The sequence below is a fragment of the Budorcas taxicolor genome, chromosome 6, assembly GCF_023091745.1.
Source record: "Budorcas taxicolor isolate Tak-1 chromosome 6, Takin1.1, whole genome shotgun sequence".
NCBI lineage: Eukaryota > Metazoa > Chordata > Mammalia > Artiodactyla > Bovidae > Budorcas > Budorcas taxicolor.
The window spans coordinates 115,133,005-115,251,740 of record NC_068915.1 but is presented as its reverse complement, the minus strand read 5'-3'; the positions used below and the strand labels follow the sequence as shown (position 1 = coordinate 115,251,740).

Genomic DNA, 118,736 nt, shown 5'->3' with positions numbered 1-118,736 from the left:
CCTGCTGGCAGGGTCTCATGTAGCTCTGGGAAAAGGTCCATTAATTTTTGGACCAACTAGGCAAGCAGGTGTTATTGGGCAAACTGTGGCCACCACTAATGAACTCAGTCCCTCCAGCACCCACTCTCCACCCCCTGCTCACCCATTCTCCGATCCTGTGTCTGTCCACCCACTTATGCATCCATTCCTCCGTCCCCCATCCATCCCTCTGTCCACACATCCATTTACTCATCCGTCTCCCATGCGTCTTCTCATTCTCCATCCGTTCCTCCATCCCCTATCCATCATGCGTCCATTTATTCATCCGCCTCCCCATCCGTCCCTCTATCCACACATCCATTTACTCCTCTCCCATCCACTCCTCTGTCCCCCACCCACCACACATCCATGTATTCATCCGTCTCCCCATCCGTCCTCTCCTCTTCCACCCGTTCCTCCGGCTGTCACACTCCCACTTACCCTTCCATTCTGCCAGCAGTGCCCCCACCCGTTCTTCCCCATCCGTTCCCCCGTCCTCCCCAGCCATCCCTGCATTCTCCCGTCCACCTCCCCATTCCCCATCCGTCCTTCCCTCCAGCCCTCCACCCGTCCACCCGTAACTGGAGCAGTGTTCCCTGGCACTGTGGTAACCAGCTGCTGGTGCAGGAGCAGCCTGTTGCAGGCACCCCTGGAGATGTGGCATAACCTGTGGCTTGGCACTTGTGATGAACCGCCGAGCAACTCCTATAGGATCCCTCTGCTATTTCTTCCAGTTTCTTTCCTTTCCCACTCTTTTTTTTTTAAGTCAAATGAGGTCAAACATCCCACCAAAAGCTAAAGCCTGGCTTTGATTTCAGCTCCTTCTAAGGTTCTCCAGGGATAATTTTGTGTTTCCACGTAATCTATAATTTAAGTCATCCAACCCCAAACACACACTACACATTTGGGAACCCCTTCCAGGCTGCCTTACGGGCAGCGCAGTGACAGACGAGCAGAGAGGCTTGTCGCTGAGCCCATCCCCGGCTTCCCTGGGCCCGTCCTCCCGGCCTCTCCCTTTCCCATGGTGCCCCGCTCCACTGTGGACGCAGCCCTGGACTGTCCTCCCGCCCTGGGCTATTTGTGGATTTTTGCAGACTCTGCACGGTTGCTCCTTGTCTGTGACGACCTTTGCTTGAGGCTGCATCTTTCTTGTTTTGCTTTTTGCGGGGCAAATTGTTTATTTAGTCAAAGTATAGTTGATGTACAAGGTCATGTAAGTTACAGGTGTACAGTACAGTGAGTCCCAGTGTTAAAGGTGGTATTCCATTCATAGTTCTTGTAAAATATGGGGTATATTCCTGTGCTGTACGATGCGTCTTTGTAGCTTATTTCATTGCTGTACCATGTGTCTTTGTAGTTCATTCTGTGCATAACGGTCTGTGCCTCCCAGCCCTCTGCCTCTGTGTCGCCCCTCCCCATTCCTCTCCTCGCTAGGAACCACTGTTTTGTTCTCTGTGTCTGCTGCTTTTTCGTTACAGTCACTGGTTATTGCAGGTTTTGGGTTCCACATATAGTGACATTATAATGTAAACGTATTCCACATGTAGGTGACAAGTACTTGTCTCTCTCTAACTTATTTCACTGACCTAATACTCTCCAAGGCCATCCGTGTTGTTGCAGATGGCGGGATTTCACTCTTCCTAGCGACTGAGCAGCATTCCATTGCATGCATCCACCACACCTTCCTTATCTGTCTGTCTGTCGTTGGACACTTGGTTTGCTTCTGTGTTCCGGCTCTTGTAAACAGTGCTGCTATGAACATTGGGGTGCACGTATCTTTTTGAGCTAGAGGGTTTTTTTGGGGGGGGTTATATACCCAGGAGGGCTTCCCTGCTAGCTCAGTTGGTAGAGAATCCGCCTGCAACGCAGGAGACCTGGGTTCAATGCCTGGGTCGGGAAGATCCCCTGGAGGAGGAAAGGCTCCCCGCTCCAGGATTCCGGCCTGGAGAACCCCAAGGGCAGTCCATGGGGCGCAGAGTGGGGCACGACTGCGCCGCTCTCGCCTTTGCCTTCGCGTGCCTGTGGGGGGGGGCCGGGTCACACGATAATTCAGTGTTTCGTGTCTTGAGCAGCAGTGGCCGCACTAATTCACGCTGTGACCAACAGTGCATGGGGGCTCCCTTTCCTCCCCGTCTTCGCCAACATTTGTTATTCATGTCCTTTTTTTATGATGGCCGTTCTGACAGGTGTGAGGGGGCATCTCCTTGTGGCTTTGACTTGCATTTCCCTAATGGCTAGCAATGTTGAGCACCTTTTCATGTGCCTGTCGGCCATCTGCGCTTCTTCTTTGGAAGAATGTCTATTCAGGTCTTCCACCTGCTTTTCTAATCAGATTTTTTTTTTTGATGTTAAGTTGTAGTAGCTGTTTGTATATTTTGGATATTAACCCCTTACAGGTCACATCATTTGCAAATAGTTTCTCCCATTCCGTAGGTTATCTTTTCATTTTGTCGATAGTTTCCTTTGCTGTGCAAAAGCTTCTAGATTTAATTAGGCTCCATTTGTTTATTTTTGCTTTGGTTTCCTCTGCTAAGGAAACAGATTAGAAATATTGCTGTGATTTATGTCAAAGAGTGTTCTGCCCGTGTTTTCATGTAGGAGCGTCCTGGTTTCTGGCCTTACACTTAGGGTTTTAATCCTTTTGGAGTTTATTTTTGTATGTGGTGGTAGAGAATGTTCTGATTTCACCCACTGAAGCTCTCCAGTTATTTCAGCCCCGCTGAAGGGATTCTCTTCTCCCCTGTGTGTCCGTTCCCCCTTTGCTGTGGCCATGAGTGTGTGTGGCTATTTCGGGGCTCGCTGTTCTGCTCCGCTGATCTGTGTGTGAGCTTCTGTGCCAGGACCGTGCTGTCTCGACTCCTGGAGCTTTGTGGTCTAGTCTGAAGTCAGGGAGTGTGATTCCTCCAGCTCGCTTGTTCTTTCTCAAGATTGTTTCGGGTATTCAGGGTCTTGTCTGTTTCAACAGAAAATTTAAACTTGCTTTACTTCTGTGAGAAACGCCTTTGGCCTTCTAATAGGGACTGCGCTGAAGCTGTAGGTTGCTTTGTGTAGCGTGGGGACGTCCACAGTGCTCGCGCCTCCAGTCTGTGAACGTGGTACATGTTTCTATCTGTCTGTGTCGTCTTCCTTTTCTTTCATTGGTGTCTATAGTTTTCTGAGTACAGGTCTTTTACCTCCTTAGGTAGGCTTATTGATAACTATTTATTCCTTCTGAGTGATGGTAAATGAGATTGTTTCCTTAGTTTCTCTTTCTGATAGTTCATCGTCAGTGAATAGTAATGCAACAGGTTTCTGTGTGTTAATTTTGTACGCTGCAGCTTTATCAGATTCACTGATGAGCTCTAGTTTTCTGGTGGTGTCTTTAGAATTTTCTCAGTATATATAGTATCATCTGCAAAGTTTTACTTCTTCGTTTCCCGTTTGGATTCCTTTTATTTCTTTTTCTTCTCTGATTGCTGTGCTGGGACTTCCAAGACAGTGTTGAATAAAAGGGGTGAGAGTGGGCATCCTTACGTTCTTCCTGATCTTAGAGGGAATGCTTTCAGCTTTTCACCACTGAGTACGATCTTCGCTGTGAATTTGTCATATATGACCTTTACTATGTCAAAGTAGGTTCTCTCTATGCCTACTTTCTGGAGAGTTTTTTTTTAAATCATAAATTGATGTTGAATTTTGTCAGAAGCTTTTTCTGTGTCTATTGAAATGATCATATTGTTTTTATCCTTCAATTTGTAAATGTGATCTATCACAATGATTGACTTGCAGACACTGGAAAATCCTTGCATCCCTGGGATGAATCCCACTCGATCATGGTGTACGATCCCTTTTAATGTGTTGTTGGATTCAGTTTGCTAATATTTTGTTGAGGATTTTTGCATTTATATTCATCAGTGATATTGGCCTTTTTTATTCTTGTGATATAGTTGTCTGGTTTTGGTATCAGGGCGGTACTGGTTCATAGAATGCATTCAGAAGAGTTCCTTCCTCTGCAGTTGAAAATGCATCTGTGTCAATCTCCACATGTCCTGATCAGGGTCTTGAGAGTCTTTCTGGGAGCCCCCACTTGTGTTGGCCACCCCGCTTCCCCCCTGCTATGCGACTGAGCTGGTGGCAGGCCAGTCACGGAGCGGGGGTGGGTTTGGGGAAGGGGGTTTGCTTTGACTGTTGAGTTTGTGGTGCCATTGAGCTTGCCCAAGAGTTGCGGGTGGAGATCAGAAGGTGGGAGACCCTCCCTGGGGTGGGCGTGATTGCCGGGGGAGGGGAGAGACGCCACGTGGAGGAGCCTGGTGGGACGTGCACACGCTGAATCTGCTGAGCGATTGGGGGAGAGGACCCAGCGTGTCTGCCGGGCTGGCTCATGTGGTCCTCGGTGGCTGGTGTGAGAGGTGCTCAGAGGCACCAAGGGCTGGGCCCGCAGTACGGATGAGCCCTTAAGAAGCTGCCCAGGGGAGTGGCAGCATGGCCCTGGGGAAGGAGGCCTTTACTCCTTCTGTGTTCAGAGAGGTTTGGGTATTTTCAGACCCCAGCAGGTGGTGTCCGTCCCCCCACCCAGAGGTGGTGGGGACGGTGTTGAGGGTCCAGGGGAGATGCTGGCCTGAAGGAGAGGGGAGGGTGCGCCCTGCCGGGGGAGGGCTGGTCGGGGCGGGTTGGGCTGGTGGGGTTTGTCTTCCCCGTAAAGGAAGAGACAGGCCACAGGGAGGGGAGAGCTGGGCCCCCGAGTGGGTTTGGGTGGTCGTGAATGGCTGGGGGAGAGTGTCAGGGTTGACAGGGGTGCTGAGGGCCCTAGGGCTGCGAGTGTGCCTTCGGGGAGGAGCATGGCGGGCAGGAGCGTTCCTAGGCTCACGCCCGGTGGACTGGAGTGGGCGCGGCAGGCGGGGCGGTGGGAGCGGCCGTGGGTAGGAGAGGCGGGGCGGCCGGGGGGTCCCTGTAGCGGGGTCTCCGGGGTGCGGGGTCAGCGTGAGGCCAAGGAGGAGTGGGTGGACATGCGTCACCTTGAGCAGGCCTACAGGCGCAAGCAGAGGCGTGGAGAAGGCCCAGGGTGGGGCATCAGGGGGACGAAAGGGCTGGGCACAAGGGACGGCCTGGGTGGCTGGGTGGGCGCAGGGGCAGGTTCGGGTTTGGGCGACAGGTGGCTGAGAGCTCAGGAAATGGGGTTGGCGCTTAGGAGAGAGTTCAGCAGGCAGTCAGGCCATGGGGTCACCCACGTGGGGGCTTTGTGTTCAGAGAGGAAGCGGGTCCTCAGGGAGAGGGGACAGGGACGGGGAGCCGGCAGCAGCGATCTGCAGGGAGCGTGGTGTTGGGGGGGGTTGCCTCCCGGGTCCCCCGGGAGCTGCCGGCGGGGCTGCAGACACCCTCAGAAGCTGCTCCTATGGGGGCCTCTGGTTCCTCGACCTCTGACCAGGGCTCTTTGCAGGAAGGGACCTTCCCTCCTGACAGCCCTGTGTCTGGCCCCATCCAGTGCGTGGCTGGCTGCTGGTGACACCGATGAACAGGTGACGGGCCTTACTGACACCAGCGGGCACGGAAAGGGGCCCTTTCAGGGTGAAAGCTGGGCGAGGGCGCTGCTGGGTGGTGGCCTCGATGAGCGCAGCTGCCTGTGGTCCTCCCGGGCGGTTCGGGCCCTGCGGCTGGGGGAGGCAGGTGCGTGGGAGTGGCCGTGGAGCAGGGCTGGAATGGACTGGGGGGCGAGCGGCTGGGGGACAGGGCGCTCAGCGTGTATCCGGTGTGTTTCGGGGGCTGTGTGTGTGTGTGTGTGTCCCCGAGGGGTGTCTGGGGGAGGCGGTGCCAGGCAGGTGTTGGTGTCAGCAGCCAGGGTGGTGGCTGGAGGTCCCTGCTGGGAAAGGGTGGTGTTGGGGGTGAGTTTGAGGTGCAGGGGTCTGCTGGTGGTCTCCTCCCAGCACTGCTCCGCTTCCTCTAGGAAGCCCTTTGTGTGGGGAGCGGGGAAGCCCAGAGCAGCAGGTTCAAGCCCACCTCTGACGCTGAGTAGTTCTGCAGCTGAAGACAAGTTACTTCTTTGTGCCTCTGTTTCCTCATCTGCAAAATGGAAATAACAGTAATACCTACATCACAGTGACATCTTACACACATGCCTTCCCAACTATAAAGTTCCCAGAACAGCGCTGCCAGGAGTCCAGAATCAGTGTCTCTGGGGAAGCCCGAGTCGGGGAGGGGCTGCTCTCTCCTGGAGGCCCCCAGGGGCCCACCCCCACCTTCCAGGCCCAGCGCTCTGCTCTCTGCTGCCCTCATCAAGGCCTCTCTCTGACTCCCACCTCCTGCTTCCCTCTGACGACGACCCTGTGGTCACGTCCTCCCCCACCCCGTGAAGCCAGGGGGACCTCCCTCCCGGGACCCTTCCCCTCATCACATCTGCAGGGTCCCCTTGGCCTCGTGAGGTGACAGGTTCCAGGATCCGGATGTGGGGGGCTCTGGGGCGTGCTTCAGCCCACACCCCTTTAGGAGACCTGGTGGGGAGAGTGGAGCCCTGTGCACGGCAGACTGAGAAACACCCCTTCAGTGATGGGTATTAATTCCAGTCATATGTGAATGATTAATTTGGCATCACTTAGATATTAAATAATGTGGTGATTTGGGGCTTCCCTCATAGCTCAGTTGGTAAAGAATCCGCCTGCAATGCAGGTGACCCTGCTTCGATTCCTGCCGGGGTCCAGCCCCGGTGGATCCAGGGTAATTCCAAGGGGAGACAGAATCGGCGTCCTAGGAAAAGACTTATTTAATTACAGATATAAAGAGAGATTAGAAAAGGACAGTGTAGTAGGAAATATTAGTGGAGGAAAAGAGGCTGAATAACTTGGTTTACGTGGAAAACCAATAAAACTCCAAGACAAGGAGTTTGCCGAGTATCCACGCTCCAGATGGGAATTCAGCCAGAAGGGGAAAGAAACGACGACACGGGGGAATCAGTCTTTCCAGAAACTGATCCGATTTCTTTATTTTTAGGTTTGCTTATATACCTTTTGTTACACATAGAGACAAATGGAAATTTTAAGTCACGCGGGGGTCAGCAGTCCTGACCTTTATCAAAATCAGGTGCTTCATATAAAAGCATACATAAAGGTCTTTAGGGGTTTTACAGCATCTTCTGGCCATGAGGCCTGCTGACATTTTATGATCCTTTCTTTCTGATAACCAAAAAACTTACTTTCCAGGAGTGATTTTTCTTAAACCAGGCACCACCCTCCGAAGGTACCAGATAAAGTTGCATTCCTACAGGGTGAGGATGTAGTGGGTTACAACTAAGAAAGGAATTTACTTACCGAAGGTTAACATGATCAATCTAAACGTTAATATTTATTTCTCCTATATGCTAGTTATATATTTATTAACATGTATAAGGGCAAGGGATTTAGCAGCAAACATTGGCCCAATAAATGAAAAACCCCTTCACCAATATAATTCCTAACCAACCCACTATACTAATAATTTCTAACTTCCTAAAAGAATCTGCCTTTAGTAAGTCTAAAACATCTCGTGCCTCTCAAGGGTGGGAGGCTGTAAAGAATCACATGTGGCTGGACGAACCTGTACAGGCAGGCTAGGTAACCTTCAGAGGAGTTCGTAAGTTGAAACACTCTTGTCACGCCCAGGAATTCTTATTGACTGGAGCTGTAGGTTAACTCCTTCTCCGAGAGAGGTGACGGGGGAGAGCCCCCGTAAAGTCAGGTGTAGGTGAGAGCATGAAACGGTAAAGTAGGCAGGCCCTGGTTTTGGGGGCAGATGCTCGGGAACGGGGTTTCCTGAGGCTCGATCCCGCCTTTGTGTATGCTGAAGGCTCCTTCCTCATGACCTTTGCCATGTTCGTGACATTGTGCAGGAGACAGGGATCAAGACCATCCCCGTGGAAAAGAAATGTAAAAAAGCAAAATGGCTGTCTGGGGAGGCCTTACAAATAGCTGTGAAAAGAAGAGAAGCGAAAAGCCAAGGAGACAAGGAAAGATATAAGCATCTGAATGCAGAGTTCCAAAGAATAGCAAGAAGAGATAAGAAAGCCTTCCTCAGTGATCCATGCAAAGAAATAGAGGAAAACAACAGAATGGGAAAGACTAGAGATCTCTTCAAGAAAACTAGAGATACCAAGGGAACTTTTCATGCAAAGATGGGCTCGATAAAGGACAGAAATGGCCTGGACCTAACAGAAGCAGAAGATATTAAGAAGAGGTGGCAAGAATACACAGAAGAACTGTACAAAAAAGATCTTCATGACCCAGATAATCATGATGATGTGATCACTCACTTAGAGCCAGACATCCTGGAATGTGAAGTCAAGTGGGCCTTAGAAAGCATCACTATGAACAAAGCTAGTGGAGGTGATGGAATTCCAGTTGAGCTGTTTCAAATCTTGAAAGACGATGCTGTGAAAGTGCTGCACTCAATATGCCAGCAAATTTGGAAAACTCAGCAGTGGCCACAGGTCTAGAAAAGGTCAGTTTTCATTCCACTTCCAAAGAAAGGCAATGCCAAAGAATGCTCAAACTACTGCACAATTGCACTCATCTCACACGCTAGTAAAGTAATGCTCAAAATTCTCCAAGCCAGGCTTCAGCAATACATGAACCGTGAACTGCCTGATGTTCAAGCTGGTTTTAGAAAAGGCAGAGAAACCAGAGATCAACTTGCCAACATCCGCTGGATCATGGAAAAAGCAAGAGAGTTCCAGAAAAACATCTATTTCTGCTTTATTGACTATGCCAAAGCCTTTGACTGTGTGGATCACAATAAACTGTGGAAAATTCTGAGAGAGATGGGAATACCAGACCACTTGACCTGCCTCTTGAGAAATCTGTATGCAGGCCAGGAAGCAACAATTAGAACTGGACATGGAACAACAGACTGGTTCCAAATAGGAAAAGGAGTGCGTCAAGGCTGTATATTGTCACCCTGCTTATTTAACTTCTATGCAGAGTTCATCATGAGAAAGGCTGGACTGGAAGAAACACAAGCTGGAATCTAGATTGCCGGGAGAAATATCAATAACCTCAGATATGCAGGTGATACCACCCTTATGGCAGAAAGTGAAGAGGAACTAAAAAGCCTCTTGAGGAAAGTAAGAGAGGAGAGTGAAAAAGTTGGCTTAAAGCTCAACATTCAGAAAATGAAGATCATGGCATCCAGTCCCATCACTTCATGGGAAATAGATGGGGAAACAGTGGAAACAGTGTCAGACTTTATTTTTTTGGGCTCCAAAATCACTGCAGATGGTGACTGCAGCCATGAAATTAAAAGACGCTTACTCCTTGGGAGAAAAGTTATGAGCAACCTAGATAGTGTTATTCAAAAGCAGAGAGATTACTTTGCGGACTAAGGTCCATCTAGTCACGGCTATGGTTTTTCCTGTGGTCATGTATGGATGTGAGAGCTGGACTGTGAAGAAGGCTGAGTGCCAAAAAATTGATGCTTTTGAACTGTGGTGTTGGAGAAGACTCTTGAGAGTCCCTTGGACTGCAAGGAGATCCAATCAGTCCATTCTGAAGGAGATCAGCCCTGGGATTTCTTTGGAAGGAATGATGCTAAAGCTGTAACTCCAGTACTTTGGCCACCTCATGCGAAGAGTTGACTCATTGGAAAAGACTCTGATGCTGGGAGGGATTGGGGGCAGGAGGAGAAGGGGACGACAGAAGATGAGATGGCTGGATGGCATCATGGACTCGATGGACGTTAGTCTCAGTGAACTCCGGGAGTTGGTGATGGACAGGGAGGCCTGGTGTGCTGCGATTCATGGGGTCACAAAGAGTCGGACACAACTGAGCGACTGAACTGAACTAAGCTTGCCATGGGCGAGTTCCTCACGCTGGCTCCCGGCAGATTCCTGGGACCGGAAGTTCCACTGGAGAGGGGATAGGCAATTCACTTCAGTATTCTTGGGCTTCCCTGGTGGCTCAGCTGGTAAAGAATCCACCTGCAATGTGAGAGACCTGGGTTAGATCCCTGGGTTAGATCCCTGGGTTGGGAAGATTCCCCGGAGAAGGCAAAGGCTACCCACTCCAGTATTCTGGCTTGGAGAGTTCCATGGACTGTATAGTCCATGGGGTCGCAAAGAGTTGGACACAACTGAGCGACTTTCACTTTAGAAATAAATTATTCTTTGTTCATCATAAAACAATTAAACATACATCCTGCAGACCATTGTTCTGTCATCCTTGAAGATGCGCTTATAGTCCTATGATAATATGCTTTCCATTCTGCCCAGTTCTTTCACTTGTTTGGTGTGGATGCATCAGTTACTTTGTGTTAGGCTTCTGTTACTGGAAACTGTTTCCTGAGACCTGAGAATTTCTTCTGACAATGTTAAAACAATTGCTTAAAAAACATACACTCTTAAAAAAAACATGTTCTATTATATCTTGGATCTTCACAGTATAATTTACTCAGTGTGTTGCTTTTGGAAGTGATCTTTAAAGGGTTTTGTGAGGAGAGGGGTCCTCCCAGCGGGCCTGACTGCCGTCCTCCGAGAGGCCCATGTGTGGGCTGGCGTCCAGGAGCTGGGGTGGCGGGAGGGCCCCCAGCACCCCCTCGGATGGGGGCTCCCTGTGCCTGCATGCTCTGTCTGTGCTCACACACTCCCTCCTGGGGCTGGACTGAGTGTCTGCCCAGCAGAGGGGCCCGCAGGGCCGGTCTCCAGTAAGAACCCCAGCTCTGAGTCTGTGACAAGCTTCCCTGGGGACACGTGTCTCTGTGGGTCCGTGTGTGTCCTCGGGACGAGGTTCTGGAAGCTGGGGCCCGTCTCCCCTGGACCCCACCCCGTCCCCCACTGGGCCTTCTCGCTTCGCTGGTTCTGGTTCGCAGCTTCTGGCTGTGATGGATCGGAGCTGAGAGGACCAATGTGCCCGGTCCGCGCGTCCTCCTGCTGGAACCCGGGGTGGCCTTGGGGACCCCCACCCGGGTTTGTTTCTGGTGACAGCCAGTCCTCTTCACCGCGTAGTCATCCCCGTGGGACAGTGGAGTGCAGGTGGCTGTGTTCTCCGTGCGGTCCCGTCTGTTCCGCGGAGTGGCCTCCATCCTGCAGGACTTGTTTCAGACTGGCGTGTTCTCTCCACACCACGCCTTGTTCAAAATCGGTTACTGGAGAGAGGGCTGCGGACGAGAGAACCAGCGGACGGCCCTGCCTGGGGGCGGACTTGGTGTGGACGGCAGTGGTGACGGAGGCCAGGCTGGACTAAGGGCGGCCGCTCTGCCCCCGGCTCTGCACCGCCCCCCAGGGCAGGGTGGGGGCCCACTGGAGCGCTGGGGGTCCCAGGACGCGCCTCTCCGCGCCCAGACCCGAGGGGGCAGCTTCTGCTGGAGTCCTCTGCTCCTCACACGGGGAGTGGGGTGGGCCGAGGTGGGGGTCGGAAGGACAGCAGGCCTGCCCCTCAAGGGGGCCCGTTGGGCTGCGCAGCGCCCGTGCCCCTCCTGCGCACTGGCCCCGCGGCGGCTGCGCTGGGAGCTGTGCGTTCGTGATTAAGCCAGCACGCCGAACAGGGTGCGGTCTCCAACAACCGGCTCTCTCTTCTTCCTCCGCAGGGCGCCCCTCCGAGGAGACCGGGCTGGCTGGCGGCAGCCTCGCGCCACGGGCCGGCCGGCGGGCTGAGCGATGCGCCGGGCGCGGCGGCCATGTCCCGAGCGGGGGAGCCGGCGCCCGCGCGGCTGCGCAGCGTGGCGGTGGCCCGGGGCCGCGCCGGCTACGGCTTCACGCTCGCGGGCCAGGCGCCCTGCGTGCTCAGCTGCGTCCTGCGGGGCAGCCCCGCCGACCTCGTGGGCCTCCGCGCCGGCGACCAGATCCTGGCCGTCAACGAGATCAACGTGAAGAAAGCGTCCCACGAAGACGTGGTGAAGCTAATCGGGAAATGCTCCGGGGTCCTGCACATGGCGATCGCGGAGGGCGGCGGCCACCTGGAGTCCTGCTCCAGTGACGAGGAGGTCGGCTTTTACGAAGGAAGAGGCTGGCTGAAGCCCAAGCTCGACTCTAAGGCTTTACGAATAAACAGGGCAGAGAGGGTTGTTGAGGAGATGCAGTCGGGAGGGATTTTCAACATGATCTTTGAAAACCCTGGCCTTCGAGCCAGCAGCTCGGAGCCCCTGAAGCTGAAGCAGAGGTCGCTTTCAGAGTCGGCCGCCGGCCGGTGTGACCTTGCACACGAGAGTGCAGGTAATCTGCATCCCAGCCTGCCTTCTAAGGAGGAGACGCCCAAAGCGGGGAGCCACGGTTCTGCTTTCGGCTCGGGGCTGGAGGCTCCTGAGGACTTTGGGCTGGATGCAAGCATTCTCAACGTGGCCATGGTCGTGGGCTACCTGGGCTCCATCGAGCTGCCGTCCGCCGGCTGCAGCCTGGAGTCGGACAGCGTGCAGGCCATCCGGGGCTGCCTGCGGCGCCTGCGGGCCGAGCAGAAGATCCACTCGCTGGTGGCCATGCAGGTCATGCATGACTGCGTGCAGCTGTGCACGGACAAGGCGGCCGTGCTGGCCCGCTACCCGGCCGAGAGGCTGGCCTTCAGCGCCGTGTGCCCCGACGACAGGAGGTTTTTCGGGCTGGTGACCACTCAGGCGGGCGATGACGGGAGCCTGGCGCAGGAGGAGGACGGCGTCCTGCGGACGTCCTGCCACGTGTTCATGGTGGACCCCGACCTGTTTAGCCACAAGATCCACCAGGGCATCGCCCGGCGTTTCGGGTTTGAGTGCACGGCCGACCCTGACACCAACGGCTGCCTGGAGTTCCCCGCGTCCTCGCTGCCCGTGCTGCAGTTCATCTCGGTGCTTTACCGGGACATGGGCGAGCTGATCGAGGGCATGCGGGCCCGGGCCTTCGCCGACGGGGACGCCGACGCCCACCAGAACACCAGCACCAGCAGCAACAGCGACAGCGGCATTGGGAACTTCAGCCCTGAGGACAGGAGCAGCCGCGTGCTCGTGGTGGACCTGGGCGCCGCCTCCAGCAGGCACGGCCCCGGCGGCGGCGCCTGGGAGGGCACGGGCGGGAGGGGCCCCCAGCCCTGGGCCGCCCCCTGGAACGGGGCCTTCTGTCTTGACCCCGAGGGGGCCCCGTTCGAGGCCGCCCCGCAGGCTGACAGGTGCCGGGACCTCAGTAAGCACCTGGGGCCCACCCCGCACGCGGAGGGCCCCCCTGCCCCCCTGAGGTGCCCGGTGCCGCCCTCCCGGAGGGGCGCTGTGGGCCCTAGCGGTGGCTCCGGCCAGCGGTGGCTCCCGGGCCACGTGCTGCGGCAGTGGCAGTGCGGGCACGTCAGTGACCAGGAGTCTTACACCGACTCCACGGACGGCTGGTCCAGTGTCAACTGCGGCACGCTGCCCCCGCCCATGAGCAAGATTCCCGCCGACCGCTACCGCGTGGAGGGCAGCCCGGCCCAGCCCCCGCCCAGCGCCCAGCGCAGGGACTGGGCCAGGAAGGCCCTTGGCGTGCAGAACATCCTCGGCCCCCGTCGAAGTGCCAGGAAGACCAAGGAGGACAAGAAGGTGAGCCTGGAGGGAGGGGCAGGGAGGCGAGCATGGCTCCCGACTCGGTCAGTCACTGACGGACACTGGCACCTGTGCGGCCCGCTTCCTCCCGCCCAGCTCGGGTGGCCTCTGGCAGCCTCATGGCACCTCCCTTGGGTTCACCCAGGCTCTGGGTGGGGCCCAGGCGGCTGTCGGGTGGGACAGGTGGCGGTGGAGGGGCGGTGAGCGCCCGGTTGGGGTGAGGCCCTTCTCCCCGCTTCCCACCCTTTCCTGCTGCGGCGGGTGCCACGGGGGCAGGTTCTGGACGCTCAGCCTGCTCCCTTCACGATGGGGAGCTTCCCCTCAGCATTTCCTCCACCCAGGAGGTGCTGCTACGAGAAAATGCCAGCTGAAGTGGGCCACAGACAGCTCAGGGCAGGCTTGGACTGTGTGCGTGTGTGAGTCCCTTCAGTTCAGTTCAGTTCAGTTGCTCAGTTGTGTCCGACTCTTTGCGACCCCATGAATCGCAGCACACCAGGCCTCCCTGTCCATCACCATCTCCCAGAGTTCGCTCAGACTCACGTCCATCGAGTCCGTGATGCCATCCAGCCATCTCATCCTCTGTCATCCCCTTCTCCTCCTGCCCCCAATGCCTCCCAGCATCAGAGTGTTTTCCAATGAGTCAACTCTTTGCATGAGGTGGCCAAAGTATTGGAGTTTCAGCTTTAGCATCATTCCTTCCAAAGAAATCCCAGGGTTGATCTCCTTCAGAATGGACTGGTTGGATCTCCTTGCAGTCCAAGGGACTCTCAAGAGTCTTCTCCAACACCACAGTTCAAAAGCATCAATTCTTCGGCGCTCAGCCCTCTTCACAGTCCAGCTCTCACACCCATACATGACCACTGGAAAAACCATAGCCTTGACTAGATGGACCTTAGTAGGCAAAGTAATGTCTCTGCTTTTGAATATGCTATCTAGGTTGGTCATAACTTTTCTTCCAAGGAGTAAGCGTCTTTTAATTTCATGGCTGCAGTCACCATCTGCAGTGATTTTGGAGCCCAGAAAAATAAAGTCTGACACTGTTTCTACTGTTTCCCCATCTATTTCCCATGAAGTGATGGGACTGGATGCCATGATCTTCGTTTTCTGAGTGTTGAGCTTTAAGCCAACTTTTTCACTCTCCTCTTTCACTTTCCTCAAGAGGCTTTTTAGGTCCTCTTCACTTTCTGCCATAAGGGTGGTGTCATCTGCATATCTGAGGTTATTGATATTTCTCCACTTGGTGGGAAGTGCCTGCCGGCCCTGTCCCGCTCCATGTGGTCTCAGCTCCTCCGGGACCGGGGTCTGACCTCAGGGACCTGGAGACAGTGGTGCTGTGCTTGTCCAGGCAGGTGACTGGTCCTGCAGGGGCTAAGGACTTGTCTGAGGTCAGCCATCAGGATGAAGCAGGTTCATGATTCAAACCTTGGGCTTGTTTCTGTTTTGCAAGAGACTGTCTTTTAGAGCCGATCTAGGTTTATAATGAAGTTGAGGGGAAGGTGCGCCATTTCCTCTGTCCTCAAAGGCACACAGCCTCTCCTCCGTCCCTGTTCCCCTCAGGGGGACCTTGTCATCATCAGCAGACCCGGACTCCACAGTTTCTCCTGGGGTCCCTCCTGTGGTGTGTATTCTGTGGGCTTGTGCAAATGCATAAGGCCGTGTCTTCACCACTGTGGGTCATGCAGAGTGGTTTGTGCTGCCTTGAATCCCCTCGTGCTCTGCCTGCCCCTCCCTCCCTCCTGTCGGCCCCGGGCCATCGCGCAGGCTTTTACCGTCTGCACTGCCCGCTCTTTGGGAATGCCAGCGCAGCACACGGCATGTAGGTTTTTCAGAGTGCTGCTTTCACTCAGTGACGTGCCTTTAAGTAAAAGCCTTGTCTTTCCATGGCACGCCAGCTCATTTTCCTTTAGCACCAACAATACTCCGTAGTCTGGAGGCATTGTATTTATCCGTTGCCCTCCTGAAGGACACTGGTTGCTTCCAGGTTCTGGCAGCTCTGAATAAAGCTGATCTAAACACCTGTGTGCAGGCTTCTGTGTGGGTGTAAGTTTTCAACTCCTGTGGGTAAGCGCCAAGGCAGTGAGACTGCTGAATTGTGGGCTCAGGGTGTGTTCTACTTCGTAAGAAAGTATCTTCCAAACTGGCTGCACCATTGTGCATTTCTGCCAGCAAGGATGAAAGTTTTTGTCACCTTGTGTTCTGGCCCCGATTGCATGTCAGTGTTCAGCGTTTTTGCCGTTCTGACACTTGTGTAGTGGTATCTCATTGTTTTAACTTGCATCTCCGTGATGCCATGTGATATGGAATGTCTTTTCCTGTACTTACTTGTCATCCGGGTATCTTTGGTGAGGTGTCAGTTAAGGTCTTTGGCCCATTTTGTATCAGATTGTTTGGGCACACTGCGTGGCACGTGGGGTCTTAGTCTCTCTCGACCAGGGATCAGACCCACGCCCTCTGCACTGGAAGCGTGCAGTCTTAACCACTGGGCTGCCGGGGGAGCCCTGAGTCCTGGGTGGATTGTTTTCTTACCATAGAGTTTTAAGAGTTGTTTCTTTGTTTTGGATAATGGTCCTTCATAATATGTGTCCTTTGCAAATATTTTTTCGGTTCTGTGAGTTGTCTTCATTCTCTTGATACCATGTTTCACAGAGTAAAAGTGCTTTATTTTGGTGAAGTCCAGCGGCTTATCAGTTCTTTCTTTGATGGATCGTGTTTTTGGTGCTGTGCCAAACACATCACTGAACCCACGGCCACCTAGGTTTTCTCCTGTGCCATCTTCTAGGAGTTTTTTGATTTTTTGTTTTACGCCGACGTCTGTGATCCACTTGGAGTTGACTTTCTGAAGGGTGAGGTCTGCGTCTAGATTCACGTTTTGGCTGTGGATGCCTGTCGTTCCAGCACCCTTTGTAGAAAAGACTATCATCGCTCTCTCCTATTATCTTTGACCCTTTGTGAGGGATCAGTGGTCTGTACTTAGGAGGGTCTTGGACTTCTTTTTAATGTTCTTTCACCTTGAACAAAAATGTAGTGAAAACGAAGGCTTTGGCTGTTACTACTTACACTGTAACAAAAGAACGAAGCCCTTGGCGTGGAAGGGATGTCTCCAGTGCTGGGGAGTGGCACGCTCACTGTTTGCAGTCTGCTTCATCTCCTTATTTGACCTGAATGGGGATGCTGTGAGCTCATCATCTTACTGATGAGGAGAGTAGGGTTTATGCACATCCAGCGACTTGCCAATAGTCAGGTGGTATTTGTCCTGCGATGCGACGGACACACAACTTACCTAGGTAGTAATAAATTGTGGTAGGCAGAACAGTAGTAAATGAGTAAGTAGTAATAGATTGTGCGTTACTGCCTCCCAGCTCCCATCTCTGGAAGTGTGTCCATTGCTTTTTGCTAAGTGGGTTCTCCTCATTTTAGCACAGCCTAACCCCACAGCCCCAGCGGGAGTGGCAGAAGCTTCCAGGGTCCTAAGCTGGGGCTCCTGGTGTCCCTCCTGGCCTGGCCTGAGCTGGCGTGAGGCTTGTCTGCATCAGCAGAGGACAGGCCAGGAAGGGATGGAGGCCGGAAGTGCCAGAAATGCCAGGAGGAAGAGGCGTTAGGCGTGGGAGGGAGAGATGCCAGAGATGGCGGAGGTTGGGTAGGTGGTGCCCGGAATTGCTGTCAGTTCCTCTCCGTGGAGCTGTGGCTTCAGTGTAGAGTCAGGCTGCGTCCTCCGGATCCGGCCCGGAGACAGCAAGCACGCCTGCAGGTTGAACAGGAAGAAGTTATCAGGAAGAACCAGACGAGAGCTGGCTCACCGCCGAGGGAGTGCGAATGGAACCCTGCGGAGGCAGCCGTGCAGGGGGCGAGAGCAGGGACTCAGCGCCCCGAGGGGCAGCCCCGCGGAGCAGCGGGCTGGGGGCCGGCGCTGGCTGCTGGGGAGCAGGCTGCCCCTGGGCGAGGGCCCTGGGAGAATGTGGCCACGCTGGCACCGTGGGAACCAGCACTGCCCTGTAGGCAGAGTGCTGTCCATACGACCCAGCTCCAGCGTCCGACGCCCCCGAAGGCGCTGAGTGCTCAGCGCTGGGAGGGAGAGCCTGGGACGCCGGCCCCACCCGCCCCTGGGCCCTCTGCTGCCCTCCCCTCAACACCCTCCCCTTGCAGAGTCCTTGTGTTTGCTGATGTTCGTGAAGTGGCTTTTCCGAGTGAATTTGGTCCAGGGCCTTCTTCGTTGTATGTGGCCTCGAGGCCTTGGCCTGTTTCCCTTAGAGGTGAGCGGCTGACCGCTCAGAGGTTCTCCCGCGTGCCTGGAGCTGGTCAGTCTCGGTCTTCGCAGAGGGGCCCGGGGTGCATGGAGCCTCCGTCACTCAGCCAGGCACCTGTCGCCTGCCTGGGCCTTTGCTCCTGACAGGTGGGCTCTGCCCTGCCAGCACAGTTCCTGGCGGTCACGGCCCTCCAGGGCCCTGAGGAACTCTGCATGCCCCAGGGGACTTCTCACCAGCTTCTTTTCAGCCACCTCGGCCGATTGTGCCCCTGAGTGGGTAGCCTGTGACCAGTGGGGGCAAGCAGGCCTGACCCCAGGCTGGGAGGGGCCCCCGAGGGGCACGCGCTCTGTCTCTTTCTCCCCTCCACCCTCGGGTGCTCATGGTTGCCTCCATGCATGCTCAATAGCTCTCTGTGTTAAATGCTCCCGTTGGATCTCCTGGCACACAGCCTTTCTATTCTGTGTGCACGAAGGAAGCCAGCTGTTAGCAGGACTCTCATCACCGCCTTCGGTCACCAGTTGGCCCCCAAGGCCTGTCGCCTCTGGGCCCAGACGGCCCTCTCTTCACTACGCGCCTTTACCCGGGCTTTGTCGCTGTCTCCTTGTCCTGTGTACGCTGGCTCAGTCCAGACCTCGGCTTTCTGGGACCCTTTCTGCTGTGAAGCCTGGAGGGAAAGCATTTCTGACTGTTGCCTGTGCAGGCAGACACCTCTCAGGTGTCCTGAGGCCAGTGTCTCAGATCAGCTGCCCCAGAGAGGCTCGGGCGATGCAGGAGGGGAGGCTTTCAAGGGTGAGTCATTTACAAACGGGCAGCAGTGGTCATCACTGAAATATGAGTGAATAAGACGTGCTTGTTGGCAGTGGAGTGAAGACGGGTGTGTTTTCATGCGGTAGGCTGCTGCTGCTACCGCTAAGTCACTTCACTTGTGTCCGACTCTGTGCGACCCCAGAGACGGCAGCCCACCAGGCTCCCCTGTCATGCGCTCATGTACAAGTGACGGGTCTCAGTCTGTTACACAGGACTTCACGTGGCCTGAACGCGCGGGGCTGTGCTCTCCGCTGGTCGGCCTGGGAGGGTTGCCCAGGGCCGGCATGGAGGTGCCCCTGTCAGTAGAAGCCGCGTTCCTCCAGGCGTGTAGTTTCCGTGGTCCCCCGTGTGCCTGTGCTTGAACTTGAGGTTGAAGACAGCCACTGTGCAGGGGTGAGACAGGGCCTGTCCACATTCCAGCCTGCAGGGGGATGGAGTGGGGGGCGGGAGGGGGGTCTGCAGGAATGGGGGGCGGGGGTTCTGCAGGAGTGAGCGGGAGGGGGGTCTGCAGGAGTGAGCGGGAGGGGGGGTCTGCAGGATTGGGGGGCGGGGGCTCTGCAGGAGTGAGGGGGAGGGAGGTCTGCAGGGGTGGGGGGGTCTGCAGGAGTGGGGGGAGGGGGGTCTGCAGGGATGGGGGGGTCTGCAGGGGTGGGGGTCTGTAGGATTGGGGGGAGGGGGGTCTGCAGGAGTAGGGGGCGGGGGGTCTGCAGGAGTAGGGGGCGGGGGGTCTGCAGGAGTGGGGGTCGAGGGGGTCTGCAGGAGTGGGGGGAGGGGGGTCTGCAGGAGGGGGGTGGGAGGTCTGCAGGAGTGAGGGGGAGGGAGGTCTGCAGGGGTGGGGGGTCTGCAGGATTGGAGGGAGGGGGGTCTGCAGGAGTGGGGGGGAGGGGGGTCTGCCGGGGTGGGGGTGTCTGCAGGGGTGGGGGTCTGCAGGAGTAGGGGGTGGGGGGTCTGCAGGATTGGCGGCAGGAGGGGGTCTGAGGAGGGGGGCGGGGGGCGTGGAGGCCAGGCTGGAGCTGTGGGGACCCTCTTGCTGCTTCTCATGGGCCCGGCCTCATCACGTGGCTGCCCCTGCTGCATGGGAGGCGGGTGTGCAGCCGGGTGGGAGGTGGGTGGGGGGAGCGCCACCGTGGGGACAGCCCTCACGGTGCAGGGAGCAGGAAAGCCGGGCACACACACACGTTTAACATGGTCCTGCTTTTGTGTAAAGCATTTCAATACCCCCCAAATAAACCCATGCATTTTATTTTATTTTTTTTTTTTTTTTTTTTTTTTTTTTTTTTTTAAACCCATGCATTTTAAAGCGTACACATGTTTATATGTAAACATATAGAAGAAATTGAAAGGAGACAGTACTGGTTACCCAGGGCAGCAGGTGAAAACTGGGAAGGGTTCCGGACACTAGAATTTTTTTGTTGTTTTGATTTTGTATTATGGGAATCTGAACATGTTTTACTTAACGAAAAAGAATACATTTGAAGAAAAAACTTAAAATTATTTTAGTAATTCTTTATTTGTTAAGATCAAAGTGAGGATTGGTGCTGGAAGCAGTATCGGTACTCCTGTGGCTTTGCTGAGGACAGGCTCATCCGTCCCCCCGGGAGGACAGTATGGGATTCAACAGACTGACCTCTCTTCTAGTACAATGAGAGGAAGTTTTAAAATAGACTGTAAAAAAAAAAAAAAATCTAGAGAATACTGAAAAGGCTGGGCAAGGCCCGGTGATTTAACTGCCTCTAAAAAGAGCAGCTTTGGTCTGCCTGCCTTGTAAACAGCACACTTGCTCAGCGTCGCCTGGCTCTCTGAGAGTCAGTGGTGGAGGAAGCCAACAACGATGGGGAGAGTCAGCTGGTCTGGGAGATAACAGGGCCCGTCCCGCCCTGCCTGCCCACTGGTGGACGTGCCCTGCCCCGGGAAGGACGTGGGGTCGCGGGGACGCCAGGATGAGATATGGCGACGGGACGCAGGGACGGGACGCAAGGATGCTGGGATGGGACGCAGGGACGCGGTGACAGGACACGGCGATGGGACTTGGGGATGCGGGGACACCGGGATGGGATGCAGGGATGGCACTTGGGGATGGCATGCTGGGACGCAGGGACGCGGGGGGGGGCGGGATGCTGGGACAGCACACCGGTATGGGACGCTGGGCCCCTTGGCTTCCCGCGCTCGCTCGTCCCGCTGGAGGTGGTCCTTCCGACCTCATGCAGCCCGTGCTCCCCGCTGGGGGTAGAAGCGCTCGGCCCCTCCTGGACCTGGCTTCCAGAGGAGCTGGACGCCGTGTGGAGCGCAGAGACGGGAGGACACCCAGGTGGAGTGGACGGGCATCAAGGGAGCCGGCACATAGCAGGACCGCCGCCTCCTGTTCTTCGGCTTTAGATAGGAGAAGGGAGAGTGTTCCCAGCTAGGTGGCCACCACGTTCCTGCCAGAATCAGAAGGATTTGAAGTGCTTGAATCCCAGATTGATTAGTTTTGCTGTTTCTTAAGCTTTAAAAAGCCTCTTGATGAAAGTGAAAGCAGAGAGTGAAAAAGTTGGCTTAAAGCTCAACATTCAGAAAACTAAGATCATGATATCTGGTCCCATCACTTCATGGGAAGTAGATGGAGAAACGGTGGAAACAGTGTCAGACTTTATTTTTTGGACTCCAGAATCACTGCAGATGGTGATTGCAGCCAGGAAATTAAAAAACGCTTACTCCTTGGAAGGAGGGTTGTGACCAACCTAGATAGCATATTAAAAAGCAGAGATATTACTTTGCCAAAAAAGGTCTGTCTAGTCAAGGCTATGGTTTTTCCAGTGGTCATGTATGGATGTGAGAGTTGGACTGTGAAGAGAGCTGAGCGCTGAAGAATTGATGATTTTGAACTGTGGTGTTGGAGAAGACTCTTGAGAGTCCCTTGGACTGCAAGGAGATCCAACCAGTCCATCCTAAAGGAGACCAGTCCTGGGTGTTCATTGGAAGGACTGATGCTGAGCCTGAAACTCCAATACTTTGGCCACCTCATGCAAAGAGTTGACTCATTGGAAAAGACTCTGATGCTGGGAGGGATTGGGGGCAGGAGGAGAAGGGGACGACTGAGGATGAGATGGCTGGATGGCATCACTGACTTGATGCACATGGGTTTGGGTGGACTCTGGGAGTTGGTGATGGACAGGGAGGCCTGGCGTGCTGTGATTCATGGGGTCACAAAGAGTCGGACACGACTGAGCGACTGAGCTGAACTGAAGCTTAAAGTGGCTTTATGACACAGTGCTCTGTAACTTGTTTCCTAATACTGCATATCCCTTCATAGTATCTTCACCTGCAGTTCGTCATGTTAGCTATAAAATAACCCGTTGTGTGAGTATTCCACCACCACTACACACAGACACACACACACTCACATACACACACTCACACAGTCACTCACCCACACACACACTCAAACACACACAGCCATTAACAGAGTGACAGACGGCGCTTTGGTGAACATCCTTGCACACGTCTCCAGGTGTGCATATGAAGGCATTTCTCAGGGTCGTCCAGAGAACGGAAGGGCGGCTTTGGAGCTTTGTAGCAGGGCCGAGTGGTGAGCCTGGTCTCTGCTCCTCCGTGTCGACTGTAGACGGTCGCTGGGGCAGGCACGGATGGAATTACTGACGGACGGCGCTGCTGGTGTGGCTGCCAGTACCCAGTCCTTGTCCCGGACCGGAGCGGTGAGAACCGTGTCCGGTGTCCTGCACGCCCCCAGACGGGTCCAGGAGCTCAGTAGAGTTGGCTGGAATGCCCTCACCATGCAGAAGCACGCTGTCTTCCCGACAGCCCTGCACCCACTCCTCTAAGAGCTCAGATTGCCCGCGTGCTTGCCGAAGCTTGCCTTTGTGAGGCTCCTCCACGTTCTGTCAACCTATTAGTTGTAAAGTGGCACCTTGTTGTGGCTTCAGTTTGCATTCCCTCGATCACAAAGGTGTGGTTTCCTCTTTGTTGAGGGGCCTGCTGAAAACGTGGCCTATTTTGCTGCTGGGTTGTCTTCTCTGATTGGTAGGAGTTACAGATTCTGGCTGCTAGCCTCTGCCAGTTACGCACAGTCCCTGACTGCTCTCTCAGTGTTCCATGCGCTGTGTCACCCTGATGAACAGAAGTTCTTGACTTTAGTATTCTCCAGCTTGTCAGCCTTTCTCTTGCACTTTTGATTTAACACATTCACTACTATCTTGAGCTCTGAAAGATTTTCTCCTTTTTTTCCCCTAACATTTTATGGAGTTGATTTTTGTGCATGGCACAGAAAGTGGGTGACAGGTTAATTTTTTCCTCTGTGTGGACGCCTGGTTGGAGCACTGAATTCATGCTCTCGGGAGGCCCAGTGGCGCCCTGTGCCGTGTGCCACGTGCCCACATACGTGTGGGTCTCGGTTCTCTGACCTCCGCTGTCAGTACCTCAGCCGCACTGTACTTTCAGAATCGTAGCGTTGTATCTGATGTGCCTATCTGATCTTGGCATTGCTTGAGCCTTGCTCTTTTATGCAGATTTTATAATCAGCTAATAACTTCTCCAAAAAAAATTGCTACTGATTGTTTTATTGGGACAGCATGTCCAGGATGAAATATCCTGTGTCCTATCCTATCCATGAAAGTGGTATCTCTCGTCGTTTATTTAGATTTTATTTTCTTTCAGTAAAATCTTATAGATGCCTTCATAAACATTGTTGACTACATTATTCTTAGATTATATGACCAGACTTATTTCTAGATACCTTGTATATTTCGTTACTATTATTAACGGTACATACATAAAAGTTGTACGTGTCATCGTTTGTGACATTTCACAGCACAGTGGATTTGCTTCTTTCTATGGGCAGCTGCCTTGCCGGGGCTACTTCTGTTCCTGCTTGTTAATACTTGTCATCATGGATGGGTGCTGAGTTTTAGTCTTTCTTTTTCGGTTCTTTTGCACTCATGGAGACAATCAAATGGGCTTCCTCATTTAAAATGCTGATATGGTATAGTATAGTGATAGAGTTTACATGTTGAGCGCAGCTTGCGTCCCTGAGATAAGCCTCGCTTGGGCTTGTCTCTCTCCACTGCGGGCTCTGGCTGCTGGAGCTCTTGTGGGATTCCGCGCCGGCGCTTTAGAGTGAGACTGTCTTGCAGTTTTCCCTTCTCTCGTTGTTTAGTTTTGGTGTCAAGTTTATTCAAACCTCACAAAGTCATAAAACCAATGGCGGCATTTTTCTCCCTTCTTTTTGGTGTATTGAATCTTCTATTTAAAAACCTCTGTTAGAGGTGAAATCTGTTTTGTCTGTTATACATAGCTACACAAGCCTCCTCTGAGTCAGCATTTTCTGTCTTTAATAAACTTTTCCTTTTTCTCATGTGTTAGGATTGTTACTATGAGTGGCAGGTGGTTGGATGTTTACCCTGATGCAGTTTGATGTTCCGAGGCTCAGGAGTAAGATTGGCGCGAGCGAGATCGCTGCCGTGTGTGGTCTTGGCTCCGTGGCGTCGCCCTGTGCTGTCTGTGAGTCTTGGCTTCTCCTTTCCTGCCTGGTTTGTGTTTTGTTTTCAAGGCTGTGGTTGGCCTCCTTGCTTCCTTCATCACCTGCTTTATTGGCTTGGAAGCTCTGCCACATGCCATGTTTCTCTCTTTTAAACAAGTGTCTATTTTCACTCTTGATGACTGCCTCTTAGACCTCATTGAATAAACAAAGCATATTCCTTAATTTTCTGTCTTGATTTGACTGTCCTTTTGTGCACATTCTAACTGTTGCTTCTTGACCTGCAAGCCGGTTTCTCAGGAGACAGGTAAGATGGTCAGGTATTCCCATCTAAGAATTTTCTACAGGTGGACCCTGGTGCTGGGAGAGGTTGAAGGCGAAAGGAGAGGAGGTGGCTGGAGAATGAGATGGAGAGGTTGGATGGCATCACCAACTCAATGAACGTGAGTTTGAGCAAAGTCCTCGAGAGAGTGAAGGACAGGGGAGCCTGGTGTGCTGCCGTCCATGGGGTCGCACAGAGTCGGACACGTCTTGCCTTGAGAATCCCAGGGATGGGGGAGCCTGGGGGGCTGCCGTCCATGGGGTCGCACAGAGTCGGACACGACTTGCCTTGAGAATCCCAGGGATGGGGGAGCCTGGGGGGCTGCTGTCCATGGGGTCACAAAGAGTAGGACACGTCTTGCCTTGAGAATCCCAGGGATGGGGGAGCCTGGGGGGCTGCCATCCATGGGGTCGCACAGAGTCGGACACGACTGGCCTTGAGAATCCCAGGGATGGGGGAGCCTGGGGGGCTGCCGTCCATGGGGTCACACAGAGTCGGACACGACTTGCCTTGAGAATCCCAGGGATGGGGGAGCCTGGGGGGCTGCCATCCATGGGGTCGCACAGAGTCGGACACGTCTTGCCTTGAGAATCCCAGGAATGGGGGAGCCTGGGGGGCTGCCGTCCATGGGGTCGCACAGAGTCGGACACGACTGAGCGGCTGAACAACAAGGAGCGCATTTGCTCTTTTCTTTCTTGAGCAGGAGACCCAGTCTCGGCTTCTGTCTTGAGAAGGTGCTTTGCAGGGAAGAGGGGCCCTTCCTCAGCTCTCACGTCCCCTGACTCACCTCTGCGTGTTTGCCCAGGGCCATGTTGGAAGTGCAGTTCTGTTGGTTCTAAAGTTGATTGGATATTGGGCTCAGACTTCTTCCTGACGGCGGAGTTTGTAGGAGCCCCGTTCGGCTCTCGTCCCTCAGCCCCGGGGCCTCCTCCTGTGCTGGGCTCGGGGACGGGCTCTGCGCCCTCCCCCCGGGTCAGCTGGCTCGCTGCCTGGCTCTGGTTGCAGCAGCTGGGGGCCTGCAGTGCTCTCCGCTGCCCGTGTCCAGCGTGCGGTTCCCCGCCTCCCCGGGCCTCTCTGCCCGACACCAGCCGTCGCCTGTGCCCCCGAGGGCCCGAGTGCGAGGCCGGGGTCCTGCCGCACCCGCCCTGCGTCTGCCCGCAGGCTCCGACAGCTCCTCTTCCTGTGCTGCCCCGGCCTCCTGGCACCGTGGGTCCCTTTTGCCCGCTTGGTTCTCTGCTGCCTGCCTGGCAGTTCTTTATGGGGATGCTCTGTGAGGCAGTCGGGGTGGCTTTGCTTTCTGACTGGACGCTGCCTGATTCAGCAAGAGAGGTGTGTCAGCTGGAAACCTCGCTCCTCAGGGTCTCCTGGGGAACCTTCAGCGGACCTGGCCTCTGCTGGAAGCTAGATGGCCCTGTGTGCTGGGGTTTGTTCCCCAAGTGCTCCCGGACGGAGCGCCCGCCACGTGCTCGGCACTGTCGAGTGGGGACCCAGCCCTGCCCCCCAGGACTGCTGGCCTCGTGTCTCCACCCTTCTGTCGGGCGTTCCTGGCTCTGACCATCGAGACAAGAGCCGGTTTGGCCCCCGCGGTTCTGAGCGGGCCCTTCTCACCTGCAAGCCAAGGAGGCTGGACGGGCCGGCTCACTGCGTGGGCTACGAGAGGCCCCTCCGTGGGCGGCGGGTGGGCGGCAGCCGGGTTCTGCCCTCACCCCGCCAGCTGTCTCCCTGCTCTGGGCCCCATCTGCTCTGGACCCCATCTGGACGCGAAGGCGGCCCTTGGGGGACTGTGCTGAGGTCACCAAACCTCAGCTGAGGCTGGGGCGGCCCTCGGCCTGTTGCAGGAAGGGGGACCCCTTCCAGGGCCTGAAACTGGGCTCTTGTCTAACACTCGGAAATGAATTGTCTGAGGAGACACATGTGTTAACAAAGCAAGAGATTTTATTGGGAAAGGGCACCCGGGTGGAGAGCAGTAGGGTAAGAGAGCCCAGGAGAGCTGGTCTGCCGCGTGGCTCACAGTCTCGGGCTCTGTGGTGATGGGATTAGTTTCCGGGTGGTCTTTGGCCAGTCATTCTAATTCAGAGTCTTTCCATCGCTCAGCCAGGATGGATGCTAGCGAGAGGGATTCTGGGAAGTGGACGGACATGCGGAGTCTCCTTTAGGCCTTTCCCGAACTCCTCTGGTTGGTGGTGGCTTATTAGTTCCGTATTCCTTATCAGGATCTCCTGTCATAAAACAGCTCATGCAGATGGTTACTATGGTGCCTGGCCAGGGTGGGTGGCTTCACTCAGTGTGCCTCCCCTCACAGGCCCGCAGGCCTGAAGGGAGCATGGAGAGCAGAGGCCCTGCAGCCCCTGCTGGGGAGGTGGGCGCGCTGGGGGCCTGTGGTTTCAGGACCGCCTCCCCCAGAGGGGCCTGTTTATGGAAAACAGGGCTGAAGGAGGTTCTCGAAAGGGTGCGCCGTACTCAGGCAGGGGGTTGGGCTGGGGCCGGGGAGCAGGCATGGGTCTGCAAAGGGGTCGCTGGATTCCAATACATCTCACACACAGACTCAGCTCGGGGCCTATTTTCTGAAAAGGTTAGACAAATATTGCTCAAGAGTATGTCAGTAACTTGCTGGCAAGGCCCAGCAGAGAACCGGGGTGCTGCTGGGGTGGGAGAGGGAGGTGGGCGGGGGAGGGGCCTTCGGGACGAAGGGAAGAGCCCGAGAGGGTCCGTCAGCGTCCCAGAGCCCCGCTGCGCCGGCCCAGTGCCTGTCCCCTGGAGCGGAAGCGCGGGTGGGAGCACAGGCTCACCCCTGGCTGGTGGGTGGCGGAGGGTCTTGGAGACGAGGCCCCCGAGCACACTCGGGCCTCCAGGAGGCAGCGTGGTGGGTCCCAGGCCCGTCTGGGGACAGGGAGGTCTTCTGGGCAACTTGGCTCCTTAGAGGCCGAGCCCCGCCCCGTGCAGCCTCACTTCTTCACGGCTCCGCGGCTGCTCCCTTTCAGGGTGACAGTCCCGGGCCCTCGGGGGTGGGGGTCTGGCTCTGGCCCGGCACCCTCACGGCCCGCTTCCCTGCCCCCCGCTGCCCTGAGGCCCGTGCCCGGCGGTCCCGTGGGCATCATATCGCCCAGGGACCTCGGCGGGCAGGCTGGCGGCACAACCCCGCCTGGGGTGCAGGCGTAGAGATGAGGACGCGCTTGCGGGGACGTGTCCACTCCCGGGCTCTTGCTGGGACGCGGGGGCTGAGGAGCGTGTGGTGCCTCGTTGCTGCCCCGGGGACCCCTTTGCTGCTGGTGACGATGAGTCCAAGGAGTCCTGGTCGTCTCTGCATCTCCTCTCCCTGAGTCAGCTCCGTCCTCTCTCTGCCTCTGTCTCCCTCTCTGTCTCCGTCCCTCCTCTCTCTTTCCATTTAGTTCAGGATTTCCTCTCGCTCCAGCTCACACGCTCCGCTCTGGGTGGCTTTTCTGAGCCTTCACTGCTCAGTGTCTGCAGCATGGCCTTGCTTGGACCTCTGTCCCCGGCGGAGGTGCGTTCAGCAGGGCACGGGTGCGTCTGCAAGGTTGGTGGTGCAGAAACTCAGCGCAGAGGGCTTCAAGGAAGTCTTGTGTGTTGTCTTTGCTCAGGATGCCTGGGGTCCCTGCACAGGTGCGGAGCGGAGCACCCGAGGTCTTGACGTGTTTAGAAACTTGCAGCTCCTTCTGTGCCTGAAGCTGGTCACTTAGGATTTCGCGCACCCAGGAAATCGGAGGTTTTCAGCTGTGATGCTTTTTATTTTTAAAATGTGACGGCTGATCTGCTGAGCCACATTTGGGGAGATGTCTGGCATAATGGCAGTGAATTAATCCTGGTCATTTCCCAGAGAAAGGATGAGATGTGTTAATGGTTGGTTGTTTCATGCCACAGGGCTGGTTTGGTCTTCAGACACCAGCTGAACGTCCTGAGACTCTTTAATTTCCTAAAACGCTTATAAAATTATGTGAAAGCACAAACTTGCCGAAAACCAGGCTATATCACTAATGACTTCCTCCACCCGCCTGAGCTTTCCCTGACATGCGTGTTGTGTTTTTTTTCCTTTCCCCTTGGGCGTGGGGCTGAGGCTGGGGTCGTCCTCCGGACGCATAGCTGCAGGCGGCCGAGTGAGCACTCAGGGCCACTGGGTGACCCTTTCCCACTGTGTGTTTCCGGTTGTGGTGACTCAGGTACTATGAGATTGACCTGGAGGCCTCCCCTCCTCTCGTCTCTCCAGGCGGCGCCCTGCATCCGGTGGAACCAAGGTCTTCTCCCAAGCAGGTAACGGGTCTTTGTCTTTGTTCCAGGGCTCCAAGTTTGGGCGGGGCATTGGACTCGTGCCCCCGGCTCCGCGCGCCTCCAGCCGGAGGTCCTTTGGGAGGTCCCGGAGGCTGAGCATCACCCGCTCCCTCGATGATCTTGAGGTAACGTGACTTGAGTGTTTCTTTCTTTATGCTCCAGGTTTTCAGAAATGATGCATCTGAATCTCCATTGACTCCCTCCCTTCCCTTGCCCCGTCCCTCTCCCATAACCTTGATCTTCAAGGCGAGCATTCGTTCACACCCAGCCCCTCCCCGCCTCGGCCCTCCTCACTCAGCCGTTCCCGGCCTCTCCTCTGCTCCTCAGCAGAGTCATGATAAGGCCTGTGCCCTCTGCGTGCCGGGCACGGTGTTCTAGACACACGAGCCCTCTGGGGCCTGTCGTGACCTGTTACTCAGCCAAACTTGGGTCCATTTGCATGATGCACAGGAAAGCTCATCCACTGACTTGGGTTGTGGGGAAGGACTGCACAGCCTTTACTGTGGCCCTAGACGAGGGGAGCGGGCATCTCATGCTCAGAAGGCCCGGACTCCTGCTGGGCTCAGGGGAGGGGCTCACGGGGCACTTGATCAGCTCACAGGCAGCTCTCCGGTTGGTTGGTGGTGAGGTAACAAGGTGATGTTACGGGAATCTCAGCCATCTGCCTTCTGCTTCCAGCTGGTCTGGGGTCTAGGTGCTGGGGGGCGGCATGCAGTTCACGTCTTCCTCCTGGCGAGGGTTTCAGTATCTGCAAAACAGCTCAAGGACATGGCTCAGGATATTATCTGCAGCCCTGAGGAAAAGCTGAAGGCCCTTGACTCCGCTTTATGGCTAACCTGTTACTATTTTGTGCTGCTTGACGGTTCTCTTTCATTTTCGCGCTTTCCCACTTCTCCGGTTGAATCTGCTCTTTGGGACTGGGGGAAAGCCAGGAGGCAAAAGCTTTTCTACAAACAGGAGGGGGGGCACATGAGGGTGTGTCTCAGGAAGGCCTCTAGGGGTCCTGCTCCCTTTCGTACCCCCTTTTAAAGATTTGGCTCTGCGCCACAGGTCCTGACAGTGTCACCTTGTGTGGCCCTTCTCTTTGATCTGTAACACTGAAAAAAGAAGAGACTTCGCTCCTTGAACAGTTCTCGGTTTACAGAGAAGTTTAGCAGGAAGTACTGAGAGTTCCGCGTGCGTGCTGTGCTGGGTCTGTGACCTTTAGCTTCAGTTCAGGCTTGCTTGGAGCCTGCCCCTGGTGCCGTCATCCAGGTTTGGCCGGGTGGAGAGGGCACGCGGTCACCATCACAGTGCCACACGGAGCAGCCCCTCTGCCCTGAGCCCCACGTGCTCCACCTGCTCACCCCTCCCTGCTTGCCCTCAGCCCTGGCAGCATGGTCCTTTAACTGGCTCATTTTGTGTGTTTTAAAATTTTACACAAATGTTAATTCACTGCATATCTTATTCTGCCAGTTTTAAAACACTACCATGTTTTCAAGCTTTGCCTTGTAGTTTTGGTTTATTTTACTGGTTTTGCGACGTTCTGTTATGAGCGATTTTTATTCCACTCTGCTGCTGCCTGGCACTCCATGCAAGGTCGGGACAGGCTTCTCTGAACAGGTCGTCAGTGGACGGTGGGTGGCAGGGGTCTGTGTGCACACCCGTTCCGGGTATCAGGTGGCTGTGACGGGTATCAGAGCCCATCCAGGGTCTGCTTACCAGCGGTACGTGTCCCCTCTGCTCACTGACGCCTGGGACTGTCGAACTGAAGTCTTCCTGTGTCAATAAAATGCCAGCTCATTTTAATTGGCATTTCACTGACTGTGAGTGAGGCTGAGCATTCCATCATGGGCTCTTTGGCTATATGAGTTTTCCCTGTTTGCAATTAGTAACCTATTCATGTCTTCCTAGTTTTTAAATTTTTATTTTATTTATTTAATTATTTTAAAAATAGATTTTGTAGTAGTTCTTTACATTTTGGGGACACATCCTTTGTCAGATAAATGTTTTGAAAATATCTTTGTGACTTTTTTCTACCTTTATTTAGGGTGTGTACACATGTGTGTATATGTGTGTATTTTAATTGTGGTAGAATAGAACATTGAATTTGCCATTTTAAGTGTGCAGCTCAAGGCAGTAAGCACTCACTCCGTTTTGAGCGTGCCCGTGGCTCACGCAGCCCCCTTCCTCCCAGCCCCTGGCACCCGCTCCTGCCTGCCTTCTGCCTCCAGGAATTGACTTTTGTGTCTGGTTTATTTCACTTAGCCTAGCATCTTCACGGTTCACCCGTCCATGCAGCAGGCGTCAGAATGCTTTTCCTTTTTGAGGCTGAATAATGTCCCACTGTGTGGACGGACACTTTGTGTTTACCCATCCTTCTGACGAAGGCCCCTGGGGTTGCTCCCATCTTTGACTAATGCGGCCAGTGATGTTATGAATATGAGCATGCAGCTGTCTGTTTGAGCTCAGTGATGTTTTAAAAATAGACCGCAAGATAATTTCTTACAAACTCAATAATAGTTATCTGGAATAAATTGTCTGTGGGGTTTCTTTTTGCTTAAAACAGAAAGTTAATTTGTGTTCTGATGCGGAAGCTGGAATCTTTGGCTGTTAGAGCTGGAAAGGGCCTGGACATCATCTCGTTGTCCAGATGAGAGAGGGACTGATTCTGGAGGTCTTTGGGGGCAGCAGGGGGCTGCAAGGTGGTCGGCACTTGGTACTGGGCGGTCGGAGCAGAGCAGCTGTGGGGCGGCCCTGTGAGGCCCTGAGGCTGGGACAGGCCCCAGGGTAGGGGCTCGGGGCTCCGGGGTCCTGAGAAGGGGCCCCCCCCACTGAGCCTGCACTCTCCCTTTGGGGGTTTTGGCCAGGCGTCATCTCTGCATCGTCCTGGGAGAACGGTTTCTGCAGGGGCCTGAGCCCCCGGGGCCGGGAGCCAGCGGAGTGGCTTGGGGTGGCGCAAGTTCCGCTTCTGGGCACGTGGGAGCAGTGTGGGCCCTGTGGTCAGTGCTCACTCCCCTTCGCGATGAACGTCCAGGGGCCGGCCGGCATCCGCGTGGCTGACCGAGGGCCGCCCTTGCCCTCTGATTGTCCCGGTTCACAGACGAGGGCCCAGGTGCAGGGAGAGAGTTCTAAATTTAGGTTCCGGGGCGCGGAGCTTGCGGTCTCCCCCCACTTCTGAACCTCTTACTTTTGTCCCATTGGTGCGTTAGAGACAGGATTGAATCTTTGCACCTTTCTGCCTGAAGACTTCAAAGTGTAGGAATGACGTTGGTCAGGCTGTTTCAAAGGAATCCTGTCTGTCTATCCTCCCCTCTGCCCCACACCCCTCGGCGGGTGAGCCGGGCAGCCTTGGGACCGTCTGCTTCTGCGTCTGCTTCCGGCCTCCCAGCCTTGTTTGGCTCCTCCCCAGGGGCACTGGCTTTCGCCTCTTGCCTCTGGGTCCTAAGCACCCTGGGCACGTTAGAAGCCCCACCAGGGCCTCTGCGACATCTGCCACCGGCCCGGCTCCTCCGCACAAGGCCAGGTCCAGGTCCACTTCCGGGCCCTCAGGACTCCAGTGTCTTGGGCTGGGTCTGCTGGGAGAGGCCGACAGAAGGCTGTCTAAACGCTAGGCTGAGGAGGACGACCCAGGAGGGATCACTCAGGACAGAGCGATAAAACGGTGAAAGTATAGGTCCGTTCAAATGAGCAGTGACCATGTAAAGCAAGAATAGCTGTGTTTGGTTTGAAAATACATGAAATTAAATTACAACATAGCAGGCTGAGCGCTGGGAGGTGAATGGAGGTCAGGTGTTTCTGGGTGCCCACTCCACTAGGAAGAGGATGAGGGGCGATCAGAATTTGATTTGTATAAGGTGAGGATGCACGTGATCCCCAGGGCAATGTAAGACAGTAAGGTGATGAACGCAGTTTACGTTAGCAGAAGGAAAACATGGAATAATGGAAAATATTAAATGTGAAAGAAGGTGAGCCAGGAGGAAACGGGAGACAAAGGGCAGAGAGCAGGAAGGGCAGACAGGCAGCCTCGGCGGGGTGGTTCAGTCCCGCCATGCTGCTGCCGGGTCACATAGCTCAGCTAGAAAGGAGAGACTGTGCGGCAGCACCAGAAATCTGGTCATCTGCTTCCCAGGGGCAGCCCTAACGCTTAGGAGAGAAATGTGAGGGAAAGGGCGGGAGAGGAGATGCCCATGGTACTGAGCAGAAGCAGGGTGGTGGAGCTGTAGTGACCTCAAAGCCGCCCTGAGACGGACAGGGAGCCGTCATCGCGGCGGGCGCCGGGAGCCGTCATCGCGCTGGGCGCAGGGAGCTGCCCTTGTAAATTTCATGTGCATTCTGTTACACAGTCTCCACACCTCTGCAGCAGAAACCCACAGAAGTAGGAGCAGAACCGGACGAGTCTGTGCCAGAGCAGGCTTCCGCCCTCCCTGCTCAGTGAGTGGCGCGGTGAGCAGGGAGCGCTCAGTAAGTAGAGGGTCTGACCAGCATGGCCCGCAGTGCCTGTGTGTGTGAGGCACCCAGCGAAGGTGTCCTCCCCCGGGAACGTGTCGTGAAGCTGACCGGGCGCTGGGCCGGAAAGCAAGTCTCAGCAGGCGCGGACGTCTCTTCACTTGGAGCCTGTGCTCGGCCACAGACAGGTGTGGCGGAAACCGGCGACAAAGGGAAGGTGCCTCGCGCTCATCATGAGGTCCAGGGTTTAAAAAAGAACCGGTTTGGAAATTAGAGTGTATTTTGAATGATAAGGAAGATACATCTAAGCCTGTGGGATGTAGCTAAAAGTGTGCTTAGAGGAGCATTCGTAGCTTTCCATTGCATATGTTAGAAATGAAGAAAAGTGGGAAGTGTATCAGGAGCTTAGGAAAACAGCTGTAACACAGACACAAAGGCAGTAGAAGCTGGACAACGATGAAAGTCAAGGCAGAATGAAGGGAACGGGAAGCTAGCAAACACCAACAGAAGGATCGGTCAAGAGGGGTTACTTCCCAGCTCACTGTGCGAGGCCGCCAAAGCCGGGAACCCGAACCTGACAGACAGAGGAAAGGAGAGCTACGGGGCAGCTCACCGGTGAGAGACGCGGAGGGTCCCCAGCGGCACGTCACCTGGCCCAGCCTCATGCTTGTTCTAAGGACATGGTGTTTTTACCATTTGCAAATCAGTCATGTAATTTACACATTAACAGAGTAAAGGAGAAAAATCATGTATCATCTTAACAGAAGCAGGAAAGACATTTGGTAAAATTCAATATCTGTTCGTGGTTAAGAAAAAAAACCCTTAACAAAATAGGGATTAAGGGGAACTTCCTTAATTTGATAAGGGTATTAAAAAAAACCCATGGCATGCTTCAGACTTGAGCTTTTCCTTTGGCAGCAGGAATGAGGAAGGATATCTGTCACTACCGTTTCAGTTTAAATGTTTTCTGCAAGTCCTCGTTGGTGTAGAACAACTGAAGTTTAAAACCTTGCGAAGGAAAATGACAATGTTATCATTCTCGCATGATGAGGTTGTGACATGGAAAATCTGAAACAATCTATGGGTTCATTCTGAAATTAATGAGTGATTTAGGAAGATTGCTGGATAAATGGTCAACATACAAAAGTCAGCTGTGTGGGACTTGCATGGTGGCCCAGTGGGTAAGAATCCATCTGCCAGTGCAGGGGACATGGGTGCCATCCCTTGTGGCGTGTGGAAGGACTGTGCCACAGGGCAGCTAAGCCCGTGCGCCACAGCTAATCCCCGTGCACGCTGGAGCCTGCGGCACGAGAAGCCCGTGCCCCGCAACGAGAGAGCGGCCCCTGCTCGCTGCAGCTAGAGCAAGCCCATGAGCAGCAAAGAAGACCCTCACCTAAAAGAAGACCCTCAGTCAATTAAAAAAATGTAAAAAGTCAGTTGTAGATACAGTTAGAAAATGATGTATGGATTGGACGTAATTTTAATCAGAATCCCAACAGGTGATTTTGTTGAGCTTAAGAAGATAATTCTGAAAAATTTGTTGAAATGCAGATGGTCAAGTGTAGTAGCCAAGACATTGGTGAAGAGGAATGTTAGGAAGACGTCCTCTATCAGCCTCCAGAACTTATGAACTTAGAGTCGGGGAAGACCGTGTGAGTGTCAGTTCACAGAGAGACAGACAGTGGAGCAGCAGGGAGGGCAAGAGACAGACTCGCGTCTGTGGGCACGCCGGCTGTGTGCAGAGCCGGGGCGGCGTGGTCTTTCTTTCAGTGGTGCTGCGGCGAGGACAGGTCTGCGTGGGAAAGGAGGGAACGAAAGGGAAGCGGCATTCTCTCCCGTGCTGTGCAGACGGAGTTAATGCGGCTGTGTCGGAAATCTTCCTGGGAAGGGCGAAGTGAGAGTCAGTGGAGGGTAAAGTAGACGCTCATCTTTGTGGTGCTGGGGAGGGAAAGACTTTCTAAGCTGGACACAAACTGTAAACGCCGAGATGGACTCTGACCCAGGAATGCTCAGAACCTACCTTCATCCCAGCACCCCATCCCTAGGGTGCACGGGGGCACGAGTGCGGCAACCCTCAGAGGCCCTGTGTCCCCATGACGCCCAGCAAGCAAAGCCAAGCCGGCAAGAGATGCACACCGGCCTTTGATGAGAGATGACACCCAGTGGCAAGCCCAGCTCTGGTGGATCCAACCACAGAAGTTGTCAGGGAAGCAAACGGCAGTCCGTGAGGTCCACAGTGCAGAATGTCCGACATGGAAAGACCAGTGGACCGTGCACATGTTGGTGTGGATGTGAAGCAGCCGGACTCTTGCCTAGTGGGCGTGAGTGTCCGCTGTTCGCAGCGACATTGAAGGCACAAGAGTCCCTCCCTTCTGAGACGACAGCCTGTGGATCAAGGGACAGGCAGCAACTCAAGGCAGCAACGCCACAGGCCGCCTCTCCACTGCAGCATGACTGGGCTGATGCCCCAGCCACCGCGGGATGGACAGGCAGGTGCCGTGGGGCGGGCAGGCACTGCAGAACTCTGCACGCTCCATCCGTGTAGCTGTGGCCTGGGGTGGCATGTCCAGTGCAGAACCATAGAGAGAAGTGGGCACCGATGACACTTTTCCCTGTGACCCGTGGGGCCGCGTGGGCTTCACGCTGGCTCTGCTTGTTCTGTTCTGAACGGGTAGGTTCCCGGGAGTGCCACATGCACGATCGTGTGTCCTCCGGGCCTGTGAGTGCTGAGTGGGCAGTGCAGCCCGTGAGCCTCAGAGGGGTGTGCAGGAGGGGGACAGGGAGGGGGCCTCAGGAGGGTTTGCAGGAGGGTGGGGCCAGGAGGGAGCCTCAGATGGATGTGCAGGAGGGGCCGGGAGCCTCAGAGGGGTGTGCAGGAGGGTGGGGGCCAGGGAGAGGAGAGGTGCTGCTGGCAGGTGGGGGTATAGGAGGTCCCCCCTGGGGGGATCCTGAGACAGGAGGTGTGGAAGCGACAGGTGAGTTTCTGTATGTTGTGGTCCTGACCACGGCAGACGGTCACCGAGAGATGGGGACCTGAGAGGTGGGGCAGGAGACTGGGTCAGCAGAGGCCCGCCCCTGCCCGCAGGTGTACAGCCGGCCTCGGAAGGAGGTCCTCGCCTCTGTGTGACATCTTCAAGGTGCCCAGGGCCTTGAAGGGGGCGCCAGGTGTGGGGATCAGAGCTGAGCAGTGCAGGCCTGGGGGAGCGGCTCTGGAGCCCAGCTCCCAGGAGCCGGCCCTCCCGTCCCCACTGTGAGCCGTGCTGTGTGTGGATCCGGGTGGGCCTCTGCTGACCGTGGGCAGGAGTCTCTGCGCCTGCTCCCTCCGCCAAGGGCCGCCTGTGAGTGGATCCAGGAGCTGTGACCGGACTGGCAGTGCCCAGTCTGGACAGCAGGGGGCGCTGAGGCCATGCGTTTCCCTCCCGGGGGAGCGAGTCCAGACTCCCCGCGGGGGAGCCGGGTAGGGGCACTTTGGGAGGAGGGTAGCTCTCCGTGGTCCCTCTGATGCCGGTGTTGAGGTCGAGTGAGTTGCTTCACGTGAGCTCTGTGGGGATGACCCCCGAAACAAAGGCAGGGGACCCCGAGCTGGACCTCAGATCTGAGACTGACGGAGAGGTTCAACCTTCCAGCCCCTGGCTCACCTCTGGGGCACTCTGGGCAATTTACAGAGTTCACATGGTCTGGGTTGAAATCTCCCCAGACATTTCGAAACAAGCTCTTTTTACCTATTTCTTACTTTTGCTGCTTTGCTCTTTCTAGGAAAATTCAACTTGGGATTTTGCTTATTTTGGTCTGTCGGTGCTAGCATACTCTTTAAATTCTTTACGTAGGAAGCCATCTTTCCTCTCGCTGAGATCCTCTTGACTTAGGGGCACACACTAGGGCCTCCCAGTGCCTTGTCTCCTCCTTCAGGGACTGTTTATGGAACGTCGACTGGGCGTGGACAGCCCTGCGCGACACTGCTGCCAACCCTCTGCGGAGGACTGGCTTCCCGGCCGGATGGGTGGACGCTAGGGGTGGCAGTCGGCTTTAGAAAGGATCCCTCGGCTGCTTTGCCAAGAGTAAACAGGAGGGACGTTGGGGCAGGAAGGGGCCCTTAGGATTACTTTTGGGGCCACACGGTGGTCTGGGTGAGGGGAGGGCTTGGGGAGCGGGGGGCTTGGACCAGTGGACGGCAAATGGTCAGGTGTCTCAACTCAGACTCGAGAATCTCGCCCGGGGCTCACAGCTGAGCCCAGGCCGCTGCAGGAGGCCTGCGGGGAGGAGCTGGGGGCTGGCGAGGCTGGTTTCCCGGGCACCTCCCCCGATGGTCACCATGGTCACTGCGGACGGCCCTCCTCTTCCTCGGGAAGTTTTGGGCATCCCCCTGAGTGGGTGGTCTGACCTTCGCTGGCCTCCTTCTCCTGGTTCAGGTTAGGGGCCCGCCTCCTCTGGGAGGGGTGGGAGCCAGGGGCCTCTCTGAGGTTGTCCACCCTTGTCCTCTTGGCCAAGCTGGACAGCTCCATGCCACTGGCACTTGCCAGGCTTCTTAGGGGCTGTGCTGGACTTCTCACCCCCGTCTCTGAGCCCACCCCTATCTGGCGATGGGTCGACACCACCAGGACGCGGTGGTGAGTGTGGTGGGTGCCCAGAATGTCTGGTCCCTTGCTCCAGGAGCTCCAGGAGGCTCGCCAGGCTCTGCCACCCAGGGTGCTGCCTGGCAGAGGGGCATTGTGGCCCGATTCTCACCTCTTCTCTTCCTCTCTTTGCCCTGTGGACAGCAGAGGAGGGGCGGACTGATAGCCAAAGGGGAGACAGAAAGAGCCCCAGAGAGACAGAGGAGCCCAGAGGGCACAGCTCCACGTGGACCTGGCAGGGCTGGGCCACCTTTCGGGCTGAATGTGATAAAAAGACGTGTGAAGTGACACCTTGCTGCTTGTGCAGGCTCACAGGGACGTCTGTGCAAGACGGTGAAAATACAGACCAAGTGGGGACCTGAGAGGCGGAGCTCCGGACGCTGTCCCAGGAGGTTGTGCCTGTGGGCGGGGCCTGTCCCAGGAGGTTGTGCCTGTGGGCGGGGCCTGTCCCATAGTTTCTTTTCCTTCTTGGTCCTTGTTAGTCTGGCTAGGCTCTGCCTGGGGGCCTTTGCAGACTGCTGTCCTCTGCTCTGGCGAGGGGTCACTGCCTCCCCCCAAATCCTGTGAATTAGTGCCTGGGCCTCGGAAGTCAGCGAGGAGGACAGTTAGGGTCACCAAGTCAGGGGCTCGGCTGATCCCCATGAAAACCACAGGGTCACCCCCCAGAACCCTCCCGTGGGTTTCCTCTGCACATGTGCCTGTGGAAACGTGTGTGGTGTGTGTGTGCGTGCTGGAAGGGGAGGCCAGGGAGTGCAAAGGAGATCACCGTGTCCCACTCTGTGTCTCAGCCCTGCCACCACGGGCGTGAAGGGGACCTCCGCGGGCCGGAGGGCACCCCCTTTCCTTAGAGACGGGGCCCTGCCCAGGAAAGGCTCTGAGGCCCCTCCAGGCCAGCAGGCACGCGGGGCCCCCTTCCTGGGCGGGGCAGCCGTGCCCTCCCTGCCCCCCAGCTCCCTGCTACCTCCGCCTCCTTGCTGGCCCTCACGGCCCCCAGTGTCCTCCCTGCTACGGGCCACCCTCCCGTGCTCCCTGAGGCGGAGCGGGTGGCGGTGGCGGCCTCAGCTCGCTCCCCACTCCCGCTTCCGTGTGTTTATCGTGTGAGAACGGTCCGAGGAGGCCAGGCCGGAGCTGCCTGTTGTCTGCGAGCCGTCTGGGCCGCGCCCTGCGCTTCTGCAGTAAACACGGCGGGCGTCGTGGAGTCTGTGCACCGGACACTCCCGCTCTCCCCCCAAGGCCGAGCACGGTGGAGCCCCAGGCCGCCCGCCCGCAGCTCTGGGCAGGGTGCCCCCAGAGCGCCTTGGATGAGGCCCCTGGCGCCCGCACGTCCAGAGACGAGCAGGTGCTCTGCAGGGCTCCCTCGCTTCTGGCCACAGGGCTCTTTCTCTTCCTGCTTCCCTTTTAAGTTAAAACAGGACCTGCCGTGGCTCCCTCACTTTGAGGCCGTGTGGGGTGGTGGGAGCAGATCAAGCCGAAGGTGGAGCCGGGGCCCGCCTGGGGCCAGGTCTCAGGAGCCCGCCGTTCAGGGCTGGGCCCACGCTCGCCTGCACGTGGAGCTGATAATAGACCCGTCGTCGGCGGCTGTAATTAAGGCTGCACCCTGCACCACGCGGCTAGAAAACAAATTCTCTGCAGCTGCTGTGCTGACTGAGAAATTGCCCCTATCAGCTGAAGTTTTATTCTTCTGATTTGGGAGAGGAAATACTTTAAAAATGATCTCACGGCATGGTTTATGTAAACGGCTTTTTTTTTTCTTTGTGTGAGACAATTGAGATAGAGCCTGAATCCCGGGCAGACCGCGGCTTCCTGCAGTGTCCCGTTGCCAGGGCGACGGAGGGAGCGGATGGAACTTCATCTGAAATGCCTTTAAACTTTCTGACGTGCACAGGCGTGCGGCGAGGCTGAGTGCTGTGTTTCAAAGCTGCGTGCCTGGAGTGGGTAGGAAGTCCTCCGGTCTTAGGATGAATTCGGAGAAAGGGTCGCTGGAGGAGACCCACGTTTTAAACAGCCAGCAGGTAGGCCACTCCAGATGTTTTTGTCGCTTACAGAATTGTTGAGGTAGCCTGGCATCTTGGTTACAGCTTTATTTTCAGCCTGATAGTGAATGGTGGCTTTTAAGTGTAAACTTTAAAAAAGGTTTTCTCGTGTCTGCATCGCGGAGCTTGGAGTGTGTCCCATGGAGGTGATAAAAGCCCAGCCCTGGGGCCACAGACCCGCACCCCGAGTGAGGCTGGGTTGGGAGTCCCTCACGCTGAGTCCCCTCAACCTCTTGGGAGACACTGCCCGCATCCCGAGCCAGCCTTACGTGAAGCAGTGGCAGTCTGTCGTCCTCACCATAGTGACCGGAACAGATCTGGAAGATGAGTGAACTTAGATTTCGACGACATAACTGTATTACAATCATCTTTTACTTCTTAAATTGCTGTTTTATAATATTCTTTTTTTCTTTTTTAAGAGTTGAAGTATAGTTTTCTTTTTCTAAAAAATTGATTTGCAATGGGTTAGTTTCAGGTGTACAGCCCAGTGACTTGGTGGTGTATGTAGTATTTTAAAATGGAATGAGCTGGTTCTGCTTCACATGCGTGCACAGGAAACTACTGGCAAGCCTATTTGCTGATTGATTAGTATCTGAGCTTATAAACGTGAGCTTACTGTAAAACGTTTTTAAAAGCTTTAAGAGTGGGAAGAATACATTTTATCTTCATCTCTGGCTGCGTTGTGTTGATGTAAAGGCGAAACTACATTTCGATTGTTTATGGAAGATTGTCCCTAGTTACCGGGGACCAGTTTAAATTCATCCTTTGCTGAGAGCTGTTTCATCTTAGCGTGGTCTCCGGACATCTCATTAGAACCTTCTGTAGAGAGGAGAGGAGAAGCTGCTGTCTCAGAGGTGCCTGGGTGGGATGCTGGGTTTAGGACCATGACTGCGTCGGCTTTTCAGATAGGAAATAGAAGTAGGTCTGCTGGACAGGTCCAGAGTTGTGCCTATGAAGGAAGGGCAGGTGTGAGTGGATTTTAAAAGTACTTTTCATGTATATTTTGAGAACTCTGTGCTAATAAGGCTCCCTCCAGAGGGTGGGGAGCTGCTTTGATGTTTACGGGCGTGCCTGCTGCGTGCTGCCTCTGGCCGTCCCCGCAGGAGCAGTACTGGGCTCCTGTTTGCCACTCCTGTCTCTCTAGAACGTGAACTTCGGAAATACTGGGTCCCATACACACGTACTAGTTAACCAGTTACTGATTTGTATTACATGCAGGTTGCTTTTCCATTCCCGTAGTATATAGAGGCAAGTTTTAGAAAAGGGTTTTTTTTTTATTTTGAGTGAAAGAAAAATTACTAGAAATTTGCCTTTTATTTGCCTGCATAAATGATTTGGATTCATTTTGAAATTTTGCAAATGCTCAACCCATCGAATAAGTTGTTTGCGGAGGGTGTGAACGAGTCTGGTTGGTGTGGTTCTGTTTTAAGCAACAGAAAATTTCAGGAAGGTGGTGGGGTGGCGGGCAGTCCTGAGGGCCTGGCTGGCTCTGCCCGCGGGCCAGGGGCAGGGGGCAGGGGGCAGAAAGTGCTGTGGCCTCCAGCTCAGTCCTCGGGAGAGAAGTCTTGAGGTGAAGGGCAGTGGTCTGGGGTAGCTGTGTGGGAGGGGCCCCTGCCCTTGGTGGCTCTGAGCCTCAGATTGTCCGTCGTCACAGCTGGGGTGCCCTGTCCTGCCCAAGGAAAGCCGTGACTATGAAGGACTGTGACTTGGAAGCGTCTTTCACCTTGGAGAGGAGGACCCGTGGGCCTTGAGAGGAGGCGTCTCCCAGGACCACTTGAAATGCACTCGGGGTGTGACCCGGAAGGAGGCTGGGTGTGACCCGAGGCTGTCACTGCCATCAGCCCGTCGGTGTCCCCGTCTTGTAGGCACGAGGTGCAGTGGAGCCGACTTTGGACTCTAGGACCTGCCCATTTGCCAGTCCCAGGCAATCCACCGTATTTCAACCACTGCACAGGGGAACGTGCCGGTCGAGCCTCGGGTCAGGAGGATTTGCTGCAGGAAGAAAGAGAGCTTAGGTGGGCTTTCTCCGTGGACACCTTGGAGCCCCCTGCCGTGTCTGACCAGCTTGCTGGGGCGGGGCCGTGGCCGTCCGCACTGTGGCCAGGCTGCTGTCCAGGAGGCGGGGACAGAACTCGCCCGGCCCAAGCGGTCTGGGGCCCTGAGCCCACGCCATGCAGGGCTGTCGAGTTCCAGGACCCGGGCACTGCCGCCGCTGGTGGGTTTCTCACTGCCCACTGGGGTGCAGGGGCAGGCCCCCCTCTCAAGGTCTGGGCCCCAGGGCACCGCCTGGGCACTGCCCTCTTTGACCTGACCCCACTCTGCTCTCACTCGGCCAGACCCGCAGTCAGCGTTCTCCGTGCCCGCTGGGCGGAGAGGTCCAAGCCCCTGGGGCGCCCACTCGGGTGTCCGGGCTGGGCCGGAAGGTCAGTCAGTCCCGTGGATCCTGGGCATGAAGACAGTTGGGCCACGTCGTGCGGCGGCGGGCTTGTCACTCAGGCGGCCTGTGCAAGGGTCGGACATGACGAGCATGTGTGGCCCTCTCCCCGGCCAGCTGTGCTTCTGTGCGCTGGGCTCTGGGTGGCACGTGGACTGAGAAGGCTGCATGGTGAAGAACAGGACTGGCGTCTCTTCCGGGTGGCCTGGGGCCTTTCCGGGCAGCGCTGGGCAGAGAGCGCTGTGGGTCAGGGGGCTGTGGGTCAGGGGGCTGCTCCAGCAGGCAGCCCCTCGAGTAGGGCACCCCAGCGGCTCAGGCCCACCCGCCCCAGGCCTCTCCACCCCAGAGCTGCCCGGGGTGGGGAGATGTCCGTCCGTCCAGACCGGCTGCTTTGCCCCTTGGTCTGTGGGCTGCACAGACGCCTTTCTTACCTTTTAAGGCTCTGGTCCCCGTGAGAGGAAGGCTGAGGGGAGCTGCTGTCTTCCCCTTTCTCCACGTCTTCCCCTTTCTGTCTCAGAGGCGGTCACCCTGAGCTAGGCTCTCCCAGCGCCACTCTCGTGGAGACGGCGCTGTCGTGCCTCTGGTCTGCTTGCGTGCCCACAGGCGGCTCCTTTCTCCCCTCCTGCCCACAGCAGTTGTTGTCGGGCAGACGTGGAGGCCCGGCTCACCTCCTCTGGCAGTTGTGTCCCAACTGCCACCCAGGGGCCGCCCTTCCCAACTGCCTCTGCAGACCCCAAGACGAGGATGTGCCCCCTGCAGGATGAGCCTGCTCCTGCCTCAGGCCCAACCCCGGAGGTCAGCAGGCCCCTGGGCTCGACCCTCCGAAACCCTCTGAGTCCATCTGACCTCACGCTGCTCGCCTGCCTGGGGCTCTGGGGCCCCTAATTCCATGCCATGCACTTTGGGGCACCCCGGCCCCCCCGCCCCGCTCTGGATGGCAGGGCCTTAACTTGCTGGGTTGGTTTCCAGCCCGGGCACGAGTGCCTGAGCGGAAGGTTTGCAGCGGTGGGCGCCCTGTGTCTGTAGGAGCCTGGGCTTGGCTGAGCAGTGGAAGGCGTCCCAGCAATCCCCCCACTTCCTGTGCCCCTGACCCAGGGCCAGCGCCCCCACCCAACCCTCACCCCTGCCCCATGACTGGGTCTCACCTTCATGAGAGCATGTCGTGAAGCTGGGCTTCGAGTTCAGCTGCCAAGGGCCCTGGACTCTGGCTGCAGTCAGTGGCTGCTGATGCCAAAGGTGCTTCTGACGAGCGGGTCTGCCCCAGGCTGTGCGGTGCCAGCTCACCCACCGGGCCTGTGTGTATGCTGACCCGAGCTGTGGGTGTCCTGCTGTCTGTAGGGACGCGCCCTCTGTGACGCCTGCCCTGGCCACGCAGTGGGGCGCGGGTCTTCCTGCAGCCGGGCCAGCTGGTGGGGAAGGTCTCTGTCCTCATGTGGCAGGAAGGCCAGAGGGTCCTCGTGTAAAGTTGGATGCTGCCCCCAGCCCGCAGCATTCACGTGGCACCCACGGGCCACTTCATCCGTGTGACTCTGGACTTTTAAAGGTTTTGTAATGAGTGATCTGGGGCTTTTCCAAGGGCAGGGCAGAAATACTAGCTGTTAAATTCTTAGGAAAATGCTGTGATTGTGAGTTTTCAGTTTCTCTTGATTTTATTGGGGCTTGAAGAGCTCTTTGGGACACACACGCGCACACAGAGGGGAGGCTCAGAGCCCGTTCTGAGCTGGGCGCTGCGTCTTCTGACCGCAGGCCTCCCTACCCGTCCCCGCGCCGCCCTGTGGCCGGCCGCTCCGCCTGTCGCCGGGCAGCGCTGAACACACCCGTGGCGCCGTGGCTGTTGTCGCCCTGGCCTCTGGGTCACGGGCACCCCCTGTGGTAGAGTCGGGGTTTGAACTAAGTGCCTCTTCTTGGCCTGCATGTGAGCCTTTCATGTTGGTCTAGCCCATCTTACCCCAGTTTTCCCGCAAATGCTGCTTACAAAACCCACTGAACTGATTTCACGGCTCCTTTGAGTGTCGTGGCCGAGTGTGGAGACCCCTGCGCTCGAGGCGCAGAGGGCAGGCGGGCGCCTGGGGGGGACCAGCAGAGGGGCCCCCCTGGTTCATTGCCCTTCTGTCCCACCCCTGGGGGTCTTCCCTGTCCCCCCAGCCCGTGCCCTGCTCTCTTCTGTGCTCTGTCCAGCAGGGAGTTGTCTTAAAACTTAGATGAGCAAGCCTTTCAAAGGCAAAATGAATATAAATTAGAGGCAGATTGGATTGTTGAATTCTTAAGGTTTTTTCTCATTGGGATTATTTGAATTTCTTTTTTTTTTCTCAAAATGTTTGGTACCGTTGGGCAAGTTGCAGGCCTTTGTCTCTTATTTAAGAGTCAGAGATGGGTGTTTAATATTTCTTACGCCCAAGGTAGGAAATTTTTTCATTGGCTCACAATTGAAAATGTATACAACTTTGTATTCCTATATACTAAGTAGTTATGAAATGATATATTTTAATAACTGCTATTGTCCAAATGTTACTGACAGAATCAGCCTTGATAAATCAGCATTCTTCATGGAAATAATTTAAAACTTTCAAAATGTTAATTCAGAATAAAATATCCACGTGTGTGTGTGGTCCAGATAAATTTCCTGCTGGGAATAAATCCCAGTCAGTTAGCACCGAACTGTCAGGCTGACCTGAGAAATAGAAATTGTTTGAACTTAAATTACTTATCTAAAATACTTTGAAGTTTTTAAAAACAAATGTATTTACGTTAGTGTAAACTCCAGGCTTGGGGAGCCACAGACCTTTTCAGAGCTGTTTAGTTATGCTTTGTGTTTAAATCTTAAGCACAGAAAAATGCTCACTTTCTCAAACCTTTTAGCTAGCGGCTTTTTCTTGTTGTTTTGCGGCTGCCCTTGTTATAAGAATAGCATGCCAACATGGGAATGTGGGAAGAACGCAAGAAGGACAGGCTAATGAAAACACGTCATTAATACAGATTATGCTGCCTATCAGAACACAGTTAGCCAGCTTCAACTTCAGCTTCACAGTGTGAAGTTTTAATTTGTGAAAGTGTTTAAGAATGCCAAGAAACTTGGGGGTGCCTCACTTCAGAAGCGCTGAAGTGTTGCGAGCGAGGCTTGAAAAGGGTGATTTGGTCAGAATTGGGCATGTCAGTCCCAAGACCAGTAGAAACGATTTGGGGGTTCGCTGCATTCCCCCGGCTGTTGCGGCAAGATGCGGGCCTGCACCTCCTCGTCTGCTCCTACGTGGGGCGCTGGCCACCTGCCCCCCGCGACGGCGCCTGTCGCCGGTGCAGCCCTGTGTCATCCCTTCCAGCCTCGTCTCCGGTTATAATAAAGCCCCGTGCACGCTCCGTAGCCTGCTTCTGCGTCCTCAAGAGAGCCAGGGGCTCAGGCGCCGACAAGGGACCCAGAGGCCCCTTCCGGGCGTCAGATGTCAGTTCAGAGGTGTCCTGGCCGCGCCTTCCAGGTGTGTGCTGGTGGACAGAGCAGATGCTAGACGGCAGGTGGTCTGGAGGGAGTCGTCACCTGCTTCTCCAGGAGCGTGAAACCCGGAGGAGGCCGAGGCTTTCCGTCCAGGGGGGCGCAAACAGTCACCAGGTTAACAAGTCGTGAGCAGACGGCGGGAGGCGATGAGGAGGGGGCTGTGCGGCTGCTTCCCGGCCAGCCTTCCAGCGCGTGCTGTCGGGCCACCCCGGGGAGCCTGCCTCTCCTCAGGGGCCCGGGGCAGAGGCCTGCATGGGCGGGGATGCCAGCCCCTGCCGGGGGACCCTGAGGGTACAGACACACACACCACCCACAGACCACACACACGCACACACCATACGCAGACCGCACACACACCGCACGCACCACACTCACCACACACACACACACACACACCATACAGACCACACACACACACACCACCCACAGACCACACACACACGCACACCATACGCAGACCGCACACACACCGCACGCACCACACTCACCACACACACACACACCATACAGACCACACACACACACACCACCCACAGACCACACACACACGCACACCATACGCAGACCGCACACACACCGCACGCACCACACACACCACACTCACCACACACACATGCACACACACCATACAGACCACACACACACACACCACACACAGACCACACACATCACACGCAGACCACACACACACTGCACACACACGCACACCACACACAGACCACACACACACCGCACACACACACACACACCACACTCACCACACACACATGCACACACACCATACAGACCACACACACACGCACACACCATACGCAGACCGCACACACACCGCACGCACCACACACACCACACTCACCACACACACATGCACACACACCATACAGACCACACACACACACACCACACACAGACCACACACACACGCACACACCATACGCAGACCGCACACACACCGCACGCACCACACACACCACACTCACCACACACACACATACACACACACCATACAGACCACACACACACACACCACACACAGACCACACACACACGCACACACCATACGCAGACCGCACACACACCGCACGCACCACACACACCACACTCACCACACACACACATACACACACACCATACAGACCACACACACACACACCACACACAGACCACACACACACGCAGACCACACACACACGCACACACCATACGCAGACCGCACACACACCGCACGCACCACACACACCACACTCACCACACACACATGCACACACACCATACAGACCACACACACACACACCACACACAGACCACACACACACGCACACACCATACGCAGACCGCACACACACCGCACGCACCACACACACCACACTCACCACACACACACATACACACACCATACAGACCACACACACACACACCACACACAGACCACACACATCACACGCAGACCACACACACACTGCACACACACGCACACCACACACAGACCACACACACACCGCACACACACACACACACCACACACACCACACACACCACACTCACCACACACACCACACTCACCACACACACACATACACACACACCATACAGACCACACACACACACCACACACAGACCACACACACACGCAGACCACACACACACTGCACACACACGCACACCACACACAGACCACACACACACGCACACACCATACGCAGACCGCACACACACCGCACGCACCACACACACCACACTCACCACACACACACACACACACACACCATACAGACCACACACACACACACCACACACAGACCACACACACACGCACACACCATACGCAGACCGCACACACACCGCACGCACCACACACACCACACTCACCACACACACACATACACACACCATACAGACCACACACACACACCACACACAGACCACACACACACGCAGACCACACACACACTGCACACACACGCACACCACACACAGACCACACACACACGCACACACCATACGCAGACCGCACACACACCGCACGCACCACACACACCACACTCACCACACACACACACACACACACCATACAGACCACACACACACACACCACACACAGACCACACACACACGCACACACCATACGCAGACCGCACACACACCGCACGCACCACACACACCACACTCACCACACACACACATACACACACACCATACAGACCACACACACACACCACACACAGACCACACACACACGCAGACCACACACACACTGCACACACACGCACACCACACACAGACCACACACACACGCAGACCACACACACACTGCACACACACGCACACCACACACAGACCACACACACACCGCACACACACACACACCACACACACCACACACACATACACACACACCATACAGACCACACACACACACACCACACACAGACCACACACACACACACACCATACGCAGACCGCACACACACCGCACGCACCACACACACCACACTCACCACACACACATACACACACACCATACAGACCACACACACACACACCACACACAGACCACACACATCACACGCAGACCACACACACACTGCACACACACGCACACCACACACTGCACACACACGCACACCACACGCAGACCACACACACACCACATGCAGACCACACACACACCGCACACACACACACACCACACACACCACACACATCACAACACACACACCACACACACCGTGCACACACACCCCCCACACAAACACCACACCATATACCACACACACTACACACACCGTATACACACCACACACACACCATACACACCCACACCACACACAGACCACACACACACCCCCCACACACCCCACACCACAGACACCACACACACCCCACACATACCCCACACACACACCACACACACACACATACCACACCATACACCACACACACCACACACATCACAACACACACCACACACACACCACACACATACACCACACACAGACATACCGCACACACATACACACACACCATACATACACCACACACACACGCACCAAACAGACCACACACACACCACACACACACCACACATACCTTCACCCACACACACACCACACACACTACATACACACCACACACACACACACCATACACATACCACACACACACTCCACACACACCACACAGACCACACAAACACACCCCACACACACCCCACACATCACACACACACACACCCCCCACACACACCACACACGCACACCCCACACACACCACAGACAAACACACCACACACACAGCATACACACATACACACTATACACACACCACACATACATACCACACACACACACCATACCACACACACACACAACACACACCACACAGACCACACATACACAGACCACACACACACACACACCACACACACCACACAGACACCATACCACACAGAGACCACACACATACCATACCACACACACGCACATCACATACACAGCGCACACCACACACACACACACCACACACACACACACACACACCACACTCCACACACAGACACACACCCACCCACCACTCACACACCCACCACACACACACATGGGCCACCAGCTGTGACTCCTCAGGTGCCAAGTGCTTGGGAAGTCCTCTCGGCACAGTTGCCCAAAGTTCAGAAAGGGAAGGAAGTACGTAATCTGAGGCTGTGGCTTACAGACTCTGAGCCCCTCCTGGAAAATGCTGAGCAACTGAGACTTGGACCAGGAAGCCTGTTCCCGGTGGGCGTCCTGGGGGAGCCCCGGGCCAGGGTGGGGCTGGCCCGCGGAGCTGGGCGCACGTCCGCAGCAGAGCTTCGCCCCGGCGGGCCCCCTCTCGGCCGCCTCTGCGCTCCCATCAGGACACTTCTGTCCGGTCGTCTTTGAGTTCCCAGGTTTTCTCTCCAGTCTCCGATCTCTGGCAACCCTCCTGCGGAGCACCTCTCTGCAATTTCAACAATTGTAGATTTCATTGTCAATCATCCTGTAGGATTATTTTTAAATCTACCACCCTGCTTCTCCCTTTTTTATTGAAACCTTTGTGTCTTCACAGTTTCGTAGTCATTTGACATCTGCATTGCTCTTTGCAGTATCTGAGATTCTGTTCATTGCTGTTTCTGCTGGTTCTTTCTCAGGGGGTTTTCCCTTGGGCTTGGGGGCGTTTTGAGCTCATTTCCAGGTGGGCTCATGCTCTTGGAGCTCCTTTGGGCCTTGCCGGGCCGCTTCTTCCCAGACCGTTTGTGTTTGTGGCTGTGGAGCTGGGGCTTTTCACCCCGGGAGCGTCCAAGTGAGGGGACATGCACCCCTCAGCCCTGCGGGCCTCCGTTTCCTCCCCGCTCCTCCCGCAGGGGGCCCTTGCTTCCTTTGGAGCAGTGTTGTGTTAGAAAGCAGATATGTTTCTATGCTCGCTTCACAATGTTTCTGTAAATTGAAAGCTGCTCTAAAGCACGTTTGGGGACGTTTACCTGAATCTGCTCACCCTGTACCAGAGGGCCCCCCTCCGGAGCCTCTGCAGCCATGGGCCTGCCCTGCTGGCCCTGTCCCCGCTGCCCAGCCGGCCCAGCCTCCCCATGGACAGCCTGTGCTCCCCGGCCACCTTCTCAGCTTCAGGGACACTCTTCTCTCCGGGATCTTCGTGCATTTGGGGGATGTGTGTAGAGATTTTTTTACTGCATTTTGTCCAGTCTGCTAAAGCCTGGGACTTCAGCTTTAGCGCTCAGAGGTTAAAGCGTCTGCCTGGAATGTGGGAGACCTGGGTTCGATCCCTGGGTCAGGAAGATCCCCTGGAGAAGGAAATGGCACCCCACTCCAGTACTCTTGCCTGGAGAACCCCATGGAGGGAGGAGCCTGGTGGGCTACAGTCCATGGGGTTGCAAAGAGTTAAACATGACTGAGCGACTTCACTTTCACTTTATACATGGAGTGAACCACGTCTTTCACGTTGGTGGATTTTACATTTTCTGACTTGCTTTTCAGAAGTTATTATTGATGGTGTTTCTGCTTTTGTGTGTGGCCTTGCAGAGTTTCCTCTCGAAGTCTCAGGGAGTGAGTTGCCTTTGATATTATTGAATTTTCCCAGGATTGTAGGTGACTGTGGTGAGCATGGGCAGGAGGACAGTGTCCGTGAGCCCTCATCCACCCTGGGGAGGGGCCCCCCACTTTTCCAGTGAGAACAGACCCTGCTGTGCAGGGGCTGCTGGCTCCCTGGGGTCTGCTCTTTGCTACCTGCCTGGCAAGGTGAAGGTTTAAAAGCTGGATCCACCATAGCCTGTGCAGAGTGTTTGTGACCCAGGACTCAAGATGGTGTGAAGCCGTGACGAACCCGATCTTAGGGCAGGGTCCTGGAGGACAGCCCCCAGGTGGAGGAGGGCGGCTCACCGGGCTGGGCAGGGGTGAGCCCCTGGAGGTGAGGGCCCCCGTCCTCCAGGTGGGGGGTGCTGGCACCGGGGACAGGGAGGCCAAACAGCATGTAGGGTGTGCAATTGACACTCTTTCCACAGTTCGGCCATGAACACCTGCTTTTAGCCCCAGGTTGGGGCTGTCCCTGGAAGCAGTGGTTTGGCACCTCCTCCCCACCTGTTTGCTCTTGGCCTTGGAGGTCTTGAGACGTGACCCCTGCTGACTAGGGAGGCCCCGGACCTGGGAAGGGTCCCCCCGTCACTCTCCACGCCCTCCTCTCTGGTCTCCCCTTGCTCTGCAGAGAGGAAGGTGTGTGAGGCCTGGGGCTTCTGCAGCAGGCTTCTTCTCAGGGCACGACTGCGGGGCCGAGATGCCGGGGGTGCTGGCTGCCCCAAGGCCTGCAGGCCCTGCGTGGCTGCCGTGGGGCCCTGCCTGCCTCAGGCCTGCCAGGCTGTGCCTGGGCTGTGACCAGGACTCGTCACAGAGGTGCTCACCCACTGCCTTCCCGCGGGGAGGCTCCCTGGTGTCTGTGCTGCCTCCCCAGGCCCCTTCCCCTCTCCTGACTTCTCTGGAGGCCCTCCTTCCACGATCCCAGGCACCCTTCCTAGGTCGCAGCCTCAGAACTGCGTTCTCAGGAGGACTTGCTCAGCCGTTCCCATCAGAGAATTGCTCAATTGCTTGGAGCTCTCGGGACCCTGCGTGTTGTCCCAGGACCTCTCTCCGCCACCTCCTCCCTCCAGGCCTGGCTTGTCCCCACCTGCCTGCCCAGGGTGGCTGGGTCAGAGGTCCAGGCTGGCTGCAGGCCAGCACCCCTCTGCCAACACCACCAGGGCGGATCTGCCCCTGGGTGGGCCTGGGGTGAGAGCGTTGAGCAGGATCGCCAGGTGCCCTGGGCCGCGCCTTGCCCTGGATGGACAGAGGGCAGGCCTGCCTCCTGGGCTTGGGTGTGCCTGGCAGACTCAAGCCCGGGCTGGTGAGCCCGACCTCTAAGGCTGCTCCGAGGTGGTTACGAAGCCTGCGGTGTCAGGCGTGCCAGGATCTGTTCTCCAGGGAGGCAGGGGACGGTCGCCCGGCCCCCTCCTGGCCCGGGGGTGGGGCGGGGCTCACCCAGGAAGCGGAGGGCCACGCCCCGGGAGGCGGCCGTGCCCAGGCACCTGCTCCCAGAACGGGCTCGGCCAGAGGCTGGCTTCGCTCCTCACGTGGACGTGCTGTCTTCTGACCGGTCATGAGGCCCAATTAACTCATGTCTCTCTCTCTTTTCTTTCAGTCTGCAACTGTGTCCGATGGTGGTAAGTCACAATTTCTAATGTCTACTTTTTATTATTTTTAACGAAGTTTCAAATGTGGAGTGTATTTGCTGTTGACCCACTCTAACGTCGTCTTCTCGGCGTTTCCAGCTCTGGGGGATGGGGGGTGGTTCACCGGGGCCCGCTGGGGGGCCGTCACCCCCGGGCCCCACGACCGTGTTTGGGAAGCGGTCTGTTGAGGACGCGCTGTCCTGACAGCGTCAGGGCTCGTCCCCACGCATCCCGTGGGGGCAAGAAAAGACCTGCCGCCCGCGTGGCGGAGCCGCTTGTGGACCAGCGAGCCGGGCTTCAGAGCGCTCGCCCGCCTGGGGCGGCTCTGGAAGTTCGGCGAGACGCCCAGTGGCTGAATTTCCGTCTCTTAGGAAAAGTTCAGTAGGTGACTGGAACCTGTGGGACAAAGAGGAAAGAGCTTTCTTTCCGCCTTTAAGTGATTCCGTTCAGGGGATTCTCCTGCTAGGACTGGCCTGAAAGGAGGCGGCCAGCGACTTCCTGTCTCACTCGAGTCACTCCTCTGATGTAACCCGCGTCCCTTCGGCTCAGTGAGTTTTAAAGAACTCTCCAGACGGACTTGGAGGCTTTCTCCCGAAAGTCCTTTGTTACTTACAACACTTGTAAAAGTCCCCATGCTCACAGGTTTGTTTCTTTTTACGTGTTTTTAACGACTTTATTCTGTCTATTGAGAGTTGAATCTTACAGTTTGTTAAAATGTAAAACATCAGCATTTTATTTTCATTTATATGCTAACTTTGGGGGCCAAGAAGTGCCAGAGCTGGGGAGTCCTGGGGTCAGGTTTACCCTCTTTATTGTGAGCTGAAGAGAAACCAAGTTTTCTGGGTTTCTGTTGTCCAACAACTGCTGACTTCAGTCCTGGGCCTTAGAAAGGGTGGCTGGTGGGTGGAAGGCGGGTGGGCGCAGAGCCACCAGGAAGAGCCACCAGGAAGTGCCACCGGTCTCGCTCTGCCTGTCAGGGTCCGTCCAGCCGTGGGAAGTACGAGAAACGCGCTGACACCTGATGGGTCCTAAAGGCTGTAGATTTATTTTTCCAGCAAAAGGAATGATGTTAACCTGCCTTATGCACGCTGATAGTCTTGTCATGTAATCACCTTAAGCTAGGAGTGGGAAACCGTCCTTAATGAAAGGAAATAGGATGTAACCAGACCCAGGGTAGCAGTGAGTGGTTTCTACAGTGTTCTGTTCACATTAGCCTTCCTCCTGTGTGCTCATTCAGCTTTTCCGGAAGAAGGCATTCATTTCTGCGGAAAATTTATTCGTTTGAGAAGTTTATTTAGTATGTTCAGTTTAACCATACATGTTAAGTGTTATTCATCTGTTAAAATCTCTCCTGTCAGCATTAGACACCGGAGCCCTGTAGCGTTTTATTATTTACTGCCTTTTACAGTCTTTGGAAGTCTAAACTGGCTCAGTGTGGGAGCCCCAGACTCACGGCCCCATGTCCTCTGTAAGGAAGTGGGGTCCCAGCTGGTGGCAGTGGCCCCCGCCCTGGGGGTCTCCCCTCCCTGCCGTCATTTTCCCCGTAACTCAGGCCCGGTGCTGCTCGGGACGGCCCCCGCTCCGTGAGCCCCTCTGTGGAGAGCAGGGCCGGGCAAGGCCGCTGTTTCATGAGCACGCCTTCAGGTTCAGGGGCTGCAGGTGACAGTCGAGTATATGTGTTCTGATGAGTTTTTCCCCACTTTTATTATTTCCCACCTTTAGTTTCTTTTCTGATCATAAATAAGGAGAAAAAGCGATCTCATTTATTTCACATGTTCATCCTAGGAAATATGTATTATTAAATATGTTCTGCCATCTTTACAAGTAAAAGCAGCTGGGCAGAAAGAGGGTCCCACAGACACCGAGTTAAGAGGCGGGGGTCAGGGTCTGGGGTCTCCCCTCTCATCCGAACGTCCCAGCCCCACCCGGGACCCTTCACTTCCCGACACCTGCTTCCTGGGGTCGTCTTCCCCTGTGTGGTCGGCGGCTAGTGAGAGGATCCAGGCTGGAGCTTCGGATGTGTCTCCACGCAGAGACGTCTCACGTTCATGCCGAGCAGGAGATTCCGGCTCTGGGGCCTGGCGCTCCAGGAGCACGCAGTTACCGTGGGAAACGTGTCCTGCCCTGACTCAGGAGCCGGCTTTGGGGAGCGGCCTTTTCACAGGCTGGGACGGCCCCCACCTAGTCACCCTGTCTAGTGTGAGTGACTAATAAGTCAACACTTACTGTTTTGTGCTCAGCTAACCTTGTCCGTGAGATCACTGGGCTTACTTACCTGTTGGGCCCATTTCACACGTTGTATTTTTACTGTCTGTTGTTGCCATATAGTTCGTTTCGTGGCTTTAAGGAGGTTGGACAATGCTGTGTTTGCAGTCTTTGTCAACCTGAAGTGTGTCTTCACTTTCTCTGGAGGAGAGGGGCCCAAAGCCCGAGACCACCCTGTATGGAGGGTTAGAGGTCAGTCTCTGTGGAGGGCAAACCAGGACCTGGGCTGAGTCAAGGAGGCAGATTCTGCCTCAAGATCAGTAAGAACATTCTAGTCCTTGAGCGAGGTTTAAAAATGCAAAGATCTGCCTTGTGTGCCTATCATCCAAACGCGTATTCACACTGCCGCCCCCAGCGCCAGGGCAGGCAGCGATGGGACCCCCAGCGCCGGGGCAGGCAGCGATGGGGCCCCCAGCGCCGGGGCAGGCAGCGATGGGGCCCCCAGCGCCGGGACAGGCAGCGATGGGGCCCCCAGCGCTGGGACAGGCAGAAGCTTGGGCGGAGGGGAGAAGCCTTCCTGCGTGGGGGGACGGAGCCTTGTAGCCCCTGGACCTGGGCTTTGCTGCAAGGCAGCCTTGCTGCAGCAGAAGTTCATTCTCCTGTTTTCTTTCTTTCTTTTCCTACTTTGGACTGAGCGGCTTTGCCGGGATGCGCCCCCCACCCTGCTCCCACGTCCTGGAAGGGCTGACTGTCCCTGCCGTCCCAGGACCTGCCCCTTGAGGCTGGGCATTTGGGGGCTTTCGGGAGCTTTCGTGTGGATGTGCCCATCTGCAGGCACGGGTCTGGCTGTGACCCTGGGGACGTGGCTCTGGCACCTGGGGACACGTCCACACAGCGTGTCCTCTCCGGCTGCTGCAGACATGCCGGCCTGACCTTTCTGGCCTCCAAGTACACCGGTCCCAGGGTCTCCCCACCTTTCTCTGTCTCTGCCTCTTGCAGCCTGGTGCCTCCCACTTCCTTCCCCGGTTCAGCCCACCTCACTGCTGACCTGGGCGCTGCCCACTCGGTGGGCAGGCCTCCTCCCCAGGACTCCCCTGGTGCTCAGACACACGGGGGCCTCGGGGGCCTCGCACAGCGCCGTCTGCTGCCAGTGTCTCCCTAGCCGGGGGGAGCCCCCCCGAGCGCTGTGCTGGCCACCCAGCCCTCGCTTGAGGGTCAGCCCGGGCTGCCGCCCTTTGCGACACTGCTGACAAGGTCCTGTTGTTTAGTGGCTTGTCTGTGTTGCTGTTTGCTCCCTTCACCCGGAGACGGAGACCTCTGTGCAGTGGCTTCAGGGCTGTCCTCGGCCCCCAGCACAGCAGTCACACAGGAAGTGTCTGTCGAGTGAGCGTGCAGTTAAGGTGTTTACTGTGTGGCTGCCGCAGCCACTAGGCTGTTAGGATGGTGGCCTTCTTAGTAATATCCTCTTATAAAACCAGGCAAGCTCGGTAGAATCTGTTCTGTAAACACAACAGCAGACGGGTCCTCTGGACTCGCAGGGTGTAGCCCACCCTCTGGTGATACTCCGGCTTCCAAGGCCAGGGGACCCGAGGCAGCCGGCTTCCACGGGGACACCTGCAGTTTCCTTTGGCTTTCTCCAGAAGCCGCAGTTTACCACCTCTGATTAACAGACAAATAGTGTCAGGGTAGATTGTGAGCTCCGTGCCATAAACGAATCAGCAGTACTTTGCAACATTTCTGATTATTCTCCGTGCCATAAACGAATCAGCAGTACTTTGCAACATTTCTGATCATTGTTCTAACAGAAGCTGGGCCTTCAGAAATCGGGAAGAATACCCGAGAGCAGAGACGTGCGTCCTCTAGCTCGTTTGTTTTCTGAACGGAGACATTCTCTGAGTTTGTGTGTACCCCCTGCCCTGCCCTCTCCGTCTGCCTCTTTCCAACGAAGCGCAGCTTTGGTCAAGCGGTAGGGAGTGAGGAAGAGGCTGGCAGGTTAGAAGAGGCCGAGAAGGCCGCCCCGCGGGGCTCCGTGGCCCCGGGCAGCTGAGGAGCCTGGCCGCCCAGCCCGGGGTGTCGCCCAGCGAGGGGCGCCGGCGTTGGCCCCGTGAGCTGGGCCTGGCCTGAGCCGGCGCGGTCCAGGGGCCCAGGACGCGGGGAGGGGCCGAGGTCTGGGGGCACCACGTGCTGACCCGTTCCTGCGTACCTGGCGGCTGAGCGCTGTGCTAGCTGGTTAGGACCGTTGGTGGCCGTGGTCCGTGTGGAGTGCGGCTGGGTGTACCGGGTTAAGCCGACGATGCTTTCGGTAACCAGGACCCTGTCGTAAACCTGGGCTGTGAGATGCCCTTGGAGGCCAGCAGGTTGGGGTGAGCTCAGCGCCCTGCTTCCTGCTCGCTGCCCGCCCGTGCGCTTCATCTTGACTCACCTTTGATACCAGCAGCCTCTTCCTGCACGAGGCTTTCTTTTTCCCTTTTAAAAATTGTTTTATTTTGCTTTTTTCCAGCTTTACAGGGGTATAATTGATAAAAGATGGTGTGTTTAGGTGTATGATGTTATATGTTGATACACACACACGTGGTGGCAGAATGAGTGCGATGAAGCTGATTAACACCCTTGCTGCCGCACGCGGTACCTGCTGTGTGTGACGCGGGCCCACTGAGGCCGGCCGTCCTTGCAGACAAGTGTACAAAACACCGTGGGTATTTGTAGCCACCATGCCACAGGTCCTCCTCTCACAGCGGAAACTCTGATCCCGCGGCCCGCATCTCGCCATCCCCCGCCCCAGCCCCTGGCAACCGCCGTCCTGCCCGCTGCTTCCGTGGACTTGAGTGGTGTAGTTCCCACGCAGACAGGAGAGCGTGCAGTATTTGTCCTGCTTGTTGGGGCTGTATTGTAGCATGTCCTCCAGATTTATCTGTGCTGTTGCACAGGCAGGATTCCCTTCTTTTTGAAGACTGAATAATATTCCTTTCATGGAATATTGGGAAGGAGTATTAAAATGCCATCATCTCCTCATCCATTCACGCGTGGACACTGAAGTTGTTTCTGTATCTTGACTGTTGTGAGTAATGCTGCAGTGAGTGTGGTGATATAGATAGCTTTTGAGATTCTGTTTCATTTGAGTGAATGCCCAGGAATGGAATTTCTGGATCACATAGTCGTTCTAGTTATAATTTTTTTGAGGAACTTCGCTACTGTTTTCCACCGCGGCTGCACCCGTGCCCATTCCCCCCAGCAGTGTTGGAGGTTCCCTTTCCTCCACACCCTCTTCAGCATTTATCTCTGGTCTGCTTGATAACAGACACGGCTGCCCACCAATGGCTGTGAGTGGCGCCTCGTGGTGGTTCCGCTTTGCGTCTCCTCGAGACTTCTGGCGTTGCGCGTCTCTGGCCTGCACGTGTTGCCCATCTGCATGTCTTGTTTGTCAGAGTATAAGTTCAACTCAGGTTTTCTGCTCATTGTTAACCTGATTATTTGGGTTTTTGTTATTGAGTTGTATGAGTTCCTTGTATATTTTGGATACTAATCTTTTTTCAGATAGGTTTGCAAGCCTCCAGAAGGAATCCTTGTCAGGAGCCGCGTTAGGCATTACTGACAAAACGGAGGCACGGCCCTAACCCCCTCTCTGTTCCGCTGGCACGGACCCGGGATGAAGGAGTTAAGCTTTGTGATTCTGACTTGTTTTTTCCTTTCCTCGACTGAGTTGACTGAAAAAAATACTAGGATGCTTATTGTCCTTGAGAGGAGCATGAGAAAGCACAAAGCCTTCTGCAGCTGTGCTCAGAGAATAATTCATAAAATTAATCACTGACGTTTGTTCGGCACTCTTTTTACAAAAGAGTGTTCCAGGGTGAGCACACAGGCCACAGCTTGAGGCCGTGGGAGGGATTGCTACCTGACGCCTATTTGTGAGGGAAGTGTTTACGGCAAAGGAGTTTGCTGAATTTAGGGCTTAGTGAAGTCGCTCAGTTGTGCCCGACTCTTCGTGACCCCATGGACTGTAGCCTATCAGGCTCTTCCGTCCATGGGATTCTCCAGGCAAGAGTACTGGAGTGGGTTGCCATTTCCTTCTCCAGAGGATCTGCCCTGCCCAGGGATTGCACCCGGGTCTCCCGCATCATAGGCAGACGCTTTTACTGTCCGAGCAGAAGCTAAAGATTTAAGAATGTTGTAATGTTAACATATTCTACTATAGCTTATAGAAATTAGGGACTTTAGAGATATTGTTAGCTAGAAGCCCTTTCTAAAAAATAGTGAACTTAGGATACTAGGGGCAAACAAGACTCAGAAAGATAAGAAATAAACTGAGAAATGTGGTATACAGCCCAGACATTAGCATGAGTTACAGTGTATTCACAAAGACACGTAAAAAAAAGTAGATAAGAGAATCGCTGAGGCAGAAACTCCTTTTGAGGGGCAACAGTGATTTATGGAGACAACAAATCTGAGTCAGTGGGAACTGAAAATGTCAAACCTCTGACCTAATGCTTTGGTAAAAGTATGAAAGAGAATCATAGGCTTGAAATGAACAGGCAGTCCAGAAGCACTGAGAGGCTGCCGCAGTTTCTGGCCGACACCGCTCACCCCTTCAGGCTGACTCCCTGGCTGCTGGAGCTGGACTCCGAAAATCCTGGCCGCGCCGCCACCGTGACGCAGTTCAGATGCTCAGCTGCTGTGCTGTGTCCCCCCCCCCCCCCCCCCCGGGGCCAGCTCCTAGGAGCCGAGAGTGCTGTGCGCCTTCTTCTTCGGGGAGGTGCGTTAGCTGCACTGAAAGGCAGTTCTGCTGTAGGCGTGGTTTCCGTGTCATTAGTTTGATTTTTCAGGCGCACCTTGCCCCCCGCTTTTATTTAGCTTTTCAGTTGTTTTGCAGCAGCACGGATTCGCCCCCGCTTCATCCCATCGTCTCTGGTTCCCCCGTTTCCCTCACGGAGCGCGTTTTCCCTTTGCTTTCGCTGTTGCTCACTTGCTCAGTCATGTTTGACTCTTTGTGACTCCTGGACCGCAGCTCATCAGGCTCCCCTGTCCTTCACTGTCTCCCAGAGCCTGCTCAAATTCACGTCCGTCAAGTGGGTGATGCCATCCAGCCATCTCATCCTCTGTTGCCCCTTTCTCCTCCCGCCTTCAGTCTTTCCCAGCTCAGGTTCTTTCTCATGAGTTGGCTCTTCGCATCAGGTGGCCAAAGTATTGGAGCTTCACCTTCAGCATCAGTCCTTCCAATGAACACTCAGGGCTGATTTCCTTTAGGATTGGCTTGTTGGATCTCCTTGCAGTCCAAGGGACTCTCTAGAATCTTCTCCAACACCACAGTTCAAAAGCATCAATTTGTTGGTGCTCAGCCTTCTTCATGGTCCACCCCTCACATCCATGCATGACTACTGGAAAACTATAGCTTTGACTAGACGGAACTTTGTTGACAGAAAATGCTGTCTCTGCTCTTCAATATGCTGTCTTTCCAATACGCTTTTCCCTTCTGCAGGAAGTGATGGGACTGGACGCCATGATCTTAGCTTTTTAAATGTTATGCTTTAAGCTGGTTTTTCACTTTCCTCTTTCACCCTCTTCAAGAGGCTCTTTAGTTCCTCTTTCTGCCATTAAAGTGATATCATCTACATATCTGAGGTTATTGACATTTCTCCCAGAAATCTGGATTCCAGCTTGTGATTCATCCAGCCCGGCATTTTGCATGATGAACTTGGCATAGAAGTTAAATAAACAGGGTGACAATATACAGCCTTGTCATACTCTTTTCCCAATTTTGAGCCAGTCCACTGATCCATGTTCAGTTCTAACTGTTGCTTCTTGACCCATATATAGGTTTCTCAGGAGACAGGTAAGGTGGTCTGGTATTCCTTGTCTCTTTTAAAATTTCTAAAGTTCTTCAGGCTATGTTTTCTTCCAGACCAGACTTTGTGTTTGCTTTTTGCATATTATATACCTTCTTTTATCTGTCGGCTCACCCATCCATCCATCCATCCATCCATCCATCTACTTACCTATCCATCCATCCACCCATCCATCCACTTAACTCATCCATCCCTCCATCCAGTTACCCACCCACCCATCCATCCACTTACCCATCCATCCATCCACTTACCCATCCATCCATCCACTTTCTCATCCATCCATCTGTCCACTTACCCATCCATCATCCATCCACTTACCCATCCATCCATTCTCCCGTCCATCCATCCATCCATCCACCTGTCCACCCACCTGTCACCCGTCTGTCAGCCCGTCCTCCCGTCCGTGGGTGTGAGCAGGCCCACAGCCCCTGTCACTGTGCTTTCTGGCACAGACATTCTTGAGCCCAGAGAGACCACAGCGCTGAGCTGCTGTCTTTCCTGCCTCTGCCAGCCCCTCAGCACAGCTGGGCTCTGCGCACAAAGGTGTGTCCTTGACTTTCCCCATCATTCCTGTTCTCTTGCCGTGATTGGAATGCTTAGGGTTTTGTTGGTGTACCTGCTCCCCAGGACGCCTGCCAGGGGCTCGGAAGAGGGTCAGACGCAGAGCCTGTCAGCACCTTCTTATGTTTTACCTTTTCTTGGCGTTTTTCCCCTTTTCTCTTTTCACTGTTTGAAGCTAATGGCCTCAGACCGTGCCCTCTGTTTTGGTTGTGTTGCTAGATTGGTGGCTGATCTGTAGTCCCTGCGCTCCAGCCCACTGGTGCTGGCCGCCGGGAAGTAGTCTGGCTCTTCTTCAGGTGCCCACACTCACCCGGCGGGCTGCTGGCTGCTGGTTTGTTTGGTCTTGTCTTGAAATGACGTTCAGTAGGAAGCGGAAGAGGACAGTGGGTGGTCACGGGCGGTGCTCCCGGTCCTCCTGTCCTCCCGCTCCTCTAGGAGCCACGCGGTGAGTGTCCGGGTCGAGCGCTTGCAGGGCCTAGGTCCTCCCCAAAGAGCTTGTACGCGCCTGGCCGGGACTGCACCCAGCTCAGGGGCCTGGCTGCTGGGCCCCGTCTGCCAGGGTTCTGCCCGCTCCGTGACCTGCTGGACACCCAGGGAATTGTGCTGAGCAGAATCTGGGTCAGATCCGACTGAGGGTCCCTGTTCCCCGCCTCCAGGCTGGGGGTGCTTCCCGCCACCTGCCCAAGTCCAGCTCCAGCCCTCCCCCCGCTCCCCCTGTGCCTTAAATTCACAGCAAACTCTGATTTCCAGAAGGGGCTCATTATTTCAGGCGCTGGGCTAGAGGGTCCTTCCTTTAACACTGTCCCATGTGAGACACCAGGTCAGCGCACGGAGGAGGGAGCTCCTGGTGCCTTTGGTCATTTGCTGGAAAGGGCTGACTCCCCCGCAGCTCCTTGATGGGCCGCCTGTGCCCCAGCCCGGTGACAGCGTGCAGCGTTCCCGCACCTGAGGGAAGCTCACAGGCTGGAGCCTCTGTCGGTGCCTTTGTCTCAATCATGGCGTCTCCTGCCCTGCCTGGTGGGTGGCGGGTAGCAGCGAGCCCTTTGGCCAGGCCGCGTCCTGGCCTCTTGTGGCGGGCCTGGCAGGGAGGCCTGCATGCCTGTTAATAACTGAGGGAGTTAAACTGCCCCCTTCTTCAAAACGTCAGGTACTGCAGCCTCTCGTGTTTTTGCAAGTGAATCTGCATTCTCTAACACTGCAAAAGAGGAAGGCTAATGTGAGATTTCAGGGTAGTGCCGTGGTAGGATTTGTATAGAATCCTGGGGAGCTCATATTTTCCTCGTCAGAAAAACAGTGCAGCCTAATTGCTCATTTTCAAAAATGTTTGCTAAATAGTAGAGATGGAATGGTAATTTGTAATTTGCTGTGTGAGAGGGGTTGTTTAAAGCAGACGTCTTTATTTTGGTTTAATATGTCACATTCCTTATGGTTTGCTTTGAACCTAAAAATTATACCCAGAGTAACATAGTGTATTTATAGGGTTTGAAGTACTAAGCATTTTGTAAACACGAGTCAGACTTAGATTTTTGTTTTTAGAAGCATGGAGTCTTGATTTCTGCCAAGATTCTTTGCAACGTGATTATTTCTTTCCAGTTCTGCTAGAGAGTTTTTATTAGTAATTATTTATACTGTTTCCAGCAAACCGAAGTTCAGAAGTCATAAACCAGTGACCTCATACTTTGCCCCCAAAACCACGCTGGCTGACACTTGGGTGTGTTTGCCTGAGCCTTTCGTGCGCGGCATTGCAGTCACCGTGGAGATGGTCCCCTCTGTGTCTCTCCTGTCCAGTCCCCGTCTTTCCTTGAAGGCCCTACCTGGACACAGGTGTGTGTCCTTCTGCTCCAAGGGATGGTCCGTTTGATTCCCGAGGGGCGGCGTCTCCTAGGGAGCCATGGCTTGAAGACTGTGACAACAGCTTAGTGGCCACGTATCCCGTCAGGAGCGGTCGCCCTGCAGCCCTCCCACCGCACGCAGCCCGAGTTCCCCCCTTACACGAGTATTCACTCAGGGTTTGTGTCCTTTAGGGGTACGTGTTCCACTTCAGTGAAGAGTTTACTAAAATAATTAATATTGGTTTAAATGCTTGAAGGTTTCTACCCAAGAACCTTCAACGTGGTCTGACGTTTTTATTAGATTCACTCTCAGGAGAATGCGTATGGCGTTGCTGAGAGGAAGTATCACACAGATTGGGTGGAAATCTGATTTGCCCAAGCTATCGAGGGGGAGAGATCTAACAGCTGGCCCTGAGGTTGGGGAGGGCCCGGCGGCTCGTCCCCGGGCTCTCTGTCGGCGCTTCCGTGGTTGCGAGGAGAGAGGCGGGTGCCTCCGGCTCTGCCTCCTCTACGTGTAAGGCTTTCTCTCGAGCTGACCTTCAGCAGCTTGACTATGAAGCCTTGGGTGGGTCCTGTGTGCCTGCCATGTGGGGGGCATGGAGGTTCAGAGACGGTTCATTCCTGTCCCGCTTTGGGGCTTGGGCTTTTCCTGCAGGCCACTGGGGCTTGCTCGTTTTCAGCCTTTTTGCTTCTCCGTATGCTTCGCGTCTCACAGTTTCTTTTGCTGTTGGTTCACTGATCTCTTCTTCTGCCATGTTTAATATGCCGTTGGTCCCATCCTGTGGACTCTCACTTCAGAGGTTTGCTTTCTGTTTCCAGCAGTCCCTCTCTGACCTTGCGTAACCCTTCACTTCTCTCCACATATGTTCATGCTTCCCTTTAAACTCTTGAGCACGTTTACAGCATCTCGGAGCGTCTTCAAGTCTGTATCTGCTGACTCATCCTTGCTGTCCTTTGTGGGTCTGTTCTGCTGACTGATTTTTCCCCTGGGCGTGGCTCTCATTTCTGCATCTTTCCTTGGCTAGTGATTTTCCAGTGGGTGTTCGATTTTGTTATCCTCCTTTGAAGAGTGTGGTGGTTTGATTTAGCTGGGTGTCAGGCTACTTGGGGATTGGCTTTATCCCTTTGAGGACTGCTTTTAGGCTTTTTAAAAGGACAGCTCTAAAGTAGCTTTCACTCTAAGCTTAGCTCCACTACTTACGGCTGACACACGTGGAGTCTCCTTCGAAGGCCAGGTATTCAGCCAGAGCTACTGGGGACTCAGAAATCTCACAACCCTGGGCGCGTTCTGGGAGCACAAAGCCTGCAGCTCCCAGCTTTGCTGCTCCTGGTCTTCCAGGGTTGCACCCTGTGTGTGCATGCCTTAGAATTCAGCAACAGACTCGCGTCTCCCAGATTGCTTTCTCCACTGCCTGTTTCCTACTGGCACCTGCGAATCCAGCATCCCTGGCCTGGCCTAACCCTACTGTCTGGTCTCTTCTGCTGAGTGAAGAGCTGTGATCTCCATGAGTTCCCCTTCCCTGTGCGGATGTGTGGAAAGCGCCTCCTGGCACACAGCTGGGCAGCTCAGGGCTTGCCATGTTGATTTCCACCAGAAACCAGAGTCCAGACTTTGAAAGCCATTGCTGCATGTGTCTTGCCTCGTTTTGTAGTGACGTGTCACCGGCAGGAGGGGAAGTCCTGTCTCAGTTACTCTGTCTTAGCCAGATACAGAATTCTCATGACAGCCTGTAAAATTCAGAGCAAACCTCAGGTCATGACACTTCCTTGCAGAAAGAGCGTCAGTGACTTCCCGTTACCGGTAGTGTCAGAGCGAGCCTCGCCACCCAGAGAGCCCAGGCTTGTACCCACAGCCCGTCCTTGGCGTGTCCACCGCCCAGCGTGGCACGGAGCAGCCCGCAATGAGCACACGCCTGGCCCCGGAGCCCCGTGGGCTCTGAGCTTCTGCGGACCGCCGCCAGCGAGCCGCAGTGTCGCCCTCCCGGAGGCAGAGCTCAGGCGCAGCCCAGGACGACTGCAGGCCTTCAGCTCCTGGTAGTCAGGGCAGCTGCCCAGCCTGCAGCCCGCTCGTTCGTGCTGTTGCTGTGACTTTCACAGTGAGCACTGAAGTCTCCCAGAATACCGAGGCGTGGTCTCTCCAGAGACCCCAGGGGGCCCAGGAAGTGCCCTTCCTCTGACGGGAGGGAACTGGGGACCCGCCCCCTCGGGGGGGTTCTGGCTTGTCCAGCACCATGTGGAGAGAGAGAGGCATAGTTAGGTGCTGGGCTGGTCTGTGGGTGGTGATGCTGAGGTGTGAGGACTCCAGCGATCCCAGGCTGTGGTCACGAGCTCCCAGGACACCTCACACCCCATCATCCTGCCTCCTCACTGCGGCCTGGAGCCCTGTGGGCGTGTGGCTCCTGCTGGCCCAGGAGAGAGCTGGTCCTCTTTCCCATCCCCGTGTGAGCCGCTCAGAGCTTCCATTTGAAGGTTTCAGAGCAGCAAAGCCTGACAACCCTGACGTGGTTTCCTGTGTCTTCCAATCTGCCGACACCAACGACGAGTTCCCATCAGGAGCCGACCGTGAGATGTGGCTGAACGTGGGGCGGACAGGCCTGGCCAGGCTTCCGGCGTGTGCCCTGCTGCTGGCAGGAGGCTGCGGGGCATGTGGCCAGCGCCTCTGCTTGCTCCAGGCTCCGTCCCCCTCCTCGGGGCAGCGCCAGCCCCTCCTGGACAGGTCTGCGATAATAACATCACACAAAATAATTCAAGTTAAAAACCTGTAAAAAGAAAAAGGCAGGCAATATGCACCAAAAATAAGAGTCTCTCATTTATCAACAAAGTTAGGTGGACTGCTATAAGCGTGGACAAGTATTCTTAGGGGAAGGCTATACTATACCTTTTCCAGAAACTAAGAAATAGAATTAGACCACAGAATGTTTCAGACAACTTACATTACATGTGTATATACATATACATATATTACATTTTATACACACACACACACACACACACACACACACACACACACACATATACCCAGTAGAGAATACACTTTTTCCTCCAAAGGTACATGGAGTATCTACCAAAGTTGACAATATTCTACTCCAGAATTGCAGTTCCTACAAATTAAAAATATGTTTATAGCATACAGGTCACATCCACTATCAGCAGTGTAATTAAACAGCTGCTGCTGCTACTGCTAAGTTGCTTCAGTCGTGTCTGACTCTGGGCGACCCCATAGGTGGTAGCCCACCAGGCTCCTGCATCCCTGGGATTCTCAAGGCAAGAACACTGGAGTTCGTTGCCATTTTCTTCAATGCATGAAAGTGAAAAGTGAAAGTGAAATTGCTCAGTCATGTCCAACTCTTAGCGACCCCATGGACTGCAGCCTACCAGGTTCCTCCATCCATGGGATTTTCCAGGCAAGAGCACTGGAGTGGGTTGCCATTGCCTTCTCCAGTAATTAAACAGAAGCCAGTTGAAAAAAAAAGACAATATAAAATAATCTGTATGTTTTAAAGTTTAAAACTATATTTCCAAATAATCCATGGGTCAAGGAGAAAATTAAAATGGAAATTATAATACAGTTTAGAACTGTTTAATAATTATAGTTCTATACATTAACACCATTGAATATAGTGAAAGTGGTTTTCAGAGAAAATTTTGTAGTAGTAAATATATATATTATAAAGAAGAAAAGTTGGAAGATATAGGAAATAAGCTTTCAACATAAAAACATAAGGTGGGGAAAGCATAACAAACTCAAATTAAGATTAAGGAAATAATAAGGATAAATTAGAAATTAACAAAATGGCAAACAAAACAAACAGTATATAACTGATTAGACAAAAAAAGAAGTCTTCAGTAAGTATGACCAAGCGAAAGAGGAAGAATATATCAAGAATGAAGAAGAAAGAAGACAAAAATAACATCAAATACAACAGAGAAGTAAAGTTACAAGAAAATTCTACGAATAACTTTATTACTAATGCACCTGATTATGAATGCATCTGATTCATCCATTCAAAGTTATTTTTAGAGCTCCTACTTTCTTCTAAAAACTGTTTTGTGCACTGGGGATATATTGTGACCAAAACAAAGGCCCTGCCTTCATGGGATTTACACTTTAGTAAGGTAATACCACACGGGCTTCCCTGGTGGCCCAGAGGGTAAAGCGTCCGCCTGCAGTGCGGGAGACCTTCGTGCGATCCCTGGGTCGGGAAGATCCCCTGGAGAAGGAAATGGCACCCCACTCCAGTACTCTTGCCTGGAGAATCCCATGGACACTGTACCCTGGTGGGCTACAGTCCACGGGGTCGCAAAGAGTCGGACACGACTGAGCGACTAAACTTTCAACTCAACTTTAAACTTTCAAGGTAGTATCACAGTCACATAGGCAGATTGTGTTGAATGAATAGGTTAACGGGGTAAGACTGTATGACTGTCACAATAGAGACTAAAGGGAGTATCTGATAAAACTAAGCCCCCGTTCTGCTTTTTAAATTGAAACATAGTTCATTTACAGTATATATCGCAGGTGTACAGTACACTCATTCATGATTTTTAAAGGATATACACCGTTCATCGTTACTACAAAGCATTGGGTGTATCCCCTGTGTTGCACATAGTATCCTGTTGTTCAGTTACCCAGCCGTGTCTGACTCTTTGGGACCCCATGGACGGCAGCACACCCGGCTTCCCTCTCCTGTACCATCTCCTGGACTTTGCTCAAACTCATGTCCATTGAGTCTGTGATGCCATCCAACCATCTCATCCTCTGTCGTCCCCTTCTTCTCCTGCCTCTAATCTTGCCCAGCATCAGGGTCTTTTCCAGTGAGTCAGCTCTTCCTGTCAGGTGGCCGAAGTATTGGAGCTTCAGCTTCAGCATCAGTCTTTCTAGTGAATATTCAGGACTGATTTCCTTTCAGATGGACTGATTGGATCTCCTTGCAGTCCAAGGGACTCTCAAGAGTCTTCTGCAACCACAGTTCAAAAGCATCAATTCTTTGGTGCTCAGCCTTCTCTATGGTCCAGCCCTCACATCCATACATGACTACTGAAAAGAACACAGCTTTGACTCTACAGACCTTTGTTGGCAAAGTGATGTCTCTGCTTTTCAATATGCTGTCTAGTTTTCTCATAGCTTTCCTTCTTGGAGTGCGTGTCTTTTAATTTCATGACTGCAGTCACCATCTGCAGTGATTTTGGAGCCTGAGAAAATCTGTCACTGTTTCCACTTTTTCCCCATTTATTTGCCATGAAGTGATGGGACTGGATGCCGTGCTCTTAGTGTTTTTTTTTCTTGAATGCTGAGTTTAAACCAGCTTTTTCACTCTCTCCTTTCACCCTCATCAAGAGGCTCTTTAGCTCCTCTGTGCTTTCTGCATTAGAGTGGTGTCATCTGCATACCTGAGGTTGTTGATATTTCTTGAGTCTGGGCTGCAGCTTCTGCTTCATCCAGCTGATGTTTTGCATGATTCGCTCTGCGTGTGAGTTGAATGAGCAGCGGGACGGTGTACAGCCTGGTGCTCCTTTCCCAGTTTTCAGCAAGTCTGTTGTTCCATGTACACTTCTGTTGCTTCTGTGCAGTTTTCTCAGGAGGCAGGTACGCTGGTCTGGCATTCCTGTCTCTAAGAATTTTCCACAGTTTATTGTGATCCACACAATCAAAGGCTTTAGTGGAGTCAGTGAAGTAGAAGCAGATGTTTTTCTGGAATTCCCTTGTTTTCCACAAGGCACAGTCTTAACCAGTGGACCACCAGGGAAGACCCTTGTCACAGTATTCTTATGATGCTGTATACAGCGACTGCCGTGGGTCTACGGAATGGTCAAGTGACTTGGTTGAGGAGTCTTGGCAGCATCCTATGCCATTAGTACCCGGTTATGGATGGAGGTTCGTAACGCAGAGGAGGCTGTGATCGAAACCATCCCCAAGAAAATGAAATGCAAAAAGGCAAAATGGTTGTCTGAGGAGGCCTTACAAATAGCTGAGAAAAAAAGAGAGGCAAAAGGCAAAGGAGAAAATGAAAGATATATCCATCTGAATGCAGAGTTCCAGAGAATAGCAAGGAGAGATAAGAAAGCCTTCCTAAGAGATCAGTGCAAAGAAATAGAGGAAAACAATAGAATGGGAAAGACTAGAGATCTCTTCAAGGAAATCAGAGATACCAAGGGAACGTTTCATGCAAAGATGGGCACAATAAAAGACAGAAATGGTATGGACGTAACAGAAGCAGAAGATATTAAGAAGAGGTGTCAAGAATACACAGAAGAAATGTACAAAAAGATCTTCACGACCCGGATAATCACGATGGTGTGATCACTCACCTAGAGGCAGACATCCTGGAATGTGAAGTCAAGTGGGCCTTAGAAAGCATCACTACGAACAAAGCTAGTGGAGGTGATGGAATTCCAGTTGAGCTGTTTCAAATCCTGAAAGATGCTGCTGTGAAAGTGCTGCACTCAATATGCCAGCAAATTGGAAAACCCAGCAGTAGCCACAGAACTAGAAACAGTCAGTTTTCATTCCAATCCCTAGAAAGGCAATGCCAAAGAATGCTCAAACTACTGCACAATTGCACTCATCTCACATGCTAGCAAAGTAATGCTCAAAATTCTCCAAATTAGGCTTCAGCAATGTGTGAACCGTGAACTTCCAGAAGTTCAAGTTGGATTTAGAAAAGGCAGAGGAAACAGAGATCAAATTGCCAACATCCGCTGGATCATTGAAAAAGCAAGAGAGTTCCAGAAAAACATTTACTTCTTCATTGACTATGCCAATGCTTTTGACTGTGCAGATCACAACAAACTGTGGAAGATTCTTCAAGAGATGGGAGTAAAAGACCATCTTACCTGCCTCCTGAGAAACCTGTATGCAGGTCAAGAATCAACAGTTAGAACCAGACATGGAACAGCGGACTGGTTCCAAATTGAGAAAGGAGTACGTCAAGGCTGTATATTGTCACCCTACTTCTATGCAGAGTGAACGTGAACGTGAAGTCGCTCAGTCATGTCCAAGTCTTCGTGACCCCATGGACTGTAGCCTATCCAGGCTCCTCTGTCCATGGGGTTTTCCAGGCAAGAGTACTGGAGTGGATTGCCATTTCCTTCTCCAAGGGATCTTCCCAACCCAGGGATCGAACCCAGGTCTCCCACATCGTAGACAGATGCTTTACCGTCTGAGCCACCAGGGAAGTCATGCAAAATGCCGGGCTGGAGGAAGCACAGGCTGGAAGCAAGATTGCCGGGAGCAATACCAGTAACCTCAGACACGCAGATGACACCGCCCTTATGGCAGAAAGCAAAGAACTGAAAATCCTCTTGATGAAGGTGAAAGAGGAGAGTGAAAAAAATGCCTTAAAACTCAGCATTCAAAAAACTAACACCATGGCATCTGGTCCCATCACTTCATGGCAAATAGATGGGAAAACAATGGAAACAGTGACAGATTTTATTTTCTTGGGGTCCAAAATCACTGCAGGTGGTGACTGCAGCCATGAAATCAAAAGACGCTTGCTCCTTGGAAGAAAAGCTATGACAAACCTAGACAGCATAATAAAAAGCAGAGATATTTCTTTGCCAACAAAGGTCTGTAGAGTCAAAGCTATGGTTTTTCCAGTAGTCATGTGTGAATGTGAGGATTGGACCATAAAGAAAGCTGAGTGCTGAAGAATTGATGCTTTCGAATTATGCTGGAGAAGATCCTTGAGAGTCCCTTGGACAGCAAGGAGATCAAACCAGTTAATCCTAAAGGAGATCAGTCCTGAATATTCACTGGAAGGACTGATGCTGAAGCTCTAATACTTTGGCCACCTGATGCAAAGAGCCAACTCATTAGAGAAGACTCTGACTCTGGGAAAGATTAAAGGCAGGAGGAGAAGGGGATGACAGAGGATGAGATGGTTGGATGGCGTCACTGACTCGATGGACATGAGTTTGAGTGAACTCCGGGAGTCAGTGGTGGACAGGGAGGCCTGGCGTGCTGCAGTCCATGGGGTCACAAAGAGTCAGACACGGCTGAGCGACTGAGCCGGCTGAGGTCTGCAGTGTTACAGAAGGAAGGGCGCCCTGCCCAGCCAGGAGGAGTGGGGGTGCTTCGTCCAGGGCTCACCTGTGTCAGGTAGAGCTGGGCTGGAGGCTCCTGCTCTTCAGATGTAGCTTGCCACAAAGCAGACTTTCAACAAATCTATGTTGAAATGTCCATCTTAGTGTCCAGTCTAGTTTTAGGACAACAGTGTGAAGAATGGCTGGTTCCTGGTGTAGTGGAGCCCTGATTTTGACTTATTCCACGGACGAGTTAGGCTTGAGTGACCCCCCAGGGCCGGTGCAGGGAGAGAGGGCATGCCTGCCAGGTGGGCACTTTAGCCTTTACTTTTTTGCACCATGTAAATTTTTTTTAGTATGAAACTATATTAGACTCAAAATTTGCAGCTATAGCACAAAGAACTTCTCCTATACCATTTGAAAGTAAGTTGCTGATATGATACGCTTATCATCTTCAATACTTTAGAGTCAGTTTCTCCCAGAGGAATACATTTTCTTGCAAAATCAAAATACAACTGTCGAAATTGTGAACTTAATGCCAATACATTACTGTGATCTTGTCCTCACAGTCTGTTCATTTCACCAATTCGTGGTAAATTTCAACTCTCAGTGAAAGGATCCAGTTCAGAACCACACTTTGCTTTCAGTTGCCACGGCTATTCTGTCTCCTCCAGGAGAAGAGTTCCTCCTTCTGCCCTTGCTTTCCACACTCCTGCTGCTTTTGAAGACTGCAGACCGCTCCCTGCGTAGGTGCTACCTCAGTGTGGGTCTCCTCTGCCTTAGCTCCGCCCACTGGAGACAGCCGGGCGGCTGGCGGGGGCTTGGGGATGCTCACACGTCGTCAGCACCACCTCGCGCAGGAGAAGGGGCAGGAGAGCTGCCTGCCTCCCCGGGTGGGGGGCGGGGGGAGCGGGACACGGGGCCTGAAGACCCCATGGAACAGGAGCCAGCCTGGTGACCAGATTTTGTGAGCCTGGGTAAATGACTTTTTGAATTCGATTGCTTCATCTGCAAATCACATAAAAGCCGCGGGTGTGATCTAGTTTTGCACCTGACGTACTGCCTTCATGTCCCAGAGCCCAGGTCAGAGTCACAGGCTGCACCTGAGACGGGAGCCGGCCTCTCCTTGTCTCAGCGTGGCTCCTCTGCACTCAGCGCCCTGCCTGCGGGGGCCAGGGGCGGCGCCTGCCCCGGGCACCCGGGTGAGCCCACGGCCTGCACCCTTCTCCCTCTCTGCTGGCCGGCCCTCCGGCCCCTGTGCTGGGGGCACCTGGTGCCCAGTGACGTGGCCTCCGTGCAGACCCGGGCCCAGGCGTGGCTGTGGCCTCTGTGCCTCGGCTGAGCGCGGGGTCAGCGCCCGGCTTGAGTCTCCCTTGTGGAGCCCCCACTGGGGGTCCCTGGGCTTCTGCACTGAGCAGTGGCCTGCAGACAGGGTCAGGCCACAGCAGGGGGGTCTGAGCTTCGCGTGTGGCCCTTGGCACCCGAATGAAAGGAGGTCTTCATGGAGTGTATGATTTTAATCACTGAAATGAAATGCATTAACTTCACAAAAGAATTTATAAGTGAATAATGTAAGTTTTTCCATTCAAATCAACGAAGTTGCTTAGGGCTCATCTTTGAAAAGCGTCCCCTATCTCTTGTTGGCGAGTCCTGGGGGCCGTCTGTGGTCAGGTGCTGGTTAGTGGGGAGCCACGTGCGGCCCCGGCTGCTATCTCCATGCCTCGCGTCCTGGGCCCTCAACGTGACAAGCGACAGCGTCCCCTCCGCGTGTCGCCCCACTTCCCACACTGCCCCTTTTTGGTTGCCGTTCTGCCCACTCGCGGCCTCGCGAGCTCTCCCAGCGTCTCACCCCCATCTGCTTGGCATTTCAGTCTCCAGAAGGACTTGTGTCATTTCAGACCCAGGGAGTTTGTGCGGCTTTGCTCTGCCAGAATAGTTATAACTCGACTTTTCTGATGGTGACCCCAGGAGGGACTCAGACGTAGGCTTCTCCCTTGTGGGCGCACGTGTCTGGTGGCCCTCGGGGCTGCACGCAAGGATGGTGCATGCCTTCTGACTGCCAGCAGGGCTCTGAGCAGGGGCAGGCCTTTCACTGGGAGGAGCTGGGCCACCTGGCCGAAGCTGCATCAGGTCAAGCAGGACGCCACCTGAGGTCTGTCCCGCCCATTCTTACCCATGTCCTCTTCTCCCCAGTGACCCGGCCAGTCACGGAGGTTGCCTGTGCGGTTTCTTCGAGGAAAGAAGGGCTGCGTCTTTACATCTGTAAAGCATACCAGGGCTGCAGCTGGGGACTGAAGCGAACACGCTCTGGGTGACTGCTGCAGGGCCTGGGCAGGATGGGGCAGACGCGGGCACACGGCTTATGAGGATGGGCCGGGGGAGGGAGGGCTGGGCTGAGGGCCGGCAGCCCTCCCAGGCCTCCGCCTCGCGGTGCGGGACTCGGGCACAGCCCAGAATTCTGAGTCCACGCTGGCCTTCCAGGTCGTTTGAAGAGTCTTACTAACAGTGCATTAGCTTCTTTGACATTTTCTCAATATTTGGATGCACGGTGTAAAGATCCACTCTTGGCCCAAGCCCTGTGGTTGTTCACTTTTTCCCTAATAAGGGAAACTAAGGCATCACGATACGCAAGTCCATGCAGCGTATCACGCGATACCGCCTGGAGCCACAGTGACCAGCGTGGGCGCGAGTCTGTGCCTGGGTTCCCCCCAGAGCCAAGTTGCACCATTGCAGGGACCGTGTGGCAGGTATTCTCAAGGTCTGGTCGGTATGGAGGGTGGATCAGTTCACTGGCAAGCACAGGCTTTAAAAAGTAAATGATGTGACGTTAAAACTCTCAGAGTCCTGCACCCAAGATTGTACATTTCACGGTATGTGGATCTTATCTCAAAAACTGTAAAGAAAGACCCAACTCTCATTAGTGGTTTTGTTTTTGGCAAGTGTGTGTTTATCGTTTCTTAAAGTACGTTTTGTGTGCTCCAGCAAATGAGTAAATACACCAAGAATCACGGGAGCCCAGCTCTCCACTGCTGGGACAGAGTTACAGAGCTGGAGAAGGAGAATGTCCTGGGGTCGGGTCGGAGCTTGAGCTGCCACCGTGAACTCGTGGCTTCAGTGGGTGTGAGCACGTAGAGACGAGTAGATAGATGTGCACCTGTGTGCTCACCCAGAAGGAAAGCTGTGACCACCCTAGACAGCATGTTAGAAAACAGACGTTACTTTGCCAACAAAGGTCCATCTAGTCAAGGCTATGGTTTTTCCAGTGGTCATGTATGGATGTGAGAGTTGGACTGTGAAGAAAGCTGAGCACCGAAGAATTGATGCTTTTGAACTGTGGTGTTGGAGAAGACTCTTGAGAGCCCCTTGGACTGCAAGGAGATCCAACCAGTCCATCCTAAAGGAAATCAGTCCTGAATATTCATTGGAAGGACTGATGCTGAAGCTGAAACTCCAGTACTTTGGCCACTTGATGGGAAGACCTGACTCATTGGAAAAGACCCTGATACTGGGAAAGACTGAAGGCGGGAGGAGAGGGAGGTGACAAAGGATGAGATGGTTGGATGGCATCACCAAACTTGATGGACATGAGTTTGAGTAAACTCTGGGAGTTGGTGATGGACAGGGAAGCCTGGTGTGCTGCAGTCCATGGGGTCACAAAGAGTCGGACATGATTGAGTGACTGACCTGAACTGAACTGAACTGTGTATCATAGGCACGTGTGGGTATGTGTGTTAGTATTTCTTAGCTCTGTCTGCTGGAAGGACCAGGAAGCAATGAAACTCCCCAGCAGCAATGAGTAGCCCTTGTGTCCAGATCTTGGTGTCTAAACACCACTCCTCAGTGAAAGGAACTGGGTTCCTTAGAGCAAAGACTGATTTCCTGGGCTGGAGCAGGCAAAGTACAAAATGAGCCCTGTACACGCGTCTTCTACCAGAAAAGAAGGAGGCGCTCAGTGCATGCTGAGGACTTACCAGAAGGACCAAGCACCAGCTCGAAGGAAGGCCGAGCATTAAAGAAAAACAGGTCCTGTGTTTGTGGATTATGCGCCGTTGGGTGAAACAGGCCCACTGAGTGCATGCTGTAGATGAACGAGCTTGTAGCAAGTGGGGAGAAGGGACGCTCTCGCAGAGCTGAGTGGACGAGGACTGGCGACCTCAGGAAGTCTCCCCTGGATGCTGAAATGCAGGAGCAGGCTCTGTCCACCACGTGAGAGCCTCCACCGTGGAGAAGCCTGGCTCCCTGACCAGCAGCAGCAGCACCACCTGCGATGGGCTGACCCCCACTCTCCTGCAGAGACACACAAGGAGAACCCACGCGGGGCACCGGCCAGGTCAGCAGGGGACACCAGGCGGCCCAGACTGAGGGGTGTGCACACATAACAGGCCCACGTCTGCTTCTCGGGAACAGAGGGGCCGGCAGCTTTTAAAGAGGCACGAGCCCTGAGCAATACTGACTTGGACCCTGGACCGGGAAGTAGCCAGAAAGGGCCTTGATGAAACAGGCACTCAGGCTGTGTGACTTTCCCCAGTTTTGATGGCTGTGCTCTGGCTATGAAAGGGAATGTCCTGCTCTTTAGAAATTCACACTGAAGTGTTCAGGGGCCCAGAGGTGCGCTGTCTCCAGCTTAATCTCTGGTTTGGGAAGAGCTACCAGCGTTTGTGTTCAGATAAGAAGGGGAGGGAGTGAGCAGGAGCGGGGAGAGGTCACACAGCCACCAGGGAAGGACTGGACACCGCTGAATTGGGGTGAAGGGTGTAAGAAGGGCCTTTTCACTGTCTTTGTAACTTTCTGCAAGTTTTAATTTATACCAGAAGGAAACTTTGCCCGCACAGGGTGGCACCGGTGGCCCTAAGGGAGGGGTGCCAGGGGAGGTGTTTCCGCGCTTCGGTCAGCGTCCTATCCCCGGGCGTGCCAGCCGTACCCGTGGCCGAGCCCCTGGGCAAGTGGCGGGCACGGCCCGACTCTGCGCCTGCCCTCCTGAGCTCTGCCGCCTCCTCTCTGGCACATGGCTGCACCTTGGAAATGTGAGATCAGAAAGGCTGTGCTGGGAAGGTGGCCCCCCGGGGGCTGGGCTGCGGCCTTCTAGCCTCTCCCCGAATCGTTCCCTTGGAGGACGCTGAGATTGATTTGACATCTTGATAACAGAGCTGTCAGACAGTTTATGCCTCAGCGTCCATCTGAGAGCCCGGAGCAGACCCCCGCCCCTGTGTTGGTAAACAGAGCCTTCTCTGCAGTCACGTGTGTGCTTTGCTTTGACCTCACAGTACTCCTCACGGTTTAGAAGTGGTTTGGTCTGGGCTGGCTGCTTATCACCTAGTGAAGGCTTATTCCTGACGCTGTGAGCTTTGGGTGGTCACCTCCTCATTACAGACAGGTTTCGTGTTTATGGGACTGAAATTTTGTTAATAGGGAAATAAGAGTTTTATCGTGAAACGTCTGTTTTCCCTTCACCACTGCTGGTTTAACGGAAAGGATTCCCCGAAGCCCCAGGGCTTCAGCTCCAGCCCTGGAGCTGCTCCGCCTGCTGAATAATTCAGGCTCCTCGCAGCCGCGGACGAAAGGTCTGCTCTGAATTATGGATGCGTCTTTGTGAGGCTTTGTGGTAAGTGCACTGCGCCTCCTTCTCCCTGCGCTAAAGGGAGAGACTCGCCCTTGTCAGCCCGGGGCCGGGCATCTCTGGAGAAAGTGCAGTAACTTGCCTCCTCGGGGAGCCGAGCTCAGGAGCAATGTCTCCGTGTGTGGCCTCAGCCTTTGCCTGGGGCCCCGGGGGCTGTGCCGGCTGAGCCTGGTATGGATTCAGAGGGGTGGTTTGCGGTGAATGGTTGGAAGTATCTGGTTAAGTGGCCTCACAGTGGCTCTTACCAGCTCTGCCCAGGTAAAGTCCCTCTGGTCTGCGCCCCGTCGTGGTTGGCGGGGGCAGGCCGACCGCGTGGGTCCCAGGTATGTGTGCGGGGTGGGGGTCAGCTCCCAGGCAGGTGGCCGTGAATTGGGACTTAAGTCTTTACAGTGCTGGAGGTTATGGTGGCTGAGATGTTCTGGCGAGATAATGATGGGAGAGGGCCTGGAGTTACAGAATTATCCACAAAACTTTCATACAGGGGCAGGCCTCAAGGAACTTGCCAGAGGGTAACCTGCATGTTCGACCAGCCGATGTAGGGGTCTTGGCGTTCCTGTTCTCAGCAAATTTGACAGACTTCATAAACTTCCTCACCAGGAAAGCGTTTCTTTGACTCAAACTGATTGAAAGGGAGAAAAAAAAACAAGTGCCAACCGAAGCCAGGAAGCGTCTCTAAAGCGAAGCTGGGAGGTGGGCGGTGGGGTCTTCCACAGAGTCTTCCTCTTAGGTTGGGGGATGCCTGTGGGTTTTCCAAATACCGGACACCCTGGAGACTGTACTGGCCTTGGAGTTGGGGTGGGAACCCTGGCCCTGGGAGGAATTTCACTTGTGTTCAAGGGCAGTCCTTCCACAAATGTGCGTCGTTTTCCGTGTGTTGAGGGCTGAAAGGTGCTGTGAATTATGAAATTCAGAATTTGACAATGGATGTCAAAGGCCAGGGGATCTTCCGTGTGTGTTGTGGACACGGACATGCTCGGGTTTTGTCGTCCCCGAGGGGCTCTGCGCCCGCCCGGCGGGTCCCACGCGAAGGCTCACCAGGAGGTCTCATGGAGACAAGAACTGTACGCACATGCTGTGTCTCCCGGGCGTCTCTCAGTCTCCCCTCTGAAGCGGGTGCGGGCTCCCTGAGGTCTGGCTGAGGTCCGCACACGGGGGTGGCGTGCCCTGGCCCGGGGTGCTTCTGCAGGGTCTCTGCCGTCCACCCTCCAAGCTCCCAGCGCCGGAGTTGAGACCCAGGGAGCAGGCATTCGGGTCCCAGAACCCGCAGCGCGGGGGTGTCTCCTGCAAACAGAGTAGGGGCTCATGGGGGCGGTGCGGGCATGGGGCCCCTTTCTGACCTTGTGGGTCTCTACACCCCTTGGGCGAGCAGGAGTTTTCAGCCGAAGCCACTTCCGGGGGGGTCTCTGTCTGCAGGCGGAGCCCCCCAGCCTCCCCGACCCCTCCCCTACCCCATCTTCCTGTGCGGAATGCCAGTGCCCCTAAGACTCACGCGGGGGCCGCCCCGCTCCCGCCAGGAGTCCGTCAAGGCGGACCCACAGAGCCCGCACCAAGGAGCCAGGAGGTTCCTTTTATTCTGACTGTAAAGGTCTTTACCGATGAGAAGTTTAAAAAGAATCTAAGTCATTTTTGGCCGTGCTGCGTCTTCGTGGCTGCCGGCCTTTCTCTCGTTGCGATGAGCCGCACGTGGGCGCGGTAACTGTGGCCCCGGGCTCTGGACCTCAGGCTCTGCGGCTGCTCTGAGGCACGTGGGTCTTCCGGTCTGGGACGCAGTGTGTGTCTCCTGCGTTGGCAGCTGGATTCTTGACCGCCAGGCAACCACGGAAGCCCTCGATGAGACTTTTAAAGTGACAGCTGTTGATCTGTGAGTCCTGAAAAGCGATTCGTATTTGCCGAGTCTTAACAGAAACGAGTCAGTGTACGGGTCACGTTTCCCTGAAACGTGTATTCAGCGTTCATCCTCTGCTTCCCCCAGTCCCTCCACAAACCTGCAGTGTGGGCCCCGCACCCGTCTCCCTCCCACCCTGTGTGCCTGCTCCCTGCCTGCTCCGTGTTGGAATCCAGACATCTCGCGTTTGACAAGCAGAAGGTCTCACTCCCTCGAAAGGTTCAGCTGCTTGGTCTGCGGCTTGCTGCCCAGCTCTTCCCCCTCCCCATGGTCCAAGCCTGCAGTCCTCTCAGCCCCGCCCGCGCCCCCCTCCCCCCCCACCTTCCAGGCTACCAGTGCCCTCAGCCGCACCTCTGCCAGGGCAGCGCTCAAGGTGCCTCTCCACGGCAGCCAGGAGGACCAGGTCCCTTCTGTTACCATTATTATTATTACTTGTCTTATTTTTTAACATAGATGTGATGCTTTTTTCCAGTATTTTCTATTGACGTGTAGCTCATTTGCAATGTTGCATTGATTTCTGCTGTACAGCAAAGCAGTTTAGTTGCACACCAACACGTATACACACGCACGCGCGCGCACACACACACACACACACACACACAGGTCCATTCTTCTCAAAAAATATTCTTGTTCGCTGGTTTATCACAGGATATTGAATATAGCTCTCTGCGCGGTACAGTAGGACCGCGCTGTTTATCCATTCTATATATTTGTTGTTATTCAGTTGTTCAGTGACTGTTATTCAGTCACTCAGGCGTGTCCGACTCTTTGCAGCCCCATGGACTGCAGCACAGCAGGCTTCCCAGTCCTATACCATCTCCTGGAGCTGGCTCAAACGCATGTCCATTGAGTCGGTGATGCCATCCAGCCACCTCATCCTCTGTCGTCCCTTCTCCTCCTGCCCTCAATCTTCCCCAGCATCTGGCTCTTTTTGCATCAGGTGGCCAAAGTGTTGGAGCTTCAGCTTCAGCATCAGTCCTTCCGATGAATATGCAGGACTGATTTCCTTTAGGATGGACTGGTTGGATCTCCTTGCAGTCCAAGGGGCTCTCAAGAGTCTCCTCCAACACCACAGTTCAAAAGCATCAATTCTTTGGTGCTTGGCTTTCTTTATGGTCCACCCCTCACATCCATACATGACTACTGGAAAAACCATAGCTTTGACCCTGCAGACCTTTGTTGGCAAAGAAATGTCTCTGATTTTTAATATGCTGTCTAGGTTTGTCATAGCTTTTCTTCCAAGGAGCAAGCATCTTTTGATTTCATGACTGCAGTTACTACCCGCAGTGATTTTGGAGCCCAAGAAAATAGTATCTCTCACTGTTTCCATTGTTTCCCCATCTATTTGCCATGAAGTGATGCAACCAGATGCCATGATCTTCGTTTTCTGAATGTTGAGTTTTAAGCCAGCTTTTTCACTCTCTTCTTTCACTTTCATTAAGAGGCTCGTTAGTTCCTCTTCACTTTCTGCCATAAGGGTGGTGTCATCTGCATATCTGACATTACTGATATTTCTCCTAACAATCTCAATTTCAGCTTGTGCTTCTTCCAGCCTGGCATTTCACATGATGTACTCCACATATAAGTTAAATAAGCAGAGTAACAATATACAGCCTTGAGCCTTGATGTACTCCTTTCCTAATTTGGAACCAGTCTGTTGTTCCATGTCTGGTTCTATCTGTTGCTTCTTGTCCCTCTTACAGACTTCTCAGGAGGCAGGTCAGGTCGTCTGGTATTCTCATCTCTTTAAAAATTTTCCAGTTTGTTGTGAACCACACAGTCAAAAGCTTTAGCATAGTCAGTGAAGCAGAAGTAGATGTTTTTCTGAAAATTTCTTGCCTTTTCTATGATCCAACTGGTGTTGGCAGTCTGGTTCCTTTGCCTTTTCTAAATCCAGCTTGAACATCTGGAAGTTCTTGGTTCACGTACTGTGGAAGCCTCGCTTGGAGAATTTTGAGCGCTGCTTTGCTAGCGTGTGAGACGAGTGCAAGTGTGCGGTAGCTTGGACATTCTTTGGCCTTGGGAATGGAAGCTGGCCTTCTCCAGGCCCGTGGCCACGGCTGAGTTTCCAGGTTTGCTGGCATGTTGGGCGCAGCGCTTTGTGTCATGTCTGTTGTGTGTTCTGTGCGTAATAGCTGCGTCTGCTCCCCCTTGGCCCCTCCCCCTCGGCAGCCGCAAGACTGTCCTCCGTGTCTGTGTGTCCGTCTGTTCCGTGGACAAGCCCGTTTGTGTCGTACTTTGGATTCCACGGGTCAGTGCACGTGGTATCTGTCTTTGTCTCGTCTGCTTCTCCTAGTGCCGCGACCTCTGGGTCCGTCCGTGCTGCTGCAGGTGACACCATTTTGCTGTTTTCACGGCCGAATAAGACTCCACTGGGTGTGTGCGCCACATCCTCTCTGCCCACTCGCCTGTCAGAGGACGCCCGGGCAGCCTCCATGTCTTGGCTGCTGTGAGCATCGGGGCACACCTGCCTTTTCAATCAGAGTTCAGTCTGTTCTCCATAACATTAGCGCCGGTTCACATTCCCACCAACAAACACACCCTCTCTGCACACCCTCTCCAGCGTTTATCATTCGTAGACGTTTTGATGGTGGCCATTCTGCCTGGTGTGTGGTAATGCCTCCTTGTAAGTTTGGTTTGCATCTCCCTAGTGGTTGGTGGTGCTGAGCATCTCTTTATGTGCTGTAGGCCATCTGTAGATCATCTTTGGGGAAATGTCTCTTTAGGCCTCTGTTCATTTTCCGGTCGGGGTGTTTGTTGTTCAGTTGTATGAGTTGCTTCTCTATTTTGGAGATTAAGCCTTGTCGTTTGCCTTGTTTGGAAATATTTTCTCCCATCTTGCCCTTCCCTTGCTTATCGTTGCCCCCCAGGGTGAAGCCCACACAGCTCGGGTGTCCGCCACCCGGCCACCCTGGCCCTGCCTTGGGGGCTGTCCTGCCCCTCGGGCACCCAGCCACCCCAGCTGTGAGCCGTGTGTCTTCACGCGCTGGTCCTCACGGAAGGCTTTTCTCAGGTCGGTTACCTTCTGAAGTGCACCCCTCAGCTCTCAGTTCAGCCACGTGCCCTCAAGGGAGGAAAGCTGGAGAGCGTCTCGGTGCTCACAGTCCGTGGTGTTTTCAGGAAGACTGCTTGGTCTCGTGAGGACAGCCGTTTCTCAGCGTGGAGTGTGGCAGGAGAGCCTCCCGGCTCGGCCCCCGCGCCCCGACGCTGGCTCTCGGTTCCCATCGCTGTGGCCTCATGGGGTGGGGTCCTCCCAAGCCCCTGCCTGGTGACTGACCGCACCCTTCTCCCGCCTTTTTTTGGCTTCCCGATCTTTTTCCTTATGATGTTTAGTTGCTCTTAAAGATACAGAAAACTAGTCCTTCAGCTGTGTCATGTTACATGTATTTTCCAGCTTCTTGCTTGTCTTTTGACTTTGCTTGCAGTGTTTTTTACATACTGAGATTTACTTTATTTTGTTGAGGTGTAGTTGACAGACAGCTTCGTTTCAGGTGTACAACGATGGTTCAAAATGTGTATATATTGTAAAAGAATCACCGCACATGTTGCGGAACTTTAGAGATGAGACGTTGTGGGGCTTCCCAGGGGGCGCTAGTGGTGAAGAACCCGCTTGCCATTGCAGGAGACGTAAGAGACACAGGTTCGATCCCTGGGCCAGGAAGATGCCCTGGAGGAGGGCATGACAACCCCCTCCAGTATCCCTGCCTGGAGAATCCCACGGACAGGAAAGCCTGGCGGGCTACAGACGGTGGGGCCACAGGCTTGGACACACTGAGTGCCCGCGCACGGAGAGCTTGTCACGGTCTGCTCTCGTGACGCGGAGTTGACTGCACTCTCTGTGCATCCCACCTCAGGGACGGCTCACCTTGGGACTGTCGTCCGTGCCCTCGGGCCCCCCACCCACGCTGCCAGCCCTGGCACCACACCGCCTGTGCTCACACACGGAGACTCCGAGTCTTTCCCCCGCTCCGGGTGTGCCCACTCGGCATTTCAGAGGCTCTCCTGTGCTCCCTGCCAGTGTTTCTCTGCCTTCACCGTTCATGCCTGAATCTTTGGGCCACGTGGGGTTTGTTCTGGAGTGCGCTGGCAGAGCCCTGCCCCGTTACTGTCCAGGCAGCCACCACTGGCCCATGGCGCCCCCTGGTGACCCGTGTGTCCTGTGCCACCCCTGGCCCGCGGCACCCCCTGGTGACCAGGGTGTCCAGTGCCACCACTGGCCCATGGCGCCCCCTGGTGATGGGTGTGTCCTGTGCCACCGCTGGCCCGCGGCGCCCCCTGGTGATGGGTGTGTCCTGTGCCACCCCTGGCCCGCGGCGCCCCCTGGTGATGGGAGTGTCCTGTGCCACCCCTGGCCCGCGGCGCCCCCTGGTGATGGGTGTGTCCTGTGCCACCGCTGGCCCGCAGCACCCCCTGGTGATGGGTGTGTCCTGTGCCACCGCTGGCCCGCAGCACCCCCTGGTGACTGGGGTGTCCTGTGCCACCGCTGGCCCGCGGCGCCCCCTGGTGATGGGTGTGTCCTGTGCCACCCCTGGCCCGCGGCGCCCCCTGGTGATGGGTGTGTCCTGTGCCACCGCTGGCCCGCGGCGCCCCCTGGTGACTGGGGTGTCCTGTGCCACCGCTGGCCCGCGGCGCCCCCTGGTGACTGGGGTGTCCTGTGCCACCGCTGGCCCGCGGCGCCCCCTGGGGATGGGTGTGTCCTGTGCCACCGCTGGCCCGCGGCGCCCCCTGGGGATGGGTGTGTCCTGTGCCTCCGCTGGCCCGCGGCGCCCCCTGGTGATGGGTGTGTCCTGTGCCACCGCTGGCCCGCGGCGCCCCCTGGTGACTGGGGTGTCCTGTGCCACCGCTGGCCCGTGGCGCCCCCTGGTGACCGGGGTGTCCTGTGCCACCGCTGGCCCGCGGCGCCCCCTGGTGATGGGAGTGTCCTGTGCCACCGCTGGCCCGCGGCGCCCCCTGGTGACCGGGGTGGAGTGGATGCTCCTGCAGCAGCAGCCGCTCGCAGCCCGCTCAGGACGCGGTGTGCAGCGGGCCTGGTGCCGGGTGGGGTGGGCTGCCTCTGTCTTGTGTAGTTGTCCCCACGGACCTCCACACTCAGTTTTGTCCAGATCTGATGAAGCACACGTGGGGAAGTGTGTCAGGAGCAGAGGTTGGCTCGGGGGGTGAGCTTCTCTGGGGTTCAGTCAACCGTGGAACCATGGGGTCTTCCAAGACCCCAGACCCAGGGAGGGAGGGGAGTGTGTGTGTGTGAGCCTGCCTGTGAGTGTGTCAGTGTGTATGCGTGAGCCGGCCTGTGAGTGTGTCAGTGTGTGTGAGCTGGCCTGTGTGTCAGTGTGTGCGTGTGAGCCGGCCTGTCACTGTGTCATTGTGTATGCATGAACTGGCCTGTGTGTTAGTGTGTGTGTGAACCGGCCTGTGAGTGTGTTAGTGTGTGTGTGAGCCGGCCTGTGAGTGTGTCAGTGTGTGTGAGCCGGCCTGTGAGTGTGTCAGTGTGTGTGAGCCGGCCTGTGTGTCAGTGTGTGTGCGTGAGCCGGCCTGTGAGTGTGTCAGTGTGTGTGCGTGAGCCGGCCTGTGAGTGTGTCAGCGTGTGTGTGTGAGCCGGCCTGTGTGTCAACGTGTGTGCGTGAGCTGGCCTGTGAGTGTGCCAGTGTGTGTATGTGAGCCGGCCTGTGAGTGTGCCAGTGCACGTGGCGAGAGTGTTTCTGGTCAGTGCACGCAGAAGCAGAGCTCTCCTTTTGGGGTTCTGTGTGTCGGGCTCCAGCAGAGCAGGTCCGGGCGGTTGTGTGCGTGGGCCCTGCTCCCTGCTGGGCACCGTGGCGCACTGAGTGACGTGCATGCCTCTCCGGGTCCTGCGAACCCGCCCGTGCCCCTGCCCTCTGCTCTGCCCACCATCAGCCGGCCCCGGCTCCGGGTGCCTCGGGACCCCGGCTGACTCAGTGCTCCCTCCCTGTGGTGCCTGCAGCCAGGTGGGCCGTGACCCAAGGGTGCCCTTGTCGGGGTGCGCCTCTGCCACAGGAGGCGCGTTCCGTCTCGTCCCCGGGTGCAGCATAGCGGCAGTGTGGGCCTCCCCCCCGCCCAGAGGGGACGGCTTGGGGAGGCGGGGGGCGGGAGGGCAAGGGCCACAGTGAGCGAGGTGTGTGTGGCCCGCAGAGCTGACCGGCGCCGACCTGAAGGACTGCGTGAGCAACCACAGCCTGAGCAGCAATGCCAGCCTGCCCAGCGTGCAGAGCTGCCGGCGTCTGCGCGAGCGGAGAGTGGCCAGCTGGGCCGTGTCCTTCGAGCGCCTTCTGCAGGACCCACTCGGCGTCCGCTACTTCTCCGTAAGTCTGACGGGCAGCAGGCACCCGCTCCAGCGGGACTGGGCAGGCAGGGCAGGCGTCTCCTCCTCCTGCCTCAGCCCCGGACACTCAGTTCCAGGGTCAGAGGGAGCCTCTCTCTGCTGCGTCAGGGCCTCCGTGAACCCTCAGCAGCTGCCTGCCAGCCGGGCTGGCCTTCGGGAGGGATGCTCAGCTCCTCGGGCGTCCCCAGCCTTTGGGTTTATCTTTAGGGAAACTCTGGAGAGGCACTTGGCACCTCTGGTTTCTGTGAAAGGGGGAAAACCAGAGTAAAGTGGGGAAGAGATAGCACAGGACGGGGAGGTCCCCCCGCCGCTGACTGGCCCTCTTCTGACGACCGTGTGACAGTTAATCAATGGTGTTTTCCTTAGGATTTTCTAAGGAAGGAGTTCAGTGAAGAAAACATTTTGTTCTGGCAGGCCTGCGAGTACTTTACCCATGTTCCCGCACACGACAAAAAGGAGGTAGGCTCCTCAGGCGGGGCGTGGAGGGGTTGGGGGGCGGGTGTTTTCAGCAGAGGTTCACACCTAGTGTGGTCTGAAAAGTCCACGCGCAAATACTTTCACACCGTTAAAAAAATGCCTCTTTCAGAGTGTTTCTTAATATATGTGATATTTAATTTTGCCTAAACTTAGCTTTTGCGTAAACGCTTGGAGCCCTGACGCTTCCTCAGCACATCTGCTGCCTGGTGCCCAGTGTGGAAGGGGAGCTGGGGGAGAGTCTGGGGGTGGGGGCGCCTTCCAGGAGCTTCCGTCTGGGCGGCCATGTGCAGGCCGCGTGGGGCGGGCGGGGTCCCGGCGCGACCTGCCTTGAGGTGGCCTGCCCCCCACGCTCGGTGCCGCGGGGGCCATGCGTCAGGAGCCGCAGCCCAGGTCTTCCGAGCATTCGGATTGTCCTTGGACAGAACTTGGAGAGGAGCCGATTTATTGGAAAGTTTCATGCCAGCTGGCACTTTCAGTCAGATTTCAACCAAGAGATGGTCGTCAGGTCCCAAGATGTGTCTCCAGGGCCTGCAGCCATGTCAGCCGCTGGGGCCGCAGCAGTGGGCAGGCCCAAAAGACACGTGTGGTCTGTGTGTCCGGCTCACACGCTGCCCCGTCAGCTCTCCTACAGGGCCCGCGAGATCTTCAGTAAGTTCCTGAGCAGCAAGGCCACCACGCCGGTCAACATCGACAGCCAGGCCCAGCTGGCGGACGACATCCTCAGCGCCCCCCACCCCGACATGTTCAAGGAGCAGCAGCTCCAGGTGATGGCCCCGGCGGGGGCGGAGGGTGGGGTCCTGGAGGGTCGCCCCCACAGGCGCCAGCCCCCTGCAGGAAGTGTAGTGGTGCCCTCCCCACACTGGGCTCCCATCGCAGGGCCAGGGTTCAGCAGGGCCTGGAGCAGGAAGACCCGTCACTGCGTCCCTGTCTGTTGGCTCCTCTCTGTACGCATCTACACGCGATCACAGGTTCATGGGCGTCAGCATACACAGAGCTCCTAGGTGTTTGGGTCTTTTCAGCTTTAGGACATCACGATGATAAGTGTGTGTGGGACGTAGTGTTAGAGCCTGCGTCCACGCGGACCCCGGTGTCAGAGGCTGCGTCTACGCGGACCCGCTGTCAGAGCCTGCGTCCACGCGGACTCTCTGTCAGAGCCCGCGTCCACGCGGACCTGGTGTCAGAGAACTTGTCCACTGGCCTCAGCAGAGGTTCCTTCTGTTGCCTAGTCACAAAGGCGAAAACAAATGGAGGAAGGTGTTTTCTTTTTTCATATGTACTTATATATTTGGCTGCACTGGGCCTTCGCTGCAGCGTGTGGGACCTAGTTCCTTGACTGGGGGTTGAACCCTAGCCTCCTGCGTTGGAACCCTGGAGCCTTAGCCGCTGGGCCACCAGGGAAGCTCCGGAGGAAAGTATCTTCACGGCAGGTCTCACTTCCTTTAGGTTCCGGTTGCCTTTGGTTTCGTTCTTATTTAACAAAGTCAAGGTTCTTCACGACTGTCCTTGGCTGTCCTGAGTCCCCTCAGGCGCTGGCTTCATGTAGGTGTTGGAACGGGCTGGTTGTAAGCGTGACCCCAGGGGCTGGTGTGTTATGAGAAGGGTGATCACATGTCGAGGAGCCTGGGCGACCCTTCCAGAGGGGACAAGGGGCTCTGGGAAGAGGCCCGCCCCTTGGGCCCGAGGGTCCGGCTCTGTGTGTGACGGGACGGTGCCGCGTCCTCCCAGCAGATCTTCAACCTGATGAAGTTCGACAGCTACGCACGGTTCCTGAGATCCCCGCTGTACCAAGAGTGCATCCTGGCGGAGGTGGAGGGCCGCCCGTTGCCCGGCGCGCAGCAGGCCCCCAGCAGCCCCGCCTCCAAGCACAGCGCCAGCTCGGACCACTCCAACACGTCCACGCCCAAGAAGGTGCCCGTCCCGCGCGCCGGCCTTCCCTGGGAGGGCTCTCTGCAGACAGCAGACGTCCCTGTTGGCGTCTTGTCTCACTCGCAGGACCTGAAAGGCGTGCGCTCTGGCTGTGCTCCCGGGGCTCCGGGCGGGGCGGGCGGGCGCCAGCTGCCCGTCTGGAGGGGCTGACAGGGCTGCACCTCCCTCGGCAGCCCCGCCTGGGCGTTCCGCCCCGCTTCCCTCCCCTGTGTCTCCTGCGACAGTACAGCAGCATCACACTGTTTTAATAGCGCTTTCCCTTTGACGGCAGTTGAGCGGAAAATCGAAATCAGGACGGTCCCTGAACGAAGAGCTGGGGGACGAGGACAGCGAGAGGAAGCGGAAAGGCGCGTTCTTCTCGTGGTCGCGGACCAGGAGCACTGGGCGCTCCCAGAAGAAGAAGGACCACGGCGACCGTCCGAACGGTTCGTGGTCTGTCCCGTGCGGGGGGGCAGGGGCGCGGAGGAGCCAGCGCGGGCTGTGCTGTGAGCTGGCCCGTGGGGCGGCCAGCGGGGGCCGCGGGGCGGCTCCAGGTCCTCTGAGCGGCACGGGGTGTGTCCCGCCCCTGCCCCCCAGCCTGGGTGCCCTGCGGGGGCCTCGTGCCTGCCACTCCATCCCCGTCTTGCCCGGGCAGTCATAGACGCTCTTTGTAGAAAGTTTGGAGGATACAGCCAGGGGAAAAGAGGGAAACACAGGTGTCTGCCTTCCGTCCACCCAGACAGCTCTTGCTTTCCTGCGGTGTGCCGGGGTCCGTGAGCCTTTGTCATTTTTTAAAGAAAATGTGACACCATAGCTCGGTTATCAGGCATTTTCAAAATCGTCATTTTATTATTGCAGTTCTTAAAGGTCAGCATTCTAGAGCTTTTCCCCCATGCATCTTTCTCATGTGTGGCTGAGAAGAGAGGGTAAGGGGGGCGGGGGTGTTGCTGGGAGGAGGTGGCAGGGCGGCAGAGGATGGGGCCGCTTCCACAGACTGCCGTGAGCGGGGTTATTTTGCAGCAAGTAACCTGGAGGCCTCAGGCCTTGTCCCCGGCCTTAGACCTGGAGCCCATCGGGGGCTCAGACAGGGAGCAGCTGAGGATGGGGTGGCGGCGGCCTCCCCGCGGCCGGGGGCCTACGCTGCGCTGGGCGGTGTGTAGAGTGTGCTCCTCTCCTCCTTGGAGCAGCCCGCGAATCAGGCCTCGCGCCCCTTTTACAGAGGGCTGGGGGAGGCTGTGCGCTGGTGGGGCCCTCAGGCTCCAGGCCGGCCAGAGCCGCTGGGACAGCAGTCCTCCCATAAGGAAGGGCAGACGACTGGGGGATGGGGGCGCCGTGGTCAGTGGGGTCAGGGACCCCCGAGGCCCCGAGATGGGGGCGTGCCTGCCTCTCTAGGGCTGTGCCCCCAGGCAGGGCCCCAGGAGGCCAGGGCCCCCACACCCCGATATTCAGAGAGCCCCCTGGAAAGGTACTCAACCCTGAGTCCAGGCCTCCCCAGGAGTTCTGACTCGGTCGCCTGGCTGTTTGCTTTAGGGAGGTGGTCGATGGACCCTGGGGCCCTCCGTCTAGTCGGGCCCCTGCTCAGCCCCAGGGCCCTGCACAGAGGCCTGACCCAGGAGTCGGCGCTGTGCTCTGGAAGGGCCTTTCAGTGGCAGAGTAGTCGCAACTTCCAGACCATAATTAGCTCCGTTAGTGACATCAGACAGTGCGACCATCGCTGGTTCAGGACTTCCCGGGAGCTGACGGTGAAGCTGCAGTGACCCGCTGCATGTTAAGCCGCGTGCAGAGATAACAATTGCGGATGAGTGAGGGGCTGCAAGGCCCTGCACTCGCTTGTGTGTTGACTGTGAGGCAGGGGCAGGGGTAGGGGGTGGGGGGCGCACGGCCGCAGACAGAGCAGAGGCCTGGGTCGGGCTCCCGGCTCTGCTAGGTGCCAGGCTCCTGTCCTCCGAGCACGTCTGTCCAGCCTGAGCCACTGGGGGTGTGGGGGTCCAGCCATGCTCGGGGGGTGGCTGCGTTAAGTGAGGAGGCGTGCGGCCGGTGCAGTCGCGTGTCCTGAGTGCCCATGTCCCCACAGACGCCCTGCACGCCAACGGGGGCCTGGGCCGCCGGGAGTCACAGGGCTCTGTGTCCTCGGCCGGGAGCCTGGACCTGGTGAGTGCCTGCAGGGCTGCCGCCCTTGTCCATGGGGCTTCTGGGAGGAGCGGGGATGGGTGGGAGGGCGCCCTGGAGCACCGAGAATATCTCGGGCTTTATTTCCCAGCCTTTGTTCTCGCGGGCACGTGTCTCTGGACGCCCACGAGAGCAGCAGGTGCTCGTCCTTGTCATGGTGTCTGCATGCCCGCAGGGCCGTGAGCTCCGATGCCCCGCGGCCGTGCCCATACACAGGGAGTGGTGCCCGACCTGCCCGGCCCCACGCCCCTCACCCTGCTGAGCCGCCCGCCAGGCCCCCACTTCCAGTGGCGTGGAGGAGGCGTCGGTGGACCGGCTGGCTTCTTAGCTGCTGTCTAACGCCAGCTTTGGAAAACCCTGTTGTCAGGAGCCTAGTCTCTTGAAATGGTCAGGCAGCGGTTAATGTAGGGTGCGTCCTTCTCCGGCTGAGGCAGCACCAGGTGGAGCTGTCAGGCAGCCCATGCACCGCAGCCCAGCGGCTTCGGAGGGCCGCCGTATCACGTGCATCTGAGGAGGGCACTCTGGGGCCATTTTCTGTCCGTCTGCCACCTACAGACTCGTTTTCCATTTGGGTGAAAGGGATTTTCCGACCCCAGGAGGAGAGTGTGTTACGAACCTGAGGAGCAGGGTAGGTCAGACCTTAGGAGGATGTGTGTGGGGAGCGCCTTCCGGCAGGCGGGGCTCCTGTGGCTCAGGGACCCGGAGAAGCATCTCGGAGGGACCTGGGGTCTGCCCGGGGAGCTAGGCCGCCAGATGGCTCCTGCCCTGCCCTGCGACCCGGCTCTGAGTGCAGCCGGGCTCGCCTCTTCCGCACCACGCAGACACCGCAGCCCTCCTCTGCCCCGGCCCCTTCCACTGGCAGACAGGGCTCCCCGCCATGGGGCCTGGGCCGTGGGCCCCGCAGGCTGCAGCCCCCAGCCTCCCACCCGGAGGAAGGACCTGGGGCCCTTGTTACCCGACGCTGCCTCCCCCCACCTGCTCCTCTGACCTCGGACGTGTGCTGCTGCCCCTGAGCCTCGGCCAGGCCGTCCCACCTCGCCTTGCTGTCCGTCAGCCCGCCCCTCCCAGAAAGGCCTCCTGTCCTGGGAGGTCGGGCAGAAAGAGCCAGAAAAGGGACCAGAAGCAGCAGGGGTTGGGCCGCAGGCCCTCAGCGCTGGTCCAGCCCGCCTCGTGTCCACGGCTCCCAGACTGAGCGGCGGGCAGGCAGTGCAGCTCGTGGTCCCCAAGTGGCCCCCCGGGGCTCCAGAGGGGGCTCCATGCGCTTGTGGGTCAGGGAGGCCACCACCGGCCCCAAGAAACCACAGTGCAAAGACCTGTCCTGTTCTGAGCAGGAAAGCCATGTGGTTAGCTGTCAGCCTAACCCTTGTGAGAGTTAGACCCAGAGGTTGGAGGGTGGGCCTGTCTGGCCCGGCGCCCGAGGTTGAGAGAGGTGCTGGCTCCCTCCCGTGTCGGCTGGAGGCCCTGCGACGCAGCGTGCACTTGTCAGAACGGGTCGTGTGCTCGTGTGCTGGAGCTGGGTGTGCACGGGGGGCGCCCTGCTGCCCTGCCCGCATGCGCAAGCAGCGCCCGCCCTGCCCGAGCACCCCGCCCTGTGCCCACCCCCGTGTCTCCCTGCCCCCAGCCAGAGGCCTGCAGGACCCTCGTGCCCGAGCGGGACAAGCCGGCCAAGCACTGCAGCATCCAGCTGCCTGATGGGACGGCCTGCGTGGTGCTGGTCAGGGCCGGGCTCTCCATCAAGGACGTGCTGGCCGGGCTCTGCGAGCGGCACGGCATCAACGGGGCTGCCGTGGACCTCTTCCTGGCGGGCGGGGACAAGGTGCGGCTGCGGGGACCTCGGGCCTTTCTCCGGGGGGGTGCCTGTCCCGTGGGGGGCCGGCCCACCCCTGTCTGTCCACTCGCCTCTGCCGGAGGCCCGGCCGGGAGCCCGGGCCGGCTGTGAGCTCCCTCTGCAGGCAGCCCTCTCCGGGCCCCGCGGCGGCGCCGTGCCCCCGCGGCCGAGCGCCTGGCCCCGCTGACAGCCCTCTCTGTCCCTTCCGTGTGCGCGAAGCCTCTTGTGCTGCACCAGGACAGCAGCATCTTGGAGTCCCGGGACCTGCGTCTAGAAAAACGCACTTTATTCCGGTAAGAGAAGCGCAGCTGCTGGTTCCGTGAGGTTTCCGGAGCCACAGGGCCAGTTCTGACCACTTGCTCTGCTGGCCTCCGCTCTGCTGGCCTCCCCTCTGCTGGGACTGGAGGGCCAACACCCCCACTGTGAGCTTGGAAGGGGCAGGAGTGCCCGGGGCCAGAGGGTCACGCTTCCTGCCGGTGACCCCCATCGGGCTGCACCAGCACAGGGCCGTCCCGTGGGGTGGCCGCTCCTTGCTGGCTGTGACCGCCCTGGCAGCCCCCAGGCCCTGGAGAAGCCCCCACAGGCTCTCCCTGTGGAACCTGGGCCTCCCTGGTGATGGCGACTCCGTGGGTGCTGCTGTGCTCACGAGGGAGAGCGTCGGCGTGAGGGTTGCACGCACACGTGGCAGAGGTGTGCTTGTTTCTCCCCCTCTGCCCAGGCTGGATCTGGTGCCGATTAACCGATCGGTGGGACTCAAGGCCAAGCCCAGCAAGCCCGTCACGGAGGTGCTGCGTCCCGTGGCGGCCAAGTACGGCCTGCGCCTGAATGAGCTGGTGGCCCGGCTGGTGAGTGACCAGGCTGACCAGGGACCCAGGGCCCTGTGTGTACCAAGCTGCCCACGAGCGCCTGCCTGCCGGGACGCAGTTTGCTCCCAGTCGTCCAGAGAGCTGTGGCATTGCAAGGGGGCGAGCAACGGCTGGCAGTGCCCGGAGCCCTGGGAGGTCGTCACCCGCGCCCACCTGCTTCTCATCCTGCAGTGGAAACGCTCGCTGTTTGTACCTCCGTTGTGCCCTCTGGGTTTGGGTTGAGATTTGGGGGTTTTGGCCCAAGGAGGCCAAGAAAAGAAACAAAGGGAAATCCTGCATCCTCCCGCCATTTGCACACCTGACCAGACCTCAGTTCAAGGGCGGGAGCTGCCCGATCCATCCACACCAGCCCCTCATGTGCCCGCTAACTGCCCGGCTGCCCACACGCCGAGGGTCTGCTGGTGCTCTGGCATTTCCCAGCCGGCCATCGGGTTACTTAGTGAACGAATTAAGGAGGGACAGAGCAGATTCCCACCGTGTTGCTGGAGGGTGTCTGGGGAGACTGGGGCCAGCAGGCTCGGACTTGTCCCCACACGCAGCGCGTGTTTGCTTTGAGATGTGACTCGGGACCCACTGGGGGCTTTCCCATGACTCAGCGGTAAAGAATGTGCCTGCAACGTAGGAGTCACAGGAGACACAGGTCCCTGGGTAGGGAAGATCCCCTGGAGGAGGAAGTGGCAACCCACTCCAGGAGGAATGGCAAACCACTTCTTGCCTGGAGAATCCCATGCATAGAGGAACCCGGTGGGCTACAGTCCATGGGGTCACGAAGAGTCGGACACATTGAAGCGACTGAGCACGCACCTGTGGCCCATTGGCCTGTGTTCTCCTTTCTTTACAAAATATCCTATATCAGAACTACAGTTGCAAGTATTTTTAGGATTTTTATTTTCTCTGAGATGAGCTCCACAATTGTTCAGAAATTTTGAAGTGAGCCAGAGGACCAGTCCTGAGGGGAACCCAGGGCTCCCCCCACCAGCTTGGGACAGTGGGGGAGGGGATGGGGGGAGCGCTGCCCCAGAATCTAGAGTCTAGCATATGCTCGATGGAGAGGGCACGGCCTGGGTGCCACGTGGCCCCCCTGCCCTCCCTTGTCTGTGACCCTAAGCCGTAGCTAACGCTTTGTGCCTGTAGCCCTATCTGTAAAGTGGGGGAGTCAGGGCAGCTTGCTCATGGGGTCGCTGTGGGGCTTCTGTCCTGGGGGGCTGGCTGGCGGGCGGGGCTCCTTCCCTGCTGGGGCCTGAGCCAGAAGGGCAGTCCAGCCGCTGCAGGGGAGGGGCCGGGGGAACTGGGGAGGGAAGAATGCGAGGCTACGGCTGCCCTGGGAACCTCTCTCGGACCCTTCTGGGCGAGGTGTGGGCCGCTGAGGCCAGGAGGTTGTGAGCCACCTGGACCGCTTGTCTGCTTCCCACTTGGCTGGAGCTTTTGCTGGGTATCAGGTTCAAGAGCCAGACTGCACGTTCAGATTGTTTTTTGACAGAAGCTGCGGGGGGAGAAGGGCAGGACCCTGGGCCTCAGACCTGCCTGCTTCCTGCTCTCAGGGAGGGGCGAGAAGCCCCACACGCGCTTCCTGGCACACTGAGGACCAGCGAGGTGGGCTGGGGGTCGCCCCCTCCAGGCTGAGAGTGGTCCTGAGGCTTCGGCCAGCTTGACTTGGGGACACAGCTGTTAGTGGTGCCACCACGTGATCCCCACCCCCGAGTCTTCAACCCGACTCGGTGTAGCCCGCAGCTGGCTCTGGGTGGTAGCTCCATTCGCGTGGGTTCCTCAGGGTGCCCGCACTTGGGCAGGCCTGCCAGCGCTTGGGATCCGTATCATTCCACGTCAGGAGTCTGCGGCCAGCCCTGCCGAGGTGGCAGGATCTGGGGTCAGCAGGTCTATGTTACTCCATCAAGCCTGGGGTGGTCTTGCTGGCAGAAGGACCACATGTGGTTGTTCCGGAGAGCTCCAGCCTGCGTGGGCTGCTCATTCCACCATCTCTGCCTCTAGAGTGGAGAGAAGGAGCCCCTGGACCTTGGGGCCCCCATCTCGAGTCTGGATGGACAGCGGGTCATCTTGGAGGAGAAGGACCCCTCCCGAGGGAAAGGTGAGCGGAGAGATGCCGGGTCCCAGGCTCTGCTGTCCGGGTCTCAGCGTGACTCCGCAGAGGGCTGCTCATGGCTTTAGGGTCTCCCGGGGCCCGGCAGCTCCCCGCCATGGCTGAGCTCAAGCCTGACGGGTGTCTGACTGTGGGCAGGAGCGCTGGGGCCTCGCTGAGCAAGTCTCCTCTGCTGGGAGAAGGGCGACAAGACCTGCCGAGACCCCGGGACTGTCCGGGCCGCCCCAATGTGCCCTGGAACATGCTCTGCTCCTGGGGCAGCGTTGCTGCTGCTCCGGGCCCAGTGGTGGCTGAGGTGGGGCTTGGTGGGGCGGTGACGAGGGCCTGTGCACCAGGCGGCAGTGGTTTGTGGAGCTCTCCCCACGCTCGCTGCCTTGGCCTTGGCCTTGGCCTTGACCTTGACCGTGTGGCTTCTCAGGGAGAGTGATCCCCGCTGTCAGGTCACCTGGAGGGACCGGCACTCTCCGGGGCACTCAGCCCCTCCCAGGCGGAGGGTAGTGGGGCCGTGTCTCCTGCAGGGACCCCCTGGAGTCCACTGAACAGGGTGAGCGGAGGGCCGTGCCAGGAGCTGCCCCATCCTTTTCCCGGGCTGACTCAGCTCTGAAGTGGGGCACTGGTCACTCCCTGGGTGACGTGCGCTGTGGTGGCCTCTCTGCCCTTGGGGCTCCAGCGCAGCCCCTCGTCCCCCTATGGGCCCATCTGGGTTCTGAGAGTGCAGTGCGCTCTCCCTTTGCCCGGCGGCCGGTCTTGGGGGCGAGTGGCCTGAGCAGGGTGCGGGTGCTCAGCGCCCCCTCCAGGGTCTGATATGGTCAGACCCCCTGGCCTGTGTGCACAGGTAAGTCTGAAGGTGCAGCCGCAGGCAGGTGTGTGCGGAATGCTGCCTGCAGATGGGACGGCAGGTCTGCGCCGGCCCGTCCTGGTCCAGAGCAGTGGCCGTGCACCGGGAGGGCTGGGGGCCAGCCTGTGGCCCTGACTTGGGGCAGTGGCCTTGGTTGAAAACACGTAATGAATGTGAGAGCCTCCCGCTTTGTAAAGGCGCTCGTGCCAAACAGTCCCCAGGAGGCCCTTTCAGAGGCCCTTTTTGGCTTCCGTGCAGCTTTGCTCTCAAGGATGTATAAACGTCATTGTATTGATCTGGAGATGGGTTTGCAGTTCACTGCAGTATAAAGTCTATCTCAACTGTGTTCGGTGTCCACAGATAAACAGAGAAGTGCGCCGGTCAGACAGAGCACAGCTGTAAATGCCAGCTCCAGGAATCACTCGGCTACGGTAATTTCCCCTCGCCCCGCACCTGCGATGCTTGGGGTGGTGGCCCCCGCGGCTCTCTGCTCCAGTCGGGCCTGCGCCCCAGGGTGGGGGGTTCTTCTAGGGCGCCTTTGTGCTGCCCGCTCCCACTGGCCTGGGAATTGCTGGGTGGGTGTGTGTGCCTCACACGCAGTCTTTATTGCAATTGACTTTTGCAACTCATGTAAAGTCCAAATCCGCGCAGTCTGTTTCCAAGTCCCCTGTTATGTAACTGCTGTTGTGTCTGCAACGTGAGTGGAACTTTGACTTTCCTTCTGACACAGGGAGAGGAGAGGACGCTAGGCAAGTCTAATTCTATTAAAATTAAAGGAGAAAATGGGAAGAATGCTAGGGAGCCCCGGCTTTCAAAGAGAGAAGAATCTATTGCAAAGATTGGGAAAAAAAAATTTCAGAAAATTAATTTGGACGAAGCAGAGGGTACGTGTACTTTTTAAAACTTGCACGTTTTTCATGAATGCGTAGGATCCCTAGAACCTTCTCTGGGTTATGCCACTGGGGTGACTGTGACCCCTTCACACTGAGAAGTCACCCGCCTGGGCCTGCAGCTGTCGGTGTATCCTTACTAAAGCCCCAGTTTTCAGACCGAGGGCCGGGCCCTTCGGGAGTTAGGGAGCCCCCGCTTGGGGCTGCAACAGGTGGTGGTCTCTGTGTCCCCCTCACAGCCGGTCCGGCTCAGAGTCCCTGGGGCGGGCCCTCGTCAGGGGGCGGTTCCTCGGGGGGGCGGGCCCTCGTCAGGGGGCGGTTCCTCGGGGGGGCGGGCCCTCGCGAGGGGAGGGTCCTGCCAGGGGGCGGGTCCTGCCAGGGGGCGGGCCTTTGCTAGGGGGCGGGCCCTCGCGGGGGCGGGTCCCAGGTGAGGCGGAGCCCTGGCTGCACTGACCGCCCCGTTCAGAGGCCGGGAGGAGACGCTGTGTGTCGGGCCGTGGGGCTGGCCGCCTACGCTGCCCCCGGACCGCAGGACGAAGGAGGGCAGCGCATGAGAGGCAGGGAGGCGGGAAGCTTTCTCTCCAGAAGCCTGTAACAGAGAAGCGCTAGGAGCAGCCCCGCTCTGAGCGGCCCTGTAACGGCTGAACCCGGCAGCACTTCCGCTCGGCTGGCTCGTCGCAGCTCCTGCGCTGCCCGGCCGCGCCTGCGCCGAAGCGCCCGCCTTCTGAGCGCCCTCAGGTGTGAGGTTTCAGGCTCCTTGTTGGGCAGAAGCTAAGACTGTAACCTTAGCTAAGCTCACCCCAAGAAGGCTCAGTGTAGACACCATCTACCTGGGATGGTGGACTCGAGGTACAGCTGAGAACCCACCCGGGTAAGAACAGGCTTCCCAGGTGGAGCAAGCCGTAAAAAGAACCCACCGGCAGTGCAGGAGACACAAGAGACGCGGCTCGATCCCTGGGTGGGGACAATCTGGAGGAACGCATGGCACCCGACTCCAGTATTCTTCCCTGGAGAATCCCATGGACAGGAGCCTGGGGGGCTTACAGTCCATGGGGTCACCAAGAGTCGGACACGACTGAGCGACTAACACTTGCACTTTCAAGAACAGGAAAGGTTCTGGGGACCATCCAGTTAGGTAGAGTACTTGGCCAGGGGTGCTGGGGCTGCAGGAGGGGGTCGAGGGCCAGGCATCGCTCACCGGCCCAAGTGGTGCCCAAGGACGCCCGCACACAAGTTCACCGGCACCAGACACCTGGGCTCCTGGCTCTGTCAGGCCGTGGTGTATGGTCAGCGGCTTCCCGCCTGCTCAGAAGGGAACCAGGTGGCTGCTGCCCCGGCGCCCAGAGCCAGTCCAGGGAGGGCCAGAACCGTGCCCGCGGCCTGCAGCCTCCCGGGCTCTGGGTGGAGGCTAGAGGGTGGGGAGGCCCCGGGGCAGCGGGACAGAACTTTCTAGACAGGCTCTTGCATTGGGCCAGAGGGGACCCGCTCTAAAACCTGGTCAATGTGGGATTTCTTGCCAGAGTTTTTTGAGCTCATTTCCAAAGCTCAGAGCAGCAGAGCAGACGACCAGCGCGGGCTGTTGAGGAAGGAGGACCTCGTGCTGCCCGAGTTCCTGCGTCTGCCCCCCAGCCCCCCAGGGCTCGCCCCCTCCCCTTCAGCCGCTGCCAACGCCTTCGGCCCGAGAACCGTGACGGGTCACGGCGAGGAGCGGGCACCCCAGCCCCGAGAAAGCCCGGCCAGCAGCCCCGGCTCCGGCGACAGCCTGCCCCTCGGTGCCCCCGGGACCCCCAGCCCGCCAGCACAGGAAGTGGAGGCCGGCAGCGTCCAGACCGAGGAGGGCGAGCACGTGGCCGACCTGACGCTCACGGGGGAGGGGGACATCAGCAGCCCCAACAGCTCGTTCCTGCCGCCGCCCCCCGCCCCGCGGGACGCGGCCGCACCTCCGAGACCAGGTACTTCCGGGCGCGCCGCCCCTGCTCCCCTTTGACTGCCCTCCTCCCGCTGGCCCCGCGCCGTCCGCCTGGCGCTGTCCACACAGTTTCCAATTAAGACGAGAGGGCGGTGGGAAGTGAAGCCCCCGCCCGGAGTCTCTCGAGGGAGGGTTCAGCGTGCTTCCTCCTCGGTGACGGGCGTGTCCGGGCTGCCCCGCCCTCTCTGAGGACCCAGCGCCGCTGAGGTCGGGGAGTGGCCGGGACGGCGGGAGGGGGCAGCGGGCACCGAGGAGGCCTCCTGTGGGGGGCGCTCGTGAGTGGCGCCCCCGCCGGGCCCTGGCGCTCCCCTGCTCCTGTGCCCAGTCCCGGGCGGTGATGCCACCACCAAGCAGGGCCCTGCGGATTTCTGAAAAATGCGTGTGATTTTTTTACACTAGCACTTTCAGTATTTTAATCTCGATTGAAAGAAAAATTTGTCTTGAGCAAGCCCTGTGTGGCTTAGAGCCCGAGGCCCACAGTGACCCCCAGGTCCGGCCGCGGGGGGCTGCTCCCCCTCTGCACATCGGTCAGAGCACGTGGGGGCCCGCGGGCCTGGAGTTCCCTCACGCGGGAGGTCAGCACGGTTCCGCCAAACGGAAGCGTGGACGTGTTACGTGAGCCGGTCCCGAGACGCATGAATGTTGGCCGGGAAAGCGAGGCCCCCGGCCTCCTGGAGAAGGGGCTCAGGGGCGGGCACATCGCTCCGCCTGCAGAGGGCCACGCCCGCGGGGCGGCTCCTCGCCTCCTGGACTGCACGGACCTTCCCTGTGGGCTGCTCCGCGGCCGGGAAGGCCCCCTTTGCCTGAGTCCTGCCTGGGACGGGTCCTCCGGGACCCGCAGCCGCCATCTCTGGGGCCCCCGGGCCGCGGTGGGCTGACTCGGTGCGCGGGGTGGCTCTGGAGGACCGGCTGTGTGGGTGGGCTCCTCCTCGCATGTGGCCTGCTCTGCGACCCCGTCTCCCCTGCACACCTGTGCGGCTGCATCTGTGCTCCTCCAGGAGAAATAAACCCTACGTCTGACCATCGGACTGCTTGGAAACTCTTTCCTCCTTCATTCGAAAACCCACTTTCTCTTTAGAAAACGATAGATGTATTTTAATCCATGGCAAAGACTGCACACTTCCGTGTAATTCATTGTTTAATATACTGGCTTTTGAAATAGACCACTCCAGATACACTTAGGCGCCTCGGGTGTGTCTGCAGACAGAGCTGCATAAGGGCGGGATGGGGGAGGGGGCGGTGCTGGACGGGCAGACACAGCACACGGGGAGCATGGCTCTCCCCTCCTTGAGCCCGGGGGTTAGGGGTCAGATGGCTGAAAGTGGGGGGTGCCGGCGCTGCTGTGTGAGGCAGACGGGTCCTTCTGCCTCGCCCCCCGTGAACCCGGAGCGCAGGCATGCTGGCTGCCTGTGGTCCAGCCACGTCCTCCCCGGCTCCACACTCTGCTCAGGCATCGAGCCCACGCGGTTTACCCAGTGCGAGCTCTGTCTTCTGCTCCTCGCTCCAGAGCCTGGGCAGGGTTACCGGTGGGTCCCTGCGTCTCCCGGCACATTGCTGGGGCCATCTGAGCCCCATCCACCCCACCCACCCCAGTGCACTGGTGCAGAGGAACCCGGGTCATGCCAGTGCTGGCAGTAGCTTCTGACCACCGTGGCCACCCCCACCGCCCCCCAATCCCCACCGAGGTGGGAGCCCTGGATGCTTGCCTCCTCGGGTGTCCTAGGGGGTGCTCCTCCCATGAGCCTCGGACTCACCTTGGTGCTTCAGAACAGCACCAGGGGTTCCCCAGCCAGTGGGGCACTGCGGGCACCCTTAGGCCAGTGTGCTTATTCTTGGGGTCCACCGGCAGGTTTGCAGTGCGTTCCCAGTTCTAGGTGCTATGAGCTGTTTCCTAGAGGGTGGCCAACGAGACCCTTCTGTCCAGGGTGAGAGAGACAGCATGCCCATGCCGCAAGGTTGTGAGATGTGGAGCCCAGGGCTGCCAGCTCTGCACCACCCCGAGGAGAAGGTCCCATCGTGGTGGGCCTTGGTCCCCAGCGCCCATGTTCAGAGGCCTGTCAGGGCCTGAGGGCTGGAGGCCTTTGGGCGGACGCGTGCCCATGCAGGGCACAGCCTTCCCGCATGGCCTGCTGTGGATTTGGTCCTGTTAACCTCTTTGGTATCCAGCAAAACCCTGGGCGTTGGTGGGCACGCCCTGCCCCGGGGAGTACTGGCTGGGTGTGGGTGTGAGTCCTTGGCCCCGACGGAGCGAGTGTCAGGTCCAAGGACAGCGTCCAGGGCCCTGCAGAGGGCTCAGGGCTCACTCAGCCAGGGGGCTGAGATGTCCCTGTCCACGTGGGTGGGTGTGGCAAGGGCGTGGGAGTCACCTGGAAGGGCCCTGTGTTCCCAGGAAGACAGCAAGGTGTTCAAGGCCAAGGAGAGGAGCTGTTGCAGCACTGACTGGTGGTGGTGGGGCCGGGCCCAGCACCCCGTCGCCCCCAGGTGTCGGGCGGGGTGGGTCCTGGCCTTGCCCCCGGCTGAGCACTCAGCGGGGTGCCATACCTGGGTGCAGGCTTGACCCTGTGGCACCTGCAGCCAGGCGCTGGGCTGAGAGAAGTGTGTCCCTCCACCCCCGCCCCCCAGCTAGGCGCTGGGCAGGCTTCCCCCTCCTGTTGCCTGGCCACGCTGGGCAGTGGGGCCTGGGTCCCGGTCCTGGTCGAGCCTCTCTCTTACCCTCCCCGAGGAGCCCTCACCACCATCCTGGCCCTGCCGGGGGCTCAGCCCAAGGAGCACTGGACGGGACGGAAGCCCCCCGCCCTGGGGACTCAGTCCAGGGCCCCCCGAGGCACATCCAGTCCCCAGAGCAGGAGGGGCCTGCAGTCACTTCTCCAGGGGTCGCTGTGGCGTAGTAACTCGGCTTCCATGGAAACCGGAGGCGAGTCACCCAGGCCGACAGGCCCACACCAGGGCCACGCCCTCCACTGGGCAGTGCAGGGGCCAGACCGCGAGCCCTCGGGGTGGCCCCGAGTCCCAGGAGCTCCTCTGCCCCTGTCCATCCGCCCCGCAGCTACAGCCTTGGCGTGTCTCACCTGCTATAGCCCAGGTGAGGCGGGAGCCCCGGGCCAGGGACCCCCGGGGAAGCCCGCCTGGCTCCGCAGCGGGCTGCTGCCTGGGACAGCTGTGCAGCTCTCCCCAGCCCGGACCCCAGCCCCGCGTGCCTGCTGCAGGCGCCTCCCCGCCCCGGCCACCTCCTTTGCACTGTGTCCATTCAGCTGTCCCCTCTCCAGCAGTAGCTTGGCCCTTCCGTCCGGGCTGCAAAGGGGCACCCCCACCGTGCACACCTAGCTTCCTGGGCAGACGGGGTGGCTGCTGGACTTTCTCAGGGACACGTGGGTGCTCGGGGGTCCCGGGAGGGCAGCCCTCAGCCAGGGCTCTCTCCAGATCCCCCCTTCTAGCACAGCACCCCGGCCTTTCCCTGGGCAGGGTGGACCTGAGTGGACCTCCCGCAAGATGTCTCGGGCTCCCGTCTCCACCTGGCCGGCTCCCCGGCCTCCCCGGGGCTGACCGAGCTGGCCCAACACCCATCCCCAGGCCCTGGCGTGGGTGAGGACAACTCCGGCCTCCTGGCCGCTGGCCCTGGGTCTCTGCTGCGTGTCCTTCCCCCTTGCGTCCCCTTCTCCGTGTCTCTCCCGAGTGCCCCGCAGGTGGTCCATGCCACCTGACCTCTGGGTGTCTTCCAGTGGAAGCCACGGGCCGCTGGTGGCTGGTAGTACGACCCCCGCCACCTCTACCGGGGCAGCCCTGCCCACACCCCTGCCCTCAGGTCTGCCTGCCTGGGTTCCGTGTGGCCCTCCCCAACCCTGCCTGTGCTGCCATGGGCTGGAGTCCTGGAACCCAGCAGGTGCTCAGTAGAGATCTGCAGAGGGAGGGGCTTTGAGCCGGCGCTCCCCCCCCCCCCCAATCGCAGACACACGCTGGGGGCCGGGGTGGGGGGAACTGCGGGCGAACCAAGGCTTCGGTTGGGCTGTCCCCTGACTTGCCCTTGGGGGCCCAGGCAGCCTCCACAGAAGGGCGCCGAGTGGGATGGGGTTCCCAGGGCTGGTGGGGGCCTTGTGAGGGCCCAGCAGGCCCAGAGGCTGAGGCCAGACAGTGACCCTGGGGGTGGCCGAGGGGTCAGGCTGCACCAGGGCCGTCGGGGGAGGGTCCTTCTGCTGATGTGGAGCCTCGAGGGCCAGAGCAGACCAGCCACTGGCCGGGGGCTGCCCGGAGGGTCCTGGGAGGGGCTTTTGGGTCCCAGCTGCTGTGAGGGCTCCAGCAGGGTGCCCCCAGGGAGGGGCTGGCTGTGCCAGTCAGAATCACAGAATCCAGTCGGCCGGGGGCTGGGCCTGTGATCCCCAGGGCATTGAGAGGTGGGCACTGGGGTTCCGGCTCCGGCCCCACATGCAGGGTCTGGAGGACGTGGGACAGACGACTGGGGCCAGCTGGTGCCAGGAGCGAGCGTCGTGTACAGGGCAGCCTGGCTCCCTTGGAAGCAGTGGCCCTCGAGCTCTGGGGGTGGGGGGGTCCTCTGTGCTCTGCCCCTGCCAGGAGGGTCATGGGGAGGCCAGGAGAGCAGTTCCCATGGGCAGGCCCTGGCACAGAGGCTGTGACACCTGCCCGCCCACCACTCGGGCTGGGCCCCGGACACTGAATCACAGGCCTGGGGCTGCCGCTGCCTCGGAGGAGCAAGTCCGGGCAGCAGGAGGAACTTGGACTGCAGCCACCCTCCTGAGACGCGCCCGTCCCAAGCTCGCGAGCTGCCTGGGTGCCAGAAGGCCCGCAGCTGGGGCCACCCCGCTCACCAGCCTCTGTCCTCCTGGAGGGTCTGAGCAGGGCTTGACAGGAGCGGGCCGTGCCCCACGGCTCACAGGCCTCTTAACGCTCCAGACAGGTGCCCCAAATGGGGGCCAGCAACTGCGCAGCTCTGCCCCTCCCCACTGCTCCAGATCCAGGGGCAGACCAGCCCCACCCCATGGCTTCCTGGCCCTGGGGGCCGACTGGCAAGCACGGGACAGGCCCAAACGGAATGTTTGTTGAATGACCAAAGGACTGATTGTCTGGGAGGAGCTTCCAGTCTCAGCTGCTCCGTGTGGACCCTGGGAGCCCTGGACAGGCCGCTTTCCTCGCAAACGTCTCCGCTTTCCACCCCCACCTTGTCACACTGCCCGAGTGGGACACTTGTGGCCGGGCAGCACCCCTGGGAGGCGTGAGGCTGACCCGCCATGGGGGCCCCTCCTGCCACCTCCCCACAGGCCGGGAGAGGTGGTCAGGGGAGCTGGACCCCATGTTCCTGGGCTGGAGCCCCCTCCTCCAGCCTGTCCACCGGGGGCCGGGCCGGGGCACCTTCCCCACACCCCAGACATCAGCGGGTCCTTGGCTCAGACTCACCGAGACCACCCCAGACACACTGTGCCCCGCCTACACCTGGCCCGACCGGGGCCTGGAGTCCCGCCTGTGGCCCTGAGCCTGGCGCCCGTCCTGGGGGTGAACCTGGGGAGCCCCGTGTCGGGACTGAGGCTGAGGTGCCCACCCAGTGCCCTGTGCCCTGCCCACACCCGCCTGACTCCGGGGACCACACCTCTGCCCTGCCAGGGCCCCACCCGGGACCAGCCAGGGGGACAGGGCAGTGATGACCACCTGGGGTGGTGGGCTGGGAGGTGTGGCTGCCCACCGCAGCGTCTGAAAGCTTCCAAGGCAGTCCCAGGCAGCCTGGAGCTCCTGGGGGTGAGGCGGGTACTTGGAGTCAGGGCCTGGCTGCTCTGAGCAGCAGGCAGGCTGGAGGAAGGGGCGCTCGGCCTGCGGTCTTGCCGGCGGAGCGGGAGAGCATGGAGGTGGGCCCGAAGGGGCTCGGGGTCTGGGAGGCTGAGACGCCCCCAGTCAGCCGCCGGTAGGTGGACCACGGTGGGGCCAGGTCGGGAGGGCCCTGGGGGGCCCCTGTCCCGCCCTGGCCAGGGGGCCACGGCCCTGAGAAGCCAGCAGCGCTGCCTGTGGGTGCAGACCCCGAGTGCCTGCGGAGGGCCTTGCTCCCAGGGTCCAGCCCATCGCAACAGCCCCACCCGGTGCTCCGTGCTCCCAGGAGCCCCCGTCACGACCGCCTGCCCAATGCCCCTTGGCAGCAGACAGCCCCCCCAGGGAAGGAGAACAAGGGGGTGAGAGTGGGGCAGAGGGGAGCTGTCCCGCCTCTGAGCTCCTCCCGGAGGGGCCCCCGCTGGGTGGGCCGTTCCCAGTCTCCTGGCTGCACTGGACCCAGGCAGGGAGCCCCGGGCGTCCCCTTGCCAGACGAGGGGCCCTGCTGGTCCCAGCACACCGAGCCCCCCAGGCCAGGCACCCCCAGACCCTGCCCCCAGCACTGAGGACCGCAGCTGCCCTCACCCTGCCTGCTCCCCGGAGCCCACTGTCCCCCTCGGCCTGGGACCCTCCTCAGGGTACCTGCTGAGTGCTCCCCGGAGCACAGGCCGAGGGGCCCCAGGACGCACGGGGTGGAGGGGGTGGTGGTGCGGGAACCCCTTGGCAGGGTCTGAGCGAGGAGGGTGGTTGGGGTCTCCCGCCAGGGCGCGCAGGTGGGTGATAGCCTCTCTCTTCTCCCCGTGACAGCAGGCGGGGCTCGAGGCAGCCGACGCCCCCCGGTCAGCGCAGTCGTGGACGTGGACCGAGTCGCTGGCGAGCTGCCAGGGCCAGCCGGCAGCATCCCTGGGGTGCGGACGGCCCCCTGGAGGCCACGGGCCAGCGGGGCCCCTACGTCGGCCCGCCCCGCCCTGAGCCCCGTCCCCGGGGGGCCCGCCAAGCCCAAGGCCAGCCCACACCATGCCACCTTCGTCTGAGGCTGCCGCCCGCCGGCCCGTCCCTGCTGGCCAACCCTGCAGACCCTGCACCCGGGCTGCCGGCTGGGGCACGTGCGTGGAGAACAGTGGTCTTGAGGGAGGGCAGCTGAGCCCCTCTCGGGGGCCTCGGACAGGCCAGGTCAGCCACCCCCGGTGGCCTGGCCTCAGATGCCCACCAGGGCTGGCTCAGAGGGCTGGCCCTGCCCCTGCTGCTTGGCACCCAGCCTTCCCGCAATAAAGTGTCAGAGTGGACCCAACTGTCGGCCTCGTGCTGGGTCCTGGGGCACAGGCCCTCCCCCAGGGAGCTGTGGCCCCCGTGGCCCCGGCACGTCACGGGGGGCCAGCTCAGTGGGGCGAGGTCAGAGGTGGGCAGGGAAACAAGGCTGACCTAAGGGGGCGCGGGGCCCAGCGTGTGGGTGGTTGGCCGAGGTCCTGCCCCATCCAGGCCATGTCTTGTCTGCTTCACACCATCTGCCAGGGGCCCCACAGGGTCGTCCTCTCAGGGCGGCCACCAGTGGGGGTGGCGCTCTGCCTGGGGACCCCTCAGGCCACCCTGACCCTGGCCTCATTCAGACAAGTGGTCTGGCAAGGCCAGTCTGTGCAGTGACTGTGTCGGGGGAGCCCTGCCTGCCCAAGAAAGCCTGGGAAAGGGTGGCAGCCTGTGCAAAGGCCCTGAGGCAGGGGTCCGGAGGGGTGGGAGTGGCAGCCAGGCCAGGGGGCAGGGCACGGGGTGGAGGGAGGCAGAGATGGTGACACGGGCCCAGGTCCTGGGTGGACGGAGCCCGTGTAGAAAGCCCTGCCCACAGAGACGCCCTCCAGGCTTGCAGAAGGGCCCTAAGCCTCAGTGCCCCCGGGGCCACGGGGCTGTGCCCTGAGCTGAGCCCAAGGGTGCCCACATGGAAGAGGGCCCAGCACCTACCACGTCCAAGCTGGGTGCCCCCCATTTCTGCACTGTCTGCACAGAGGGCAAATGAGGGCCCAGAGAGGACAATCTGGGGTGCCCAGCAAGGCAGCTGCAGCGCCAGGCCATCCCCACCCTGGGCCAGCCCTTCCCTCCACCCCGTGTCGGCAGCTGAGCCGGCTCACAGGGATCGGGGCCCCCTGGCCTCCGTGACCCCCTCAAACTGACGAAGAGGGTCCCCGAGCAGCTCTGCCCACGGCTGCAGTCACAAGCCACAGGCCGCCTGGCACAACGACTCCGTGTCTGGGGGGCAACACCCCATCCCCGTTCATGGGTCAGGGAGCGAAGTGCCCCCAGACCAGGGAAGGGCCCCAAGCCGGGTCTCAGTGGGCCCAGATGCCTGGCCAGGGGCTCGGGATGGGGGAGGCAGGACAGCGCGGGTGGTCCTGGTCCTGGGCTTCCTGAGGCCGCGTCCCTGTGGGTCCAGGAGCTGTGGGGGGCAGGGGGCTGGGGGGAGGCCTCCTCCCTGCTCCCCTCGCACGGGGGCCCCACCCCAGGCTCACCCTGGGAGGGGACAGATGGAAATGCTGTGGAGGGCGGCAGCGGAGGCCCCTGTCCGGGGCCTTGTCCGTAACTCCCACCCCAGTGTGCATACGCTCCCCTGCGCCTGGCCTCCTGCCTGCCATGGGGCCGTGCCAAAGGGCCCAGCACGTACAGCTGCTCTGGGTAGTAGAGCTCATAAGTACACAGTGGCCAGCCCTCTGGCTGGGTGGGGACCGGAAGCTGGGGTTGGGGGGTCCAGGCCTCTTCCTTCCACGTCATCCTGGAAGACTTCCTGGAGGAGGCGTCTATGCTGAGCCTGGAGGACGCGGTCAGGTCCAGGAAGAGCATGGCGGAGGCAAGAGGGGACTGCTGGCCCAGGCAGGGTGAGCCGGGCGGCAGATACGGCAGACGTGCGGGCCTCCCGGCACGGGAGGCAGCCAAGGTTAATCATTTGCCGGCGGCCTTGACCCTCACCCTGCTCCCGCGTCCCGCTGCTCCTCACGCCAGCCCAGGAGGAGCCATGGGGTGCTGGGCCTGGGTCGCCAGCCCCTGCCCCCCGCCCAGGCCAGCCCTGCTGTTGCTGCTGCTGCTGCTGCTGCCTCGCGGGGTGCAGCCCCAGGCTGCCAGGGTGAGCGCTGACCCCGCGGCTCTGTGACCACAGGCTCCCCCAGGCCCACTCCAGGTCCTAGGGTGAGGTCAAGGCTGGGTGTGGACGGGGTGAGGGGCCCACCGTGGGGAAAGCGGACCTTCAGGGCCGAGGTGGGCGTGTTGGGCGGGCCTGGGGGACAGGAGGCCAGGGGCTCCAACTTGGTGGTCCCCTGCCTGGGGGCTCAGGGGCTGGTCCCTGCCCTCTGGGCCTGTTGGGTCCACGTGTCTGAGGTTATGGGGGGCTCTGAAAGCCACACAGCTGCTCTCGTCTGACCCCAACCCCAGGATTCAAGCCCGGGTGGCAGTGATGCTGGTGTCCTGGCTCCTTGGACTGGGCGGATGGGGAGGGGACAGTATTCAGCTGAGGCCGGTGTCCCCTGGTCCCCACTCCAAGGCCTGAGGACGCTGACATGCAAATTGAGGCAGGTCCTCGTGTGAGGGGCCCGCCCCACACCCCCCATCACAGCCCTCTCGGCCCTTCCCAGAGCCAAGGGGAGCCCCCAGGACACAACGCCACAGTGACTCCTGTGACCCCTGTGACCCCCAGCACTGCAGCCGTGGGAGCATCCCAGACAGAGGGGCCCCCTGGTGGAGGGCTCACCCCCCTGCCCCGGGGAGCCCCCTCCAACGGCCCTGGGGGCACAGGTGCGTTAGGAGGGCTTCTTGGAGGCGGCGGCGGGTGACCCCCAGACGGGGGTCTGGGGGGACCACCACAGCCCCGGGGGGTGGAGTGGGGTGGGTGATGGGGGTAGGGAGGCATCCGGCGCAGGAGCCGTTGACCCCCATGTCCCCCCCCAGCAGTGCTCACCGAGGCCGGGCAGCCCTGCAGGTTCCCATTCCGCTACGGCGGCCGCATGCTGCACTCTTGCACTGCAGAGGGAAGCGCCCACAGGAAGTGGTGGGTCCCGGTCCCCGCGCCCCCGAGTCCACCCTGGAGGCCCTCCCGCCCTCTGCCCTCCCGACTCCGGCCTGAGCCCAGCACCCAGCAGGTGGAGTGAACGAATGAGGGCCTGAGCGGGAGAGCGCTCCAGAGCGGCCAGCCAGCCAGCCTGAGTCGGGGTCGGGACGAGCTGGTCTCTGGGTGCCCTCCCCGATCAGCACCCGCCTCACCCCCAGGTGTGCCACGACTCACAACTACGACCGGGACAGGGCCTGGGGCTACTGTGTGCAGGACCCCGCTCCCCAGGGGGGCCCAGGTGGGTGCCTGGGGGTCTGAAGCCGGGGGTGGGCGTGATCTCCTGTGGGGAGTCGGAGCTGAGCTGGGGTAGGGGCTCCTGTCCTGTCTGCGGTTCATCCTACTGCAGGCCTGGGGGCTGGAGGAGCCATCAGCCTGGGGCCTGCAGGAGTGGGGAACACCCGCCCACCCACAAGGCAGGGTCCCGCCCTCTCTGGGGGCCACAGAGCTGCTCTGGCTATTGCTGGGGCCTCGCCGCCCCCTGCTGGTCAGGCTGGGCCCCACAGGTCCCCGTGCAGGGCGCTCCAGGGCCAGCGTGCTGCCTGTCGGGGTCCGGCTCTTGGGGTGTTGGATGCGGAGCCAGAGGCCTGCCTGCCCAGGCTTTGAGAGCTGGGCAGGGGTGGAGTGGGGAGGGCAGAGGCCTGCAGGGCACACACGCCCTGAGGAGCCTTAGAAGGGGCATCTTGAAGGCGGCAGGCCCTTGGCAAGCAGGGAGTATCACGGTGTGGGTGGGGGCCCAAAGCCTGCGGGACTCTGAGACGGCCCCCTCCCTTGCGCGTGTGCCCAGCCCCCCGGGACCCCTGTGCCTCTGGCCCCTGCCTCCACGGAGGCTCATGCTCCAGCACACAGGACCCCGAGTCACACCACTGCACCTGCCCTGAGGCCTACACCGGCCAGGACTGCGGCACAGGTGAGCGGGGTGGCGGGGCGGCAGGGCGCTGGCCACAGGCGGGAGCAGCGGCTCACTGTGCCCCCTCCCGGCCCCCCCCCGCCCCTCTCACCCCCCGCCCCAGCAAAGTGCTTTGATGAGAGCCGCTACGAGTACCTGGAGCCGGGCGATCGTTGGGCCCGCGTGCACCAGGGCCGCGTGGAACAGTGCGAGTGCGCAGGGGGCCAGGTCCTCTGTGAGGGGACCCGCCACACAGGTACTTGAGGGTGCAGCCCGGCGGGGCAGGCCATGTCACTGAGCCTGTGCTCTGGGAAGGGCCACCAGAGAGGGGCACTGGGGCGGGAACCAGGCCTAGACACCCCACCCCCGCCCCCGGCTCGGGGCTGAGGCCTAGCTCCCAAGTGCTCCCCCAGCTTGTCTGAGCAGCCCCTGCCTGAACGGCGGCTCCTGCCACCTGATCGTGGCCACCGGGACCACCGTCTGCGCCTGCCCCCCAGGCTATGCCGGGCGGCTCTGCAACATTGGTGAGTCGCCCAGCCTGGAGCAGTGTGGGCCCCACGGCCACAGCCCAGGCTCACAGCACTCCCGCCGCCCACAGTGCCTGCCCAGCGCTGCTTCGTGGGGACCGGCACCGAGTACCGAGGCGTGGCCAGCACGGCGGCCTCAGGCCTCGGATGCCTGCCCTGGAACTCCGACCTGCTCTACCAGGAGCTGCACGTGGACTCCGTGGGTGCCGCGGCCCTCCTGGGCCTGGGCCCCCATGCCTACTGCCGGTCAGCACTGTCCCCACTGCCCTGACCCCTCTGCTCGGGAGGCCGCCCAGGGAGTGGAGCCTGGGGCCGGGGCTCAGGGCCACCTGCAGGAGCAGAGGCTGCTGGTGGGGGGGTGTCAGGACCCCCCCCGCAGCAGGCATCCCCATCTTCCCCCGTTGCCTCTGAGGGGCTCTGACCCCCGCCCACCCACTTGTCCCTGTCCACCAGGAACCCAGACAAGGACGAGAGGCCCTGGTGCTACGTGGTGAAGGACAGCGCCCTCTCCTGGGAGTACTGCCGCCTGGCGGCCTGCGGTGCGCGCAGCTGGAGGTGGTCTCGGGAGGAGCAGGGTGGGCACCGGGCTGGCCCCACCCCCACTGGGGCCTCCTCACTCTACCCCCATGCCCGGCCACCTCTCCCCAGAGGACCACGGGCACATCTGAGAGATGGGGAGACTGAGGCTCACCACAGCAGGGCTGGACCAAGGCCACGCAGTGGGTCGGCACCAGAGGTCAGGGGGCCCAGGCATTCTGCACTGTGCCCGGAGGGTCCCCACGGACACGGATAGCTGGGTGTCCCTGAGGTCAGCCCCTGGAGGGCAGGCGGCTCCAAGAGGCCAGCCTGCCCTCTGGCCCCATTGCCCCAGGGCTCTCTGACCCATCCAGGGTTGGCTCTGGGGTCCCAGGCTGCTGGAAGGGACAGGAACCCCTGCCAGGCCTGCTGGGCCACCCTGGCTCTGCAAAGCCTGTGATCAGGCACAGTTCTCATCCTGCAGATGAGAAAAACAGGCTCAGAGTAAGCCCTGTGCCCACCCCCCCAAGGGCAGAGCTGGGCCTGAGCAGGGCTCTTCTTTAAGAGGGGCTGCCTAGGCTGGGGCTGGAGGCAGGTGAACCACTGTAGGCCTAGAGAATCCTGGACACAGCCAGGACCTGCGGCGTGATCCAGTGATCTGTGTCCACAGAATCCCTTGCCAGGATTCAGCCCCCGCCCACCGAGGCCCTGCTGACCCTGCCTGGGCCCGAAGCCGCTGGACCAGCTGGACGCCAGACCTGCGGCAAGAGGCACAAGAAGAGGACCTTCCTGCGGCCCCGCATTATCGGCGGCTCCTCCTCGCTGCCCGGCTCCCATCCCTGGCTGGCCGCCATCTACATCGGGAACAACTTCTGTGCGGGGAGCCTCGTCCACACCTGCTGGGTGGTGTCTGCCGCCCACTGCTTCTCTAACAGGTGAGCGGCCCTGGGTCCCAGTGTCCACGATCCATCCCGGTGTCCCGCCTCCAACCATCCGCCTTTCCGCCCGCCCGCCCGGCCCTACACGCGGCGTCCCGGCTCCACCGCCAGCCATCCGCGCACACGCCCGCTGCTCCGAAGCATCACCCGCGCGTCCCCGCCTTACCCGTGTAAGCCCCGTCCTTCGGTCCCTCCGCTCCCCGTAGCCCCTCTGACTCAGGTGGGGCTCCGCGCTCAGCTCGGTGCTGGGCCGGGAGACTGCAGGAGCCGCCGCGCTCCCGCCCTGGGGCGCGGTTCCCAGTCTGTCCCGGTGGCCGGTCCTCTCCCGGGAGCTCCCTGGTCTGGAGCTTGGGGCGGGGCGGGGCGGGGCGGCGCGCCTGCGCAGCAGGGCGGTGGGCGTGGCGTGGCGGGGCGGCGCGCCTGCGCGGCGGGCGGCGGGCGTGGCCTGCCCTGAGGCCCCGCCCCTTCCGGCCCCGCCTCTGCCCAGAAGGAGCAGGTGGCCCCATGTAGGGGCCCGGGGAGGACGGCTGGGCTGGCGTCCGGGGTCAGGGTCAAGGGTGCGAGGCCCACGACCACAACCCAGGGGTAGGAGCAGCGAGCTCAGAGCCGGGAAAAGCCTGCCCATCCACTGCTCCTAAATTCTCTGCCTTGAGGGGAAGGGGCTCTCTCGGGGCAGGGGGAAGGGTCCAGTGTCATCCCAGGGGTCAGGGGCTTGTGGCATGCTGGGGTCTGGCTGCGTGAGAGTCCGAAATGAGCACTCCCCCAGTCACCCTAAGGACTACACCGCGGGGGTGTGCAGTCGGCACCAGCCCCGTGCTGAGTGCTTGTGGCCTGGGCCGCTCCCTTCCCCACTGGACTTGTGGAAAGCCCCCTGGAGCCTCCCCTGTGCGCAGTGGGGTGGGGGTGGTTAACACACTGGAGGACGGGAGCCAGCATCTCTCCTTACATCAGGGGAGGGGCCCAGCCGGGTGAAGGTACCCACCCTCTGCGGGTGGGGGCCCAGAGCAGTGGTCCCAGGCCTGGGCCAAGCAGGTGGCTGCAGCAGGATGTTCATGGGCAGGTGTGATGGGGGCCAGCGGGTGAGAGGAGTGCTCAGGCTCCTGGACCCCTGGGTGACTTCATAGGAAGCCCTGCTTCCAGGCCAGAGGCACCGGGCAGAACCGTCCCCCAACCTGGACCTGCACCAACTTGGGCCCCATTCAGCACTGAGCCCACCTGGACACATGAGAGGCCCCCGGCTCACGCGGGCCTTGGCCTTCTTAGAGGTGGTGCTGCCAGGACTGTCGGTGTGGCCGTAGCTCACCACGCCCCACCACACTACAGCCCGCTGCACCCCTGCTCAGGTCTCCCCAGGGTTTGGGGGCAGGGGCCCTGCACAGTGTCGAAGGAGGGGCGAGCCAGCCTCAGGGTTGAGGGTCGTGCAGCCACCAGCCCCCTGCTGCACAGCCCCCCCAGGGAGAGCGTCTCCGTGGTTTTGGGCCAGCACTTCTTCAACCGCACGACGGACGTGACACAGACATTTGGCATCGAGAAGTACATCCCGTACCCTCTGTACTCGGTGTTCAACCCCAGTGACCACGACCTCGGTGAGGCTCCGCCCGGGGCCGTGTGCGGGGAGCCGCACCAGGCTGGCCTGGGGGAGTCCTCAGACTCTCCCAGGAGGGATGGGAGAGATGGGGGCTGGGGGAGGGCGGAGGGAGGGAGAAGGTGAGGAGGAGGGGGAAGGTTGTCTGCAGTTCCCTCTGGGGCCTCCCAGGACACAGCCCCACGGCCCCGCGGGCTATACCCGTGTGACTCCGTGGCTACCTTCGGCTGTCACGGCCCCTGCGCGGCAGGCTGACCTCCGACCTCTCTCCCGCCCAGTCCTGATCCGGCTGGAGAAAAAAGGGGAGCGCTGCGCCGTCCGCTCCCAGTTCGTCCAGCCCATCTGCCTGCCCGAGCCCAGCAGCCCCTTCCCCGCAGGACACAAGTGCCAGATAGCGGGCTGGGGCCACCAGGATGAGAGTGAGTTCGGGCAGGGGGCCAGGGTCATGCCCCCAGGAGTGGTGGCCCGACCCAGCCTGAGCACCCCCACACCCCGTGTCGGCCTGCAGATGTGAGCGGCTACTCTCCCTCGCTTCGGGAGGCACTGGTCCCCTTGGTCGCGGACCACAAGTGCAGCAGCCCTGAGGTGTATGGGGCCGACATCAGCCCCAACATGCTGTGTGCCGGCTACTTCGACTGCAGGTCGGACGCCTGCCAGGTTAGCCTGGACAGCCCGCCAACCTGGAGCTTGGAGCCGAAAGGGGTCCACCTTGAGAATCTGCATCCCAGGGCAGCTCTGGACCCCTGCGGAGGCACTTTCAGGGTTGGGGTGCAGGAGGCTGGGGTGAGGGGGAGTGGGCAGTTTCTGGGTGGGTCTCAGGCCCTAACGGGCCGCTCTGCACAGGGGGACTCCGGCGGACCACTGGCCTGCGAGAAGAACGGCGTGGCCTACCTGTACGGCATCATCAGCTGGGGCGATGGCTGCGGGAGGCTCAACAAGCCTGGCGTCTACACCCGCGTGGCCAACTACGTGGACTGGATCAACGACCGGATTCGCCCCCACAAGCGACCTGCGAGCCCCTCCTGAGCCCCCCTCTACCCCGGGGCCTTGTGTCCTGCCGTTGCCTCCTTGCTGCCAATAAAGATGTTTCCAAGACCCCACCCACACTGCCGGCCCCTCTGCCCAAGCCCCCCAGCCCTGCCTTTCCTCCCAGGCCATGACCCCCCACCCAGCTTTGTGGATGATGGGCCCTCGGGGCTGGGGTCCCCCTGAGCCAGCCCCCAGCTGCCCTTTCTCAGTGGAGAAGGGAGCCTGCGACCCCACCGGGAGGGGTCTGGCCCCACAGCCTGTAGACTCAGGTCAAGAGATGCGGGTGGGACCTTCCCAGCCAGACTGCTCTCGGACCCTCCTCTGCCCTGCCCTGACCCCCAAACTGCTCCGGCCACCCCGGCCTCCCTGTGTTCATGAAACTGAGCAGGCCCCTTGCTCACCCTGCTCCCACTATTGCCTAGAACGTTCTGTCCCGTGCTGCCCCTCCCCCTCCACTCAGTCTTTTGAGGTACTAGGAGGCCTGTTGGAGGCCTGGGGAGGTCCTTTCCAGTTCCTCCCCGTCGTCACACACACAGGTAGGCACAGACCCCTCCCCTCTCTGCCCCGTCTCAGTCAGGACTGCGTTCAGACCTGACTGATGGGGCTGGAGACCTTTGCTTCGCTCCCATAGCAGGAAGTCCAGTGGTCAGCCACAGCCCCTTTATCAGGAGAGGACGGGTTTCCGTAGGGACCCCTCCTCCAGCAGATTTTGTGTTTCGCTCTGTCTGCCCGAATAGGGTCTCGTGACCACACCCAGCTGCTGGGGAGGCTGGGAGGGCAGGGAACAGAGTTGTCGGGACAAGATCAGACATTACCAGGATGGTGCCTGGCCCCCTGGCAAAGCCGGAGGAATAGAGATGACCACGGTGGGTGCCTGCTGCCCCAGCGTGTGGGTGGGGCTTAGAGCCTTCAGTGGACTGGAACTCGTGTGGGCCGCAGCTGGGGTGGTAGAGGCCGGTGCTGGCACCCCGGCCCCCGGAAGGCACAGCAGCTCCCACTGGTGGACCTGGAGCCTCTGACCACCCATTCTCGGCCTCCAGGAACGCTGTGGATTCAGTGCCCCCAGACCTTTGCTTGGTGTGAGCTCTCCCCAACCCTGTTCCCTGTGGGTGTGGAGTGTGGATCTGTTAAAGAGGTGACATGCGTCTATAGATGGTCCGACATCAAGCCAGCCTTGCATTCCTGGAGCGAGCTGTGCTGAGTCAGGGAGGGAGCCAGCTACCTTCTGTGGGCTGCTCCGGACTTCCTCCCCACGTCGCGCTGTGCCCCGTCCGCTGACCCTGACGGGCTGCATCAGTGGGCTCCTGTGCCCTCGGGTTGGGGGAGCCCAGCAGGAGATCAGGGGAGAGGGAAGCGTGAGATTGGGCTGCTGATTTCCCTGGCTCCCTCTTCGGGGATGACCTCAGTGTTACAGGTTGGATTGTGTCCTCCCCAGGTTCATAGACTGGAGTCCGAACCCCCAGGACCTCAGAATGTGACCTGATTTGGAAAGAGGGTCTTCGGAGAGGGGGTCACGTTAAGATGAGATCGTTGCAGTAGGCCCTGATTCAATATGACTGTGTTCCCGTAAGAAGGGAAGTCATGCTCACAGAGACACACATGGGAGGAAGGTGATGTGAAGAGAAGCAAGGGGGAGACGGCCATCCACAGGTGAGGCTGGAGGCCCGAGCAAGTCCTCACGACGGCAGGAAGGACCCAGCCCTGCTAACATCCTCATCTTGGACTTCGGGCCTCCAGGACAGTAGACAATTTCTGTTGGTTAAAGCCCCAGTCTATGGTGCTTTTTGGAGTAGGAAATGGCAACCCACTCCGGTGTTCTTGCCTGAAGAACCCCAGGAACAGAGGAGCCTGGTGGGCTGCCGTCTATGGAGCCGCACAGAGTTGGACACGACTGAAGTGACTTAGCAGCAGCAGCAGCAGCTGTGGTGTTTGGTTCTGTATCCCAGCAAAGGGTACACCCGGATCCCTTACCTGAAGGTGGCACTCCTCCCAAGGTGTAGATCACGCCCCTTCGTGGTTCAGGGACCCCACCTCCAGGTCTTGAGGCAGTTGCCCGTCTCTCTAACTAGCCCAGGGCTACACAGTCACAGCGGGCTTCCCTGGTGGCTCAGACGGTAAGGAATCTGCCTGCGATGCAAGAGACGCGGGTTCAATCCCTGTGTCAGGGAAATCTCCTAGAGAAAGGAATGGCAACCCACTCCAGTATTCCTGCCTGGAGAATCCCATGGACAGAGGAGCCTGGTGGGCTACAATCCATGGGATTGCCAAGAGTCGGACACAACCGAGCGACTCGCACACACGTACAGTCACCACCGCTGGTGGTTCCCTCCAAGACCACAGCTTTGTAAACAGATCCTCTCTGAATTGTCCTAACACGTCAGCAGCTGGGACCCTGGCCGACACACGCTGACCTTTTTAGCAGCTTCTTCAGAATTTGCTTTTATTGTGTTTAGCGTTTTGCATTTATGTTTTTGAGTGAGATTGGCCTGTAATTTTCCTTTCTTACGCTGTTTGAATGACTGTCTGCAGGGCTTCCCTCAGACCCTCACAGAGTGAGTTTAAGAGACTGCCCCTTCTTTCCCGGTCCACCGGAGGGCTGTAGACAGCCAGTCGTCCATTCCCCCAGAGTTTGGTAGCATCTCCTGAGATCCCTGGCCCTGTTCTCTCTTTCTTCTTTCTTTATGGGCTCTGCTGGGTCTTTGTTGCTTCGAGGGCTCTTCTCTGGTTGTGGTCCCCGGGCTCTAGAGGACGGGCTTAGTGGTCGCGGTTGCCGGGCTCTGCTGCTCTGTGACGTGTGGGATCTTCCCAGATCAGGGATGGGACCCATGTCTCCTGCGGTGGCAGGCGGAGCCTTTACCACTCGGCCGCCAGGGAAGCCCCCCGGTGTCTTATTTATGGGATGATGTTTATCTACTGAATCATGTTTTTAATAGTTTGGGGCTTGCTGGGACTTCTGTTTCTTCTTGAGCTAGTCTAGGAGGCTGCACTTTGGTGAGTTTATGTCCACGTGTCCACGTTCATCGCCACGACATTGTTCATGCTGTGCTCCCGGCGTGTCATCTCACATGTATTGTTAGCTATTTCCTGTCAGCACTTGGAAGGTATTCCACTGGCTCCTGTTCCTACTGTTGGGAAATCTGCTTTAAATGGAATTGTGGGGACGTCCCTGGCGGTCCGGTGGTTAGGACTCCGCGTTTCTGATGCAGGGGGCACAGGCTCCCTCCCTGGTTGTGAAAGTAACATCATACAATCCGTGTGGCCAAAAAAGAAAAAATCGAACTGTGGATTCTGTTTCTTCTGACATCACTTTCCCCTGTGACGCTCAGCGCTTGAGTGTTCCTCTCCGACGCGCTGTGCTCTCACTCGGGATGCGCGGGGGCCTCTCTCTGTCTCCTCGTGCCTGCTGTGTGCCGACCCCTGCTCAGCTTGGACGCTTGCTGGTGCCCTTGGCCGTGGTAACTCGGGGTCCAGGCTCCTCCTCTGCAGAGCTTCCAGTGCTGCACGAGGCTTGGAGTCTGCCACAGACACTCAGTATCAGACTACTCTGGTGTCACGGCTCAGTTCACTTCAGTCGCTCAGTCGTGTCCGACTCTTTGTGACCCCATGGACTGCAGCACGCCAGGCCTCCCTGTCCATCACCAACTCCCAGAGCTTGCTCAGACTCATGTCCATTGAGTCAGTGATGCCATCCAACCATCTCATCCTCTGTCGTCCCCTTCTCCTCCTGCCCTCAATCTTTCCCAGCATCAGGGTCTTTTCAAATGACTCAGCTCTTCGCATCAGGTGGCCAAAGTACTGGAGTTTCAGCTTCAGCATCAGTCCTTCCAATGAACACCCAGGACTGATCTTTAGGATGGACTGGTTGGATCTCTTTGCAGTCCGAGGGGCTCTCGAGAGTGTCACAAATGATACCCAAACTCGGGACACACAGGCAGCCATGTACTCAGCTCACGATGCTGGGCCTGTCGGTCCCTGGCTTTGCTCACGGGGTGGTTCTCGTGGCCCGGGTTGTATGTGGGTCATTGGGGGGTCTTAGGTGGTTCTGCCCTTGGGGGCTGACTGGCTTTTGGCTGGGGTGGCAGGGTGACTGGGACACACATCTTCTGTCATCTGGCAGGCTACCTTGGGCCCATTCACGTGGTGGAGGCCAGGCTCAAAAGAAAGAGTGGATGTGAGCGTCCCCGTTGCATTTCACTCGTTAAAGCTGGGGTAGACAGACGCACCCCAGCTCTCAGTGGAAGGAGGTCACATGTCAAGGGGCGTGCGGGCCAGAGACGCTGTAGTGTTTTTAATCTTACATGCTCTCTGTACCTGTCTGCTGGGACTGCTGTGACAGAAGGCCACAGGTGGGGGAGCTCATGTAACAGACATTCATTTTCTCGTGGTTCTGGGGGTGAATTCACGATCCACTGAGGTGGGTTTCTGGGGAGACTCTCCTCCATGCCTTCCTGCTGTTGTCCTTACATGGCCTTGCCCTGTGCACGTGCTAAGACACACACAGAAAGAGAGAGAGAGAGCTTCTCCCTCTACTTAAAAGGCCGCAGTCCTATGGGATCAGGGCCCCACCCTTAGGACCTCATTTGACCTTTGTTGCCTCCTTAGAGATCCCAGCCCCAAACACAGTCACCTTGAGGCTAGGGCCTCAACAGGTGGATCAGTGGGCACACGGGTGGGTCCATAACACCCTGTCTCACCACGTGGTGAATGAGGAGTGTAGGAGATTGCAGGGCTGGGAGGTGGCGGTCATCACTCCCGCCCACGCTCTGCTGGCCACAACTCCTTCATGTGGCCCCACCCACCTGGGGGGAGCTGGGACCTGCAGGGGTGACTCAGGGAGCCACCAGGGTGGAGTCGGGGAGTGTTTGCCACGATCAGCTGCTGCGTGTCTTTCTGCAGCCTCACTGAGCAGCTGGAGACACGAGGCGAGGCAGCCCGTCCCCGGTCCCCACGTCCTCTCGTGTTTGTAAACCTCTCGGTCACCCTGAAAGACGCTCACACCCGTCCCCTCGTTCAGGCGTGGGCTCAGATGCTCAGTCACGCCTGACTCGTTGCCAGCCGGTGAGCGGCAGCCCGCCAGGCTCCCGCCCATGGGATTCTCCAGGCAAGAATGCTGGCGTGGGCTGCCATTCCCGTCCCCAGGGGATCTTCCCGACCCAGGGATCGACCCTGGGCCTCCTGCACTGCAGGCAGATCCTTGAGCCACCAGGGCAGCCCTGTCCTTTAGGAGCCCATCATCATAACGTCGGGCAGGGAGAGGAAACAGGCCAGAGAAGTCGTGTGACGGTTAAAGTTCATTTGGCTGTCGAGTGTCAGGTGCCACGTCGGACGGCAGGTCCCGCGGCTGCAGAGCCACTGGTGGGGTGACCGTGCCCTGTGGCCACGGGGTCCGGCCGTGGTGGCAGTGTCCTCGGCGGTGACGTCCAGCAGCAGCGCCCGCGGCTGTGTGATCAGCCGGCTCTGCCGCATGGTGGTGGTGGGCTTCTTGGAAGGCAGCAGCCGTGGCCCATGGCTGTGGAGGCCGGCCGGGCAGTGGTGCAGAGCTGGGGTGGCATCGGGTCTCCGGAGCATGGCTGTGCCCCCCGCCTCCTGCAGCTCCTGCTGCTGATCCCTGCCTGCCCTGGGTTCCACCTGAGGCCTGACGATCTTCCCACAGATTCCTTCCCGCTTCAGTGACCAGAGTCAGCTTCTGCCAC

At 57.9% G+C, this 118,736-nt stretch overlaps 2 protein-coding genes across 2 annotated transcripts; both read left to right on the top strand.

Annotated features, from left to right (window-relative positions):
- The first annotated feature begins 11,625 nt into the window (after positions 1 to 11,625).
- On the top strand, positions 11,626 to 104,759 carry RGS12 (regulator of G protein signaling 12). Its single transcript, XM_052641726.1, has 17 exons — positions 11,626 to 13,479; positions 28,621 to 28,737; positions 52,304 to 52,325; positions 84,444 to 84,613; positions 85,000 to 85,092; positions 85,731 to 85,874; positions 86,839 to 87,018; positions 87,308 to 87,461; positions 89,090 to 89,166; positions 90,806 to 91,000; positions 91,232 to 91,305; positions 91,731 to 91,857; positions 93,868 to 93,964; positions 95,175 to 95,245; positions 95,545 to 95,698; positions 97,225 to 97,656; positions 104,286 to 104,759. The coding sequence occupies exons 1-17, from the start codon at positions 11,626 to 11,628 to the stop codon at positions 104,510 to 104,512; spliced, it is 4,188 nt and encodes a 1,395-aa protein (XP_052497686.1). The 3' UTR covers positions 104,513 to 104,759.
- A 1,717-nt stretch (positions 104,760 to 106,476) lies between these two features.
- Positions 106,477 to 113,040, top strand: HGFAC (HGF activator). Its single transcript, XM_052642140.1, has 14 exons — positions 106,477 to 106,584; positions 107,090 to 107,249; positions 107,406 to 107,502; positions 107,721 to 107,800; positions 108,347 to 108,469; positions 108,573 to 108,704; positions 108,862 to 108,972; positions 109,047 to 109,221; positions 109,429 to 109,514; positions 110,162 to 110,426; positions 111,876 to 112,015; positions 112,293 to 112,433; positions 112,523 to 112,671; positions 112,858 to 113,040. Exons 1-14 carry the CDS (start codon positions 106,477 to 106,479, stop codon positions 113,038 to 113,040), a joined length of 1,950 nt encoding a protein of 649 aa, XP_052498100.1.
- Positions 113,041 to 118,736: the final 5,696 nt, after the last annotated feature.

What these genes read in the sequence shown, in the direction of transcription:
- RGS12 (XM_052641726.1), top strand. Translation starts at nt 11,626, where the DNA reads ATGTCCCGAGCGGGGGAGCCGGCGCCCGCGCGGCTGCGCAGCGTGGCG. An exon ending in GAAAAACGCACTTTATTCCG is followed by an intron (nt 91,306 to 91,730) that starts GTAAGAGAAGCG and finishes CCCTCTGCCCAG; the next exon opens with GCTGGATCTGGTGCCGATTA. An exon ending in CCAGGAATCACTCGGCTACG is followed by an intron (nt 95,246 to 95,544) that starts GTAATTTCCCCT and finishes CTTCTGACACAG; the next exon opens with GGAGAGGAGAGGACGCTAGG.
- HGFAC (XM_052642140.1), top strand. Translation starts at nt 106,477, where the DNA reads ATGGGGTGCTGGGCCTGGGTCGCCAGCCCCTGCCCCCCGCCCAGGCCA. An exon ending in CAACGGCCCTGGGGGCACAG is followed by an intron (nt 107,250 to 107,405) that starts GTGCGTTAGGAG and finishes CCCCCCCAGCAG; the next exon opens with TGCTCACCGAGGCCGGGCAG. An exon ending in TGAGGGGACCCGCCACACAG is followed by an intron (nt 108,705 to 108,861) that starts GTACTTGAGGGT and finishes GTGCTCCCCCAG; the next exon opens with CTTGTCTGAGCAGCCCCTGC.